The sequence below is a fragment of the Leguminivora glycinivorella genome, chromosome 11 (assembly GCF_023078275.1).
Source record: "Leguminivora glycinivorella isolate SPB_JAAS2020 chromosome 11, LegGlyc_1.1, whole genome shotgun sequence".
In the NCBI taxonomy this organism is placed as follows: domain Eukaryota; kingdom Metazoa; phylum Arthropoda; class Insecta; order Lepidoptera; family Tortricidae; genus Leguminivora; species Leguminivora glycinivorella.
This window is the reverse complement of record NC_062981.1, coordinates 11,427,942-11,537,200: the sequence shown is the minus strand read 5'-3', so window position 1 is coordinate 11,537,200 and position 109,259 is coordinate 11,427,942. Positions and strand designations below refer to the sequence as shown.

Genomic DNA, 109,259 nt, shown 5'->3' with positions numbered 1-109,259 from the left:
TCTTGAGTTGGGACTTTTGGGCTTCTGTTAATGACCAAGTTTGGGCGCCATAGGTTAGGAAAGGCAGGATGCACATGTCGACCAGTTTGCGTTTTAGTGCTATTGGAAGGTTGCCCTTCATTAACGCCTTCATGGACCAGAAGCTCTTCCAGGCATTTTTGATGCGTTGATCAATTTCCTTGGATTGCCTGTCATCGAAGGATGCTATCTGGCCCAAGTAGGTGTATTGGTCGACATACTGTAAATCCTGCCCATCTACCGTGACCCTATGTTTCGTGACATTGGTCATTAACTGGGTTTTTGCCCTGTTCATTTCGAGTCCAACTTCAAGACTTGCTGTGCTAAGGTCTTGTAGCATTGTCTCTAGATGGGGTGCTGTGTGTGAGAACAAGACAATGTCGTCGGCGAAACGTAGGTTAGTCAACCGTTTTTCGCCGATGTCAATGCCCATTGATTCCCACTTGGCAGTCAGCTTTTTGAATATTTCTTGTAAGCAGGAGGTAAACAACTTTGGAGACAACGGGTCACCCTGTTTGACTCCTTTTTGGATGCAGAATTTAGGGCCGGGAACATGCAACTTGATGCTTGCGGTGCTGTTTCGGTAGATGGTCTCAATGAGTTCAACATAGGTGTTATTAACTAGTTGTTCACGCATAGCAGAAAATACAGCAGAGTGTTTAACACTGTCAAACGCCTTACTGTAATCCACAAATGCAACGTAGAGTGGTATTTTGAACTCATTGGCCTTCTCTATTATTTGATTTAGTGTGTGCATGTGGTCTGTTGTCGAAAAGTTGGGTCGGAAGCCAGCCTGTTCTGGGGGTTGGTGTTTGTCCAGCTGTGAGGCGATGCGGTTTTCAATGGTTTTTATAAATAATTTATAGATATGGAAAATCAAGCTGATAGGTCTGTAGTTCCCGATCTCAGATTTGTCGCCTTTTTTATGTAGAAGGATAATATTCGAATGACAGAAGTCCGAAGGGAATTCGCCGGTGTGCAAAATGGAGTTAAAAAGATTAGTTAGGTGAGGTATTAAGATGTTTTTCCCCGTTTTCAAAGCTTCAGTCGTTATACCATCTTCTCCTGGGCTTTTCTGGAATTTTAAGCTCTTGAGGGCAGCGTTGACCTCGTAACCTGTTATGGGAGGGATGGTGTTAGGGCATGAGTATTTATCACTCGTCGACGAAGATTCAGATGGGTCTGAATACAGTGATGAATAAAAGTTTGTGCAGATTTCGGTCACTTTATCTCTGCTGCTGTATTTTCTTCCATCCACACCTCGCAAGCTCGTGATCCATGATTTCTCATTTTTAAATCCATTCTTTGCAGACCTGAGAGAAGTTCGAGATTCTATGGCTATTTTCACTAAATTTGTATTGAAGTCTCTAATATCTTTTCGTATGGTTCGTTTTACTTGTCTGTCTAGCAGTGAGTATAAGTGGCGATTGTGCTTGTTCTTTTCTCTGTTATCTATTAATTGTATAGTGGTTTGTCTTAGTTTATTGTTATGTCTCCTTGGTTGTTTTATTTTGCTACTTGCTATTTTAATGCTATCTTTAATGTTGCTAAACTGTCTTTGTATGTCTGTGTCTCTATCGAGAAGGCTGAACTGATTGCTTAATTCCAAGTTAAATTGGTCTTTGTTTGAAATAAGGGTGTTTTTGTCGAGACGTCTTATTTGTTTTTTGAAAAGCTGTTGTCTGTGAATTTTTACGTTGAATTTTAGTTTTGCCCTTAACGGTCTGTGATCGGAACTGAATCGTATTTGATTAAGAACAGATACGTCTTTGACTATGTGGTTATTGGATGATAAAATGTAGTCTATCTCGTTATGAATATTTCCGGCAGGTGAAGCCCAAGTCCAACGTCGCTGTGGTTTTTTGTGAAAGAATGTGTTGCAAATTTTTAGGGTTTGCCCAAAGGCGAACTGGATAAAGCGGCTTCCACGTTCGTTCCGGCTCCCGAGTCCGTACGGACCGATTACCTCGTTACTGTCAGTTTCTCCTTTAATACCGACCTTTGCGTTGAAGTCGCCGAGGACCATGTTCCACGTTCCTCGGTTTTCATCACACGCTATGTTAAGCAGATCGTAAAACTTTCTACATCATCGTCACTGTGGGATGATGTGGGAGCGTAAACTTGGACAAAAGTTATGGTGTGATTTTTAGTTATGCGAAGTTTTAGTACAGCAATTCTCTCTGAATAACCTCTGAATTCAATAATGTTGTTTACCCATTTTTTGTTTACCAGAAAACCTACTCCGTACAGTCCGCCTGCTGTTCCGAAGTGGTAAAAAACATTATGTTCTCTCTCCACAGTCTGTTCTCCCTCCCTTCGCACCTCCGACAAACCAACAATATCCCACCTGATGTCTTTCAGAGCGTGCTCCAGCTCTACGAGACGTTCTTCTCTCATCAGTGTGCGGACATTGTATGTCAAAACAGAAAGCAAATCGGTGTCCATTTTCATAGCCTTAGTCATAGTAATGTTATAGGAATTCGCCGCCCGGGGATTCTTAGCACCCCTTAAGCCGGGCACTCGGGGCCGTGACGGGGATTTGTGCATGCATGAGGGGGGTTTGGACCATAAGCCCACCACGCTGGTCCAGTGCGGGTTGGTGGGTCGTCAGAGCCTCGTTCGTTGTTCAGCAGGGTATACCACGAGCAGGAGAGGTTGACTTGAGGCCCGATTGATGTTAGTTGGGCCCCCGTTATACCCCGTTTCCATAATAATTGGGAAAATTATTACTGAGGTTATAGGAAAATGTTACTTCTAATGGTTGATGTTCCAGAACCTCTGGGAGGCGTGGACGGAGCCAAGGCCAACACGTAAATTCCCTTTTGATATTTAATGGTAACAGTACACCAAGCAGATGCTGTTACATACATTCTTATTTCAATAGTTGGGTCAAATGTTACAGATCTTAATGAAATGGTATGAAAAAGTTTTTGGTCCAGAAAGGTGGTATAATAGTATTTTATACAATCGTGATATAATACACAGCTTTTCAGTCGAGTACCATGTTTAGGCCACGAAGCTTGCTGAGTGGCCTAATAGTACGGTACGAGAGTGAAAAGCTTAATTATATCACTATTGTATACCATACTTTTTCTACGAGTCATATCTTCATCATCAATGGACGGGACGGAAATATCATCATTCAAGTTAAAATTAATGTCAATAGCGTCGTTCACCGTTGTATCAACATCGAATTACCTAGCAAACAATTGTTTGTAATAGTCGTCTCTGATTGGCCGATAACGCGACAGATAAAAAAAATGTGTTTCAGATGCAGAAAAATTGGCCAGGTATCGCAAATTAGTATAGAAATTGTATGAAGTTCTATTTTTAACAGACTTCAAAAAAGGAGGAGGTTCTCAATTCGACTGAATGTTTTTTTTTTTTTGAATTATATTATAAAGTCAACTATATATTGACGATCCTACAGTGTTTTCGGCAATAAAGAGAACCTTGATATATTTATTTTTTATTAATAAAATCTCCACAAACAACTTCACCAACTGCCCAAGTTATGTGGTCAGACAAAATAGAAACATTCCCATGTTTTCATTTATAAGTAGTTAAATCTACTTTAAATGTTACTGTGTCATTTAAATCTTCTAATCCTGCTGGGTGTATGTAATTCTCTTACTCTGTTCGGGTTCCCATGGTATTTGATTACTTTTTGCTGTTCCTTCTTGTGTATACAATCCAATAATTCAGGATTAATATCTTTGGAACCTGAGACATATTTAAATAGGGCTTCTGTTGACATGACCTTGACATTATTCCTTCTGAAAAACTGTAACAAAATAAAATGCATTATGATTATTTTAATTTTTTATTTATTTATTTATTATTTATTATTTCGTTTTAGACAGGCAGCTGATGCTGGTACGTCTAAATCATAGCACTTTTTTTGTTTTGACTTATGATTAGTTGAAAAAATTATATCATGAAATATCCTGTTTAAATCTCTACACCACACACACAATTATATTGACCAGCTCCACAATATCAGGAGCACAACAACTATGTAATTATAAGTCTGTCAGTAAATATGAAAACTATAGGTATCCTTTTCTTTAGCACCCTAAAGAAAAGGATTACCCCTGGAATGCCGATGTCCAAAATTTTCTACAGAATTACTTAATGCCGTTAGAATTTTTTTCAAATTAAGTCCAAATTGTCTGTGACGGATATGGGACTAGGCATTCGAGGGGTTAAGGTACCATGCCACCTGTCCAATTTTTAACCAATATATATGTATTTGAAAGGTGGCATGGCTTTGTTCATTTTACAAATGTATACTCTTTTTAACCGACTTCAAAAAAGGAGGAGGTTCTCAATTCGACTGAATGTTTTTTTTTTTATTATTTTTTTGTATGTATGTTACTCGATATCTCCGAGAATCGTGGACCGATTTTCAAAATTTTTTTTTTGATCGAACCGGTATAACCCCGAGATGGTCCCATTGGCACCAAGTCAGGGTCTGATGATGGGATCCTGGAGAAATCGAGGGAACTCTTCAAATGTTATAGGCACATGTAATGTTTTTAGTAAATTTTTCAAAGGTACACCAGTATTTACGTCTGATGGTAATAATTTTATGTGGCTGAGCTGATGATGGAAGGTCAACTCCTCAATGGTTAGGAGTTTAAGGATAATTATTTCACTACTGTACATGTATTCGGACTGATACATATAATATCACTAGGAACCACTAAAAATCAACTGAGCTGATGATGGAAGGTCAACTCCTCAATGGTTAGGAGTTAAAGGATAATTCTTTCACTACTGTACATGTATTCGGACTGATACATATAATATCACTAGGAACCACTAAAAATCAACAAATAAATAAACTTTTTAACAAAAAATAAAACCGCCTTCAAAAATAAGCGCGTTACAAAACACGGAGAAACTAAAAAGCCAAAAATAATAAACCTTTCAATTCAGATTTCTTATCGTATTGCAATAAGCTAAACATCCAAATTATAAACAATTCAATTATTTTTGGAGTCGGTACCAGCCTGTGTATGGTTGGGTGGGTCAAACAGGCAATAGCAAGGCGACGAACAGGTCTGGTACCGACTACAAAAATAATTGATTTGTTTATAATTTGGATGTTTAGCTTATTGCAATACGATAAGAAATCTGAATTGAAAGGTTTATTATTTTTGGCTTTTTAGTTTCTCCGTGTTTTGTAACGCGCTTATTTTTGAAGGCGGTTTTTTTTTAATACCATGTCGGTGGCAAACAGGTATACTATACGGTCCGCCTGATCGAAAGCGGTCACCGTAACCTATGGACGCCTGCAACTCAAGGGGTGTCACATGCGCGTTTCCGACCCATTAGAAACTTGCACACTCCTTTTTTGAAGAATCCCATACTGTATATATAACTGTGTTCATCAGAAATGGTTGGCATCATATCAAACAGTTCCTCAGAACACAACCCATCCATTGTATAGGCGATAGAACACACATAAGGAGACGAAGTTTCTCCTTAGACTTAAGGGTTCAATACCGCCTAATACTTACTTTTGTAACAAAATAGCAATCCCTTATCAATTTTTTTAGACCAGTAGTGGTGGAGTCACGATATATACATACAGAATGTGACCATCCTACATAATATGGGTATCCACGCCAAATCAGAATATTTTCTGCATTTAAATTTCCATGTACAAAATAACAGTTATAAAAACGTTTCACACCCGCAACTATTTTGTGATAAATATGCTCAAGACATTCTGTGGGATAGCTACCCAATTGTTGAGCAGGTTCATTGGCTGACCCAAGAATGCTCATAACTAAAATATTATTTTCATAACACACAGGGTAAGGAACAGCATAAATACTCCAAGTTTTTCTTAAGATTGACATATTATCAAATTCTGTCTTAATTCTCTTATATATAGCTTTGTTTAAATTTTCATCACTCTCCAATTTATATATCTTGACAGCATTATGAAATGATTCACAATAAGAAACCATGTAGTGTTTGATATTGGTGTAACCAGCAGAAACAACAACGGAGCTTCTACCTTTCCCCACCACATCATGGTATGATCCTAGTGAACGTACATCTAACAGCCTCTCCAATGTAAGAGTTGCAGTTTTATCCAATTTGTAATAAGAAGATGGCAGTTTTCTTTCCTCCTTGTCCTTTGAAACTATTTTTCTGTAGGTACAATTATTCTCATCATCATATGCACTCTTAACATATTTTTGTCTTGAATTGTTTAGCTTAAAGACAGGTTCAAATTGTTCCCAGTCTGCTTCAGTTTCTGTATCAGTTTCCTCTTCATCATGCATTGCATGACTAACTTTTGCATCACATATTATGCTTTCCTCTTCACTCCTATACTGGTCATTACTTGCAAGATTGGCCTCATCACTGAGGAGCAAGATCCATGTTTTCTTGAGACCTCCTTTTTCGGAATAACTCAATTTTTGTACTTGCAAGCTCTTCAACTGTCAATGATATGTAATCACAGAGTATATTTTTTATGCAACTGATTTATTACACAAATAATTGATATATAAGGTATAAATTAAAACTTTGTCACTTGTTAAATCTCGTTGGATCTTAAGTTTAATTATTTATATGAACTTTTAGCAAGTTAAACTAAGTTGTGCTAATGTACAGCCAGTATTCACCACTGGCTCAAACTAACTAATGTTTAACTTACACAATAAATGTAAAAGATACGTGGGTTTTCTCGTGCAACTATTTCACTATTTATTTATTTATTTATTATTTATTTATTTATTATTCAAATAAGTTACACAACATAACAGTAAAACCAAAGCACTGTGAAACTAAATATTATTCTTTCAAGTTTTTCCTGTTGCAAAATGTGAATTTTATTGTGAATCACAAATACAGAAAATGACAAACTTGTCCTTGTTTCATTTTAGTAGTTGGCACCACTGCACGAATGCCATGTCATGCCATGTCGAATGTCGGGCAGTGATCGAGCATTCCTAAGGCTGGGCGCACACGGAGGCGACAGTTGCACGGCGACATCTTTTGTCTCTGTCGTTACTATATGCGTCCAAGAAAACCTATAGGCCAACAATGGGCTGCGCAAAGTGCAAAAAACCTGAAAGTTTAAACCGGTTACGGGCTTTATATCAATCGCAAAGCAATCTCATATATATTATACTACTCTTTGGCTGCGCAGCTTCTTAGTTAGGTACGTACGGTACGGTCATCTATAGTGGCCTTTATGATACACGTTATGTATGTTCCGAATTTCAGTATTTTTTGATACGTTTTACAGCTTCTGCATTACAAACTCTTTCTTATTACACACGTCATATGGTTAAAATTATTTCATTTCGAGGTCTATCTTGACCTGAGAGTTTGACATGACATTTGATTTGAATTCATTGTGTTTTTTGGGTTACGAAGACGGGCGGCATTCTTTTTCTAGCAATTTCGTGAGATATTTCAGGAAGCTCTTATTGATTATAAATTAATCGCAACAAGAATATCTCTGTAAAAGACAATTAATTTAAAAAATCACTCCACAATGTCAGCGAAAATAACTGAGGTAAGCGCATGTTTTCTTATTAACAAACCTTAACTATTATAATTTCTACTATTTATAACAAAATCAAGATATTGAATTTGCATTTTAGAAGTAGCAAATTAAACTGACTAAATATTTTTATTGTTTCACTACAGTTGAAGAGTGATATTGAAGAGCTAAATGATTTACTGAAGCAAGCCAAACGCAAAAAAGTACAAGATATACTGTCGCTCGAGATCCGGAAACTGGAAACAGAGTTGATCAGCTTGAAAGAAAAAGAAGAGAGCCAAAAGGCTGCAGCTGCCGCTGCTGAATCTGCTCCTACCACCTCTAGTGCTCCAGCTGGTTCCCAAAAACGTTATCAGATTAAATTAAATGGATATGGTAAGTAAGACATTTACAATGACTGAAAATGAATATCTTGGTCAACTTAACAACAGAGAGTTTGTTGAATTTAAATCTTTTTATACAAGTATTAGCTTTTGCTCGCGGCTGTGCTCGCATTAGAAAGAGACAAAAAGTAGCTTATGTCTTTCTCCATCCCTTCAACTATCTCCACTTAAAAAATCACGTCAATTCGTCACTCCATTGCCATGAAAGATGGACAAACAAACAGACATACACTTTCCCATTTATAATATTTGTATGGATTATTGTAGGATCTGCAAGTATATAAAAATATTGAAGCTTGCACAAGACCATTTCCCATTCATATAGAAGAATGTTCTCGAAAATGACATAATTTTTGCCAGTCCTGAGCTTGTCTAAACTATCAAGTTTATTTTAACCCGTGGAGCGGTATCTATAGAATAGTATATAATTTAGTTGGGTGGGCGCTCCACGGTTAATGTAGAATTATGTGTTCCCTCCCTTTACAACTACGAACTTGGAATATTGTTTAGTAATTTTAAAAACCTAAATATTTTTTCCAGGCTGGGACCAGTCTGAGAAGTACGTCAAAGTATTTGTGACCTTGAAAAATGTACAGAATGTCCCAAAAGAGCAGGTGTACTGCAAACTGACAGAGCATTCCATGGAGCTGCATGTGGACAACCTGGAGAACAAGGACTATGTGCTGGTGATTAACAAGCTGCTGGAGTCTATCGTTGTGGAGGACAGCCATTGGAAACAGAAAACAGGTTTGTACTTACATACTTGTTCAAATTTGACAGTATGGTGACAAAGACTGCCATTAATACCACTAATAAAGAATAGGCGCCTGTGTGGTGACGGGTTAAGAATTTCACCACCCCCTTTCTTCCCGTGGGTGTCGTAGAAGGCGACTATGGGATGGGATATGGGTTAAATTGTGGCGTAGGCGAGAGGCTGGCAACCTGTCACTGCAATGTCACAGTATCGTTTTCTTTCAACTCCTTATATGCCAAGAGTGGCACTGAAGCTTAAGTAGTTTCATGTGCTCTGTCTACCCCTTTATGGGATACAGGCGTGATCGTATGTATGTATAAAGAATAGGAACAACATGCTGGCACTATATCCCTACACCTACAGTCACAGTCATAAGGTGCATCTCTCTTTATAGTTATTGAATTCAAGGCACAATTTTCCTCATGAATAAATGTTACACATTGAACTTGTTGATTATCAAATAGTTAATAAGGGCATTGCAACTTAAGAGTGAAGATTGCAGGTTTGTACTCTAACTAGTATGGTATAGGTACTATTCAGCATTCAAGACTTATATGCTGCTGAAATGTATTTATGTGAAAATTTCTGTAAACTAAACTTATGGATTAGAGTTTTGAATGATTCACGGTTATTTTCATTAGACTTATATTGACCGGGAAATCAAAAAGGTAATCACGGTCTATATCTCGGTCAATATAAGTCTTATGGATTAGATTACTACTATGCTAGCACTTAGGGTCCCCCCACATCTAGCGTCTCGCGAGCGTAGCGTCGGGTCAACTGTATGGCAAAGCCTGACGCCCTCGGCGCGACGTCTTTTTTCATACAGTTGGCCCGACGCTACGCTCGCGAGACGCTAGATGTGGGGGGACCCTTATAAGCACTACTACTACTGTTTTGCTTGGTCTAGCAACCTGCCTCTGCCGCGGCACGTCTACATTGGGCGCTTGCCGTTGCCTTGCAACATGCTTCGCTCTGTGTGGACCCGTTTAATGAATATTCTATTTTATTATAGACATGGTGGTAATCTTCCTCGCAAAGGCTCAACCAAACGTGAAATGGTCCCACATGACAAGTCTGGAGAAGAAAGCCGACGACCAACATAAGAACCGCTTCAAGACCGACGACATGATGGACAAGAAGGACCCGCAGGAATCCATCATGAGCTTGATGAAAAACATGTAAGTGTTGTGTTTCATGTAATCATGTAACTGAAGTGTATTTTTTTGATAAGCTGTGTTTCCAAAAAATCCTGTTTGGTGGTTTGTTCAAAATGAGGCATACCGATAATCCGGGGATCCCATTTGGCCACCGGCACAGAATACAGAAGGCTCACTCTGATATTCACACAATGCCGCCAATCTAAATTCATACCAGTCTACATTAACAAACGGACTGCACGCGAGGAGCCGACATTGAATTCTATTGCGCCGCGCGAAGGTCGTCACCACTGAATGTGCCGCGAACTCGCGGCACCCGGCATGTACTTGTTTGTAACGCGGCGATAGAATCGCGGAGTGAGCCGCCCCTGGCACCGGCACGGTTTTTTTATTACGTAATGTGCGCCGCTGTACAGCGCCATCTAGATCTTTCATATCCGAAACTCAAATTTCACTTTTATATAAGTATTGCTCCACATAATAATGTAAATTACAAATTGAATTAATGAATGAACTTCGGTATAAGTCAGACTCAATGACGGTATGGACTCGACCTCTGGGGTTATAATTGTCCATAGGCTATGGATACTGCTGCAGCTATCGGGCGAACTGTGTGCTGCCAATATAGTATAAAAAATATATATATATTGACTCTTCATAAGGCGTAAAGATGTCAGAAAGTAAATTAAGCCAAATTAAATCTGCTTTGCTTTCTTTGCGACAAAGTTGAAAGTCGTATAGAAAATTTTATTGTCTTATTAACTTTTTCCATACCCTCTAATCCTTATAATTATTATATCTGATCTGCTAAGGGCCACTTGCACCAACGAAAATGGAGGGTTAACCCACCATTTTATATAGAATTTGACAGATGACAGCCCACTAACCCTGAGTTAAGTGGTTGGTGCAAGTGGGCCTAAGCGATTAATGATTTTTATTTATTTATTGTTTACAGGTATGAAACTGGCGATGACGAAATGAAGAGAATGATTTCCAAAGCTTGGTATGAAGGACAACAGAAGAAAAAGACGGGTATAGATTCAATGGAACTTTAGATCTCCAAATAATAATTATGATCGTTTTTTATTTCCGTTTAGTTTTAAGGTTAATTAATAAAATCAGCTAACAATTTGTAGATATTCTGCTGTTTTGATTGAGATTATTACAAGCAAAAACCTTTTTTTTTTCTCGATTAGTTGAAAGCTAAATGATGATATACTAAAATACTACAATGCTCCAAAATTCAAAATGTATACCAGTCACCTACTGACCACTCCTATTTTATTATAGCATTAAAATGTCTTTGTTAAGTCGACTTTTTCACCTTACATTTTTGAGATTTACCGCTTTTGTCTATTGACAAAGTGGATGTTTCTGAGCGTATATGCCTTTAAAAACTAGACCACCACATCTTTATCATTTACTTGAATTCATTTATCACTTGAATGAGGTGATATAATCTAATGTAATCTATAATTTCATTTTTCATTTTCATTAATTGTAAAAAAATGTTGAACTTAAATTATTCAGTGGGGAGCAAAAAAGAACATTTTCAGGTACCCAAATAAATAAATATTATTTAATAACGGATAATATATTATATTTCTCTACATCATATGTTTGCAAGTACACCGATTCACAACTACCTTTTTTCTAGGAACTACATTTTAATCATATTCTGATACTATCCTCTACAGCTACTAAATATATTTTTCACTTTGTGTTTAATCCACTTTGATGAGATGCTGAGGTGCTGGCCACCAGGATACCCTGAAACCAAAGACATATATTTATTATTTACAATTTAGTTATTTAGCAACTCTTTGTTTTTTTGTTTTAATAGGTAGACGTTGGCTCTGAATCCAGTCCATCACAATAGAACCAAGCATATCGACACGCGTTTTTATTTTATACGCGATTTATTGAATGACAAAATTATTAATGTCATTTATACTCCTACTTCGGAGATGTGGGCTGATGTTCTCACTAAGCCTTTAGCGCGCTCCAATTTTAAAAGAAAAGTAAGTAATCTACGGGGAAAAAAACTGGCAAAATTACGACAAAAATATCAATATCTCTTTCGTTTAACTGTTTTACGTGTTTCCTACCTGGCTTTCTTTTCAACGTTTCCTTTGTTCAACTGAATCAGCAGTCCGCAAATGTAAAGTCCTTGCAAGGTATAGAAAAGGTACTGCCAGTTCATCATAGTGGGCTCATTCTCGATTTTGGCGCTCCTGAACATGGCCTGGACTTCTCGCTTCCTGGCAAACTCGGTATCGAAGTTAGTTCGAGACTCTGCTTCAATATGACGTTGTCTGATCGACTTTGACAGGCTGTCTCTGTCTGTTTTTTGTGTATCTCTTCGCGAGTCTCGCTGAAGGGTGATGCGCCTGCTATCGAGCGCGTCAAGCTTGTCGAGACGTTCAATCGCACGAGTAGGTTCGCGTCTCGTTTCTTCTGATCGGCGATCAGGCGTGGACATTCTGGAATCTCGGTTCAAGCGGCTTTCCATAGACCTCTCACGTCCCATTGATCGAATTTCTCTTTCTACGCTACGAGTTGCTCTACGGTTATTAACTCGTTCATCTTCAGCTCGAGATGCACGATTTCGAACCATGCGACGGCTTTCAAGTGTCCTTTCTTGGACGCGAGCATCTCTGTCGGTATTTCGACGATCCCGACGGGATTCAGTGACACGGTCTAGTGATCGAGACTGTCTAAGTCCCTGAGTGTCTCGACGATAAGTAGCGCTTTCAAAAGCTCGAATATCTTCAATATTTCGCCTTTGTTGACGGCTATCAGCTCGTTCGGTCCTCAATGCAGACATTCCATTGATTCGACCATCTGCTTGAATGTCAACGCTTCGAGCATTTCTCCGGCTCTCGTCAGCGCGCTCAGACCTGAATGCTCGAATTCCAAATTCCCGAGCGTCTTGTCGGCTTTCGACCGTGCGTTCAGATCTGAACAATCGTGCTCCTGCAATGCGAGCGTCACTTCGCCTCTCGTCAGTGCGTTCAGACCTGAACAATCGTGCTCCTACAATGCGAGCGTCACTTCGCCTCTCGTCAGTGCGTTCTGTCCTGAATGCTCGAAGGTCAGAATTGCCAGCGTGACGACGATTGTCCTCATTGCGTTCACCTCGTTGAGAAATAATATTTCGAGCATCTCGTCGTTCTTGCTCAGTCCTTTCACTCCTGAATGATCGGGCTCCAATGCCGCGTGCATCTCTACGATATTTTTCAACGCGTTCTGTTCGTTCACCTCGGACGCCAACAGTTCGAGCTTCACGTCGACTTTCCTCATTGCGCTCAGTGCTGGTTTCAGAGCGTTCAGTTCTGGATGATCGTATTCCGAAGGAGCGAGAATCTCGCTGGCTTCTAATAGCACGTTCATTCCTGATTTCTCGGACCTCAATATTTCGAGCATCTCGCCCACTCTCGTCAGACCGCTCGGTTCTAAAAGCGCTGACTCCAAAGTTATGAGCAATCGAACGTCGGTCCTCGTCAAGTCGTTCAGTTCTGTCAGTTTGGGATCGAACATTGGGAGTAAATCGTCGAGTTTCCTGTAATCGCTCCCTTGTCATCATTCGAGCCATTCTCTGGTCACTCGATAGTTCTCGATCGTGCACACAGGTTTCTGTGCGTTTGGCTTTTAACTCAAATTCACGGACATTTTTTTCGGCATTAATAATTTGTCGACGTCCTGTCTCAACATTACGGTTGTCATTTCGGTTTACTAAAACTCTATTTTCTCGATCACCTCGGGTTCGTGCTGCTCTCGCCGGCCCAGCTTCATTTTCGGTATCTCGGATTTCCCTTTGGCGGTAGGCAGATTCAACTCGTTGAGCAGTTCTGCGGTTTTCGGAGATAGAGATAGGATCAAAAGCTCGGACAGATCGGCTGTCATGATCCCGGCTATTTCTTCGCTCGTCTACAAGTCTGATTCGAGGATCACGTTGCTTTTGTTCGTTTACGATTCGCTGCGAATTGCTAGTCTGCCGATCTTCTCTAGCTAATCTCAAGGCTTCATTGGTGTAAGCATGATTGACTCTATCACTTGCCGTTGATGAGCTTCGCATTTCCCCGCGGAATCGTCGGCTAGTAATTTCGCGGCTAGGAATTCGGGATACAAAACGCAGGGAGTCCATCTTTTCAATAGCCTCTCTCGAAATACGACGTTCATTCAGTCTGCGTGCTCCGTCTCTCGCTCGGTCGGTATCAACACGTACCTCTCGCTGTTTTCGAACCATTTGAGAGTATGCATTGTATTCATTTACGCGTCGAGATTCCACTGAAACCCTTTCATTGAAGCGCCTGTTATCAATTCTTCGAGAACGGTTTTCATTTACAGACAACCTGCTGTTCTCTCGACGGCTAGGGAAGCGAGCTTCATGGGTTTCCTGCAGTCTTGAAATGCGTCCACGTCGGATTTCTTGTTTCCGTTCGTCACGGTGGCTGGAAACGGGTGGTGTATCACGTGTTTCACGCCTCAGGACGGCGTCATTACCAATGCGATCCCTTGTCACCGAGTTCCTCGCCCTGTCCACATTATCAGCAAGCCGCCTGTCTGAAGATGAAGCGATGCGAAGAGTTTCTTCCTTCACTTCATTTCGGCGAAGCTTACGAATATCTTCCCTCTGGTTTAGGCGACGATCTTCCACGGCAGGTTTGTTAAAGCGGTAAGTTCCATGAAAGTTGAGTCCCGGGTCGCGCACCGATGTCCGATAGTCACAGCGTTCCTGCCTTCCATTAACGAGACCGCGCTCAGTGTACGAAGCAATCGGCTGGAATACCGCGACAAAGGCAAGAAGCAGTAGACACCCGTTATGCATAGTCACAGTATCCCTTTTTATATGGATTTCTTCCTTCGTCATGTAGTAGAAGTGCTCCTTTGACGGTCGTCTTCTAACTGAATGTGGTAGAGTTGCTGCCTCCTTTTATATTGCTGGAAAGCAGTCGCAAGCGTGAATTTCGATTAAGCGCTACACTGCATTCAATTTTCATGGGCCGCCCACAGGATACGACAATGCTAAAACGCGTGGTTCAAACAATCTTGCTCCTCTACTGACTACTTAGTAAGGATTCTATAGTCGTTCATAAATCCTTTTTGGTCGACACGCATCGTGAAGTCAAATTACCTGACACCGTGACACGTCAAAATTGCCGTCTGTCGGTCCAACGATGAACGAGGTTTGTGGTTTGCATAAATTGCATACAGCCTTATCTACATACATATATGTAGTACCCATCATCAGCAGGCCCAGTCGAAGGAGCCGAAAGAGCACAATTGAATATTTATACCCTGACTGCCAATAACGGGCCAAAGAAGCACACGCGGACATACACTATGTAACATAATTGCCGAAGATAAATCCTACGGCTTATACATTACCTTCTATAGTACCTTTAATTTTCATGGTGTTTATTTTAAAAAAAGGAAGTGGTATTCGTAACCGCTATTCGATACCGGTTATGCTCTTAAATGGATCACCGGCATTAATGTTACATCCTGTATGTAGGTTTTTTTTTGCAGTTGGACTACCTAGATATAGTATAGATACCTCCATCTCCATACCAATCATTACGCACTGTGATCACCGTGATCGCCGTAGACTGGCATATACAGACGCGTTCAGTGGCATCTACTTGTCTACACTGTTATTACGTGAAAAATAATTAATGTTTGTACTTTTATATACATGTAACTGAATTCGACTGTACTTAACGTGTGAATGCTAAGATTGCTAAGTTTGTCGAGGTAGTCCAACATCAATTCTCGTACAACTGCGACACATTTATCTTTTTGAAAGTATGCGGAAGTCGAAGGGACCCGATACAACGCTCGAATTCTAACCTCGCCTCGATGGAGCATGCAGACAACGAGGTCCTACATACTTGTCGTTAAAAAAATGCTTATGTAAGTAGATAACTACCTGCGCAGACGTTTTGACTGTGGAATGAGTTCATGCTGAGATTTCCTGGAGGGTCTATTCTTATCTCTGGAGTTCTTCAAAAAACGAGTAGGTATACAAGTTTTTAGTGAGTCGGCAATATGCATCTCTAAGTTGCAGGGCGACCATAGTACAACTACGGTGACTGCTTACCATCGTATGCTTGTTGGCCATCTTCGTGGTATAAAAAGTGTAAGTATTAGTTGTAAACTTGGTTGAAGTAAACACCCAAGTATCAAGAAAACTAGAACCGCTATTCTACCCCTTGCATGTTATCGCTGGCCACAGCTGCGCGGGAAAATTTGTCGCGCGCGTAAAATAATTATCTGATTGAACCCTCTCAAGCAATAAATGGAACTCTATAAATTGAAATCCTGTGACGTCAATGCGGCCATATTGCGTTGTTTACTAAGAAAGTGTGTTATGAAAGAGAAAAACAAACTTGTTCCTATGTATACAGTACCTATCAGCAAGTACCTAGGCTTTTTTAAAGGAGTGTAATCTAATAACAGTTATTGGATAAATATATAAATAATTTTTAAGAAAAAAAAAACCGCCTTCCTATGGGGTTCTGGTGATAAATACTTTCAAATGTTGGATTATGTTATCAATTCGTCTGTATATTTTTTAATATTTGTTATTCGATATCTCCGTCATTTCTGAACCAATTTTGAAATCTGGATGATTCTGAAGTACTTACAGATGAGAATGATTATCAGAACGGAACTCTAACCAGGGGCGGCTCACTCTTCATCAGCAGTTCCACTGCACCAAATGTCACTGTTCTGGACGTAAGTGCATGCTGTTCTTATAAAAATACCAAAGTCACTATAAGTGTGCCGTTCAGATTTGAGGAGTTCCGTTCTGACCATCATCAGCAATTCCACTGCACCAAATATCACTGTTCTGGACGTAAGTGCATGCTGTTCTTATAAAAATACCAAAGTCACTATAAGTGTGCCGTTCAGATTTGAGGAGTTCCATTCTGACCATCATCAGGAGTTCCACTGCACCAAATGTCACTGTTCCGTACGTAAATGCATGCTGTTCCTTTAAAAACACAAAAATCACCATATGTATGCCTTTCAGATTTGACGAGTTCCCTCGATTTCTCCAGGATCCCATCATCAGAACTGGGTTCTGAGAAAAATGGGACCAATCTGTATGCATATACATTCAATCAAAAAAAAAATTTTTAAAATCGGTCTAGTAACGACGGAGATATCGAGGAACATCAACAAACATTAAAAAAAAAAACAAAAAAAAAAACATACAGACGACTTGATAACCCCTTCCTTTGAGATTTGGAAGGCGGTTAAAAACCCGCTAAGTGCGAGTCGGACTCGCCCACCTAGGGTTCCGGATCCGTAAAAACTTACAATCATCATCCTCCTTGCGTTATCCCGGCATTTGCCACGGCTCAGGGGAGCCTGGGGTCCGCTTTGAGAACTAATCCCAAGATTTGGCGTAGGCACTTACGAAAGCGACTGCCATCTGACCTTCCAACCCGAAGGGTATAACTAAGGCCTTATTGGAATTAGTTCGGTTTCCTCACGATGTTGTTTTCCTTCACCGAAAAGCGACTGGCAAATATCAAATGACATTTCGCACATAAGTTCCGAAAAACTCATTGGTACGAGCCGGGGTTCGAACCCGCGACCTCCGGATCGAAAGTCGCACGCTCTTACCGCTAGGCCACCAGCGCTTCGCGCCGTACAAACTTACAATATTTAGTTAAAATAATCTCATGTATAAAGACTTGACTGCCTTGAGCTGGCTGATAGAATTTACCTACAAATTAGAGATGGGCCGAATACGAATATTCGGCCGAACATTCGGTTCAGCTGTTACCGAACCGAACATTCGGTTGCGCCATATTTTAGATTCTGCCTTAGAGTTAAAAACTTTTCAATGATTGGTAATGGGTACATTGGGTACATTTATCTTACTATAATTTAGTGCGTAAAAAAAATTTTGGATTTTGTTTCTTAAACTACGTTATCTTTACTTTTTTTACATTATTATTGTATTTGTATTTCAACGTATTTTTAAAGGATGTCATTATCCGATGAATTAATTACGAAACAACTTACGCTATTTATTTACTTTGTTTATTCGGTAAATATTCGGCAATGTCACCGACTATTCGGCCGAATACGAACATTAAAAATCTTGCCGAATATCGAATATTTACCGAATATTCGGCCCATCTCTAATACAAATAATTATTTTGAATCATAAATATTGAATAGATTGCTGGGTTTGATTTATTAAGTTTGATGTTTTATAGTCAGTATTTTGTTAGTGTTGGTGTGGTGAAAAATTTTGTGTTTCACTCGGCGGCAAAGTTTGTTAACCTTCGTGCCTTGAAACCCTCGCAACGCTCAAGATTCCAGTTTCTATATTGGAATCAAACAATATTGAAAACAACTTTGCCCCCTTGTAAAACAAATAACTACATTATTATCGGTTTAAATACATGGTGGTAACACACCACACTGCACAGTACCAGTTGTAGAGTACCTAGACGTCGGCGTCGGCTAGTGTACAAGTTGCGTTAAATTTTGCTGTTTATGAATATATTCTAAATTCTCACATTCTTCATCTTCTATATTCCGTCCTGTTTCTTCCTAACACTCCCTGCTATCTTAAAGTCCGTTTTAAATTTTTATCCTCCGTCAGGTGCTCTCAAAATCTTCTTGCCCCCCCCGCCTTCTTCCAAGTCCTATGTCGATTCTTTCAGTTTTCGTGCAGTTAGGTTGTGGAATGCTCTGCCCGTGGATATTAGACGCGCTAAATCCCTAGATCTATATTTAAAACTCTTCTAAAGGATCATTATTTATCTATATCTTAGTTGTCATAGATACCTAATAAACACACATTTATTATCATCGATATACAGAGTGGGGCCTGTAACAAAGGCGAAGAATTGAACTCTAGGCTATTCTCCTTATACTGGTCAACATTTGTTCGGCGACTTTTAAAAATAACTTGTATTTTGATTTTTATCACCCTTGAAAGTTTTTTCTAAGAGGTAATGTATTGCGAATTCTGTTAAGTCTAAAGTGTGACAGACAACGTCAATGACAACAATAATGGCCTACATTGAGGCTAATATTTATTTTGTATGAAAAATTAAAAATTTAAAGACTTCATAATTTTTATATAGGGGGCGTCCATTAATCGCGTCATACGTTTTTGGCTTATTTTAGACCCCCCCCTCCCCCATGGTGATCTTTGGTGATATTTTCAGGACCCCCCCCCCCTGGCCAATATGACGTGTAATTTTTTGGCAACTTAAGTAGACTTTTTCCAACCCACGAATCAACCAAATCTTGGCGCGAAATTCAAATTTTCTATGAGAATTAAACCTTTGCCCCCTCATTTTTAAGGTTCCGTACCTCAAAAAGGAAACCACTGAACCGATTAACTTGTTTGGCACACATATGTAAACTTGTGAACCAAAGACGGGCATGTAATTTAAATAAAATAAAAAACAACTATAGGGGCCACTTTTGGGGAGTAAAAGTAAAAATTAGAAATCAAAGTTTTTTGAAATAGTTTTTTAGCATGTTACATATCAAATGAAAGAGCGTTAATTGGGCCCCACTTTTTTTTTATTTGGAATTTTTTATGTACTTTCCACTCAGAATCGCGAGCTCTTTCAATCCTAATAGGAGTAAAAAAGTGTCCCAAGGTTTTTCTCTATTCCGTTACCATTTTTTCATACATTTTGTATGGCGGTAACGGAATGGAAGGTCTAAAAAAAATATGGAAATCTTGGGACATTTTTAGGGTTCCGTAGTCAACTAGGAACCCTTAGGGACAGGCCACACTTAAGAGACACATGTCCTAAGGTGCGGAACGGACGTCCGCGCCCCGCCGCCTGGGGGCGCGTCTTACGTCCTTCCTATACAAAATGTACTGAGGAGACGTTTTTTGAATTACATTCAGGCGGCGTGGCGGAGACGTCCGTTGCGCGCCGCAAGACATGCGTCTTATGAGTGTGGATGGTAGCTTATAGCTTCGCCATGTCCTACTGTCCGTCCGTCCGTCCGTCCGCGGATTCTCAGTGACCGTTAGCACTAGAAAGCTGAAATTTGGTACCAATATGTATGTCAATCACGCCGACAAAGTGGTAAAATAAAAAGTTGAAAAAAATGTTTTGTTAGGGTACCCCCCATGTAAAGTGGGGACCCCAACCCATGTAAAGTGGGGACTGATTTTTTTTTTAATATCATTCCAACCCCAACGTGTGATATATTGTTGGATAGGTATTTAAAAATGAATAAGGGTTTACTAAAATCGTTTTTTGATAATATTAATATTTTCGGAAATAATCGCTCCTAAAGGAAAAAAATGTGGGGGACACAACCCCTCTAACTTTTGAACCATATGTTTAAAAAATATGAAAAAAATCACAAAAGACTTTCTAGGAAAATGATTTTGAACTTAATAGGTTCAGTAGTTTTTGAGAAAAATACGTAAAACTACGGAACCCTACACTGAGCGTGGCCCGACACGCTCTTGGCCGGTTTTTTCTCCTATTACGATCAAAAAGACCTCGCGATTCTGAATATGAATCGCGTAAAAAATACCCATGTTACAAAAAAAGTGGGGTGGACAACATTGAAAAAAATGGCCCTTATACGTACATACATACATACAATCACGCCTGTATCCCATAAAGGGGTAGGCAGAGCACATGAAACTACTAAAGCTTCAGGGCCACTCTTGGCAAATAAGAAAAATTAAACACTCTTGGTAAAATAAAAAGTGGAAAAAAATGTTTTGTTAGGGTGCCCCCTACATGTAAAGTGGGGACTGATTTTTTGACCGTCTATAACCGACTGTCCGTGTACACGTGATGAGGGCAAACTAAAAAAATCTTTGAGAATTAAAAATAACCGACTGCACACAGCTCTTTTTTTCTCACTTGATGGTCTCATCGGAAGATCAGCGCTGGAAGTCACCAGCAACACGCTGAGATGAGGCCATTTCGTGGCACTTCATTCCTTTCTGTTTGTGTTGTAATGTGTAATTAACTAATTAATCTTGACTGTGTTCACGAATAAATTATATTATATTCTATTCTGTTCTCTTTGCACTGCACAACGCAAGTTCTTACTGTAAAAGTTGATATAAAAATAGCTCAGAAATGTTTTTTCTTTACGTTAGTGTAACAAAAAAAATACACGTGATATGTTCCTAACCCCCCACCCCCCATGGTGATATTTGGTGATTTTTTCATGACCCCCTCCCCCCTATGCAGTATGACGCGATTAATGGACGCCCCTGTGGAACTACTGGAAGCAGTGATAAATGCATTTTTTGCGTTGTAGTTTCCTCGCTATAGTGAGGGGAAAAGTTTTGTGTTACACTCGGGTGCAAATGTATTTTACTTCTCGTGTGTTAAAAAACTCGCAAGTTCAGGATTCTATTCTCGAACCACTCGCTTCACTCGTGGTTCAACTATAGAATCCTTTCACTTGCTCGTTTTTCAATTCCACACTCAGCGTTAAAATACAACTTTGCCCCCTTGTATAACAAATAACTATTGTTATACAAGGGTGCAAAGTTGTATTTTAACGCCGAGTGTAGAATTGAAAAACGAGCAAGTGAAAGGAGTCTATAGTTGAACCACGAGCGAAGCGAGTGGTTCGAGAATAGAATCCTGAACTTGCGAGTTTTTAACACACGAGAAGTAAAATACATTTGCACCAGAGTGTAACACAAAACTTTTCCCCTCACTATAGCGAGGAAACTACAACGCAAAAATAGTTATTTGTTATACAAGGGGGCAAAGTTGTATTTTAATGCCGAGTGTGGAATTGAAAAACGAGCAAGTGAAAGGATTCTATAGTTGAACCACGAGCGAAGCGAGTGGTTCGAGAATAGAATCCTGAACTTGCGAGTTTTTTAACACACGAGAAGTAAAATACATTTGCACCCGAGTGTAACACAAAACTTTTCCCCTCACTATAGCGAGGAAACTACAACGCAAAAAATGCGTTTATCAGTGCTTCCAGTAGTTCCACAGGTGGTAAATCATCTTTATTACTAGATTCACCTACTTTTATCAATTTTAAAGCAGTTAATTTGACTTTATTCAAGGTCAAATTACTTTACCCACTAGTGGATAAAATGCGTTTTTACCCGCTGGTATTAAAGGACAAAACGCGTGTTTCCGAGCTAGTGAGGGGAAAATGCGTTTATCACTGCTTCCAGTAGTTCCACAGGTGGTAAATCATCTTTATTACTAGATTCACCTATTTTTATCAATTTTAAAGCAGTTAATTTGACTTTATTCAAGGTCAAATTTCTTTACCCACTTGTGGATAAAATGCGTTTTTACCCGCTGGTATTAAAGGACAAATACGTGTTTCCGAGCTAGTGAGGGGAAAAGAATATTGTATTGTACCTTCGGAGGTGTAAGAAGTGATAGATATATAAATACCTCTACAAAAGTTATATTCAGTAGACGGTCTTTCTGGGTAAACGGTCTTCCCGACACTGACCTTAATTCACTCTTCATATATACCTACGATTACGTATAATTATATAATAAAAACTTTTGCGAAATTGTAGGAGTTGATGTTGATTGAGCTCAACTAAAAAGATAGGTAGGGAGGTGGCGATGGCGATACTAATTGTGTATTTACTCCTCAAGTCCCCACTCGAGCGACGTAAAGACCTACATATTGGATTCGAAACACTAGATGATAAGAATTATAGTTATTTGTAACTTTACTTGGGCGTTACACTTGAATTCTTCACTCGCTCAGATTTCTAATTTAGAATCACTTGCTACGCTTAGAATTTCATTATGTAACAGTTTGCTTCATTCAGAATTAGATGTTCAATGCGACGAACCAGCAATAAATTCAAATATTCGTGAATTTTTATTTTCCTAATTGCTCTTTGTAAGGCCAGTGTGCGTAGCAGCACAAACGCTCACGATAATGTCTCTTTCGAGCTATCTATCTCTTTCGCTCTTGCGTATTGGCGCGACAGAGCCAGACTACCTTTCTGCGGCGTTTCGATTTCATTTCGCGTCGCAGAAGTGCCATTCGGCCACGGAGCTAGAAGTACGTGCATTGGGCGTGCAGCGGGGCGGGCTCGCACGCTTGAACCCTATGCAGCGTGGACTCTGCATGAGCTTCAATTTTTTGACATACACGCCGCACGGGACGCTTCATTGACACTAAATGGATCTATTGAATCATGATTAGATTGTTATGGGAGGTTGTGCTACAGTTGCTAGTTTGGGAAACCAATTAAATAAAATACAGTTTGGGCAACCAAAGGTTTATTTTTGTAAAATAGTCTTAATCCTAATTGTAGCCATAGGATTGGATGACTGACGTGAAAGGCGCTGTCGCCTTCGCGACCTTCGCGCCGGCGTCCTTGGTGATTTTCTGGAAAAAATATTTTCTATTAGATTTCAAACGAATGAGGCATTACGTTTTTAATGAATAATGAGACATCAGAATAAGTATCTTTTCATAACACATCAAATAATGTAGGTAAGTTAATAATCATCATTGGCAGAATTACGGTATAGTCATTTATCCAATTTAATCTTCAGAACACTTATGCCATAAATACAAAAAATACTCAAACGTCAAGCTCCTGGGCGTCAGCATGTTAATCCAAATCTTAATTTTATTGAAAGTGTTAAACTTCATGGACAGTGACTTCAGAGTTCAGACCTCAGCAGCTTGCAACTGATTGAGCAAAATTTTTGAACATCTAAGTAAAAGTCTACTATTTCGTACATATTCTATGCTGTAACTTGACTATTACTACAGACAATAAAATTCAGAATGCACATACCTTCAGCTTCCTTTCGTAGGCGACCTTGTGGACAGCCTTGAACTTTCTCTTGTCCTCAAGCTTGCGGACAACCTCGCGGTACTTCCAGCCGACCTCGTGTGAGAGACGTCCAACGTGACAGTACTGGAGGAGGGAAAGAGTTATAATAATATACAAAAAATCATTATTAAAAAAAGTGTGGCATGTAAGTCTCAGGATACTTAAAAGTTGACAACATATTTTGCTTTCAGTCGCAAATTACCCATGTAAAAACATCATTGAAACATTCTATCATAAAGTTTTTGCAAAAGCTTACAATCAAATTTCCTGGTTATTTTGGTACTTTCAGGTCCTCAAAAATGGTGAGTACATAGTAACTACTTTTTAAATAATAATTCAAGGCATCTGGGTGTATTAGGTTTGTAAACTGATATCAAACTGACAACTGACAGTACAAAGTTACAAATGCGATTAGATGCGATGCGAGGTGTTGTGCCTAATAATATAGCTGTTTTCAGAAAAATCCATTCAGTACCCTACCCTAACAACATTCATTGTCGACATCCGCATCTGCATTACAATTAACATGTTTCGTGACGGGAATTCGCGTCTTTATCAATACCCTTGAACCCCATCGAAACTTAAAATTTTCCATAAACCAAAAGCTAGCTTTATAATTTAGAGCTGGATATTGAATGGACATGTTGTACAAACCTTGCGGCCGGGCTTCAGGCAGAAGACGCGGAGGGCGGCGGGCACGACCACGCGGCGGCGGTTGTCGTAGGGCGGCGGGCAGCCGTCGTACGAGCGCAGCCTGCTCAGCGCGTCCTTCCCACGCTCCGTCTTGTGGGGGATCATTCCTGAAAATTTATTACTAATTAGTCTTAAGAAAGAAGCTTGACTTTGATATAACTATTTGATGGGCTTCATATGTTGAGTATTATCATTGACAGAATCAAATAATGTGGGTATAAATGTGAATAATCATTAAGTTCTTGCTTTAAGTGCTTATTTTTTATCTAATAGTATGTACTCCTATTTTCAAGAGGTTAGTTGAGGATTAGCATAGGTCTACTGTTAAACTTGATTTTGCTTTTAGTATGTCCTGGATGTTCATCCTCTACAGGTCCAAAGGTTGTAACAGATTCTATGATCCAATATTTGTTTTTTCAATTAAGTTTCAGAACTTTTCCAACATGTGGAAACTCCCATAAAGTGTTGTTTTAAATTTAATATTGTATGCACTAACCCCTTAGTTTGTAAGTCCTACTAATAACATATGTGTCCATGGTTGCACGAAATAAAAATATTCATTCATTCATTCATAAAGATCTTAAGTGCAAAATAACTTGTCTCTTAAGACCACTGTGACTTCTCTGTAGTACTGATTTGAAGAACTAACTGCTATTTGCCACTTTTGAATTTTCTAAGCATATTAAGGTCTACCACTCACACAGCCAATTAGTATTTGTTGAAAACCTGCCTATTATAATTAAAATATTGTTTTTTCTAGTTTCAACACGTTCACAATCAAGAACCCCAGTGGCCCCCTGTGGGGGTTCATTTTGTATTGAAAATGGGATGCTTGGAGCTGAAAGTGTTAACATGTAACTGGTCCTGCCATCACCAGGGCTCTATACAAGATTTTTTCATATGGGCTTATAGTTGTATGTTTTCTTTAATATTAATGGTGCAGAGAAAAATTGTGATAAGAAACTTTTTAAAAAGACAGCAAAGGCCCATGCCCCAGTCATCAAGTTCTGGGGAGTGCCAACTTTGCAATTTTTTTATTTTTTTTTTAAATATAAATGGGCTTACTCTTGGCCATCGGGTTTCACCAGTAAACCCTCGATTTTCTAATCTACACTTAATTATGGACCTGAAATTGTGCATTTCTAAAACATTCTTACCTCTGACAGTCTTCCATAGGATTTTGGAGGGAGCTCTGAAGTGGAATGGTCCACGAGCTGGGTTCACATTGCACCGCTTGCGCAGGAATGACATGAACTTCAACTTGTTCCTGTAAAATTATTATCAGCTCAGCATGGACTCAAAGAATATACATTTGTTAAGAAAATGTATAATCATCAGATCAATAAATTTAACAACATATGGTTTTTTCAAACATTCAGTCGCAAATTACCCAAAAGAATAACATCATAAGAGTTAAGCAAATTAATTAAATAGTTCTTTGTAATTAATTTTAAGGCCTAAGTTTAAGACACAAATCACATGTGGCAAGTTGATTTATCATGAAATATTAGTTTGAAAAGCCGGTCTATTCACTTGACTATAACTGATAGAATTATTTACAAAAGAGGAGATTTAGAGGAGCAATGCACTGTACACAAGCTTACCTGAAGAAGTTGCCAGAGATGTTAAGTTGTTCGCAACGAACAACGACGACTTTGTTGCCCTCCAAGAGGACCTTAGCGATGACGGCGGCCAGGCGGCCGAGCAGATGGCCACGGCCATCGATCACAATGGCCTAGAACACCAAAACTTAGGTTATACCGCTGACGTCCTAAAATCTATAACCTCAAAATTTTGACTACTAAATTCTTGAGTAATCAAATCCGCGTTTGTAATTAAAGATGTGCAGAAAAATAAAAAATATAAGAATATTGAGACTTAGAATACAATGTAAATTGAAACACTACAAGTAAATGCCAAAAGCTCGCACGTGTATTCAAGTGTGGGCATTTTAAGTCCGAATTTTCACCCTTTAGCACTTTAAACCACTGATATAACAATCGTAACTGAATTACACGACAAAATAACTCAACATTGTATGATTTTACGCATAAAACACTAATACTTTTATAATTTTCCGGTCCTCACCTTATTGCTAAAGCCCGTCATTTTCACGAACACAACGGAAAAGAATATTTTTTTTAAACAATATGGCTACCGGAACTTCACTTAACCATAGACAAGTAGACTCGATTCAAAGTAGGTGGAAGTGTGAATCAGACAGACTTGTTGACGCGTTTTCAATGATATCTCGAACAGCAATTTTGACGTAAACTGATTCTTGACATTTGCGGCGGAATATAAATAAAAATACTTCCCGTAGAAAATTACGTGTATTACTGATAGTGGTCTAGTATTTTTATAAGTGGTATGGTTAGATTTTAGATTTCTAACTGATTTACATCGGTGAAGATGGAGATCCCATATAGGAAAATATTCATATACATATTAACCTTCGCTGCCTATGCATACACGGGTATAGGCTCGAGCATGTTACGGAATCTAAAAGATGCAGTATTGTCCGCTGAATCAGTTTTCGGTGACTTATTTCGCAATACTATCACAGTCGCTGAAAAGTTCAAGTCATTGCATGAAATATTCGATGCAGCTGTGGAAGAGGAATGTATATTTACTTGTCCTGAAGGTAACCTATCAGTTTCATCCAATATTATAGTTTTTTGGGATACATTTCTCATAATTATCTTGTTTAACGTTTTTGTTTCGTTGTTTTCAGGTCAAAAAGCAGTCAGGAACAGGAATCATATACCAAAGTCTGATGGCTGTGGTTCCCTTGGTTTTGAAATTTCATCAGAATATTTGCCATTGGAGCAGATGACCAATTGCTGCAACACACACGACATCTGCTATGACACATGTAACAGTGGCAAAGAAGTGTGTGATCTAGAGTTCAAGAAATGTTTATACAATTACTGTGATTCTTATAAATCAGTTAATGTTGCTGGTGAAACAATAACCAAAGGTATCTTAAACTTCAATCACAATATCAGATTTAAGCTATTATTAATTATAGTGCATTATCTATCTAAGTTTAAGTAAAGTTTCTTAAGAAGCAGAACATTGTATTTAAATTAGGTGTGATCTCTGACATACGTACTTATTATGCATTCACTTGGCACATATCCAAAAGAACATTACTCAGGTTTTTTACAATTGAAACAATAATTTCAACATAAATTTAGTCATTGTGATTGTTTTACAATCAATAGTTTAAATGTGCAAAACTAATGTTCTATTTTTGAGAATGTTCTCTATTTTGCATGAGCGGGAGATTTAGTCAACATCCATAGTTTAATCTAATAGTTCATAGTTTTTTTGTTTGTTTAATGTACTTTTAAGGAATTTAAAAATAAACTATAGCACACAAAATTATATATTGATAGAATACTAAAGATATCACATTAACTTATGAATTTTTTTTTCTGTTACAGGTTGTAAAGCTGCAGCCAAACTGCTCTTTACAGGCACATTGACCCTCGGCTGCAAGTCCTATCTGGATGCTCAGAAAAATGCTTGCTACTGTCCACCTCCAAAGAACAAGTATAAAAAATATACAACAGGGGATGGAGATCTTTAGGCTATGGTGTAGGTCAATTATTTATTATGCAATACTTGGTTGTTTTAACTTGAGCTAGTTCCAAGGTGTCTTATTGCCAAAAATATCTATGGCAGCAGTTCTCGAAAAGTTTGTACAAAAATTAAGGAACAATTTTAATTTGTTTTTATTATTCCTTTTTTGTTACCATGATTTATTTCATGAATTGAGATTTTAGTAAGTTTTATTTGGTCATTAAGGTTCTCTAGTAGGTATCTATATTTTCTTAATTATAACAAATATATTATATATTGTTTATATCTTACAAAAGTTGAGTTATATCACTAAATGTTGGTAACAAAATAGGATCAATTAAAATTTGCTGACATGGCTATGTACAAACTTTTTGAGAACTGCTGATTTACAGTTAGCTTTGCACCAATGACAATGTAGTTCTAGAACTTTTTTTTTATGGTAGTTTTCTTTTTTACTTGCTACCATTGTTCTTATTTATTCTCATACCTGTTATTTATTACTTAAGTCTTGAGAGGCACTAAATATACAGCCTGGCAGAGTAGAAATTAGAAAATGGCTACATTTTAGTGTCATAGAATAAGATTTTATAAGTTTTGCCTTTTTTGCCAGATTGTAAAAATGTTGTAAGGCTGTGTGGCTGCCAAAAGTTGTATAAGATTAAGAGGTATTTCTTATGAGTTAAAATATGATTATTATGTTTTTATTTTAACAGGCATCAATCTTATGATATTGGTCTGATACATAATACTGGTTTACTTCTGGAAATGTCTTATTTTTTGTTATTTGTATTACACATTAAGATTTAAGTGCTTTGTTAGTAGGGGAATAAATTCATGCCTGATGAAAGTGTTTGGGATTGAAATATTTTTGTACAATTAATAAAAATATTCATACATTTTTGCAGTTTATTGTTATAGCATTAAAAAATTACATCTTACTTTTTATCCTTGTGGAATATTATATCTTAATATTAAATAATTTATTTTTAAATTTAGAGAACAGGCCATCCCTACTGTATCTAACCAATACTAACTGGACGCACAATTAAAACATATGTCTGTTATATACCAACATATGTTGAGCTTATAAAAATAATTCTTGCAATCTAAATAAATGCATTTAAAAATAGTTCATATTACGGAGTTAGTTCATTGTTCAAATGGAACTAGTGATAATATCTTAGTGTCCTATATTTGTGTGAGCTACACGGAGATACTTTGTGATCTAGATCCTATGTTAGCAATTCCTTGATCTCATCCTTTTCAGCAGCTTCTATGTATGGGGTTCCATCTGGGGTTTTTCCATCCTTTGAAGCACCCTGTAACAAAATAGATAACCATTATTCTATGTTGTAAAAGAGCACTATGAAGGTAGTAAGGGAAATACCAAATCAAAAATTTGGGCAGGTCTGGTGAAAGATGTGTTTATATCTTCAATAAACCCAATGAATGTATAACAGTGATGGTTAATTATATTAATCTTATTTTGCACTTATAAATGTTTCTGTTCTTTGCCATACAACTAAATAAATAAATATTAAACTTACATGTTTCAGCAATGTCTTTACACAGTCAGTGTGGCCTTCCCATATGGCTGCCAATATGACAGATATACCATGTTTGTCAACCATCTGAAATAAGGGTTACATTGCTCATTAAATTATACACTTGTAAAACATTTTTTATATAAAATATAAAACTTTAGGATTTAGGTTGTTTAAAAATGTAAGACACATGTCGTCTTAAATTCACTTCTTGAACTGTCAATATAAATAATAAAATATTAAGTTGTTTCCTTAACTATTGCAATGTGGTTAAACCACAAACCAGTAGTGCAGGAAATGTTTGACATACATTAGGATCTGCCCCCTTATCCAACAAGTAGTTCAGTACAGCTGTTTGTCCATAATCAGCCGCATAGTGGAGAGGTACTCGGCCATCCAATAGTGCATTCACATCTATTTTCTGAAAATCGGAAACTTAGTATCAGTATTTCATTTAATTAACCTTGCTAGGTCCTACAAAACATTGACATTGAAAGTAGTTAAAAAGACGTAGTAAATCTGTAAACAAAGCACGTAGCCTATTATCTAGGCAGAAACAAATTTGAGACAATAGGAAAAATATCAAATCTTAACCAACACCTGTTAAAAATGGTATCTCTAGTATCAGTTAGATATTATATGAGTAATACTTGAAACTCGAAGGTGCTATCACCTATGTACGAAGAAATGCTTTCTCTTGCCATCACGTCTGACTGTGCAGATTCCAATAATCAAAGCAAAAACAAAGATTGCTTTCGTACATAGATAGATTCTTACCTTGTTTTCTATAATGTCTTTCACTTGATCTATATCACCATTTTTAATACCCCAAACTAATTCACTCATTTTGGCGTACTTCTATTGCAATTTATTGGTAAATAGAATCTAATTTTTACATCAAAATTCCGGAATGCAATGGCGATGGTTCACGTCAAGTGACATCTGTCAGCAAAACAACAGCGATTTTTTTTGCTGATTAGTTTAAGAACATGTTTTTAACGCGGATAAATGTTTTCATTCATAGCCAACTTTAATGTCAAGGGCTCAATAGACTTCCGATGTATATATGTCGGCGGCTGATCGTAAAATCCGCCAGATCACGAGATTCCTAAGCATATCGTGAAACGGCGCCAAATCATGAAATGCCAAAAAGTAGCCCAGGCATATGACGCATTCGTCGATATTCCTAGCTCGATATCGGGCACTTCGTAGAATAGTTTCTTTCTTGACCATTGGTGGTGCTGCGTATGCAGCGTATGCGATGGCGCGGATGGCGGCCGTGTTTGTATACACGTGTACGAAAAATGTCGGCGCCACAACAAAATGATTTTAGCACCGAAAATAGTGTGGTTATTAATTTTTTTTTTAATTCAATATAGAAGTGCAAAAGAAGCTTTTTTCTACTCGTCGACTTTAATCTGTCAATTAAGACACCACAGACTAAACTATAAGTGCTGACAGTTCAGTGTTGGCTATAATATCTTATTACAGTTTACTTTAGTTAACTGAGATAGTTTTATTCAATAAATAGCTTTTGCCCGCGGCTTCGCTCGCGTCAAATCCAAATATTCGGCATGCTCCATACAACCCCCCCCCCCATTTTAGGGAAGTGGGGTAGCCTACATCACTCTCCATCCCTTCAACTATCTCCACTTAAAATATCACCTCGATCCGTCACGTCGCTCCGTTTTGTCGTAAAAAACGGACAAACAAACACACACACACACACTTTCCCATTCCCAATAGTTTTAACAAAATTATTGAAAAAGTTAATTTAATATTTGTTCCAATTAAGTAACAATACAGGTCTCTTTTCCTTTCATTTGTAAAATACAAAGCATTTAATTAAATATTGTACTTACATATTATGTTTTTTTTTTGCATTTTTTACTTCAATTTTGGAACCCTACTTAAGTATTGAACGATATGGCGGCTTATCATGATATGCCTAGGAATCACATGATCTGCCTAAATGCCACTGGCGGGTTTTACTTGGTGAAATCACGAAAAGGCGGCGTTTCATGATATGCCTGTGAATTTCATGATCTGCTTAAACGTCACTGGGCAAATCGTTAAACGGTGAGTTTTGAACGATATGGCGAATGTTACTAATCATGATTTGGCGCCGTTTCACGATATGCCTAGGAATCTCGTGATCTGGCGGATTCTTCGTTCGGCCGCCGACATATATACCAAAGAATATAATACTCAATATATGCTTTACAAAAAAAATAATACTCACAAAGAGTGATAGTCCTGACGAAAGAGATGCGTCAATACGTAAAAGTGAGATGATGGGAATCGTTTTTGACATCGTGGAAGATGCATAGAGCCCTTTTTGTTGGATTTATGTTGTATCGTCTGTATACGTTTTAATATTTTTGTTCTGGTAACTCGAAATAACCGACTGTCATTTTTGAAATTTCAATAGAGTTTGTTTTGTGGGGTTCTGGGGTTAATTAAAATAAATGAAAATAGTTTTTTCATAAAGTTATTATATCAATTTCACACGAAATGGATCTGAATATAGATTTTATGCACATTCCACGGGATCCATCGAATGCATCAAAATTTATTGTGGTAAGATTTCTAAAATTAAATGATTATTCATCAATCATCATCGTCACATCATCTTAGAAATTTAATTTTGCTTCTATTTTTAGGATTTGTTATATAACAAGATATATCCGTTAATAATTAGAATACGAACGCGCTTACAAGCCGATACAGAACTAGAGGAGGAGGCCGCTAATATTCTAAATGTGTTTACCTTATGCTGCAGTCAAATCAAGAAATGTGTACTCAATTTGTTTGATATCTTCAAACTAGAAAATCATGAAGGAATATGTCTTCAGGTTTGTGTTGAAATAAATTTTCTGTTACTTGCATTTTATAAATTTGAATGTGTTCTTATCAAGTTAATTATTATTTTAGGAAAGTCGACAATGTACCATAGAAAGATTGTCTTGGTGTGTCAACAGACTTGTGGTGGTTGAAGACAAGTTAAAAGACATGGCGCAGAACCCTCAGAATAATATTAGTTGTGAAGACTCCCCATTCACGACTCCCATGTACTTTGTCAACTGGATGGATCATACTTTTGAGACTCTTTCTAAGCTGGCTGAAATTATTTACAGAACTGATTACAAAGAGAATGTTGAGCTCTATTTTGAATGGAAAATTGAGGTAATTATCTTATTGCATTTATGTATTTTGAGTTTGGTTTTTGTTAGTGGTCAAACCTGATAACTTGAGAAAATTGGTTTTTGAACTTTGAACTGTATGCAATTTCCGCAACATTCATATTTCAATGAAACATAATTTCGAATTATCGGGTTTTATCTCTAAACCCCTTGAATTTTGTAATATTATTAAAAATAAACTTAAAGGCTTTATTTATTTAATTTTCTTTAAAGTACAAAAAGCAGACTTAATGCATTCAGTAGCGGTCAATGGTATGATTATTTTTATAATGTGGTATGTTTTGATGATTTTCAGTTATTAGATTGCATGCGAGTGTTACACTCTGCTCTGGATGAGCTGCTGTTGTCTGCTATGACACTCTGCAAATATTGCCTGCCATCAGATCAGATTATAGTCAAAACTCGTTGCCAAGTGGTAAGTTACATTATAAAGAACTTCCATTCTAAAACTAGGAATAATCATGTACTTTTTGTAAGGTTCCAAATTTGTAATATTTTATTATGGATTTGTGTAGGAAACTATTCTGAAAACAAAGCTGAGGATTTTGGTATGGGGAATAAAAAAAAAAAACTTATTTATTTTCAAAACTTTCTTTATTTCTCACTTAATGACTTCTTTACCTACCTCCTTTTTATGTATGTATGTATGTATAAGCTTTATTGTACATAAAGGAAACAAAAGAGACACAGTTACAGAGTCAGTATGTCAGTAATATACAATGTCATAGTGTCCTTTTTGTCATAGTTTGCCAGTTGAGGGCACAACAGCTAAATTATGTACTGTTACTTGCAGGTCCTAAGAGAAGCTAAAGTTTTAATAAATGAAGTTATAGAAGGTGACACAGATGGGAAGTTCACTGCTACAGTAAATTCACTAAAACTACCAATCATGCCAACTAATGTAAATGTCTCCATTGATGTCCTGAAGGATGTCCTCTATGTTTTAGAGACAAATACAAACACTGCTTTGCTAGCACTAGTAGTTCATTGCTTCAGTAATAGCGTCTCTCCAGTTGACATACTGAAGGGACATTTTGTGAACACTGAAGGGTGTCCATGTCATGATTCCAGTGAGGACAATATTGTAGAAGATTGTGAATTTGTTAAAGAGTTTGATCTCTACAGTGAGAGGCTTCTGCAAATTGGATCTTTTGCAGTATCATGTTCTTCAGATCAGGAAAGTAAGTTATTATTTGAGTATTTTTTTTTTCTATTTATTGAGGTAAACAAACAGCCACTACAAGATGTGCTTAGTAAGTCATTAATTGATACAACGTTTACAATATGTGTGGCCCACACTGCTTACCGCTAATTTTGATAGGTAAGTCTCCTGTGAGCAAAGAGTTATTATTGGTTTGGTACAAATGTAGACCGTTTGGTCACAGAATATATAATAGTACCTACAAGTAAAGTAAGTGCCCGTTAAGCAAGCAGAACTTGCGGTAACATTGCTCAATGCTACATCTGGGAGCTTGAAACTTACAATTGCAAGCTTGCAACGTTTGAGCAACGTTGGAGCCATATTGATGTTAAACGAATTCGGCCGCGCTGTAGATAAACCCTGTAAGTTTCCCAGATCGGATTTTTACAACTTTCTATAACTTTGAATAGCAATGTTGCTGATACATTGAAATATCAACTTACTAGAAAGTTACGACGAAAACTTTTAAGAAGTTCATTTTTGTACATTGCAACAATAGCACATTTGCAACTTGTACGTAACTTACACGCTATTCATTACGGCAATGTTACATTTACAATATACCAATAAGTTTGAAGTTTTATATTGTATTAACTTTTCATAGATACCTTTTAATAAGTTACAAATGTAACATTGCTTTAAATAACTCTTGTGAAGTTCCTTGCAAGTTTCATTTCTGTACATTAACAATAGCACATTATGCAACTTGTACGTAACTTACACGCTATTCATTACGGCAATGTTACATTTACAATACACCAATAAGTTTAAAGTTTTATATTGTATTAACTTTTCACAGATACCTTTTAATAAGTTACTAATGTAACATTGCTTTAATAACTCTTGTGAAGTTCCTTGCAAGTTACACTTGTAATGTACCTAAAAGTAGCTCTCATAATGTTTCATTTGAAACTTCTGCTATGGTTATATTTGGTATGTTGTGTCAACGAATCACTGGCAGTTTATTCGTTTAGTGAAATAATAATATTGCTGCAATTTACTAGATGCACGTTTTGTGCAAGTCACTCGTGAACCGTTCACACAATATTTCATAGGGATATTTCAGGGAACGTGATTTTTGTGGTTGGTAGGACGTCGCAAATATAACTGCACGCAAGGTGCTCTGCAATCTTCGTGAGCCTGAGCGAGCCTCGTGCGGCTGCCAGCTGCCGGTTCAAAGAGATCTCGCTTGATTCGATCGCGATTCGATTGAAACAAGCTAGATTCTCTCCAAAATCCGACAGCCAAAGGCTCGCGCGCGAGTATGCTCGACAGGTTCGGATCCGTGCGCAGCTTACAGATACTTCCCAGCATAATTTTAATGATTATGTATGATCAAAATAACTAGAAACGAAAAAGTCAAACTTAAAAACTACCTCACACAAAAATCATTGATTGTAAAACAAAAACATGGATATACAGACAACATAATTATTTTATTTGAAGTTTTTTCTTCAGACCGCAAAAACAGCACCATACTAATGAAAAATGATATGTATACTTATGTAGTGTTAGACATTTGAATTGAACATATGTTATCATAATACACACAAACACTATTTTAAAACACTGCGTGAATACTACGACGGTTAAGAGCCCGCAGGACCCGAGCTCCTTCTCATATTTGAGGAGAATACACCCGTCGCGCTGTAGAGGCGTCACTAAGGCCGTTCGCACACGCACCTACTCCTCGCCTCAGGTGACATACCTGCAAAAAATTAAATTCATTAAATCTATAATTCTGATTGTACACGTGAAACATGAGTTTGCCGCTGATGAGATGAAGGATTTATGATATTTTGTATGATTTAACTTTATTGATTATTATTACACACTATCGTTTATTACACACTATTTATGTCACACTTTCGTTTTCTATCGATCCCTTATTTGCCAAGAGTGGCACTGAAACTTGAGTAGTTTCATGTGCTCTGCCTACCCCTTCATGGGATACAGGCGTGATTGTATGTATGTATTTGTATGTATGTATGATTATTATTATTATTTGCCTGAGCGCTTTTGGAGCTCGCATCCTGCACAGTCTCCAATACGTCTGACGATTTCTTAGAAACTGATAAGTCTTCAAGAGGATACTTTGCAATTGTGGTTTTGTACATGGAATTTTCCTGTACTTAAAATATTTTATACCATACAAAATTACAAATGAAGCATTAGATAATTATAAGAAACACATTCGCAAAAGTAATTTTTAAATCAAATTTCTATTGAATATGTCTGATAGCGTGCATTAGGGTAATTTCGAAAGTCACAGAAAAATCACCATTATTTCCATCATCATATCAATATTCCCCTTTCGAAATTACCCGAGCATTTCTGTGCTTCGAAATTACCCCAATGCACCATGCTAAAAGAGTTGACCGTGACGTCACTAAACACAAATTCCTACTATTTCCATAATTAGCAAACTTAAAAAGAAGCTGATTTGTGTGCTACTCTGCGGAGGCGGCACCATAATGTTAATGAAATGCAACTAAATGTACGTATTATGTTTATGACTGTACCTCAGCAGTTCTCGAAAAGTTTATACAAAAATTAAGGGAAAAGTTAAATTTGTTTTTATTAATTCCTATTTTGTTACCAAGATTTTGTTGATAAATTGAGATTTTATTAAGTTTTATTTCGTCATTAGGGTTCTCTAGTATCTATATTTTCTTAATTATAAAAATTATCCTGTATATATCTTACGAAAGTCGAATTATATTACAAAATGTTGGTAACAAAATAGGATCAATTAAAATTTGCTGACGTGGCATTGTACAAAGTTGACGGGAATTGCTGACCTATACTGCCCCGCTAAGCCGAGTGGCGCTATCTCAAAATCAAATGATTTTGGAAATGGAACTGTCAGTTATAGATCCATACTAATATTATAAATGGGAAAGTGTGTGTGTCTGTTTGTTTGTCCGTCTTTCACGGCAAAACGGAGCAACGAATTCGAACGAATTGACGTGAACGAGTTGACGATTTGACGTGGTGATTGATTTTTTAAGTGGATATAGTTGAAGGGATGGAGAGTGACATAGGCTACTTTCTGTCTCTTTCTAACGCGAGCGAAGCAGCGGGCAAAAGCTACTTTATAAGTTATCTGTGGATTTCCGTTTGAGATAGCGCTTTTCGGCTTTAGGAGGCCAGTATAGGGGGCAACGAAATAATGGGCTTTGAGCGTGGAAGGGACATATCTCCGTCTCACTTACCTGTACACCTCCTGACATAATAGCTCATAAGCAGGGAGCGTACTTTTCATGCCGATGACATTAATCTGACATCACGCTCCAAATTGGGTGATCCCAAATAGTTTATTGTAAATTATTAATCATTACTCGTCAATTATTTTAATCATATACAAATTACTTCAAATACAGTAGTCCATTTACATGTGGCATAAATAATACCTACTTGAAATGTGAAACGTGAATAAAATTATTTGATTTGTTTTTATAAATAAATTTAATTAAATAGTATTGTTAACAACACATTACAATAAATACGTAGAAAAGAGAATTTCTCTCTAACGTAAAGCACACCATCCTTCTTGCATTCATTACCATGCAAATAAATTCATAACTTAAAATGATATTGATGACTAATGATTAATAATTAACAATGATACAATTTGTGATCACCCTATATGGAGCGTGACGTCAAATTGATGTAATCGGCACGAAAAGTACGCTCCCTGCTCATAAGGTTCAGGTGGAATGCGGAACTACTGAAAGTACATAAAATTACTAAGTTGTAATGATTTTTTCAATACGTACATAATAAAAGGCATTTGTACGTCAATTTCCATAAGAAAAAAGTAGATAATGTAGATTCTATCTATGAGTACCGATACAATCAAAGCCCATTATTTCGTTTCCCCCTATAGGTGCAGTCATAAACATCATACGTACATATTGTACGTTATACGTAATTACGTACATCATTTTACCATAGTTAGTTGAAGTTCATTATGAAGGCATCGCCGCCGCGCCGCAGAATAGCACACGCTGAATTTACTAAAAGGAAAGTAGACTTCCCACTTAATGCTAGTTAGTTACACTGTCCAGTTTTTGGACAAGCACCCACATGTCAGTGCGCTCCCTAAGCGTATTCAAGGCTCTCAAATTTGTTGAAACATGGTCTACAATAAATTTAATCGACTTACGAGATTTGTTATTAAGAGTAAAGTCTAAAAAAAACCGGCCAACAGCGTGTCGGGCCACGCTTTCCGGCCGTAGTTTGCCGTATTTTTCTCCAAAACTACTGAACCTATCAAGTTCAAAACAAATTTTCCTAGAAAGTCTTTATAAAGTTCTACTTTAGTATTTTTTTTTATATTAGGGTTCCGTAGTCGTAGTTTCGCCATGTCTGTCTGTCCGTCCGTCCGCGGATAATCTCAGTAACCGTTAGCACTAGAAAGCTGAAATTTAGTACCAATATGTATATCAATCACGCCGACAAAGTGCAAGAATAAAAAATGGAAAAAAATGTTTTTTTTAGGGTAACCCCCCTACATGTAAAGTGGGGGCTGATATTTTTTTTTTCAAACCAACCCCAACGTGTGATATATTGTTGGATAGGTATTTAAAAATTAGTAAGGGTTTACTAAGATCGTTTTTTGATAATATTGATATTTTCGGAAATAATCGCTCCTGAAGGAAAAAAAAAAGTGCGTCCCCCCCTCTAACTTTTGAACCATATGGTTAAAAAATATGAAATTTTGAACTTGATAGGTTCAGTAGTTTTTGAGAAAAATACGGAAAACTACGGAACCCTACACTGAGCGTGGCCCGACACGCTCTTGGCCGGTTTTTAGGGTTCCGTAGTCAACTAGGAACCATTATAGTTTCGCCATGTCTGTCTGTCCGTCCGTCCGTCTGTCCGCGGATAATCTCAGTAACCGTAAGCACTAGAAAGCTGAAATTTGGTACCAATATGTATATCAATCACGCCAACAAAGTGCAAAAATAAAAAATGGAAAAAAATGCTTTATTAGGGCACCCCCCCCCCTACATGTAAAGTGGGGGCTGATATTTTTTCATTCCAACCCCAACGTGTGATATATTGTTGGATAGGTATTTAAAAATGAATAAGGGTTTACTAAAATCGTTTTTTGATAATATTAATATTTTCGGAAATAATCGCTCCTAAAGGAAAAAAAGTGCATCCCCCCCCCCCCTCTAACTTTTGAACCATATGTTTAAAAAATATGAAAAAAATCACAAAAGTAGAAATTTATAAAGTCTTTCTAGGAAAATTGTTTTGAACTTGATAGGTTCAGAAGTTTTTGAGAAAAATACGAAAAACTACGGAACCCTACACTGAGCGTGGCCCGACACGCTCTTGGCCGGTTTTTTTTTAAACATATTATGGTTCAAAAGTTAGAGGGGGGACACACTTTTTTTCCTGTAGGAGCGATTGTTTCCGAAAATATTAATATTATCAAAAAACGATTTTAGTAAGCCCATATTGATTTTTAAATACTTATCCAACAATATATCACACGTTGGGGTTGGAATGAAAAAAAAAATCAGTCCCCACTTGTGTCGCTCAACTTCAAACGTGGGTAAATCCATTTTGCTATAAGGTTAATTATCTTTCAGATCATATTACATTTTATATAAAATAAACCTTTTAGCAGAATGGATTTACCCACTTTTGAAGTTAACACTTTCGCAACCAGGCTAAATTTCGAACAATACCCCAGAAACCGACAGTACCCGATAGTCGGGCAACGACGTGCAACTCAATGCCGGACGCCGCGAACCCGATAGTCGGGCAAGCGGCGGACGCTCAGGGCTGTGCCAAGTAACTTTCGTATACGTGCATAAAATGAAAGAGTGCGTAGCACAATGTCGAAAATCAAATGTTCTAAGTACGAAATTCCGAAAGACATGACATCGAAAATCAAAATTGCTAATGTACGAAATTCCTAAATTCAACAGTGAAGTTAACTCCTCTTCGCGTAATTGTGGCTGAGAGTTGTGCTCATCAACTACTGCATCCTCGCCGAATATATTTATTAAGTCTCGCTCAATGTCATCAGGACCACGAGCATTCGCCATCGTCGTAGTAGAAACAACCAAATTAATTATCAATTCCAATCAGAGGCAAAACCACAAAGTCCAGTAAGAAAGCAGAAGTCACAGTTGTCCAGAAACAAGCCGATAGTCGTCAAAATAAAAATTAACACAACACAACAACGTCCAAAGCACATCACAAACCATTACGGAATGGCTCAGATTGCAAATTTTACACCGTGACCGGTGTGAAAAACCCGAGTCGCTAACTTCAAATAGATATTTATTTATTTATTTATTTAATATTTTATTCAAAGCTACTTGTTTTGCTTCCACGCAGTTGCTATTTTATGACTTACCTATTGTCTTTTTCTGAGAACTGCCGCTTAGAAATTAGAATGTTGTTAGGTTCTTAGTTGAATTTTTTGGTTTATTTTTCTCCGAATTTTGTTTCACTAAAATAATCCTATGAGTACCTACTTTATCACTCTTAAATATTCGTAAACACAAATTAGGTTGTACGATTTACGAAAATTCTAACTCCTATTGATACATACCCGTGTATGCGATTTAACGTAACCAACTAATAAGAATTATTATTTTGTAATCGCATTAGGTAAAGTAAATAGAAATACAAAGTGAATTAATAAATATAATAATCAACTGTACCAACTTTTCGACCACATAAGTACATTATAATCAGAAGACAGTCAGTGGCAGCCCTGAGGTAGCGAAGATGCAAAGCTTGCCCGACTATCGGGTACGTTGGCGTCGCGTGAAGGTTTATAGCTCTTGCTCGACTATCGGGTATGCCGGCATCTGAGTAAAGTTTACGAGTACCCGATTGTCGGGTACGCGGTGTCCAATGTGTTAAGCGACACACTTTACATGTACCCTAACAAAACACTTTTTTTCCACTTTTTATTTTACCACTTTGTCGGCGTAATTGATATACATATTGGTACCAAATTTCAGCTTTCTAGTGCTAACGGTTACTGAGATTATCCGCGGACGGACGGACGGACAGACAGACATGGCGAAACTATAAGGGTTCCTAGTTGACTACAGCACCCTAAAAATGATGTGAGGTTGAGATGATTATTTATCAATACATCCTTATTATAGGCTACTTTCCTTCTAGTCAAATCAGCTTCTTTTTAAACTCTCAAAACGAATTTGAATGATTTGCTGATATGGAAATTAAATGAAAACGTGTCGACTGACATCAAGGTCAACTCATATGATCATTATAAATTTCAATGAGACTTCTTAAATAGAAATTGGGTTTAAAACAGGGACCGGACAACCCCTTCCGCGCTACAAGCCTTTCATTGGGAATCCCTAACGTAAGGACGACCCAATCGAGAGACTCTCCCTTTCGAACTGCAAGCCCATTCATTTGACTAGCCCTTACAAAAAACTAAGCAAAACAATAAAGCTAGCCCTGTGCATTGGCTTAGCGCTATCCGATACGGCTTGCAATCCTTTAATAAGGGTTACCCTTATTTTAAGCGCTATTTATAAGGCTTTCCCTTTTGATAAAGCGTAGTCGAGCCTTGCGTAAAAGAGACAGGATTATGAATCTAAGCTATTGTAAGAACAGGAAGGAAAATGCGCTGTTGCCACTCCGCACTATGCGCCCCATTTTTAATTTTGCAACGAAACATGTTTTCGTTGGATAAAAGTAGAACACGGCTAGAAATTATTTTTAATGAACTGGGAGACAAGGGACTGATGGATCGCCTGATGGTAAATGATCATCGTCGCCCATAGATCAGTATGTATGTTCGTACGTATGAATGTATGTAGGTATGTATGTATGAATATAATTATGTAAATATGTATGTATGCATGTAAATATACAGTGTTGGCCGAAAATCAATACAATTAACCATTAACATTACACATTGAAAACTTTAATTGCCAACATAAAAACAAGCCGTTTTCGTCATCCAACTCGCCTTGATGAGTTAATTGGGTGAGCAGTAACCAAGGTAGAGCTGATGCTGAACCCTGGCTTTTCCCAGCTAGGGGAACGCGGGTTTGGAGTAACATAGGCAAGCGCTGTTTTCGTCATCGGACTTGTTTTGATGAGTACTTTAGTGAGCAGTAACCAGGGTAGAGCTGATGCTGAACCCTGGCTATTCCTAGGGAACTCGGGTTTCGTGCAACATACGCAAACGCTGTTTTCGTCATCGGACTTGTCTTGATGAGTACTTGAGTGAGCAGTAACCAAGGTAGAGCTGATGCTGAACCCTGGCTTTTCCCAGGGGAACGCGGGTTTGGAGTAACATAGGCAAGCGCTGTTTTCTTCACCGGACTTGTCTTGGTGAGTACTTGTGTGAGCAGTAACCAAGGTAGAGCTGATGCTGAACCCTGGCTATTCCTAGGGGAACGCGGGTTTGGAGTAACATAGGCAAGCGCTGTTTTCGTCATCGGACTTGTCTTGATGAGTACTTGAGTGAGCAGTAACCAAGGTAGAGCTGATGCTGAACCCTGGCTATTCCTAAGGGAACTCGGGTTTCGTGCAACATAGGCAAACGCTGTTTTCTTCATCGGACTTGTATTGATGAGTACTTGAGTGAGCAGTAACCAAGGTAGAGCTGATGCTGAACCCTGGCTTTTCCCAGGGGAACGCGGGTTTGGAGTAACATAGGTAAGCGCTGTTTTATTCACCGGACTTGTCTTGGTGAGTACTTGTGTGAGCAGTAACCAAGGTAGAGCTGATGCTGAACCCTGGCTATTCCTAGGGGAACGCGGGTTTGGAGTAACATAGGCAAGCGCTGCTTTCGTCATCGGACTTGTCTTGATTAGTACTTGAGTGAGCAGTAACCAAGGTAGAGCTGATGCTGAACCCTGGCTATTCCTAGGGGAACTCGGGTTTCGTGCAACATACGCAAACGCTGTTTTCGTCATCGGACTTGTCTTGATGAGTACTTGAGTGAGCAGTAACCAAGGTAGAGCTGATGCTGAACCCTGGCTTTTCCCAGGGGAACGCGGGTTTGGAGTAACATAGGCAAGCGCTGTTTTCTTCACCGGACTTGTCTTGGTGAGTACTTGTGTGAGCAGTAACCAAGGTAGAGCTGATGCTGAACCCTGGCTATTCCTAGGGGAACGCGGGTTTGGAGTAACATAGGCAAGCGCTGTTTTCGTCATCGGACTTGTTTTGATGAGTACTTTAGTGAGCAACTACCAGGGTAGAGCTGATGCTGAACCCTGGCTATTCCTAAGGGAACTCGGGTTTCGTGCAACATAGGCAAACACTATTTTCGTCATCGGACTTGTCTTGATGAGTACTTGAGTGAGCAGTAACCAAGGTAGAGCTGATGCTGAACCCTGGCTTTTCCCAGGGGAACGCGGGTTTGGTGTAACATAGGCAAGCGCTGTTTTCGTCATCGGACTTGTTTTGATGAGTACTTTAGTGAGCAACTACCAGGGTAGAGCTGATGCTGAACCCTGGCTATTCCTAGGGGAACTTGGGTTTCGTGCAACATAGGTAAACGCTGTTTTTGTCATCAGACTTGTCTTGATGAGTACTGGTAAAGCTGATATTGAACTCTGGCTGTACCTAGGGGAACTTAGGTTTGGTGCAACATAGACAAACCCGGTTTTCGTTATAGGCCCTGCCTTTATGAGGACTTGGGTGCGCAGTACCCAAGCCAGTGCTGTAGCTGAGACCTGGTGGTACCTAGGGGAACTCAGGTTCGGTGCAATATAAATAAACGCTGTTTTCTGTTCATAGTATATTTCGTGTGAAATATCTGACTCGTCTTTATGACTGGTACTTGGTTGAGTTGAGTAGTTCCATAGAATCTGTCAAACTATTTCTGTTGATTGTTGTGAATTCTATGAAGATCGTTTGAAACAGAAATACTTTTCTGGTGGCAATCAAGCATACAGTCCGGCTGATAGTAAATAGTTACCGCAGTCTATGGACGCTTGGAACTCCAGTATTCTCTTTATTCCCTGTGTTACTATTAGTGAAATCGACTGAACTTAATTTTGATATTGAAATGGATATACATACGTATTTTTTTAGACATAAATAAAGTGTTTTATGTATGGCAAATTAATAAATTTGTTCTAACTACTTGATGTTAATATTCACTTCTGGTAGGATTTTTGTTCAGTTAATATTATTTTTTATGCCTAACTTGACATTGCATGAAATATAAATTTCTATATTATAATGCACCGAAACCAGAGTTGCCCTAGATACCGCCAGGGCTCAGCTACAGCGCTGTCTTGGCTATTGCGCACCCAAGTCCTCATCAAGACAAATCCGATGACGCAAACAGAGTTTGCCTATGTTACACCAAACCCGAGTTCCCCTAGGTACAGCCAGGTTTCAGCATCAGCTCTATCTCGGGTACAGTTCACCCAAATAGTCATTAAGACAAGTCCATTACGAAAACAGCGTTTGCCTGTGTTACACTAAACCCGAGTTCCCCTAGGTGCAGCCAGAGTTCAGCAACAGCTGGACTTTGGGTACTGCTTGCTCGAGTACTCATCAAGACAAGTCCGATGACGAAAACAGCGTTTGCCTGGGTTACACTAAACCCGAGTTCCCCTAAGTGCAGCCAGGGTTCAGCATCAGCTGGATTTCGGGTACTGCTCACTCGAGTACTCATCAAGACAAGTCTGATGATGAAAACAGCGTTTGCCTGTGTTACACTATACCCGAGTTCCCCTAGGTGCAGCCAGGGTTCAGCATCAGCTGGACTTTGGTTATTGCTCACTCGAGTAGTCATCAAGACAAGTCCGATGACGAAAACAGCGTTTGCCTGTATTACACTAAACCCGAGTTCCCCTAGGTGCAGCCAGGGTTCAGCATCAGCTAGACTTCCGGTACTCATCAAGACAAGTCCGATAAAAAAAACCGGCCAAGAGCGTGTCGGGCCACGCTCAGTGTAGGGTTCCGAAGTTTTCCATATTTTTCTCAAAAACTACTGAACCTATCAAGTTCAAAACAATTTTCCTAGAAAGTCTTTACAAAGTTCTACTTTTGTGATTTTTTCATATTTTTTAAACTTGTGGTTCAAAAGTTAGAGGGGGGGGGGACGCACTTTTTTTCCTTTAGGAGCGATTATTTCCGTAAATATTAATATTATCAAAAAGCAATCTTAGTAAACCCTTTATTCATTCTTAAATACCTATCCAACAATATATCACACGTTGGGGTTGGAATGAAAAATATTATCAGCCCCCACTTTACATGTAGAGGGGGGGGGTACCTAATAAAACATTTTTTTCCATGTTTTATTTTTGCACTCTGTTGGCGTGATTGATATACATATTGGGACCAAATTTCAGCTTTCTAGTGCTAACGGTTACTGAAATTATCCGCGGACGGACGGACGGACGGACAGACAGACAGACATGGCGAAACTATAAGGGTTCCTAGTTGACTACGGAACCCTAAAAAGCAGCGTTTGCCTGTGTTACACCTGAGCAAAGCAGGAGCCTATCATAACTATAAGTATTTGGTATTGAAAATTGAACCTTATTTTATCTACAGCCGTTTCCATCAAACAGAAACGCGCAAATATCACACACAGTGCCGCCGTAGGTAACGATCGTATGTTATTTCGTTCGGAGTAATGTGTGCTTTATGAGCGAGGTACAGGATTTAAACTCGCACGATATGCTATAAGGGAAAGCAAATAAAACCCAATATAAGGCTTACCCTTATGGCGTTAGGCTGAGCCGATGATAAGGGTTTTGAAAGGGTATTGGGCTATTTTAGGTAAGCGCTTTCGTTAGGGCTTTAAAAGCAAAATGAAAGGGTATCGCGTCAAAAGGGTAGGGTAAGTTAAGCCTAACGAAATACCCATACAAAACCCCGTATAAGGGATAGCGGGCCGGTCCCTGGTTTAAAAATATGGCAGATTATTTTTAAAGGCAATTTTTATTTAAGTTTTGCTTTGTCAATCTCCTTGCTCTCGTTATCACTACTGTCATTGTCCGACATTTTGTATTTACTGAATAAAAATACAGAAATAAATAAATGAAGAGAAGGGTAAAATGTGCAAGCTAACCAAATTCCATCGGGCCAAACAAGGTGAGTGAGTGCACTGTCGCGATGACACATGGATCTGCAGTTGGAGAATGGCCTGGCACGAAGTAGCGGGGCTCTGGGCCACAACCATCTGAAATGTCCGGTACGTGGGCTATATAAAACAAGTGCAAATAACAGGGAGGGAGGTGCAGAAACAGTTAATGAGAAAACCCAGGAATATTTATGAACACACACAAATAATTTGCAATTAAATGCACCCAAATATCAAATGCTACGCAAACGCTACACATCTCTTAGGTTAATTAAGCTGAGTTCGGACTATCAAAGGGTCATTTTGGATTATTTACGTGACGTTTTTATACTTGGTACACAATAAAATACAAATATAAATGTTGTAGATAAGATACAAATATTGTACTCTCGACGGCTTTTTATTGTCAAGTTGTAATATCAAGCAATCACAACTGACTACATACCTAAGGGTCACTTGCACCACCGAAAATGGAGGGTTAACCCGAGGCTAACCCACCATTTCATATGGAATTTGACAGTCGAAAAGGGAATCAAAATAGACGTATAAATGCACAACTACCTTTCTAAGCTTGAGAAAGATCCGCCGCGTCATTTGCACCCGACGACTGCGTGATGACTTGATGACGTGGCACTGGGATAGACTTCATTGGCCATTGCTCGCAGGCCGGGTCCTGTTATTGATCGCCGACTTGTCCAGGATGGCGGCAGATGATGGGGCATGGGGCAACAAAAAGAACCCTGAACCTGAACACAGTGAAAAATTATATTGAATTAGAATGTTTAAAACACAGAACACCCCACTAGAAGCCAAATTCAAGCGATATTGTTCGAGACGCAAATCACCAATCCTTGCGGGGTGAGGCGGGCGCGCACGGTGCTGCCATTGGTCGTTTCAAATAATGGCGCGCCTTTATGATTAGCAGTAGGGATGGGAATGGGACATGTCTATTATAGACAATGGTACCGGTACCAGTACTGTGGTGAACTTGTTTTGCAACAAATTATAATATTATAATTAAATTATAATAAGGCCTAGTTACCCTTCGGGTTGGAAGGTCAGATGGCAGTCGCTTTCATAAAACTAGTGCCTACGCCAAATCTTGGTAGTAGTTTCCAAAGCGGACCCCAGGCTCCCATGAGCCGTGGCGAATGCCGATGCCGGGATAACGCAAGGAGGATGATAATTGTGATAGCATCTCAATAAAAATCATTCTAGTAACTAATAACTAAACTGTGCATTTTTACTTACGTTTACTAAGTTAAATAACCAACTAAATATTCTAAACTAATCAATGAACTAAATACCACTACAGACTCTACAGATTCTAGATAATTATTCACTATTACAAATCTGCTTTCTTTTATATTTCATAAAATGGTAGCACATGGTACGAACGGCAGTACGAAGTTCCCGCAACAGACATAAACTAACATGGCCCCATGCCTAGTCGTTTACGTGAAAGGGATAGCATATCACATTGTTAACTCGGTAAAGAGGGATGGACGCGCCTCGGCGCCGCTCAGCACAACCATATTGACCAGTATAAATGAACTCCGCGGACAATAAACAATATTCAACAAAATAATTAATTTGACTTAACTGTGGAATGTTGTTCCATCTTTTTTACATGTAGAAGTGTTAGAAGACTTGCCACACCACTTTATGCTGTAAGAGACCATTGTTTGCAACCAAAATTGATTATTTAAGATTTTTTCCCGAGCGGACACGGACACTGTTAGCGGGTCGTATACCTGGGCGCTACTGATCGGTGTCGCACGCGTTCAAACTTTTATAAACCTGATTTGTCGTATGCTTGGTGACCGCGAGTCGCCCTGTAAGGGCCATCTTGTTGTATTGATCTGTGGTTTAAAATAAATCGCGTAATGCGCCATGTCGGTAGTCCGGTGGCGAGCCTTTTTTCTGTAATATGATATCTTGGGGATTCACGCCGATTCAGTGCGCGCCCCGAGACACGCAACGCTTAAGTGGGAACGCCAGAAACCAACCTAGTCCCACAATAAACTCAATAAGCTATCGAATAGTTAACTGCCACATAGGCTGTAAATGGGTAATTAAATAGCAAATCTCACCATTTTTCCGATCCGGTCAGCTAGCTTCAGCTAGCGGATTTATTTCCAAGTTCACACAGCAGCACAGCACGCACGACACGATAGAAGATGGCGGCATTGGCGTCCGCCGTTTTTTTTTTAATTTATTTCCAGACCATGGATACAAGTCCTTCAGTCGCTCGCGGCGCGTCGCGGTCCGGGGTTGCCAACTCTAAAACCGTTCTCAGAAACAGAGGGAAAATTATATTTATAATATTCAGAGCCCGTAACTTTCATAATAATATTATTTAGTTGCGTCACCGTCAGTGGCGAAAATGCATATCGTGATTTCGCTAGGACGGGTATATACATATAAGTTGTATTTAATAAGAAACCCCCTTAGTAATTAGTCTCTGGCATATAATTTATAAGTGTAGGTATTCAAAGAAGAAAATATTAATTTACGTGAAATGATCAATGAAGGATTTAGAAATTACTGACAAATATTATTTTGTATGTTTTAATGTTTATCTTTTAATATTTATTGTGATTTATTTTCAACACGGAGTAAAAGTGTAAAAGCATCTCAAATAAAATAATTATAATGTATTAAATGATAATGCAAGTTTGAATATACTATACTTATGACGTTTTTCAGTACAAAATCGTGCTTCGAAGTTTCGACCCAGCATAATATAATTCGCTTCTCGTTTTTCTTGAAACGAGTTTTAACTTTTTTTTCTAAAAACATAATTCTTGAAACGAGTTTTAACTTTTTTTTCTAAAAACATAATTCTTGAAAGATTTTACTTTTCACTTTTTGACATTTATCAATGAGGATAGTGAAACCTCAGTGAAACTAATCTCCATAGTGGCATCAACTCCCTTAAAAAGATCTTTTTTACTGAGTAAGGCTTCCCACAGACAGTCTTAAAAATTCATAATCTTAAAAAAATTTGTATGCAATTGACACTGACAGATCTGTCAGTGTCTTGTCAGTGTCAGTTTGAACTGTCAGATTGCATACAAGTTTTTTTTAAGATTATGAATTTTTAAGACTGTCTGTGGAAGCCTAACAATTAGATTTTTTTTCAATTGATAGTAACTCTGAAGCTAAGCGATGTCCAAAAAAGTATAAGTAGGTACATGACAATATAGTCTCTAAAAGTGGTCAGGAATACACTGTTAAAATCTTTTGACGACGTTAAAAATATTTAGGGTCTGTTTAACAATGTCTAACTAAAGTATAGCTAATCAATAAATAAATTAACTGCGAGATAAAACATCCCACAGTTTGCGTTTTGGTCCAAGAGCTGGCAGGATTTTTGAGCAGGTCCTTGAGGCAACCTGGAAAGGTGCTCAGATGCTTCTCCAATCATAACCCACATCAGGTCTGCAAGTCTGGCAGCTGGGGAGTGGGGCTTTATCGAGCTATGAATTAAAGATTTAATTTTTTGGGCCCAAAAAAGGTGTTTGAGGCAACCTGGAATTATTAAAAAGTGAAAGTAGAGTTCCTCAGAAGTCGTATAGTGTTCATGCCAGATAATTTGGCCGGGTTCTTCACCGCGCCAGAACCGTGCAAAGTGGTAAAAAAATCCAAAAAAGGTTCTTGAGGCAATCTGTCATTTTTACCAGTAAAACATGAGGGTCTAAATAGCCATGAAAAAATAATGCCATGACATGAGGTGGGTGGGTGGGTGCCATGACGTACCCTGCCATTCGATCTTGAAAGTCAATTTTTTAGTTTTTCGTAAATAACTCGTAAACGGTGGCCCATAGCAAAAAAATATGTTAAACAGAAAATATCTATATAAAATTTCCTACAAGAAAGGTTATGTACGTTTTTTCGATAGGATCAATATATAAATGGACTAGTTTTTTAAAGGTGCGCGGGGCCCGAGGGCATTTGATTTTTCCAAAAAAAAATTTTTCTCATTCCTATTTTTGGACCCCGTTCTTACCACGTGAAAAATTTTAGCGCGCTCGGACCGAAGATAAAAAAATAACAATTCAAAGTCGGCCATTTTGAAATTTTTTAAATGCTATTCGATGGACCTCAGATAACTAACTACATACAACATTAGTTTAAGTACTTTTAACCTTTTTCCTACCGTTACGGAGCTATGGGGATTAAAAAAAACCTCCATACAAATTTCAATCAGTCTTCAAAGGCCACCATTTTGAATTTTTCAAAATTTTGTTTTTGTATACTAATCTTTGGGCGACTGTACACGCATCTGCCAAGTTTCAGTGCGCTCGGACCATTTTGAAATTTTTCAAAAAAAAAGTCGGCCATTTTGATTTTTTAAAAATGCTATTTAGTGGACCTGAGGTGACTGTATAACATTTGTTTTAGCACTTTTCACTTCTTTGTACCGTTACGGACCTGTGGTAATTAAAAGACAAACCTCCATACAAATTTCAATTAGCCCTCAAAGGCCGCCATTTTGAATTTTTCAAGATTTTCTTTTTGAATATAAATTTTGAGGCAACCTTCCACCCGTGTGCCAAATCTCAGCGCACTAGGACCATTTTGAAATTATTAAAAAAAAAGGTCGGCCATTTTGATTTTTTTTTAATGCAACTTTTTTCTACTCCGAGACCTGTATGACATTTGGTCGAGCACCCCCCGGCTATTTTTTTTAATTTCATTCGAATCAAGGCCGCTAAGAGATTCAACGACCAAAATTTGAGCACTCTACGTAAAGTCGGCCATTTTGAAAAAAAAAAAAAAAGGCGGCGTCAAAAATTTCCCAGGGTCCTCACTGCCAAGAATAATGTTATACAGAATTAATCTACATAAACTTTTTTAATATTATGTAGATTAATTCTGTGTAACATTATTTTTGGCTGTGAGCCACCGTTTTTGAGTTATCAACAAAAAACGGCCCATGTAATCTATTTAAAAATACTTTCCAACTAAAAAAATTATCCTAGCGTAAAAACCTATATAACATTTCTTATAGGAAATTTTATGTAGATATTATCTGTTTAACATATTTTTTGCTGTGGGCCACCGTTTACGAGGTATTGACGAAAAACGGAGCATGTAATCGATTAAAAAAAACTTTCTTACTAAATTATCCATTTATATATTGATCCTATCCAAAAAACGTACACAACCTTTCTTGTAGGAAATTTTATGTAGATAGTTTTTGTTCAACATATTTTTTTGTTGTGGGCCACCGTTTACGAGTTATTTACGAAAAACTAAAAAAAATGACTTTCAAGATCGAATGGAAGGGTACGGCTACGGACCCCACCTCATGTCATGGCATTATTTTTTCATGGCTATTTAGACCCTATCTTTTACTGGTAAAAATGACAGATTGCAACCGAACCCTAATAAAACTTATTATATTATATTATTATTTATTTTTTCCACTTTTTATTTTTGCATCTCAGCAAAAGCAAATTTCAGCGGTTTCCAGTCCAGGACGGACGGGCGGATGGACAGACAGACAGACAAATATGGCGAAACTATAAGGATTCCTAGTTGACTACGAAATACTAAAATAAGCGCCAAATTTGAAACATGGGCGAAGGTTTATTGTGCCATAGAAAATTTGAATTAGGCGCCTTTTTTAAACGACAGTATTTGCTTGGCCATAATTTTCTTTAAATAATTTTATTAATGTAAATGTTGCAAATAATTGTGAAAATAAAGTTATCGAATAATAATACTAAAGCCTGACCAGAAATATATGACTATTATTGTCAAGAGGGCGCTGTTTATTCTGATGTATGGGGTGACATTGCAGTTTAGTATGAAGAATAGTTCTCATATTATATTTCTCTCTTTATTAGGCTCTCAGGCTTTATCAATCTATGACTTTCGAGCCAATTCGTCACTACTTTTAAAAAATTTCGTATCTCACGCTGTTCCTCAAAGTTAAAACGCAGTAAGTCTATATGCATTCCATACATACTTACTACAATTTTCTTTTCATTGATAGACGAAGATATGAGTTTTTTTTTAAAGTAGTGACGAATTATTTATGTCTCCTGATTTTTAGGACACGTGTCTTCTGATTTTATTCAAATTGGACCTGGCAACACTGAAATAATGTCAGAATCTTTTCTTTGACATTATTTACAATTTATATTATTGTACATAATTGGTTTTTTCACTATTCTTAAGCTAAAAAAAACACCTGTTTGTCCTCCAAAGAATACCTTATGTACGTATGAAACATATTCTTTCTTCTAGTATGAATTGTACGCATATTGCCAAACTTCAGGTTTAATTAATATAATATTGTTAATCAAACTACCTCTTCTATTTTGCAGTGGATTCACAGAATGATTGAGGATTTGAGGGAAGCATGTTAAGACTGTGACAATATGGTCTTAAGGCAGCCGGCCTCATTGAGAACAAGAAAATATTCTGCTTCATGTAGCGGTTGTTATTTGTTAATATGACATGTCTCGGCAGTGTAGTGACCCTGTGCTTAATTAAGGCTTCAGGCTCAAATCATGGTGAGGGCATTTTTTTATATGATAAACACTGACATTTGTTTCTCAATAAATGTATTATTATACACGGTCAGAGTATAGCAAAAGGACTTAGAAAAATTTGTGAACAATTTTTTTTTTGTTTTTATGCAGTACTATTCTAAAACATTACTTTGTTATAGGTAAACCAAAATGTAAGCGGCCGGTTGAAAAAGTAGCAGAGTCGAAAATGGAAATTAATGAGCTGCAGAAGTAAATTTTAGAAGAATAATTCTCTTCTTTGTTGTATCCTTGTGGCTGAGGGACATGACGAATGAGGCCATTCTTTACCAGTGCTCTTCACGCCACTCAATCCTGGGCCCGGTGCATGCTAGCCTGCAGTGGTCTTTGTCAGAGATGTTATTGTGTCTGCCCAATGTGTGCCCATGCTGCCACTTCTTCACTTCCTTGCCGTGTCCTGTGATTATGGGAATAATATGCAAATAAAAACCAACAATGGGCCATCGAAGAACAGGAGAGGGCATGTGGGCCTTAGAGAAAGAGTTGTTAATGTGAAGACTAAATAAATTCAACAAATAAAATCTCAACTATAATACTGTCTTTGGTACACCCGCTACCATCGCGTCAAATAGTGAAAGTGCAGTTCAGTGTAAGCAAAGACAGTGTACAAGATATACCACTCACCTATGGCATTAGTGTTACTAGACCACATTAATACATAAAGACTATTTTTCTAAACTTGTCCAAAAATTTTATTAAAAAGGTGTCGGAACGCCTTCTCGGGGGACCAAATAGCGGGTTCCTTCTTTGCTCAGAGGTTGAGTCTGGCGGTGCAAAGGGGAAACGCCGCAAGCATTCTTGGGTCTATGCCGGAGGCAGGGGATCTGAGGGGGTTTTTTATATTTAGTTATAACCTGCTTGTGTTAGTTTTAGTCTTTAGGGTTTTAAGATTTAATTATAAGATTAAATATATTGTTCGTAGTTGTTGTTGAATAAGCAGTGTTTGTGTGTCTGACTAACGAAAATATAAATTCAGATTCTAAACGTCTAAACTTGTGTATAGCTCTGTGTTGTCTTAATAAATCCTATTGGAAACGCTGTTGTTGTTCTGATTAGCCAGGCCTAAACGGTACCCTTCACCATCTTATAAGAGTACCAACTATTGGGAACCTGAACCTAAATGACAGTAAGGGTCACTTGCACCACCGAAAATCCGAGGTTAACCCACCATTTTATATGGAATTTGACAGTCCACTAACCTTGAGTTAAGCGGGTGGTACAAGTGGCCCTTAAGGGAACGCTATCACACAATGAAGCTAGGAATATATTGCGCGGACGTCTGCGATTGCACGTGCATGACCGACAATCGATAGTTTGCACAATTCAGTGTATAATCATTATCCAGATCGCGTCCGCGGTCGAGACCCATAATATGTTCCTAGCTTTACCAGTTCCACAATATAATATATCGTCACTACTTTGAAAAAATCTCGTATCTCACCCTGCTTCTCAAAGTTAAAACACAGTAAGTCTATATGCATTCCATACATACTTAATACAATTTTCTTTTCATTGACAGACGAAGATACAAGTTTTTTTTTAAAGTAGTGACGATACAATATTATGTGGTATGTACGTGGCTTGGCCCGAACCCACTGATGCACACGCCGCTACGTATCAGGGAGGCAAGTATGGTCGCCCGATAAATGATAAGATAAAACATCAACATCGTTCATCGCTCGACCATACTAATGCCTGCCAGGGTGCACACGTAAGGCACCGGCCACATCAGAGCGTCGCGTGTCTCGGGGCGCGCAACGGACGTCGGCGCCACGCCACCTGAGTGTAATTCAAAAAGCGTCTCCTCAGTACATTTTGTATAGGAAGGACGTAAGGCGCGCCGCCAAGCGGCGCGGCGCGCGCCACGCCGCCGCCACGCAACCGGGGGCGCGTCTTAGTGACCGGCCACACCAGAGCGTCGCGTGTCTCGGGGCGCGCAACGGGCGTCCGCGCCACGCCGCTTCAGTGTAATTCAAAAAACGCCTCCTCAGTACATTTTGTATAGGAAAGACGTAAGACGCGCCCCAGGTGGCGTGGCGGCGGCGGGGCGCGCGCCGCGCCGCTTGGCGGCGCGCCTTACGTCCTTCCTATACAAAATGTACTGAGGAGACGCTTTTTGAATTACACTCAGGTGGCGTGGCGCGGACGCCCTTTGCGCGCCCCGAGACACGCGACGCATAAGTGGGAACGCTGCCTTACGTCCTTCCTATACAAAATGTACTGAGGAGACGTTTTTTGAATTACACTGAGGCGGCGTGGCGCGGACGCCCGTTGCGCGCCCCGAGACACGCGACGCTCTGGTGTCGCCGGTCACTAAGGCCGTTTTCACATTATCCGATCCGAATATCGGATGTCGGAAGGATTTTAATGGAAAGTAAACTGCATGCTGGGGATGAATCTATTGAGTGGTTCGTGATGGAGTCGTTGGATATCCAACATAGGTCTTTCAAAAGGTGTAGGGGTTTGAAATGAAATTCGTCCTTGATGTAACTTACCCTAAGACCGTTTTCACATTATCCGATCCGATATCGGATGTCGGAAGGATTTCAATAGAAAAAATCCAAGATGGCGCCGGTAATGTATGGGATATCGGTCCGACATCCGATATCGGATCGGATATTGTGAAAACGCACTAATACCTACCCACCGAGCAGTAAAAAAACAATCTGAAAAATCTAATAGGTATAGCTCAAAACATCTATTGTGTTTATAATTTGCCCTGATGTTATGCTATTTTGATACGGGTAATATTTATAGATTCTAAAATAGATTAATTAAAGGAAATATCAATTTGTGATAACGCAGCAAAATTATAAAAAATATATTTAAAACGGTCAATGACTGCAATATTGATGTTAAATGTTTAATAAACGTTATTATTTAAAATTGGTGCAACATTGAGAAATTAATTCTTAAAAAAAACAATTGCCGTGACATTGTATTTATAATTACCTGTAATGTTACAAAATAAATATACCGGTTATATCAAAAGGTTTTATTGAAGTAAATCTTAATTTGTGATATTGCAGCAACTGCATAAAACCAATATTTCAAGTGGTCAGTTGCAGTAATATTGATTTTGAACATTTGGGAAACTTTAAGTTTAGACATTGAAGTAACATTGAAAACTTGATGTTTAAAAGTTAATGTTGCTGTAACGTTGCATATGTAATATAGCTAATACCTTGTTGCAGCAATGTAATAAATGAACATTTAAATAACTTGTAATCAAAACATCCTTGCAATATTATAATATTAGTTTTCATTTGTCATGTTACAATAATATAGCACTACTAATTTTCTGAAAGTTTCAAATTACCAATAAGTTGAATGTTGTTGTCATATTTCTCCGACCTTACATTCTAAACTTACAAATGTGAGGTATGTAAACTTACTGCAAGTTATTGTAAGTTTCATGCTCAGTGGGTGGTTTGGTCAAGAATTCACCAGTCAGGGTCATTTTGTGTTGAAAATGGGGTACTTGGTGGTGCTAAGAGGCATACCTACTTTGTCAGTACTATATGTTGTTCCACTCTCTCATCAGCAGGGTTAGCACATGATTCGGCAATCATGTGCTAACCGAGAGTATGTCGCCGCGAGGTAGACTACCCGTCTTTATGTCATTAATACAGTTAGAAGAAGACGTGTCATCTATCTCGCGGCGACATACTCTCGCGGCAATCATGTGCTAGGCCTACAGGGAGACATGTGGTATCACATAGTTACATAGATATGATTCCACAGTGAAGATTGACATACCCAATTTGTATTTCCAGGAATAGTATCTCTAAGAAGTGGCCTCGCAAGTCTGGAAGCCCTGGACCCCCACCTGGTACCGGCTTTGATGATGTCTCCTGGTAGTTTGCATGCTGATTTTCTCACTGACTCCTGGCGTAAGGAAGTGAAGGATATAAAGGACAGTGTTTTCCTGATTGTGGACCCGGCTGCATTTGCAGAGGTAAGTTTCTCGATGCTGCCGATGACAATAACAAGTCAAAAAAGTTACAAACAGATAACATACCACGCAATATGTAATAACCATTTAAAATATAATATACCTACATCCATACTAATATAATGAATGGGAAAGTGTGTGTGTCTGTTTGTTTGTCCGTCTTTCACCGCAAAACGGAGCGACGAATTGATTTGATTTTTAAAGTGGAGATATTTGAAGAGATGGAGAGTGACATAGGCTACTTTTTGTCTCTTTCTAACGTGAGCGAAGTCGCGGGCAAAAGCTAGTATATAGCGTCTAAACGCAATGAGTGCCTTTCATTAACCTATGGGTACGGGAAGGGAATGCACTGAAAGGTTGAGCAGCTTCTAATTGGAACTGGGATTTCATGAACGTGAACTACGTGAACTGCCCACTAGGTATACACTGGCGCTTGACGCATTTGTTATCGTTCAATTGGGTAACTTTTAAACGTGGTGCCGTAACGTGAAACCTTGTCAGAAAGCATGAATTTATTGGACTGTGGCCCCGCCACTCGTCCTTTGTTGGCCAAAGGGTTAATAGAAAACTTACCTGACTAAAATTTAACTTTGCACTTTTTTTTCCAGAAATCAAAACAAATGATGCACCAGACCCTACTGCAGCTATTCAACGCGAATAAGTACGATAGTAGCGCTGTGTGCAGCGTTATCAATCTCGGCGGGGTTGTTCGAGATTTTTTCAACATTTACAAGGAGCAAGAACCTGACGCGCTGTCCTACCAAGAAGCTCTGCTGCCGTTACTGGCTGACCTGAATAAAGGTAAGTGGATATTATTGATCCTTGAACGGTTGAACACTTCGCGGCCTGTCAATTTTGATAGTTGAATAAGTTATCTGTACAATTAAAACAATAAGTTCAATTTCCCACGCACGGATCTGTGATTCTAAGAATACAATGGGTTAACCGCCCTAGTTCGATATATTATTTTATTTTATTTTGTTACTTAAATGGAAAACGAACAGCGCTTTATTTAAGATAAATAAAATCCTCCTCATTTCGCTGAAATGGTATATTACTAAAATACGAAACCTTTATAAGGCATACATTACATATGATGATGTCGTTAGCAAGCGTACATACTTCCGGCCCGCCTGATAGTAAGCAGTCACCGGGGCCTATGGAAGCATCCAAGTACCTAGAGCAATTTTACATGTACCTTACCCCGAACCTTTAAAAACCGTGTCGGCATAACCTACGCAAAATGATTTTGCTTATTTTTAATTAACGACTGAAATATGTATGTAGGTATCAAAAACATGTCATAATCCATTGACAACCTACTCTTATACTTTCGATTTTATTGAGGACATCAATAATTGATCCTTATACATACCAACTTATTTTATTTTTTAATGTTTCGTTATAATTTTTACCAGTATAAATATCTCTTTAAGCGAAACAACGGCCCAATTTATAAAGTATCTAACTGAAGAATGATTAGGAGTCTAATCATTTTCATAATACACATTTAATTAGCGAAGTTAAATGATTTTGTCGTTTTCCTTATTAAAGGATCCGTAAGGTAGTGCAGCTTTGCATACTTAGAAGAGTCCGAGGCTTATAGGAATTTAATGAGTATATTTGAGAAATTCATTTCAGTCTCATTTCAATAGGCTCGGATCGGACTTCGTACCAGGAAGTTTGGCATTTTCACCATTACGTTAAGTAGACATCAAACTTTGCAACTTTTTTTGGGTCTAATCTTGTTACTATTTTTTTTAATAGAAGGTTTCTTGCATAGTGACATAACTGTGTCAATAATGGTGCTTAGTTATTTATAACGTACACGGAAAAGTGTTACGAACATTTGGAAGAGTGAAGAGAAGAGAGTAGTAGAAGCCAACACGTAGGTTTCATAAGATATCATGAATACAAGTTACATCACTATCACTATCACTATCACTATCACTACATAGTATAAAACAAAGTCGCTTTCTCTGTCCCTATGTCCCTTTGTATGCTTAAATCTTTGAAACTACGCAACGGATTTTGATGCGGTTTTTTTTAAAAGATAGAGTGATTCAAGAGGAAGGTTTATATGTATAATAACATCCATTAAATAGTGGAGAAGTACTGTTATTTTTGAGGTTTCTAATGTGATGTCGTAAATAATTACATGCGGGTAGATTATATTTATTTGTCTACCCCGAACATTTATATAAATTAATATCGGGTAGTTTTGTGTTGTTTACATCTCCGGTGACATTTTGCTGGGACGTCAGTCTTCCGCGACCACGGCCAGTGCAACCTGGCCGAAACGTTGGGAAAAAAGGTAAAAATAATGTTAATTAATCGCATTCGACCTGTATGTGACTTTAAATATGTGTACAAAGCGCGAGAACTTAGTGTTATCTTGATATTTAAGGGATAGGGATAGCGATAGGGATAGCGATAGCTATAGGGATAGCGATAGCGATAGGGATAGCGATAGCGATAGGGATAGCGATAGCCATAGCGTTAGCGATAGCGATAGGGATAGTCGTTAGATATATATGTTATGGACCAAGTGATAAATCGGGCATTATACATAATGCCCGGGCATTATGAATAATGCCCATTGTGAGTGGGCAGTTTGATAATAACTATTCAAATAATTAAATTGCCCGGGCATTATACATAATGCCCATCCTCTGTTGGGCAAAGTAATAATAACACATCGGAAAGCTGAATTTTGCCCGGGCATTATACATAATGCCCATCCTATGTTGGGCAAAATGATAATAACATATTGAATAGCTGAATTTTGCCCGGGCATTATACATAATGCCCGTCCTATGTTGGGCAAAGTGATAATAACATATTGTAAAGCTGAATTTTGCCCGGGAATTATACATAATGCTCATCCTCTGTTGGGAAAAGTGATAATACCACACCGGATAGCTGAATTTTGCCCGGGCATTATACATAATGCCCATCCTCTTTTGGGCAAAGTAATAATAACACACCAAATAACTGAATTTTGCCCAAGAATAGACATTTTATAGACATTTTTTTATTTTATTTACACAAAGACGACCGGTCTGGCGCAGTCGGTAGTGACCCTGCCTGCTGCGCCGCGGTCCCGGGTTCGAATCCCGGTAAGGGCATTTATTTGTGTGATGAGCACAGATATTTGTTCCTGAGTCATGGATGTTTTCTATGTATATAAGTATTTATATATTATATATATCGTTGTCTGAGTACCCACAATACAAGCCTTCTTGAGCTTACCGTGGGCCTCAGTCAATCTGTGTAAGAATGTCCTATAATATTTATTTATTTATTTAAAGAAAATTACACAGTATGAGAGCATCCATACTAATATTATAAATGGGAAAGTGTCATAACGCCGGCGGCCTGCTGAACGGATCACCGGAAACTGGCTACCGCAGTCTCACCTCTCGACAACCTTTCAGCCACTCTTTAAGTGTTGCTCTGTTGTCGCACCGTGTGTGCGCCCGTTTTGCAGGGCCCACTCAATGAGTTGGCAAGTCACCTCCTGTCTTTTACAATTGTGAGACTTATTGTCACGGCAGGTGTTCGATAGTCTCCTCCCATAGCCCTTTATCCAGTTCATCCAACTTACAAAACAATAACCCATGACTTTAGCTCCCATCGTAGCACAAAAGACAGTGTTGCACTGCAATAGTCTTTGCACCTGGCTCCCCCATATCATATAGTTAGTGCGCTCGGGGATGGTATCCGCCACGTGTGTCTCTACTCTTGCCTTTAGATTTAAATGTCTTAAAGGGCCTCTGAGCTGTTGGCTTCGGCCCCACGCATGCCTCGCAAAGGTCCGGGACCCCACGGTCCAGAGATATGCAAAAGACACACCGAATAGCTGAAGTTTGCCCGGGCATTGTACATAATGCCTATCCTCTGTTGGGCAAAGTGATAATAACATACCGAATATCTCAATTTTGCCCGGGCATTATTCATAATGCTTGTCCTCTGTCGGGCAGAGTAATAATAAAACATGTAGATTGGCGCAGGTTCAGCAGACTTTCGTGCTGATTTGTTCAAGAGACTGTACGCAGTTTCATATCAAACTACAAAGGACACAGCCGCGAGCCGCCTGCAGTGCCGTAGGACCTCTCGATGTCAAGGATGGCTAAGATAGGACTTATAATCGATGATTTAGAGTTAAACGACAAGTCCGACATAGGCCACAGAGCAGAGCTCGCCTCCAGCCTTAGTGAGACATAGATGATGTCGGGGGAGGGCAAGAGGAGAGCCATAAGGTGGTAAGCGCTATCATAAAAGTGTACTTTCACGATTGGCAAAGCTGGTAAATAGAATTGTACCATTTGCAAATGGTGGTCATTCGCTTAGTCGGGTTCTGGTACTCTCGAAGCAGAAAAAGAGGGGTTGACTTATTACGGGCAGCTGCAGTATCATAATGCCCGGGCAATGTGATAAAAAATGGCGTTCAGGCAAACTTGTGAAACTTATTATCAAATTGCCCAACAATCACGTAGCAGTATCATAATGCCCGGGCAATGTGATAAAAAATGGCGTTCAGGCAAACTTGTTAAACTTAATATCAAATTGCCCAACAATCACGTAGCAGTATCATAATGCCCGGGCAATGTGACAAAAAATGGCGTTCAGGCAAACTTGTTAAAATGATTATCAAATTGCCCAAAAATCACGTAGCAGTATCATATTGCCCGGGCAATGTGATAAAAAATGGCGTTCCGGCAAACTTGTTAAACTTATTATTACATTGCCCAACAATTACGTAGCAGTATCATAATGCCCGGGCAATGTGATAAAAAATGGCGTTCAGGCAAACTTGTTAAACTTATTATCAATTTGCCCAATGGTCATGTAGCATTATCATAATGACCGGGCAATGTGATAAAAAATGGCGTCTAGACAATCAACAAGTGATGATTAATCACTTTGCCCAATATGGCTAGGCATTATTCATAATGCCCGGGCATTATACATAATGCCCTTATTAATCACTTGGTCCATAACATATAATAGAATAAACCAGTTGCTTCATCCGGACGATAATGAAGACCAGTTCTTTAAATCAGAGACGGAAGAGCAGGCGACTATTCCGAATGGCACGTACACAATGAACCCGGTCATTGGCAACACCTATGTTGGCTCCCCAAAAACAGCACCCTGTATGACACGCAGCGTATTCGCCAAAACTGCCAACGTAAGGACACCAGCGAAGAGATTCCCATTGAAAAAATTAGCCCATCAAATAAAAGCTCAAAAATGTAACGAGCTAAACTTCTCCGTACAGCTCGATGCGATGTTTAATCTGTCCGAATTTGAAACCGATAAAAAGGAAAAAGCCGAAGTTAACAAAAACTCGATTTTATACAATTTCTCACCTAAAAAGAATAGGTCGTCGCTAAGGAAAATGGTTCTAAACAAACGCTACAACTTAAGTTCTGAGAAACATCTGGAAAATAAATGCTTAAAGAGTGAAATCCTTCTCAAAGAGAGTCACATGGACGACACAACAAGCTTGCAGATTTCAGGTGAGTTATTTATAAGTACTTGTTTATTCTGACATTTCTATCAAAGTATAATAATAGAAGACATTAATTGGGTATGTTAGGTACATACAAATTTTTGTATACAAAAGTTCCAAGATTTAGTCATTATTACGGGCTTATAAACAGCAGTTCAGGTTGACTGATAGGTACTGATCAAAAGTTTCGTTATTTAGGCATTATTTAGTAAAAAACAGAAATAAGAACATTGAAATATTCCCTACCTAGCTTTGTTGACGAGCGCAATTATTTTCAAAGAGTGAGACAAATCTAAGTTGGCAATAATTTTAGCATATGGAGAGAAAGTGTTATTTTCATTATGGCGTTTTCTTAACACTTGTAGTAGTAGTAGTAGCAATATTTAGAGTTAGCTTCTAGCTTGTTCTATGTATATCTCTTTAATTTTTTCAGAAATCCTTGAACAAATGCACGACATGACGAAACTTCTCTCCAAAACGCATTCTCAAGTCAATCGCACAGCACCCATCACAAGAAGCACAAATCGGAACACAACACTGTCGAATTACCTGCGCGACATACCACCCAACGCCAGTACGCTGGAAGTGCGTTTGGACGATACTGACGCGAACGCGACCAACGCTACGGTGCCTTCTGATGTGTCGACGCTAGAGAGACTGAAGGATTTGAATCGTGTTGAGAACAAATTGACTAATTTGAAGCTGTTGCATAGGGAGACACGTTTGTAGGTTCGCTAAACAGAGTTTTTTCGGGATTGTGAATACTGGATATCATTGTTATTTAGTAATATTTTTAAGAAATAAAAATCAGTTAAATCATAAATAAAATAGCGCAAATTTTATAAGCATTTTTATCGTTTTTAACTTTTACAAATTATAATTCGTGACTTTATGTTCGAGATTTCTTTCTTTCGAGAAAACTTTGTTTAGTAATTAATTAGATTAAAAAAGTTACACTCAGAAACAGAAAGCATTATTGTAAGTTATAATTTGTAACGAATGATTACAAAATAAGATATAGCCTGCCCAATTTTCCAAGATTAAATCCACTGTAGTCTTACTACAGAATACTTAGTCTTTGTACTTCAACAACAACCGTAAAGAAATCGCCACTTTGAAAGCAATAGGATGCAACACTTATATTAATATTTTGTCAAACAGCTCCGAGTAAAGTGGAGGCCTTCGGGCCAGCTTTCCCGTGTTGTTCGAGACGAGAGCGATCGTGCGCAAACACAAAGAAAGGTCAGCCACGTTTCTGTTGCTATGCCTTTTACATTCTGCAGAACACGTTAAGGCGCTGAAAAGTGAACTTGTAATACTGTTCATTGTATTTTACTTGTGACATTTGATTGATAAAGTTGCCGTAAATAGAATTTGTGGACAAAGCCAAATGTAAACAAACTTTGTGGTCAAAATATCTTTAGTTTACATTATACCGTTTATACCTCAACAATTACCTACTGTTAAATTATTGTATTGAACTTATTGAATACATTCTAACCACGTCATCGTCATTAACATAAGCCATTAAAAAATAAATAGTGCTAAAATATGGATACTTACAGTGTTCGCAATTTCTATTGACGGCAATTTTAAGTATCTAAGTAAATAGTCACCGGCAATAACATTGCTATTAACTACAAAATTAAAATTTTGAAAAACCCCGACATAGTGAACCGATTTTCATGATACATGGATAAGAACACTCCCGTCCCGACTAATTCAGCTTTCAAACAAAAAAACGAAATCTAATACGGTTCATTCGTTCGTGAGCTACGATGCCATAGACAGATACACGCACAAAGAGACAAACTGACAGACAAACAGACAGATAAACAGGCAGACACGTCAAACTTATAACACCCCGTCGCTTTTGCGTCGCGAGGATTAAAAAAGAAGACCGCAAAAATATCTGATTCAATCTTATCAGCCTTCCTTTTGCGCGATGTTGTTGCCGGTGACTGTACTATCGTTAAGCTAATTTCTGCAAGTGCTTAAAAAATAAGAGACTGGCTCTCCGAAACACGTCGAGCGTGTGACTAAAACACGTGAGATAAAGCGTAAAAGTTAGCTTTATGAATTACTAGCTTTTGCCCGCGGATTCGCTCGCGTTAGAAAGAGACAAAAAGTAGCCTATGTCACTCTCTATCCCTTCAACTATATCCACTTAAAAAATCACATCAATTTGTCGCTCCGTTTCCCATTTATAATATTAATATTAGTATGGATGACATGATATCTAAGTTATATAGGTATAATTTTTATTTTAGGTCTATTACTTTTAATAAGATAGTCTGTTTTAAATATTTACATGTAAGAAATGAATTCCGTCCATATCGTGTGGTAGCTATCATTAAATATTATTTTGTACTATGAATTATTAAATAAATATTTTTGTAATAAATTTTAGTGGTTTAAATTAGTATTTCCCAATCCGAACAGATCTGGTTATTGTGAAAATTATTCTTATTTGTTCCGCCAAATTATTATTCTCATACTTTACCATAGCAGTTACGACTTAGGTACCTACGCGACACTTGAATTTGAGGATCATATACCTAGTATACCTACCAAAACATAATCTTTGCGTAGAGCTTTAACGCATTTACGATGTCGTAGCTTCTACGACTATGTACTTTCAAAGTTTCTACGCGGCCCTATTAACAGCAGGTACCATAACAAGGAAAAAGTTTCCAAATCCCCTTAAACGAGAGGAAAATTGTATAGCCGTTATTTTAACACAGGTACAGTCAACCAATTGGAACCTAGGCCACTCTACAACCATGTCAAAATGACAAGCAGCAAGAGATTTCTTACAATCTGGTTTATAACGTCACTATGACATAGTTCTACAGTGGCCTAGGGTTCCAATTGGTTGACTATACCTATTGACTTTCATGAATATCATGAAATAAGTATTATCTCTTTAAATACGAGACGATACGATCGGTTGTTAACATATAAAATGTCAATTTTAACATATGTCATAAAAATACGAAATTAAGTTAGCAAATCTCGATTTCTCGTTTTGAATGGTTATCGGACGATTATAAAACATGCAAAATAAACTGACTCAAACATAGAAGCTGATAATTACCTACGTTAAGGCGTCGATCGTGACAAAGACGACACAGTCGACACACCTATAGCGTTGATAACACTAATAATTAGGTACCAACATCATTGACGCGAAAAAGTTAAAAGGTTATCACCGCAATAAATTTCGAAATGACACGTCAGAATGCGAAATAGGCACAGATTCAAGTGATTAGTAAGCAGATCCTCACGCTAAAGGCGGCCTAACGGGTCCCGCAGCGTCCAATTTGCTTGATTTGGAGCCCTGGGCCTTTGCGGCGGCTCGGCTGACGTTGACGTCAAAGGTCGCTGCGGATATGGCGCAAATGGCAAAGAAATACTTATACCTAATTGAAAAACTTTTACATTACGATTTGTGGCTTTTCATCACAAAAAGATCCTGCTGCTTTAAGTTAAGTGCAGTAAGAAGGTTTTCATCTTTAATTTCTACAGAAAGTCATCCCAGTTGTAAATGAAGCATAAAGAAAAGATCCTCTAGTACTTAATGAGATGTTCTAAAAGTTGTCCAGAGAAAAGAGGTAGAATATTTTATTAATTTCATTTAAAGAAGTTTCTAAATAAAAACAACATCACCAACACCAACAACAACAATACCTGGGACAATCCCATTATTCCCTACTGTACCTATGTTACGCTTCTACTCGTAAATACGTCGCTCATATATGCTCCGTAAGCCGCTTATTGTCAACAACATTTAGTAACGGAAATTCTCGGCAGTTCTCGGAAATGTTTGTTAGTTATGTCGACATATCCGATTAGGTATGTTGGCACAAATTGGCCTACTAAATGGGCGAGTGTAAACAGCTGAATACCTAGTACTAGTCTAGGGTAGGCTACCAGTGGCGGCTGGTGAAAATTTCTGCTAGGCAACACTGAGCAAAAAGAAACCTACCTTAACATTAGGTACTTTAATCGATGGAATCAGGCGTTACTTTGCGGAAATCCATGTTAATCGTAAACTAGAACTTTCCTTTGCTAATCCGCGAATAGATAACGTGCAAGTCAATCAGTGCTAACCTGTTATAATTACTTGCGTATTTTTTACATGCAATTAATTTTCCCACCCTCCCACCGCAAAAATAAAAATAAATACGCAAATAAATATAACAACCCACCACCAAAAATACAAAACTCAGTAGTTTCAGGAGTTTTGTATTTTTGGTAGACATTTTTTTTGTCTCATTTTTAATTTTTTTAAGTGATTTTACGGGTTTGCGCTACACCACTAACGTCTGAAAAATATGTTTCCGGTATCTCAGAACTATAATTCAACTACAGTCTGCAAATCAGACATATTGCTATGATGCAGTTCGGTAAAATTCTTTGACAATTTTGAAAATTCGGTCAGATCAAACGCTACGCGGAAAATGTCTGATATTGGTATTTTCGAGTTCAGGATAATCGTATCTGTCGATTTGATGCGGTTTTGGCTGTATTGCTATGAGACAAAAATTTTGGTCGTGTGCTCTCGTACTATTAGATGGGGACTTCCGGTTCGAACGCCATCTTAGCGGTATCGTGTCGTTAATAATTTCTCCTTCTTTTGATCATTAATGTTGTTTAAAGTGTAATATCGAGCAGTAAACTAATGTTATAGTGAGAAGCTGATGAAGAATTAATCTCGAAACGCGTTTAGCCACTTTTTTGTCGTCAACGGCCGATAGTCCACGTGCCCTTGTAAAATCTAGCTATCAATTTACAAGTGCCAAGTTGCCAACTACCGTACACTGTCGTACTTACCGTACCAAAATCAATAACAATTAGCTTATATCACCTTGACACTGGCAAAATAGTCCCACCAATGGACTGAGGCCAATTAATTTTAAAAACTTAACTTATTTTTTTTAGATACTTTTGGTGCTGACTGTACACTTGCATTGACGCTACTGAAAGATATTGCTGTATCACAAAGCCCATAACAACAACAAACTCATGACGTATTAGGTGCTAAGCTTTAATTCCGCCGAAAGCAATATCGCTTTATAACCATAAACCGCTTAAAAGGTGGCGATGCCGGCTATTTTCGACACAATCCACTGTCTGCGCGTGGCAGAGTATAAATATTTTGCTGAATCAGATATTTGTCGCTATTTGCTGTTTTTACTTAGTGCTCAGACGCATAAGTTTAGTAAGTGGGTATCGAACGTACTAAGCTTCCAATTTATGGTGTTGACTTCTTAAAATGCTGAACCAGCTTGGTTTTTATAGAACTTTTGTAGAGAAGACATAAAATAAATTAACAATATTTATGATGCCGGTGATCTGATCTGTGACACTCATTGAAGATAAGTAATGTAGACAGTTTAGTTAGATATGTACTTAGGAACATTAGAAAATTAGGTACTTATTTACTAAATTTGGAAATATAATTTTAAAGTTGTTTAGCTGTTTGGATTAAACCTGATGAAATCAAATTATATTATTTTACAACAGCTGGTATGTACCTAGCTACCTACTTAGGTTTCAGTTTTATTATAAGAACTAAGCTCCCAATATTTGATGTTTGCAAATATTCTAAAATTGTAAACATTTTTGTTCCTAAATGTGTTCTGTTTTAAACTAGTTGCCTTTATGCTAGTAAAAATACCAAGTTTCAACGAAAAAATTCCACAACCGTTTTTTGTGTACTTATTTTTTTAATTTTATTAACTGTTTTCCCGCGTCTAAAATAACTCTTTGACCTTAAAAAGCCATCAATTAGCAGTGCATAGGTTGTACTTCGCCCAAAGCGCGTGCGCGAGTCCTTCACTCCGGTATAAAAGCTTTGGCGCGTCCGACTCACCACCATTCCCGGAGTCCATAACTGCTGCGCCTGAAAGCGGGCGGGAAACAACTTTGCAGAAGTTTTTACAAAGTGCAGTGGCGGAGGATTTGAGTTTGTTGATGTGAGTATTCGAGTTTATTTCACTTTTAGAGAAAAGTTTTCGTGTTGAGGATCTTAGAAATGCGGGTTTTTGGGTGTCAAGTTGTATATAAGTTACTCTGAGATTGTTTTTGTCACGAAAGAATAATAAAGTTTAATAAAGTTAATTTGTAAGTCAAACGTGCATCAGATAAGCTCAATGTGTAATTGTATATACATATAAGTAGTTACAAGAATGAATTATATAAAAGTATGAAGTAAATTAACAAAGTAAACAATCTAAGTATGTTAATTATTTTAATCTATTTTTTTTATTAAATTTTTTTATTTTTTAGGATTCTGAACATTGTATAAACAATTAAATTTTACTTTTATATACATACCTGCATATTAAAAAAAAAATGAATAAAGCTAAATTATGTGGACACATATTTGCACAATTGCATAGGTATATTTAAGCTCAGAAAACGGAGTTGTTTTATAGGACATTACGGTTGCCAAATATTTTATTGTTAAAAATATTCATGCCTAATATTTAATACATACTTATATCATTCGACCACATTGTCCTGCCAGCTTTGCGGTCGCGGCTGCCGCTCTCGCAATTGGGCTCACTTAGCCATTTGCGGAAGTGCCACAATCTAATGGACGCTGCTTAACCTATGATGTTAGAGGCCATTGATGATTTTTTCCTCGATAGAAAAACAAATGTCTAAAACGCACTTCATGAAATTATAATAAATTTGATAAAATATGGAAATTATTTGTTAAAATAAATAATATAATGCTTTTAAACACAAAAAAATGAGAATGTAAAATACTTATATACCTATTAACTGGCATTTAGAATTCTAACCGCCGCCGAGTCGGAACTAAATCTTTCTTTATTCCTCAGTTAGCGCACCTTAAAAGCTCTAAAAACCTCAAGGGCCAATTACTGGTGATTTGTCGGTATAATTGCCGGTTGCATGCCAAGGATTGCCGGAGATAAAACTCAGAGGTTTCGTTATAGGCACACAAATATAAAACGGCATTACCATTAACTTCAGGATTTTGAGGAAGCTAAGCATTCATGATACTGTTGGTCATATAAATGTCTAAAATTGAAAAACCTACCTTTTTTTCTCGTTGCGTTGATGAAACAATAAATATTTAAATAGTCTATTTTGTGAAATTAATCTATCTTATAAAAACTAGTCTGATATTTTTTTTACAAATAGATTGTCAACTTTTCAGTACGTAGGCGATCTATGGTCTATTCTACCTTAAATATAAACAACATTAAATGTTAAAATTGTTGTCTAATTTTAGAAATAAAGTTTATATTGATTTAAACTAACACGATTTGCACTCATAATTTTAGAACTAAACGGGACTTAATCGCGTAAACACTACATTATTTGGCCCGACGTTTCGATCATCACATTAAATATGTTCGTGGTCACGGGAAGCAGTCTATGCCACGCATGTCTATGCTACGGGTATGCCAGTGCATTAAATGTAATTGTTTACTTTACGCGATTAAGTCCCGTTTAGTTCTAAAATTAAGTATGAATATTTCTTATTTTCATTATTGTTCTCGATGGAGACAAAAAGCGAGTTCTATAATTGAACCGTTAGAGTGCCAGCGCATGCTACGCGCTACGAGCGTAGCTATGGCATAAGTTGCAGTGAGTGCGTTATAAATTTATTACATTAAATATTTAAATCGTACGTTAAGGCGGAACGCGGACCAACCCTAATAATCTGATACAGTCAAATCAAACATTGAGAAAATCAATCCCTTTTTTTAGAAAATTATTTTACACCCAAAACGGAACAGGGTAACCTAAATAAATAAAACCAAAATGGATAGGCCTGAATAAACACCTGGCAGCTCCTGATCTCGAGTTCGATGAAAAATTATTTAGACAGCCGCTGAAATCAATTATAGTAAGGCGGCGGAATTGAAAAAAGTCGTTTAGTTTTGAAGTTGATGTGACTGGAGAGTATACTGCTGACAAGTGGTATCGTTGTGATCGGTACACTTTACTGAGTACGAAATAATGACTTGTCGCATTCTCAGACTGTGGGGGGGTTAACTATGACGTCACAAAGATCGCGGTCCCGGGTTTCAATTTTTTGCCAATTTGTCTAGAACCCCTTATCCAATTTTGAAAAATGAGGTGTCGATTGAAAGCGTATAACATGCTGATTAAGATTTCTTATAAGTGAAAAGTATAGTTTTGTTAGTTATTTTTTAATTAACAATAATGCAAAAAATACTTTTTTTTTACTCTCTTTTTTTTATTTTTGTGACTCAAAAAGGCAATGAAAACGGCCACTTAGCTAAAAAATATGTTATATAAATCATTTAGCTACATTATTAAGCTATCTGTTGCTTTTAAAATTTCTACGATCGGATAATAAATAAGCAAACTACAAGACGCAGGACAGGTCATTGTGGCAATCTTTGGGGGAGGCCTATGTCCAGCAGTGGACGTCTTTCGGCTGATGTGATGATGATGATGATGAAACTACAAGAACATACCTGTCGGCAGGGAGTACCGCTTGACACGCGTTCCCATACATTCGGCGTCTACCAAATTACACCTCGCGCAAAATTCGTTTCAAGCAGATATACCTCTAATCTTATTCATCGTAACCTATTAATATTGGTATCATTTGAAAGTACAATTAAAAACCTTTAAGAAACAATATCAACCATTTTCTTAAAATCAATAATCGCCAGTCTACGGTGGTTACAAAGAAAAAAAGCGGGGATGCAATTTTACGGGTTCTCTAGGTTTGATACCCTAGACGAGTTTAAAAGGGGAGGTAAAGGTTACATATGGGTTGTTCTCTGGCCTGAAAGCTACACAGAGGCCCAGGGGAGGAAAAACTAGGGTTTAAGTTTAGTTTTAAGTTATTTTTTCTTTTATTTGTTGATTTTATTGTGTTTAATTTTTTTTAATTTTATCAAGAATACACGCTGGTTTTTTTTTGTGAAAATACTCTTTTTTATGAGAAATGAGATGAATTTCATGGCATTTTTCGATAGAGACTAAAATTAACTTTCAAACAAGGCCACATAGTCATACTTTTACTTATATAATATTAAGGGTAATAGCCCCGGCGGAGTAGTGCAAGCGGGACAGCAGTGTAGCAATCCATAGACCTGACTTCACTGGTTCCTCAGTGCCACACATAGTCTTACGAGGCGGCCTGCGTGCCCTGCTCTCTAATATGTGGGTCAATACTGCTTAAATGCAAACGATTGAGATGTGTGATTTTTTTGACACTGAGTGTATTTGCAGGAGCTGCATGTACTTATCAAGTGTACCCCAACAACTATTTCATATTTATAACGCATTATTAATAATAAATATGCTCTTAATGTTATCTTGACTTCTGTTTAATAATTATGTTTTGAGAAAAGTGGCTAAAAGTGATGATTATAATTACTAAAACATTATAGGTAACTTCATTTTAGTGATTTAATGTGTATAACGACCGAAGTCCAATCGTTTTGATTTTACGATTACTTTTTATTACCTACTGGGTCAAAAAACCGCACCTCTAAGTCGTTTTTCAAACGGTATTACTTGGTATTATATAAGTAAAAGTATGACTATGTGGCCTTATTTGAAAGTTAATTTTAGTCTCTATCGGAAAATGCCATGAAATTTATCACATTTCTCATAAAAAAGGGAATTTTCAGCAAAAGAAACCAACGTGTATCCTTGATAAAATTACAAAAAAAAAATAAACACAATAAAATCAACAAATAAAAGAAAAAATTACTTAAAACTAAACTTAAACCCTAGTTTTTCCTCCCCTGGGCCTCTGTGTAGCTTTCAGGCCAGAGAACAACCCATATGTAACCTTTACCTCCCCTTTTAAACTCGTCTAGGGTATCAAACCTAGAGAACCCGTAAAATTGCATCCCCGCTTTTTTCTTTGTAACCACCGTAGACTGGCGATTATTGATTTTAAGAAAATGGTTGATATTGTTTCTTAAAGGACTTTAATTGTACTTTCAAATGATACCAATATTGATAGGTTACGATGAATAAGATTAGAGGTATATCTGCTTGAAACGAATTTTGCGCGAGGTGTAATTTGGTAGACGCCGAATGTATGGGAACGCGCGTCAAGCGGTACTCCCCGCCTACAGGTATGTGCTTGTAGTTTGCTTATTTATTATCTGATCGTAGAAATTTAAAAAGCAACAGATAGCTTAATAATGTAGTTAAATGATTTATATAACATATTTTTTAACTAAGTGGCCGTTTTCATTGCCTTTTTGAGTCACAAAAATAAAAAAAGAGAGTAAAAAAAAAGCATTTTTTGCATTATTGTTAATTAAAAAATAACTAACAAAACTATACTTTTCACTTATAAGAAATCTTAATCAGCATGTTATACGCTTTCAATCGACACCTCATTTTTCAAAATTGGATAAGGGGTTCTAGACAAATTGGCAAAAAATTGAAACCCGGGACCGCGATCTTTGTGACGTCATAGTTAACCCCCCCACAGTCTGAGAATGCGACAAGTCATTATTTCGTACTCAGTAAAGTCTACCGATCACAACGATACCACTTGTCAGCAGTATACTCTCCAGTCACATCAACTTTTTCCGAGACCCTCTCGCCGCTCTACTATTATTGCTTAATCTGAATTTTATTTGCATCACAACCTGGGTTCGGTTATAAATATTTATGTATTTATTTACTTAATATTATTAGCAAGTGACGAATAAGGAAGAGGGTTTGTTTTGTAATTATTTTATATAGCTTGACTGTTTTTTTTATAGACTTTAAAACATGCGTAGTTTAATCGTAATTCGTAAGCACAAACGCAAAATAGGAAATTAATGAAATTATACACAACGAAATGTTCTTATCGCAGTATGTTGCTGGCGACTTCCGGACATGAAACTATTGTACTATTATATATTCTGTGAAACTAGCCGTTTCCGATGTCAATGCAACCTATCACTTATTTATACACTCGTATATGTCAACATAGAGCTGATTTGATGATGCTATCGGAATTATCGGAAGTTAACATAGCCAAAGGAAGTGTACGAAAAAATCATAAACACAATGACATTAAGTATGTATTGTATTTGAACTAAATAGTTTCAAAGTGTTGTTGTTGTTGTTAAAACAGTTTTTTATATTGCAGAATTAGCTTTATACATATTGCATTATTCGTACTCAGCTAAATAAAATTTCCCACAGAACATGTCAAGGTCGGTGGCATATAGATATTCTAAATAATGTATGTTTTTCAAAGTGAGGGTCAAACTTCTCGTTATTAGGATTGTCAGATATGTGCGAAGAAGATGAAAAAGGCCATCGATTATCTAGCGTTATCTAAAGATTACAGTGGCTCCCATCATAAGTATCAGTTTGATCAATTATTTGTTGCGTTTCTAAGATTAAAAAAAAAACTTATCATATAGATTTTAAATGATTAAAGATAAAAAAGGAAAATAACAAGAACACAACGTTTTCGTTTGAATTTATACAGGTCTTCAAGACTTACATAATTCATAGCTAAAACCTAGACTAAAAAAAATCACTAACACAAGAAATCAACGAGTAATCAAAAAAAAAATAAAGTTTGCATTACCGGCTTTAGATTTTTACTAGGTTAACAAGATTAACAATTTAACATAGGTATATAAGTACGTTCGAATTGGTTTAAAAGTCTACAGTTTTAAATACTCGTAATTATATATGTGGTTGCGTAGCACAGCATACATACGACAACACGTCATTTTGAAACGTAAAGGAAGTACGAGTAGTACTGATTTGTTAAAGACACACAACTTTGAACGATTGATGCAACCTTTATAAGTATTTAGCTGTCGGAAAAAGCAGTGAAATACAGTATCCTTGAATTGTAATCGTATATAAAGACGGAAGATGTTTTTCAGCTTGCGTCTCAGATGGCTTAAAGCTACGTAATTGAATTTCTCCGTTTTCTACGCTTTGACAGGTTATTTTCCCCGTGCGACCATAATGCTTTATTATTTACTTCCCGCTAGAATTTTTACGAATTCAATAAATGTCGGAGAAGATTTTATTCCTGTACGAAGTTACGTTAGATTCTTTTTCAATCTATCCTTAATAGTTATATAATGCTGATAAATGCTAAGAGTATGATATTAATGAGTATTAAAGCACTAGGATATTAAATATCACGGTAATTTCGAGAGATTAATATTTAAGCGGGGGGGTTAAATAATATAGTTTTTATTATTAAAATTATATTTAAAACGGCTGCTATAGTTGCTCAAAGTAAACGTATTATGTGCTAAGAGATAATATGTAATTAGTTTAATGTATATGTACAAAAACTGCAAGTAATGAAAAAAAAAAGAATGAGTGTTTAATATTAAATTTGTTTGTTTTTAAATGCAATCAGATGAGGGAATTTCGTGGGATGAGTACAGCAAGACATCGCGGTTGCCTTTTACTGGTCACTGCGGTGGTTTTAATCTTCTCCTCCTACATTGAACAGGTAAGACTGGAAATAATTATAATAGTTTGTATACATACAGTCATCGGCAATAAAATGTTGGAAGGCCACAAAAATATGTGACACGTTATTGTGGCTCTACAAATAACATCATGTCAGAATTATTTGCGGCCTTCCTTGTGTAATATATTATTGCAGGTGACTGTATATTTGTATAATTAGGTACTTACATGAAATAGACGATACATATATGTTTCACTTGTTAGGTGATGAGCTTGCCCGCTTTGCCAGCTCCAAACCAGTGGCCCACATTTCCCAGAAGAAATATAGCCGCTCTAGCCAGAGCGGGTTATTTGAGAGGAGGTTCAGCAGCTACTTTTAAAAGAAGCATTTCGACTTTAGCAAAAAATGGAATGCTTCCCACTTTTAGAGCACCGTACGATGAAGCCGACAAACCAGATGATGACGACGGAGAGTCCCATGAAAAACGAAATTTGGCTTCAATAGCTCGGCTGCGGAGCTACTCGGCCATGAAACGAAACATCCAGGCGCTGGCGAGAGATGGGGGCTATCGCGGAAACGGGAGAGCTCAGTACAGCCAGCCAGCCGACAAGCGGAACGTAGCCGCCTTGGCCCGCAATGGGATGATTCACCTTCATAAAAAGGACATGTCTGGTGGTGACGAATATTATTTTCCCTTTTATCAGAACCCTGCAGAGCCTTCCGACATCGATGACAATGAGATATACGACTGGCAACAATTCGTAAACCCAGACTTGTTTCCTCCCTTGTCACAAGTTTACAAGCGAGGTGGTCCCATGCCACAAAATGAATATGAAAATCTTGAAGAGAATGGCTACGCAGGGTATGGAACTCCTGCTGAAATGGACGACAATTGGTACTTTAAGCGAGGATCCGTTGGTTTGCCGGTGTTGGGCATGTATAGGCCCACATTTGGAGACCAAAATACTAGGACTAAGAGATACATTCTTTCTCTGCCTGATGTCATTGACAAGAATGATATTCATGACACCGAAGACACGGAAAATGGAGATAAACGATCCGTTGGTAAGTGTGCATTTGAGGAACTAATAGTATATAATCTTTGAATTTATAGAGAGGTAATTAAATTTGTTTGCCTTCATTGCGTCTGTTACAGATGATGATGACGATGTGCGCGATAATTTTGTAAAGCGACACATTGGGTCACTGGCCCGGTTAGGCTTACTGCCATCATTTAGGTTTTCAGGCGGACGCTATAGTAGGTCCGGTCGCGCTAGGCTGCTATGGCCTAGTCAGGAATTGTACAGGTCTTGTGGAGTTCGGATCTAATAATAGCCGTCGATGTTACTAGTGTGTGTCATTGTCAATTTGATCCAGTAGTTAATTAAGACAAGTTCATCGCTTTAATGCTTCAAATAGGATTGGCGCTTAGTTTTAAGGATGATGATAGAGGCATGATAAATGTGTAGGTATAATGGATGCTGAAACAAAATCTGATTTTTAATTTGGCAGTTCGCGACGACTCGGGTAATAAATGTTATGACCAACATGCCTGTAAAGTGATGTATAAAAAAGGCATAATCAGACGACAAGTTTAGTCAGAGTTTTATTTTACTGATTGATACCCTCAATTTCTAAAAGGTTAATTTATTTCTAGTCTGTATATTATTTTCCATTGTTATTTTTTCATAAAGACAAGTACGTTAATAAAATCCATATCCATGAAAAATCTCAATATTTGCCGAAGTCTCGAGCTGCCTAAAACGTGAATATTGTTTACATGTTTAGGAAAATTTCTGCTCACAACAATCGAGTTAGATCCTGGCAAACAGGTAAATAGTGTTAGCAGCGAGATAGCGAAGTTAAATGGATGTCGCATGATTGTTGACGTCATTAGAGCGTCGGCTGGCTGCTAATTAGTGACATTCATAGCGGGAAATGCAAAACTAGAGTGGCATGGCGGTAGGAAATTGTTTGACACTATAGGTCGATTTACTGAAGCTGGCGTGAATGAGTTTATTTTGGGTCGTTTTATTTGTTAAAGGTACCTAGGTGAATGTGTCATTTCTGTTTATTTTTGGTTACGATTTTCTTGTCGGACAGATAGATAGATCAATAACCATTCCAGTAAAATAGAAATAGGCATCCAAAATGTATTTTTCTATCCAAAATCTTTCGCGTTACCTACGGTGTTCAAAATTGCCAAAAATTTTGGTTTTTAATAGAAAATTTTTACAAATTTAATACAAGGTCTAAAACTTAATGACAATTTCATGTGGATTGGAACGTTATTGCGTAACTACGTCCAATTATAGTTACTAATAATAACTTAATTAATTTAATTCATGACAGCTTTTGTAAATTTACCTGTAGGTACGACAGTTACAGTGTTTAGTAGGAGACTACAAATTTATGTCGTTTTCAAGCAAAGTGTACCTTATAGTCGTTGACTTTTAAGGCGCCTACGCCTTTATTGCCATAAAGATGCAATTTGTAATCTGCCGACATCTGATATTTTGGCACTCTTTACTTGAAATCGTAGATTTTCACTGTTGATTGTTTTACACAGCCATGATATGATTACTTACTCAATATGTTTTTTCAGGAAGCATTCCCCTGACGAGAATTTCGGAATTAGGTATGTTATTAAACTTTTAGTACTTATATTTTCTGTTTGTGTATTGTTATTAAACTTTTAGTACTTATATTTTCTGTTTGTGTATTGTTATTAAACTTTTAGTACTTATATTTTCTGTTTGTGTATTGTTATTAAACTTTTAGTACTTATATTTTCTGTTTGTGTATTGTTATTAAACTTTTAGTACTTATATTTTCTGTTTGTGTATTGTTATTAAACTTTTAGTACTTATATTTTCTGTTTGTGTATTGTTATTGTTATTAAGGGGATAAAGCCGGGGCCCGGTGTATTTAATATAATATCATTTATCATTATAGAAAGTAACACTGGTTGTGGAACTATATTTCTAAATGCCAAGTCAGAAAACATGTGGAGAATAACTATTAATATTATGCACATAGGTATTTATTTCTTACTGAACAATGTCTTAGTGAACTTTTGCCACTGATATATATTATGACATAAAATATCATTCAGGCTTTCTTTAAATTGTATAAAAATTGTAGCTTTTAAATACTGGAAAAATTTGTTCTCAGTTTTAGTACCTAACAATTTTTATTCAACAATCTTAGACTGTTAGTATATCATATGGTAGATGCGATAGATAGCTGAATGAATGATGTATTTACAGGCAATATATCCCTAGTTCCGATGCTGAGCCAGTCGATACAGACGACGCCGACCTACCGGCGGCGCCAGTACTTGCTCACACGCACCCGACCGGCCGCCTCCTCCACAGACCGCTAGACGACGACGAGCCCGGCTCCAGCCCTCTGCCATCGCCCACCTCCCTAGAATCCATCACCAAGAACCGGTGGCCGATCAACAACAAAGAAGTCCCCAAGTTCTATTACTTTAGGTCCCTCAAACTTCCCTATCACAATTCGGGAAAGCGGTATCTCTTGCTGCCGGCCGTCGACAACATCCTCCTGAGGAAGAACTACCCCAACAGCAGTCTGCCGGGCCGGCGAAAGAATCAGTAGCCATGTAACTGTCGGCTGAGTGGCGGCGCGCGATAACTCGTTAAAACTACCAACATATATCTAAATAGGCTTAGCACGTAATAAAGGGCTACCGCTATTAAAATAAAAATCGACTTTATTGCCATTTAGTCGATTTGGTTGTATCGGTATTTTGACCCTTCAATGCATCGCGTACTGTTAAATTCTAGCGTGCCATTTTTTTGTGAAATGACATGTCACGAGTATTTGAATGGCTATAGAAGGGTGGATCAAGATCAAGCAAGGATTCACATTTTTAAAGTTGACAATTTTTCCCGAAAATTTTGAATTCGATTATTTTAAGTAACTGTTATTTGGCATGTACAATTATACATTAGGTGTACGTAGGGTGCCTATTAAGATATATGTCTGAAGATTTAATTGTCTGCAGTAGCGTAGATGGTTAAAAATATCAATCATGGCTGGCGCGCCTTCAACTCAAGCTGTAAGACGTTAAACAACTTTACTATGGGTACTTTTCCATCTAATAAGGTACCAATGAACTCAATGATGGGAACCAGTTAGATCAATTATATTACTATATGATGAATAACTTTCATTCTCTTCTGTAAGTTCTTTAAATTATGATGCTTTATGAATACAATTATGAAATGCCGCGATTCCCTTAATTTCAGAAATGTTTACAGATTTGTTTGTGTTTACCAATGCTTCATAGTTTTTATACATACATCGCAGGAACAAAGGATACCGGATATAGTATAGACAATAAATTTAATCTAAATGATACACTATAACGTATTGATGTTAAATGTTGTTGTGACAATGAACTAATTAAGCATATAAGTTTGAAATAGGCTAGTGACACTTAGGATATATCGGACATTTTTACAAAACGACTTTGGCCAGTTTAACCTGTGACAGATATAGTTTAGCTAATCAATAAGTTTATGTTGTCAATCACAATACAAGAATTGAAAAACGTAAAAAACATGATAGTCTTGACAATATAACAAATAAGTAGTTTCTTAAATAAAAATCATAGCTCTAAGATACTATTTACTGTCTGGTGTCTTCTGCAGTTATATAATAACAATGTTAATTAAAGAGCTTTTTGATCTCTAACCGCTTATCGATATCAAGATTGTGAATCGATTTAAAACCAACATATCCTTGGTAGTTAAGTCTTACTTTTGATAGTGAGACTACTAGACTAGCTGTGTTTGACAAATAAATATAGAACATATTTTGCTTTTCATAATTTAATAAAGCTTTATAAGATTTTACGTGAAATGAAAAATCTTCTACTAATAAAGATACAAATTAAATTGCTAATATTAATGCTTTAAAACTAATTCATATTTATACACGATGTATTTTTTCTTTATAAGTAGAAATGGAGCCTGTGATAAGAGAAAGGATTTCTTCGCGTGATTTCAGTACCTATCAAAATCTTGAACAACTTTTACCAATTATAAAATAAACCTTTAAATATTCTTGTACCACTTCTTGGCTAAAATGTTTGACAATAATACGAACGAATGTGACCATAAGAACGATAATAACTTTTAAAATCCTAATATTTTTACTGTAGAGTTAGTACTTTCTCCTGAATAGTAGATATGAGGTAACTGTAACACTAATATTTTTAAAATGGATTTATAATAAGTATTCAATTTTACTGTCGTGTTTATTGTAAATAAATATAGACAACCGTGCCAAGATGTTCTATTATTTTATTTTTAAGTCTGATTTATCTTAGAAAATCACCAAAATGAAAGTAAATTAATTGTTTCGCCAATTTATTTAATTTTTTACTCCCTATTAATTCAAATTACAGTTACGAAATGTCGTTGAAACTTTTCGCCGATTCTGAAGTTCGGAATTGAATTCTGAAAATAAGAAAAAATACAATCAATTTCTAATCATTTGTCAAACGAGGGCAAACGAGGAACGAGGAGGATTTTTAATAAATTGAACTGAACAAACATGTATATTATTTCCATGTAGAATATTATTACATATTATACTTATTGTTCACAAACAGAAAATCGAATAGCCTGTTTCAGTGAATTTTTTTACGATAATTACAACCAAGTTTGATCGTCCCATTTAGAAATAGCTGTATATAATATAACATAGGTTTGTACTGGTACCTGATTTAACCAGTAGAGTTGGCACAGAGTTCTCCAGGGTAGAACGAGCAGCGGCCTAGGTTGCAATACGGGAAGAAACCGCGGCAGGCCTGCAGGCGGCCGACGTTTGCGGAGCCGCAGGTCAAGGCTGTAGTGCAGGTGGTGCAACGGGTTCCGCCCTGCAGGGTAAAAAGTTGTTTAAATAGTGATATTACGACGACCGGTCTGGCGCAGTCGGTAGTGACCCTGCCTGCTGCGCCGCGGTCCTGGGTTCGAATCCCGGTAAGGACATTTATTTGTGTGATGAGCACAGATATTTGTTCCTGAGTCATGGATGTTTTCTACGTATATAAGTATTTATATATTATATATATCGTTGTCTGAGTACCCACAACACAAGCCTTCTTGAGCTTACCGTGGGCCTCAGTCAATCTGTGTAAAAATGTCCTATAATATTTATTTATTTATTTATTTATATGGAGTATCGCAAGTGTGAATTTGCGACCCTAATAGGGTTTCGTTACTGACTATAATAAAAATGGAGTAAATAAATCAGATAGCAATAACACATACTCAAGGTTCATCGTTGGCCAACCGTCGTTGTAATGTCAAAGTGAATAGGTATATATTCAAAAGCCTATTTGAGAATTATAATCATTCTCTTACGAGTCATATTAATGATTGTCCAAAGCAATTACACGACTAACATATCCTCTAGGCACCCAGAGAGGCAGAGACTTATAAGAAAATGCATTTGGCAAGAGGATACGATCTAAGTGTGTAAGTCGTCAAGTGGGAATGGGCCGGTCATATTTGTCGCAGAGATGACGATCGATGGGGCCGGCTAATATTGCTGTGGAGACCAAGACGGAAGCCGAGGTGACGGGAAACCACGAGCCAGATGGTCGGACGACATCAAACAGATGGCAGGGCCGACCTGGCACAGAACCGCCGCTTATAAAACAGAATGGAAATCCATGAAAGAAGATGTAAGTCGTAATGGAATATTTGTGTGTTAGGAGACATTCCACTAGTTGGTTAGTGTAAAACATGCAGTTCTCGAAAAGTTTGTAGCCACGTCAGCAAATTTTAATTGATCCTAGTTTGTTACCAATATTTAGTGATATAAGTCGACTTTCGTAAGATCCTATATTATGTGTATACAGGATAATTGTTATAGTTAAGAAAACATAGATACTAGAAAACCTTAATGACCAAATAAAACTTACTAAAATCTCAATTCATGAAATAAGTCTTAGTAACAAAAAAGGAATAAAAAAAAACAAATTTAACTTTTTCCTTAATTTTTGTACAAACTTTTCGAGAACTGCTAAAAAAACATCTTTATGCTCAAGGGGCTATCTACGTTTCAACTAGCAAAATAATAATAAAAAAAAACTTGCCTCCGTAGTATAATTACAAGACACTAGTGTTGAAGCCGGACGGAAAAAGTTAAAGAAAAATCTATCCTGATGGTCGTCATGTTCCGAAGAAGCATGGTCTGCAGATGAAGCTTCAGCATCAGCAGGAGCCCCAACTTCCTGTTCCCTGATACCTGGGAACTGGAATGGGGGGAATTGGAAGGAGGGTATCTGGAACTGGGGTATTGGGAACGGGAAGTGGGGTATGGGTATGCCGAAGAAACTGTGACCACCGGAGCTGGTATCGTTCTGACCCTGTGCTAGAGGAAGGTTGAAGGTCGCCTGAAAACAGAATGTGAATATTTCTATGTACTATATAATAATTCCTTATTGGTAAGTGAGCGTTAAAACTACAGTTTGTAATAAAGCCTAGATAAAAATGTATTTAAAATTTGAGGCATTTTTAAAAATAAAATATTTGTATATGCTAAAGTTTAACCTAGGCAGGAGAAGTGATACTAAAACTTAGAAAATATTAATTCATATTTAAACAAAACTTACCACAATTGTGACCAGTACAAACAAAGGGAGTTTAAACATGATAATATGTTAAGTATTTGGACTATTACAGATATTCCTTGCCAATAACTACTGTGGCTGAGTTTCAGCGGCTCTACATTATATACAATTTCCATATAAAGGAGTTATGCTAATTAATCTAAGGATGTCGGTCTAGCGTCGGATTAAAATTAATGAAGTTTTGTCTTTAATTATCATTTAAATCTTCATATTTAAGTCATTCAATAGCGAAGCCGTAAACGTCGCGAAAAATGTAGGTATGTAATTTTGGATTCTAGTAGTTTGGGTTCAAGTAACTATGTCGGCGCGTTGTTCTCTTTTTCCATACAATGAATGTTATTATATGTGACGTTTACACATTGTTTTCGAAATTGAAATTAATTACCGTCATTAGGTATTCATTGAATTCTGATGTAAGTACTTGTACTTACATAGGTACTACAGTGTGCAGTGATTATATAAGTTATATTCAAACACCAGGCGTAAATATATATTATTATAATTTTCTATGATAATCAAGACAAACGAGCAGTCCATCTGCCTAATGGTAAGCGATTACCGTTGGCCATGGAGACACCAAACTCACCAAAGGGACCCTATTGGTCTTTTCGCCAGTTCTGATACTTGAACTTGGCTACCACGTGTCTAGATGAAACGGTCCAAATACCTATCTACATACCTACCTAAAATAAACTGTCGTGTTTGCATGTATGAATACATATAGGTGTGACATTTCTTAAATTTAAAATAATTTAAATTAAATTTTAATTGGGTTAACCCTCCGTTTTCGTTGGTGTAAGTGGGCTAAGTGGCCCTAAGAGAGTCAACGCATTGAATAACAAAAACATCACGTAACTAGTTACTACCTTTAGTAAGAACAGTTATCTAGTTCAAACATTAAGTCATACGGTGTTCTGTCAGCCCTATGCGGACATGAGCCCATAGCAAACAGCTACACTCGTCTTCCTGTAAACAAGTTGCACAGAAATGCTTTCATTTTGCGTGTTATGTCGCTCGAATACCTTCCTCCGAACAATGATAACGTATGAAGCGAGTCGTGTTTGTTGACAATGAAATCTTAAACAATTAGGGACAGGCGAGGCAGTCTTTACAATTATATGACGTTATCAATTGTTTTAATGCAAGAAAATAAGCGAGACAAGTTTATATTTATTCTTTTTTGAAAATATTACGTAAAATAATATAATTTTGACTACTTGTATGTTGTTAATTATTTCCGTATAGGGTTAATGGCGTGTGGTGTACCCTTGCACGTCATCTCCTTCCTTACAGACATAAAGACTGTATGGTATCCGAGCTAGAAATGCTATAGATATTGATGTAGGTACCTTATTTTAGGAAATTGTATTGATACGTAATTCTAAACGTATGTACCTACCTATACTTTTATAGAGAGTCCGAGCACTAGAAATGGCTCAGATCTTGAGGGTACTAAAATGTAGCGCGGGCTGCAAATGTACCGACTAACCAACTTTATGAATGGACTTTTGAGAGATATAAGATACAGCGGGGCAAATCTTGACTGGGAGGCAATTGTAACTCTTAAATTTTTTCCATTATTACACTATGATGTAAACATTGTAAAACATGGAAAAAATGGACCAGTTATATTTGCCCCGCAGTCGAGATTTGCCCCGCTGTATCTTAGGTCATAGAAGTACACCACTGAGTCACCTCATGAGTCAACTACTTAAAAACCACCACGAACTCATCCACTTCAAAGTGTGTGTATGTGTGTGTATAAAATTAGATAGATATCCGACTTCAGTAGCCTTTCGTAATATTATTTTCGTTGTCATCTTCCAATACATATATCCGTTTGATATGGAATTATGGATAATGAGTCACTACGAAAATCTCAAATGAATAACTTTTCGTATCATCTTGCAGATTGACAGCATTTGGTATCAGTTGATAAAAGAAGATTATAGATCTGTCTCATTCAATATATAAGCTAGTTTCCTATCAGATCAAGTGACTTGAAATCAATTGGGTGTTGCAATAGTGAAGTGACCATGGCAGCTATTATCAAACTTAGTCTTTTTGTGGTAAGTTTATTTTATGTTTTAAAAACTGAGATTAGTTCATAATTAATTAATTAATCAATTTTATGTAAGCAATTATTTATTGAACAAAAGAAATTATTAAAAAATACATACGTTTAAATCCACAGCGAAGGCTTCGTCATATAACAGAGTGTTCATCCACCTAAGGTTTCGTCAATTAATTATACAGTTAGTTTTTCGGTGGTTTATTTATTTATGCACAAATATACATTTGTTATTATTTAACATATTAATAATCTTAACTTATTTATTAGTTATTTTAGGTACTCGTATTTATTTATTTGTAAAAACTGAACATGATTTCGATCTCGATATGTTATTTCTTCAACCAGACATTCATAAACTGGTATTATCAGGAAACGCCTAGGTATTAGAAAGTCTTTAATACAGTGACACGATTAGTATATGTACACATAGATACATACAAATACGCCCGTATTCCATAGAGGGGTAAGCAGAGCACATGGAACTTAAGTTTCAGCGTATAGGTATGAATTCATTTTTTATTTCAGATTGCTTTAATCGCAATGGTCAACTCGCAGCGCGTCGTTGATGTTCCCAAGGATATGCCTCCAAATCTGCCCTGGATCCCACAATGGGTGGACTGCGAATTCGACTTCGAAACCTTTAAAAATGGTCCCACCTGCAACGACTGCTACACCACTTACTACTGCACGCCTAAAGGAGGAATCTTGAGGAACTGCTTCGGATGGAGCCCTTACTGCGTTGATGGGAAATGTGTTAAGGAACCTAGTGCTGATTGCGCAGTTGCTGAGACTGTCACTGATGTTTATTAGGATCTGAGAGTTTGATTGTTAATTGGGTTATATGCATATTATGATCAAATTATGTATAATAAATCGTGCTATGCTTACCTATATTTCTCCGTTTTTTTATTTGTTTTTAGATACATTACTTTCTCTTAGCGTTTGTATTTAGCTAAAGAGAGATCACATTCCAACTTTTTGTCCTATTATCCACATCCCGGCACATTCAAAGCAATTGATTGTAAAATATATGGAGCACACAATTTAATGGTTGGTGGCTGTGGATTGTATCGGACAAAATAATCTCCTAAGCGCATCGTGCAAAAATAAAATTACGATAGGTATGACCCCCAAAGTAGCCGACTGATAAATCTGTAATGAAAAAGAATGTCCATAAAATGGTCTCAGGCTTTCGCAAAATTTGATTTATTTATAGTTCGTTGCGTTAAGTACTTAGAATCTCCTGTCTGCCGATGAGAAGTGGCGTGTAAACCAATTTACCCGACTGAAGTCTGATGTGTATTGACGTTTGACCCGATGGGATGTTAGTCATGTGAGGTCTGACAGGGTAGGTAGGCTAGCTTTGTCTAATACTTACAGTTTAATAATCTTTATTTTTATATTTGCTTTTACGTAATCATCAAGATCGTTATCCATTTGTTGTTGGATCGTTATTATCTACTCGTACCGAGATATGTTCCACTCGCATCCAATAAACTGATATAGATATTATATTATATATTATGCATCAAAGGGGTTTGTCACGAGATGAGATAAAACAGTTACTTTATCGATATAATTTCAAGGTTTCAATTTAAAACATGGAGATATCTACAAAAAGTAACTTATCTCCTAAATAGTAGGTATGTACTACTTACTATGTAGGTACGTACTTAGGTATTTACCTAAACATCATTCTAGTGCCTATGGAAAATGACATTCGTTACACGAAAAAAATGAACAGTGTTGAACAGGGACCCCTAACGGTTTAGGTACGCCATCGAATAGCCGGGTCCACACAGAGCGAGGCACGTCGCGATAAAATTTCCTCGCGCAGAAAACGTGTTCAGAAACTGAACTTTATTTTTTATTTTATTTTTATTTATTCTTAACAATAAACATTGTGTCGAATATTCATTCATGCATATAATAATTACATACAACACAATACTAAAACTACTACAAAAATATTCATCCTACTAGTATTTACTACACTAAATGTCCATAACTATAGCAATAAAAGTAAAAATAAAACAGAAGTAACAATCTATAACCACGTTATTTACATTGTATACAATTACCAAAGAAAACATAAATAAAATAAATAAGTAATTATCACAAACCAATTAAAACATGTCATTTAGAAAATCATTAATTGAGTAATAACATTTTTCTACTAGAAAAGCCTTTAACTTGCGCTTGAACAGTTTACAATCAGAGATCTGCTTAAACTCAATTGGTAGTTTGTTAAAAAGATGAACTGCCTGGTAGCTTGCTGAATGTTGCACAATTTTTAATTTAGGCACTAAACTATTTTTAAGGTCTTTTCTTCTCGTTGCAAATCTCAATGCTCTGTCATAATCACTTTCAGTTTCCTCCAAATTTTTGACAAGCCCTGATAGGAGAACCAAGATGTATAGGCAAGGCACAGTCAATATTTTAAGTTTTTTAAAATGCGGCTTGCACGATTCCCACTGCGGTATTCTGACAATAATTCGTATGGCCCTTTTCTGCACCAAGAAAGCACTTTGAGTGTTATATAGGTAACTGTTTCCCCATAATTTAATGCTGTACCGCAGTTTAGATTCAATAAGGGCGTAGTAGACCGACTTGAGTTGTTCAATATTGGTTTCTTCCCGTAAGCTTCTCAGAGCAAAACAACTTGAACTTAATGAATTTTTTAACTCTTCTAGTTGCGGCTGCCAATTTAGATTAGAGTCAATCAAAACCCCCAAGAATTTTACTACCTCAACTTGTTCTATGATATCGCCATTTATACTAAGGGATAAGGAATCGGTGCATCTAGGACTAGTATTAAATAAAATTGATTTAGTTTTGCTACTATTCAAGGTAAGATTATTCACTGAAAACCAAGAAGAAAATGCTTTAAGAGCGCTATTCATTATTTCATTTAGTTCTTCTATACAATCCGCGGACACTATAGCGTTGGTGTCATCAGCGAACAACACTAACTTCAAATTTGGAATGGAATCATGGATATAATTTATTAAATCATTAACAAATAAGACAAAAAATATAGGTCCCAAAATAGATCCTTGAGGAACACCTCGTCTTATATCAACCATACGTGATTTATGCACCGTCTCGTAATTGTTTTCAATGTGTCTTAATTCTACAAACTGTTTTCTATTTCCTAAATAAGACTGATATAATTTAAGCACATTTCCCCTCACTCCATAGTATTCTAATTTACTCAACAAGATTGAATGGTCCACAGTATCGAAAGCCGCGTTTAAATCCAAAAATACCCCTGCTACCTTCTTCCCACTATTAAGTTGAAGTACCGTATCTTTAATTAGCTCATCAATAGCTTCACTAGTTCCAACTCTTTTACGGTACCCAAATTGCCGAGTGTTTAGAATTTGATATCTATTGAGATGATGAAGCAACCTGTCTTTTAATAATTTTTCAAAAATTTTTGATAGCGCTATGGGTCATCTCGACTGAATGTGAATGTGTAAAACTCATGTTAGGTTTAGGCTGATATCTTTCTCTAGAATCTCTGGGACTCTAATCCTGCCTTCACTGATGTACAAGAAAAACAAAGAAGTTCCCGCTATTAAATAATTTTGGTTTTTGCGAGTCTAGCCCTGACAATACCTACATTAAGCGAAGAGCGGCATGCGGGCATTTTTCAAATATTAAGTGCGAGAGACTCACTTAGCGCCTAACATCCTCGTCGTCCTCCCTGACACGGGTTTAGCTGTCAGCGCTCCGTACAATGGCGGAGAAGAATTCCCATTACTGCGCAATATCTGACTGCAAATGTAACAACGGCTTTAATTGGATTCTTTCCACTGTCGTTTCATTGTCTCATGTGAGGAAAATAATACGATTTTAAAATAATGTTAGAAAACACAGTAAGCAAGCATTATTAATACCCATAATACCCTCTTTTCTTCTTTAGTTTTAACTTGTGAAAACCAGACGTATTTGTTGATTGCTGGGGTAGATCGTTGAGTGGGAATTCTGTTTGAGGTATTGTAGCTTTATTTCCAATATCTACTGAGCGTCTATCACGCCTTGCTGTGACTCAGCATGTACCTAATTAGGAAAGGATTTGATTTGTGGGAAATTCATCACGTTAATTTGTTTTCATGAGTTGCTAATGTAACAGCAATAGTTAATACCTACCGCACTCATGCTTGTAAATGTGATCATGTGACATGAACTGTATCAGTGCCGGGTTAACCCGTAGCAACTTCTGTAAAAAGGCCCTTAAAATCCAAGGACTCCCAGCATAATATACATAAGTAAGATCCAAGCCCTGAATTATCGTAACATGATTCTCTAGTCTAGTCCATTTCACACTTTTCATATTTTTTGCTAATTTGCGTTGGCTCGCGGGGACCGTAGTATTTGCTGATTTTGCCTATGGTTAATCCACCACTGTTACTGTATATAAAGAATATTGGGCAATTAAAGACTAAGACACAGATTAGATAAGATTTATTATTGTTAATTAAACGGTCATGTACAATAGTTATTTGTTATACAAGAGGGCAAAGTTGTATTTTAACGCCGAGTGTGGAATTGAAAAACGAGCAAGTGAAAGGATTCTATAGTTGAACCACGAGCGAAGCGAGTGGTTCGAGAATAGAATCCCGAACTTGCGAGTTTTTTAACACACTAGAAGTAAAATACATTTGCACCCGAGTGTAACACAAAACTTTTCCCCTCACTATAGCGAGGAAACTACAACGCAAAAAATGCGTTTATCACTGCTTCCAGTAGTTCCATAGGTGGTAAATCATCTTTATTACTAGATTCACCTACTTTTATCAATTTTAAAGCAGTTAACTTGAGTTTATTCAAGGTCAAATTACTTTACCCACTAGTGGATAAAATGCGTTTTTGCCCGCTGGTATTAAAGGACAAAACACGTGTTTCCGAGCTAGTGAGGGGAAAAAATATAGAACGTCGTAACCTTTACATTGATAACATTACCAACATAGCTTAAGCACAGCCTGCGCTAGGAACAGCAGAACAACGGCCGTTATTGCAATAGGGCCTGTTCACACTGGGGCAAGCGATTACTTTCCCACCAATCGGTAGACAAAGTAGACGAGTGTTGCAGTCTTGGCAAGAATATTTCGGCGTCGTAGTCTGGTCGCAGGTGGTCCAGCTCACAACTCCTGAGTCTTCGTCGCCATCTTGTTCGGCCTGCCTCTTAGCCCGGCCTTGATCTTCGTGGGGGCCTCCTTGAGATTCGTGGGACCCTCCCTGAGATTCGTGAGGACCGCCTTGAGATGTATGGGGCCCTCCTTGGGCAGTTTGACCCAGTACCAAGTTGAGGACGGCCAACTGAAAGAAACACAAGGACCGTGTCATAAAATACAATTAAATAATCCCGGCAAGTGCGTCAATACGTGTGAAAATGTTCTATGCTATTATTTTTTTAATTATCCCGAACAAGATTTCAGAAACAGCTTAATAAATAAACGCGGGTCGCAACGCAGCAGAAGATATTTATAGCAATGAATGACAACAATGTTACATTAATAAACCGAACAAATTACTTAAGAAAACAATTTACCAGCACGAGTAGACCCGTAGCGTGTTTTAATATCGCCATGTTTACGTTTTATAAAATACTTCGATGTCTTCAATGGCTTCGATGCAAGTGAAGGCTACCCATCGCTTTTATACTTCACATCTACTCGTTATCTGGACTTTTGTTGATACCTAGGCAACCTTGGATTTTCCTAGAGAAAAGTCAACAGTTTAACGCGTCTAGTTTTCCGTTGGGGAAATTCTGTTAATGTTATGAAAACCTACGAGTACTTTCTATTTTTATACTAATCTCAGTTTAAATAAACAACAATTTGGGATTAGTCTCCTCGTGTTAACAATTAGGTTTTTTGTATGCATTTTATTGAGTTAATTGAAATAACTGTGAAGACGAAGTTTTACAAAATTTGCCACAACGGATAACTTTGCGTACAGTATAAAGTAGTTATTATTGTTATTAAACACAATACATACAACTATTTGGAATACTTGAGTGAAAAGCCCGAGACTGCCTGACTTTGTTGTTAAACTGCTACATCTCTGGATTCTCTGGCATGCCGTACTATTATCAGGTCCTTGGCCCAGTTAACACGGGTACGTAGCACAATGTCGAAAATCAAATGTCTGAAGTAAGAAATTCCGAAAGACATGATATCGAAACTCAAAATTGCTAATGTACGAAATTCCTAAACATGCATGTCCTACTACACTTTTAATCGACCGATCTCATTTTCGAAATTCAATATTCCTTTGTCCAAAATGCCTTACACCAATACTTCGAAAGTCGATATATCTAGTTCTTAAAATTGCTACCTACTTTCAAAAGTCCTAATGATTATATTTCGAAGTGAATTACCATATATTACCTACTTCATTTTCAGTGTAGGAACTTGTAGGGTTCGGTAATAGTTTCCCATAAGACATAACAAGCTTAGAATAAAACTTGAAAATCTTTATAAAGGTGTATTTTTAATATGTTTCAACAGACTTCTTGGACATACGACAAACATCTTTCGAAATTACGTAATTAATAAATTTTAAACTTAGGTCAACTAAACGTAGGAAAAATGTCGATAGTATTTTCGTACATTAGCAGTATTGTCTTTTCGGCGTTCTAAAAATAGGCCAATTAACCATAGGACATGCATCTGTACGAATTTCGTGCATTAGCAATTTTGATTTTCGATATCATGTCTTTCGGAATTTCGTACTTCGGACATTTGATTTTCGACATCGTGCTACGTACCCGTTAACACTTCCGTAGACATTGTCAGCTATGCATTTTCACGTCCATGAGAAATTATTAGTGTTGGGATACCTGCAGTGCTTTTAAAGTTAGATGCAAACATAATATGTTCAAACAACAAAACACTCACTTTCACATTTTTAACGTTAAAGTAGGTACTTATACATATAATTATAAGTATTTATCCAAAGATCTATTTCATAACAACTCTTTCTAGAAGTCTACGCCCGATAACACCGTTAATACAAAACAATAGATATCTATATTCTATTGCGTTTCCACTAGGAAAACCCACAGTTACCTCCGACCTGATAACGGTTAGATAGGAAGTATAAAAGCTATGCACATTCAGATGCATTGCACTCAGTACTCGGAATCATGTCGATTCTAAAGAACACTTTTTGTTTTGCGGCTCTGGTAAGTACCTACTCGTTATAAATAAACACATTTTAGAATTACAAAGAGATATTTAAGCATTGGTTAACTAGTTACATATTTATAAACAGCGAATCAATGCAATTTTTTTGGGTTATTAGTCAAGTTAGTTTGAGTATATTAAACTTCTTGAAAATGCCAGTGCTTGAATCACTGTATCATGTCAAATTATAGAGACTTTGTCTGATTGTTTTACTAATCAAATTATCATCAAGTTTGCCTTAAAACATAAAATTAATTACAGGTATAATTTTTTTTCTTCTAGTTTGCTCTTCTGGCTGTAGCTATCGGCCAGTCAGCTCAAGGTGGACCCCACACATCTCAAGGAGGACCGCACCAAAACCAAGGCAGAGCCAAGCGCCAAGTCGACCAAGTGGAAAGCCAAGCCATCGTCAACTGGACCTCTTGCGACCCCACCGTCACACCGAAGTACTCATGCCAAGATTGCAACACCCGTCTCGTCTGCTTGCCTATTGGCGGAAAAACAATAAGCTGCCCAATCGTTTTCGCACCTTACTGTAACGAGGGATTCTGTTCACCGATACCTAGTGCCGATTGTCAGTAATTGCTGTGAAGGATTTGCCTTAAATTAATTTTGAGTTTGGCACCCTAAATTCTGTTTATTAAAGTCATTTTTCATTGTGAAATTACTTTCAGCGTTATGATTTGATTGATTCACATGAGAATTGGAACATATTGTTTGTTTATTATTAATAAAAATTGTCAGCAAATATTATTGGTTTGCATTTTTGTGTTTTTAAAGGACATATTGAAGCGTCGGTGGAATTAATCCAATTAAGTTCGACGGTGGAACGTTTGTGCAAGAGTCAGCACTCGGCAGGCAATGTTGAGTGGTTATGAAAATACTCATAGTTAAAGTTAAACATATTTAAATAATTATACAACTTGTTTTAAACGATGTTAGTTGTGACGATGACCTGCTACATCACCAAAGCCTCTGAATCATGAGTTATGGACCTTGTAGAATGCGTTTACCTGATTAATAACTTTCATTCTATAGAGAAAGAACTCCGCCTCTAAGACCCAAAGGGTTAGGTACTTATTAGAATCAACATCCATACTAATATTATAAATGGGAAAGTGTGTGTGTCTGTTTGTTTGTCCGTCTTTCACGGCAAAACGGAGCGACGAATTGACGTGATTTTTTTAGGTAAATATAGTTGAAGGGATGGAGCTAGGCTACTTTTTGTCTCTTTTTTAACGCGAGCGAAGCCGCGGGAAAAAGCTAGTTTACATATAAATACTTACCTATTTTCCACGACTTTTACGCTGTCGAGTAAGATATACTTCAGGATACATACATAACGGGTAGGATGAACAGTCTCCGTTATCATCAACGCAATTTGTTGAAATTAGCTTAGGATAAGTTCAAGAGTTGTTAAGGGGCGACATCTGCCTGCCGTTTCAAGTTCAGTACGTTGTCACAGTATAAGGAATATTCAGTAGTTAATCTCCGACAGGTAGATGCGGGCGGTCTCTACTGCGCAAGGTCACGCAGGGTTGAACAAAATTACTATAAAGTTAATCAATCAACTTCGTACAAAGTAAGTTGTTGTTATCTAATAGGTACTATTAGGTAACTGTAAGTATTAGTATAACAATACCACACCAGTCAATATTGAATACACAAAAAAATATTATTCATATATTAATCTCATAAGCGCAATACTAGATTGTGTAACGATCCCGAGCAAAATGAGATATTCACGGGGACGGCTTTTCACATCACGTATGTGGTAATTTATATGTTATACTTAGATATTATTTAAAACAAAAACGCACTTTCTACTACGTACCATTCAAGTAGGTACGTGTTTTTTTCTTAAATACTGACGAAATAGTATTTAAGTATATAAAATGTCTGAATAGATGGTTCCACAATATTTAAGTAGGTACCAAACTTTCGAGATAAGATAGATCGCATCATCTACCTAAATAAAAAACAAGTATTTGGTTGCAAAGTAATTAATGTCGTTACAGGTAAATCCTTATTGATTTTAATGCATCACTATATCTCACTTTTACCTAACGCTGCAAAAATATAAGTATAAAAACCACTTACTTTTCTGGAAGTCTAGGAATTGTGAAGAATGTTATATCCGGATTTTTAGAACTGTTCTCCATACATCCATAAACACTACAGTAACGAAATGACCTCGGTACTGACGTCATTTTCACACACACATCAAAACAGCGCGCAAACGCGGCCCCGACTGTCCAGCCCAATAATTACCAGTTTCGCATGTTTTCGCTGCATGCGAGGGGTGGGAGGGGGACACACCGCGCGGCGTGAAGTTTGTAAGAAGAGTTATTACTGGTTTATACTGTGACGTTGTGCCAACACGGTTCATAAACAATACAAAACAATGATTACGCCTACATTTTCTGACAAACATTGTTTATCAAAAGTTTAAAACAAGTCTGTTTGTCACTGATTTAAACTTTCACAGTTATTACACGTAATTATTTTTAAATCGGGGCTTAATCGCGTATGACTACATATTAAACTGACTGACGTTGGAGGTCAGTTTAATAATTATGTTAAAAATAATTAAGTTTGTTTTCCCCTCACTAGCTCGGAAACACGTGTTTTGTCCTTTAATACCAGCGAGTAAAAACGCATTTTATCCACTAGTGGGTAAAGTAATTTGACCTTGAATAAAGTCAAATTAACTGCTTTAAAATTGATAAAAATAGGTGAATCTAGTAATAAAGATGATTTACCACCTGTGGAACTACTGGAAGCAGTGATAAACGCATTTTTTGCGTTGTAGTTTCCTCGCTATAGTGAGGGGAAAAGTTTTGTGTTACACTCGGGTGCAAATGTATTTTACTTCTCGTGTGTTAAAAAACTCGCAAGTTCAGGATTCTATTCTCGAACCACTCGCTTCGCTCGTGGTTCAACTATAGAATCCTTTCACTTGCTCGTTTCTCAATTCCACACTCGGCGTTAAAATACAACTTTGCCCCCTTGTATAACAAACAAATAACTATTGTTTCTTGTGAACGTGCTTAATTAACCTTTTTTAAGTAAAAATGCCTAAAAATAAAAATAAAATAGTGGTACGGACAGTACCTACGATAGATATTTTTGTTGATCTTTGCCAAGTGCAATACAGCAATAGGGTGATTTCCATCCATTTGGAAATCAGATGAAATGGTCCTAATTGCAAATGCAGGATACCCTGGGCCAACATTTTTATTCTTTAAATGACTGTAAGTTTGTACATACTCCGGTCCGGAGTAATCATAGTTGGTAGGTATCTAACCCTACTCCAAAGTCAAACTTAATTAAGAGATTAATTAAAAAGTACGGTATGGACTTGCAGCTGTTTGTAATTTCGAACTTTGCCCATTTTTCACAACTTTTAAGTACACCATTGTACATACATTTGTAAGTTTACTAAGTATTATTTCATTATTAAGCTGGGTTTTGCTGGTTCGTAGAAAATTGCTTTGTAAATGTACGACATTTATATTTAAATATTTAAACAGGTACACTTATGAATAAAATTTGCATAAAGAATACTAAAAAGTAAATAGTTATTGAAATAACATTTTAGCATTATTTTTGAATTTCGTTAATGCATGATCACTTGATCATTGATCAACCAGGGCAAGTTCTCAGTGTGTTGATATAAATTACAATTTCTTAAATAAGAATCGGCCTGCAGTGACAGTTCATTTGTCGAAAAAAAATGTAAATAAATAAGTATGTATATTAGTTCTATCGATAATCGGTCTGATTCTAATTTTGATATACTAGGTACTTAAATAATTTCTTGATTCTGATAGATCTGATATTTAGAGGTTTCTTTTAAAGAAAGAAAAAAAAACTTATTTGTAAAATGTATCTCAAAATGAAAATCTGGTCAAGAGTTAATTGCGTGTAATTTGTACTTGATTTACCGCCGAGCATTCGAGGGCTATACGACTCGTAGCCGTGGCGTAGCAGAAACATTTCAAACACATGTGTTCAGTATGTACCTCTACCGTGAGTGTTTGACGATTTTCAATGCAGTACTTGATACAGTCATACCAAACTAAATCGGCATCAGTTGACAGCCTCGCCAGTGCAAATGTTATTATGATCCTGAAACTTCAATGACATTATTTATTTATTTATTATTCAAATAAGTTACACAGCATAACAAACAAACCGGCACTGTGAAACTCAAAAATAAAAACAATACATATAAGTAGCACATAAATAGTAAAAAACAGACGAAGAAAACAATATTCAATTTTGGCGACGACGTAACAGCAATAATTACGATCATGAATGATTCGTAATGACGTTTGCAGAACCTTTGTACAGGTGGCACTATCAAAAGTGTTGCTAATTTATCTTGATCTGATTCAAGCGTAAACGTCATGGAAAAAGTATAATTCATGGTTCTAGTAAGTAACCGTTTGGCGGCGCTGTTCGCTTTCTCCAACGAATGTTATTTTTCCTGACATTTACGCAATCCTGTAACGTAAGTATTCTAAAACGACTGAAACTCGTGGTATATGCTCTGCCTACTTTATGCTTCCCACAGGCGCCCGTTACACTATTACAACAATAACGCCTAGATTACATATGCATGATATTTTGTTGAACCGAGCTGCATATTGTGAAAATAAATTGCAGCTACTTTTGTATTCTATTTCCTGCAACGGAACAAGCGACTGTTTACCTACGGTTTCATATTTCTTATATAAGCAGTCCTGGTATGGTAATTGCTAAGGCATCTAAGGTTAACTTTAAAAGTTAAGTGATTAAATATGTAGGTAATTAATGTTTATCAATAGCTACCTATTGCGGTGTGGTAACTGTGAAAAGTGGCCACTATCTGAACGTACCTGTTAATCAATATTAAAAAAATTGCTTGATAAGTTAAATAGATTAAATATCAACATTTCCTGCAACGGAACAAGCGACTGTTTACCTACGGTTTCATATTTCTTATATAAGCAGGTCACAACATAAACTAGTTTGTGTAATAATTAGTGTTTTAGGTACATTTACCTAAATAAAAACGTCCTGGTATGGTAATTGCTAAGGCATCTAAGGTTAACTTTAAAAGTATTAAATATGTAGGTAATTAATGTTTATCAATAGCTACCTATTGCGGTGTGGTAACTGTGAAAAGTGGCCACTATTTGCAGTAAACAAAGAAAGCCTTGAGGCTTGAACTAACTTATCTTTTACTGAACGTACCTGTTAATCAATATTAAAATTGCTTGATAAGTTAAATAGATTAAATATCTCACTTTAAAAATACAACGGGATAAAAGTAAAATAAAATAAACACAGAGATTGAAAAATGAGCTTTATTAAATAATAGAAAAAAGGCGTTACAGTAGTTTAAGTTTTGAAATTGTAGTTGAATTTAATCTGTTTGAGTATACACTGTATAAGTTTGAGTTTAACACATCATTCGCTATGATCTTGAGGCATTCGTGGCAGTTCCTGGGTTCAAGTCTATTGGTGATGAATTAGACTGCGGCAGGTACAGCGACAGGGGCGCATTCAGCTGATGGCGTGGCCGTGCAGTTTCCGAGGTTGCAGTACGGCAGGGTGGGGTCGGTGCAGGCGCGCTGGAGGGCACCAATCTTGGTGCAGATAACCTTGGTGTTGCAGTCTAGGCAGGTGGTTCCGACGGCGGCGCAGGGGCTGAAGACGGGGAACCAGGGAGCGGAGGCGATCCACGGGGGGATGAAGGGGTTGGCAGCGGGGGCCCAGCCGCCGGCGCCGACACCTGGGGCCGCGGGCGCCCCCCAGCCTCCGGCTCCCCAGCCGCCGGCCGCTGGCCAGCCTCCGGGGCCTCCGGCCGCTGGCACGGCTGATGCTACTGCCACCTTTCAAAAATAAATAATTCGTAATTTAAATATCCGAAAATATTCGATTTGCTTCTGTCCTTTGCTGTTACATTGTACAAAATTTGTTCCAGATACTTCAATCATGTGACATAATATCGATACCATAATCAAAGTTTCATGTGATTGCGTAATCCTCCTTAAAAGGTTATGATACGACTCATGTTTAGAACGTAAATTAGGTATGTTTTGTTCCAATAATACACTTACCAAAACGCACAGGGCTAATACAATTTTAGAAACCATATTGAGATTTGTTTTCTTCGTGATGTGCTCGTTCGTTCGTACTTTGATACAACTAGTTGTGATGACGGCATTCAGTGCTTCTTGTCTTTTATACAGTCCACTATTTAATGAAAGGCTTAGTAGCGCTAAACAACCCAAATAGATAGGAACAGAAGAGGTTTTACCAATGCAATTGAATAATGTTCAACATAAGATAACGTTCGCTCTCTAGGTACCGACAGCAGCAGCGGTTAAAATCTATTTGACAATATTTAAATACTTGAGATTCCTGTTCCTCACTCACTTTCACTGAGCGTAAGCATGAGCGAGAAGAAGATTTGTGAAATACATAATTTTTTTTATATTTTTGTCTCATTTTTAGGGGTTTTTGTCACTTGTTTAGCATTTATTGAAGGCGTGTTGGGACTAAGGTATATTCGTGATTTTTTTCGATTGCGCAAAATTCAGTATATTCGTATCGTTGAAGTCCCTGGAGACATGCTTCAAGATTGCTAATTAAACTCTTTTCAATCGTCTTCTAAAACGCGCGACGACTTTCTAAGAACTCCGTTTTCTGGACTTAAGCTAGGAACACACTACGCGGACGTCCGTCGTAAATCGACCGCGGACGGGAATCTGGACAATGGAAATACACATAACCGTGCAAACTATCGGTCGACGGACGCGGACGTGGCCTTGAGCGCACGGACGTCCGATCGAAATCTGGCTCTCTGGATGTTTTGTTCCGTGCACACTGATATGTCGCGGTCGCGGTCGTTTTACGACGGACGTCCGCGTAGTATGTTCCTAGCTTTATTGGAACTTCATTGAATGTGAAGCCTAACTTTGAAACAAGGAAAAACCACACAATGTATTTAAGTAAAGTCATTACTACAAGTTAGTACTTTTAATAAAATCTATTTTTTATTAGATTTGCTGACACTACACGTGGCAAGCTTGTTTTTGCACTATTTTGTTGACATACCTATAGTTAGGGAAATTTTAGCGAGCTGTTTGTACTGGTATTACCAACCAGTATGTGAACAATTACAGGGGGCCTGACTGTCTTTGCATGCAACCTACCTCTACGTTGTTGCTATGGGAATTTTTATACTGATTATATATCAGAAATATTAAAAAAAAACAATGACGGTTTTACCCGGTAACAGTACCACTAATTGAAAGCCAGCAAAGGTGAAAAATTTAATAACTTTTAATAAAAACATAAGCATAACATAACATACCAATTTTGTATGTGTATTAAAATATGTGACGTTATCTGGGTAACGGGACCTTATTGTCGATGGTGCGTCCCTCGGCGTCGTATTTGTATACGAACATCGCTCATAACGCCGTAAGCGCCATCGACAATAAGGTCCCTTTATCCAGATAATTCTTAAGCCGCAATACCTAAGTAAATAATTAAGATAGTTTTTACTCCTAAAATGGCTGATAAGAGATATACTCGTAAAAAGAGTTACCTATACGAGTAAACGAGGGTGGCTATTTGGAAAGTAAGGTATTACTTAACCTCTGTAATTATATTTTAAAATGGTACGCAACTATATATATCGACCGAAGCAAATTTGTAGAAGTTTAGTGTATGGAGTTCGTCCTGACAAATTTAAAAATAATCACAATATAAATTATGTCAATTAGCAGCTTCAAAGTCAATAAGCGATGTTAGTTAAAAAAGCGTGTTACAAAACACGGAGAAACTAAAAAGCCAAAAATAATAAACCTTCGAATTCAGATTTCTTATCGGATTGCAATAATCTAAACATCCAAATTATAAACAAATCAATTATTTTTGTAGTCGGTACCAGACCTGTTCGTCGCCTTGCTATTTCCTGTTTGCCCTACCCAACCATACGCAGGCTGGTCCCGACTCCAAAAATAATTGATTTGTTTATAATTTGGATGTTTAGATTATTGCAATCCGATAAGAAATCTGAATTCGAAGGTTTATTATTTTTGGCTTTTTAGTTTCTCCGTGTTTTGTAACACGCTTTTTTTTTGAAGGCGGTTTAATTTTTTGTTAAAAAGTTAATTTATTTGTTGATTTTTAGTGGTTCCTAGTGATATTATATGTATCAGTCCGAATATATGTACAGTAGTGAAAGAATTGTCCTTTAACTCCTAACCATTGAGGAGTTGACCTTCCATCATCAGCTCAGCCACATAAAATTATTACCATCAGGCGCAAATACTGGTGCACCTTTGAAAAATACACAAAAAACATTACATGTGCCTATAACATTTGAAGAGTTCCCTCGATTTCTCCAAGATCCCATCATCAGACCACGACTTGGTGCCAATGGGACCATCTCGGGGTTATACCCGTTCGATCAAAAAAAAATTTTGAAAATCGGTCTACGATTCTCGGAGATATCGAGTAACATAAAAAAAAAAAAACATTCAGTCGAATTGAGAACCTCCTCCTTTTTTGAAGTCGGTTAAAAAAAAAAAACATTCAGTCGAATTGAAAACCTCCTCCTTTTTTGAAGTCGGTTAAAAATAGGTAGTTATGTAGGTATTATTTTATACTAGAACTTTTCTTTATATTCAATTTGGTATAAAGTATTTCCTGGTCATATATATTGTAAATTATGAACATCTGTATTGTTGTATTGTATTGTAGAACGGGCGATTTTCCGCAACTCGACGTCTTGCGCCTATTTTGCGTGATATAAGGGGGGGTTGACTAATCCTGCTATCCCAACTCCTCGAGAAATCCTACCAGACCTTTGATGTTGAGTAGGACCTCGAGGAGGTCTCTCGGATATCCGAGATATTTTGCCCTGTATGGAGCCACCCCGCTGCACTCCAGCACCACGTGAGCAGCTATTTCCTCTGTCTCCATGCACCCTCGGCACAGGGGACTGTCCGTAGCACCTGTTATGAAAAGATGTTTGTTAAATAGTCCATGACCTGTTATGACACTGGTTACCATTCTCAGACGGACCTTTCCTAGTTGAAGAAGCGTCCTTGTGAGTTTTCCATTGATGCTAGGCATGGCTAGTTTCGCCTGACTGCATCCAGTCTGGTTTAGCCAGTGTGTTGTGTGTAGTTTCCCTGCATATGATAGTAGCATTGAGCGTACCTTGCTGAAAGGTATCGGGAGTACTGATGTGCCGACGGAAAGTTTCCAAAATTCTGAAATTTTCACATAGGAAAACTTCGGAAACTTTCCACACTTTGTATGGACAATTGTATGGATGGAAACTTTCCATTTCATAAATTTAAATTCCCTTTATTTTTCGTGAAAGTTTCGTGAATTTTTCAAGAAATTTAAGATTTTTTTGGAAAGTTTCCGCAACTTGCACATCATTAATCGGGAGAATTGGTTCTGGGCCAATGGCCCCCGCATTCGACACCAGCCTGACTAGCTCGTCTGTTCCGCTGGTGGGATCCGCTGTGTCCTTTGATCCATTTAGGATGATCTCGTTTTTAGGGTTCCGTAGTCAACTTTCGCCTTGTCTGTCTGTCCGTCCTTCCGTCCGTCCGTCCGTCCGTCCGCGGATAATCTCAGTGACCGTTAGCACTAGAAAGCTGAAATTTGGTACCAATATGTATATCAATCACGCCGACAAAACGGTAAAATAAAAAGTGGAAAAAAATGTTTTGTTATGGTACCCCCCCTACATGTAAAGTGGGGACTGTTTTTTTTCCATCCCAAACCCAACGTGTGATATATTGTTGGATAGGTATTTAAAAATGAATAAGAGTTTACTAAAATTGTTTTTTGATAATATTAATATCTTCGAAAATAATCGCTCCTGAAGGAAAAAAAAGTGTCCCCCCCCCTCTAACTTTTGAACCATGTGTTTAAAAATATGAAAAAAATCACAAAAGTAGAACTTTATAAAGACTTTCTAGGAAAATTGTTTTGAACTTGATAGGTTCGGTAGCTGAGCGTGGCCCGACACGCTCTTGGCCGGTTTTTTATTATGACTTACCTCCATTAGTCGTTTATGGCATTCGTGTATGAGTTCGGATGTAATTAAATGGCTCCTTAAAGCAATAAGGACTGCTCTACTGTCAGAGAGTATACGGATGGAGGATCCTACTACCTTCCTGGCAGTTATAGCAGCTGCCGCGTTAATGGTGCCCATACACTCAGCTTGGAAGACCGAGTTGTGAGCTCCTAGCGGAGTGGTGATCGACATGTTCAGGCTTTCTGAGAAGGTTCCAGAGCCCGACCTTTGTCCGTTTTCGACCCATCTGTGAAGATTCTCAGCTCCCTGGGATTGAGCCCTTCGTAGTTGTCGTCCTCGTATAATTGTATCTTGTATTGGTACCTTTTTTATCGAAGATGACATGTTTTTGAATTCGATCCGTACCTGACCTTAGGATTGGGGATTCGTCTTATTATGAACATCTATATCATATGTTATTTGTTTGCTTAAACCTAACTTAGTACCTATATATTGTATTTATAAGTAGCTACTTATCTACATATTGAACCCATATCTGCATAAGTACATAGACATCGTTGAAAGGAAGTCGATCTAACATTGAGTGACGAGGGATAAGCTTACAGGCTTGTCTGCTTTGTTTAATGTGGTAGGACATTTTACTCAATGACGGGTAAACTTATGACGTTTATTTATAGTCAAAGCATTTTAAACTCGAAGGACCAAAATTTGTAACATCGGTAAATCGGTATCGAACTATCAAATGTCTATCTTCTTTCGATCGTTCAAATAATAAATCAATTTGAATACCTACATAGTTGATCATAATCTGAAGACATCTGTTTTAAAATATTTCTACAATTATGTAAAATATTAAAAAAAAAAACTATTAAACTGCAATTTCACGATCAGCAATCTATTAAAAAATAACATCTACATAGTAGTACCTAGGTAGGTACTACTACTACTAGTTAATCGTAGTTGTAGTAGTGACACACTTTGTTGTACAAAAAAACATATAAAACAGGAAAAAATAACACACATTATTTGTACAAAGGCGAACTTATCATATTTAGGGATTTCTTCCAGCTTCCAGTTAACCTTAGAGCAATTAAGGGAGAATTGGAGACGGTAGACTTTCAGAGTTTGAATGATTCATGGTTATTTTCATTAGACTTATATTGACCGGGATATAATAATCACGGGATAAGGTAATCACGGTCTATATCCCGTTCAATATAAAGTCTAATGATGGTAGACTTTCGTTTTGTTTTAGCGATCCAAGTTCGTTTTGAAGTTATTACTTCCAATACAAGAGCTGACATTGTCAGATTAGGATTAGGGACTAGGTACCTACGAGATATCCTAGTTAATCCTGGCTAAGCTGAATATAAGAATTGTCTGTGTCTCTGTATCGAATTGACTAAAGAAATAATTACACGTTGGCTAAGTTTTAAAACCGACTTAGGATAGTTACGCCTTACGCCGTGGCTTGCGTGGGCGACGGCGATGAGAAGACGCATACGAAATCAAACCTTATCGATATGGAAGTAGACGATGCGATGAGACGCGACGGCGACGGTCGCGCGACCGTCGCCCACGCAAGACACGGCGTTAGGATTACCCTAGCTGTCCATGACACGTCGGAGGTCAGTTTTAAAACTTAGACGTGATTAAAGTTTTAACTGTATCTAAAAATCGGAAAAGTTTAAATTAATTAATACATTTAATTTTTTTTTTTTTTTTTTAATTTCAATAAATTTATTATAAGATAAACATGTCAAAAAAAAAAGCCTTAACTAAAAATAATTACAAACAGCAATTAGTCAATCAATACCGCTCCGCACCGCCTCCGGTGCAAAAGTGCCCATAATGCTTGCGGCATTACCCCGTTGGATCGCTATGGCCAGCCTTTGCACCAGAAACGATTCGGAACGCGGGTCTTCTCCCTTTAACCTAAGTCGACGGCCCACGTCACGCACAAAATGCTTCGCGTCCGCGCCCCAGCAGCCCGCCGTCTCCACCGCAAAAGGAACAAAAAAGTACCCCGGGCCCAAGGGCGCATACTTCTGCCGCTTTGACGCCGCCTGGAATTCCGCCGCAGCCCCAGCGCTGCGGGTTGTGCGCCCAATGTGAGAAGCGGCGAAGGTGTTGACACACGTAGCGTCCCACACCAAACACCGCCCCCTCTCCCACGGGATCAAAGTCAGGCCATCGGGGCGCTTGCCATCCGTGCGGCTAAGACCCGGCGGCTCAAGGATGGACGGCACACCAGCCGACTTTAGTGCCCTCTGGACGATGTCGTTGAGAGCATGGTGACGCGGATGCCTGCCCGTACAGCGACGGCAACTCAAAGCATGATGTCCGCTAGCCTCCACCATGGAACCGCAAATGCATAAATGTGGTTGACATACATCGCAGCCCAAGCGGAGAGCAACGGACACCCGCAAAGAGTCACCGTCGAGCAAGGTACCTAATTGAGGCGAAGGTAGCGCGTGTAACCATGCTCCTGACTCTGGCTCTGATACAGCCAAAAGCCTAGCCCGGTCAACACCCACAGAACCATCGACAAGACCGCCAAGCACAGCTCTGCAGCCCACATCATCCCACGCCCGTTGCACTTTGGGATTTTCCGGCACGGTGGCACCAGGATTTAGGGCCAGCCATTCCCTTAACGCGTCAGCCGCATACGGCACGGTTGCCTCGCTACCATCCAGTGATAAAATGCTAGCAACGAGGCCCCCCACCCCATGGGCTGACGCCAGGAACGCCGGCAGACTTATATTCTGCAGACACCGAACCCCAATACCCCCGTGGCGGACCGGCAAAGCGGCTTGAGTCCACTGGCTCTCGTCTAGGGTGATATTGACTATTGACTCTACCGTGGACTTGATGGCGGCGTCAAAGTTGCGGATCTCGTCGGGAAATGTCCAAACTGGAGCTGTACGCAGTAAATATGTGATCTTCGGAGCGGCGAAGCACTTCTGCAAAAGAACCAGAGCCACGTGTGGATTCAAGCACCTCAAGCGCTCGCCGGCGAGCAGAAGGAGATCCCTACGAGTTTTAAGCGCCTGAGGGACCCCAGATGGAAATATGGGTGCACCCAACAGGGACAAAGAATCAAGGTCAAGTTCTCGGAGACCAGGAAGCAAGGAAGAGAAAGAAGAAAAAAGACTGGAAAACTGTGGCCCACAACCAGAGAACTCACACTTGGACGCATTCACCTCCAACCCGAGATCCCTCAGACGTGGGATCAAACTGAGCAAGTCCTGCCTAACCTCCTCTGGCTTACCCCCAATGGTACCATCGTCGAGGTACCAGATATTAAGGGGAGACTTAAGCTCCGTGATGGCTCTGTGGACCGCAAGGCTGAAAGCGAGAGGACCAAGAGGATCCCCCTGCTGCGCACCCACCTGAGAAAGAATGAGATCGGACCCATAAAAGAGGTTAGAGGGCAGGTGATAGACTTGGCTAAGGAAAGGGAAGAGTGAAGGAATATTTGACCTCGCCTCGTCCAACAGTACGTCCCTCTCCAAGGTGTTAAAGGCGTTCTTGATGTCAAGCTTAACAACCACGCTCCCCGAATTCTCTGGGTCCATCACAAAAGTGCGAACCGCATGTATCGCCGCTTCGGACCCCAGACGAGTTCCAAATCCCACCTGATGCGGCTGGAGATACGTGGCCATCTCCCCTCGCACTGCGCTGCACCCAAGCTTGGCAACGAGTCTACGGAAAGTGCTCCCGACGGCTATCGGTCTCACCCCACCCTCCTTCTTCCTCAGAGCACAAAGTGTAGCCCCATACACATAGGGACACACCTGGGGATTCAACTTACCACTGAGCAAGAAATTGGACAATTTAGTGAGAGCTTCCATCAAGCGCATCCCATTATCTCCAGCCGTGCGAGATGTTAGCTCAGCGACCCGAAGTGGATCTTGGCCTCCGACACAATATTCCGCCATTCGCTCCTATCCTGTGCGATCTGATGCCACTCAGTCACTTGAAGGTCACACAGGTCTTTCTGGACCTCATCGATCCATCGGTACCTGGGCCTTCCGACCGGCCGTTTTTCAGTAGATCGCCACAAGTGAGCTCTTTTGGCCGCACGATCCTCTCTCATCCTCTCCACATGGCCGAGCCATCGCAGACGAGAAGCCTTGCTCTCGCCGATGACGTTGGGCTCGCCCACTAGCTCTTCCACCTCCAAGTTCTTCCTGACTCCAAGAGCCATCCTCTCGTCTCGTAGGGCCTAAAATCTTTCTGACGGCGTAGAGGAGCGTCCCCCGGTTGGTGGATGGGGAACGGTCGGTAGTACAGCCTAACTACGCTATCCGGCTAAGTCCGATGGACTCGCTGACCAAAGTAGGATGTGGTCCTCCAGCATTTTGGGGGTTGTGCGGTGGGTTAACACCCCGCCTACGGAAAAACCTTATCGTTACGAGACCGACACAAGAAAATAAACGATCCGATCCTTATCATCTCATGCGGAAACAATTTTCAATAATTGGATACACCGTATTCATGTCAGGTTCCAGAGATTAATTTAATATTCGACCTTCGCTACACCCTTATTCTTTTATTTTATCCCCTAATTGTTGCAAGCTCTTATCTCCGTTAACTTTGTTATTGTAAATTAAATTTTGTCCCTTTCGTTACTAGATCTAGTATGAAGAGATGTAGAAAATCAATTTCCATACGTATCTACTGCAAATTTTATTGCTTCCTGCATCCGCTGTCCTGAAATAGGTTTGATGTTATCCCTATTACGCTTTTTAATGAGTATAAATGATTGATATTCTTCAAGCTTGTTGTATAAGCTGAATGTAGTTGAAATATTGAATATTTATAAACATGCGTATGCCTGATACAGTCAGCAACAAAGCTATGAATACAGCCAAAGTTCCAAAAATATGTGTACAGAACTTAATTACCTGGGTACGTAGCCGAATGGCACAAACGCTCACGAAACGCTCACTAAACGAAACGGTCGTAGATATCTGTCTCTATCGCTCTTGCGTATTGGCGCGATAAAGCCAGATTACCTTTCGCGGCGTTTCGTTTTCGTTTCGCGTCGTAGAAATGCCATTCGACTATACGGGGCCTGTTCATTAAGGTATGTAAGGTAAGGCCTGTACATATTTTTGGCACTTTGTATTCCCCTTAGTTGCTAACTGTACTATTTTTGTCACATTGTCTTCGTATTTTATAAATATTAAATAAATAATATTAAATATTATAGGACATTCTTACACAGATTGACTGAGGCCCACGGTAAGCTCAAGAAGGCTTGTGTTGTGGGTACTCAGACAACGATATATATAATATATAAATACTTATAAATACATAGAAAACATCCATGACTCAGGAACAAATATCTGTGCTCATCACACAAATAAATTTAATGCCCTTACCGGGAATCGAACCCGGGACCGCGGCGTAGCAGGCAGGGTCACTACCGACTGCGCCAGACCGGTTGTCTGTTCTTTTCACTTTGGGACATACTTAAATTCCGAACATCCATCGTCTAAGATAGTATTTACTTGAATTTTGGTAGCGAACTAAGTGTATAAGTACCTACTCATCATATAAAACCAAATGATTTCTTATTTCCAAAATTTTGTTAATTACAATACCCGTGCTTTCGAGGAAACTTGGCCTCATCAGATATTTTATGCTAAACCCTTACGCCGTGGCTTGCGTGGGCGACGGTCGCGCGATGGTCGCGCGACGGCGATGCGAAGCATACGAAATCAAACGTTATCGATATGGAAGTATGAGACGCGACGGCGACGATCGCGCGACGGTCGCGCGACCGTCGCCCACGCAAGACACGGCGTTACATATAGGTATGAAAGCTTGTTTAAAATAGTTATCTCCCTAGAAATTAATCGTGTTGTCAGTAGCCAAATGAATACTCGCATGGTCATCCTATTCAATTTACCGACCTGTGTAAAATCGTTTTCCTGGAACACATTCAATGCCTTGCACGTGGAAATCCTATCACTGAGAAGAAAAGCCGTATTAATATTATTGTTTTCACTAAATTGAAAGGTACACTGTGCATTTCGTTTTTTTACACGGAAGTCAATTTAAAAGAAAAAGTTGTGAAATATGAAATGTGAAAAAATGTCGGAGCGGGACGTTTTTAACCGCCTTCCAAATCTCAAAGGAAGGGGTTATCAAGTCGTCTGTATGTTTTTTTTTAATGTTTGTTCCTCGATATCTCCGTCGTTACTAGACCGATTTTGAAAATTTTTTTTTGATTGAATGTATATGCATACAGATTGGTCCCATTTTTCTCAGAACCCAGTTCTGATGATGGGATCCTGGAGAAATCGAGGGAACTCCTCAAATCTGAAAGGCATACATATGGTGATTTTTGTGTTTTTAAAGGAACAGCATGCATTTACGTACGGAACAGTGACATTTGGTGCAGTGGAACTCCTGATGATGGTCAGAATGGAACTCCTCAAATCTGAACGGCACACTTATAGTGACTTTGGTATTTTTATAAGAACAGCATGCACTTACGTCCAGAACAGTGATATTTGGTGCAGTGGAATTGCTGATGATGGTCAGAATGGAACTCCTCAAATCTGAACGGCACACTTATAGTGACTTTGGTATTTTTATAAGAACACCATGCACTTACGTCCAGAACAGTGACATTTGGTGCAGTGGAACTGCTGATGAAGAGTGAGCCGCCCCTGGTTAGAGTTCCGTTCTGATAATCATTCTCATCTGTAAGTACTTCAGAATCATTCAGATTTCAAAATTGGTTCAGAAATGACGGAGATATCGAATAACAAACATTAAAAAATATACAGACGAATTGATAACATAATCCAACATTTGAAAGTATTTATCACCAGAACCCCAAAGGAAGGCGGTTTTTTTTTTCTTAAAAATTATTTTTTTAAATAAGTACTTAAGTAGGTACTTATTACTTACTTACTAATCGGTTTTGGAAAGGGAAGTTAGGGAAGCGTTTAACTAAGTATATGATTCGCATGTGAAAGTGCTATACCTTAAGACGATACAGGAGGGGTCAATTCTCTATACAAACACTCTCGACGACGACGATGCTAGAGCCAACGAAAAATTTCCAAAAAGGCTTTTTTCATTATGGCGCAAAAAAAGGTGTGATACCTACTTAAGATTGGTAACAATTAGCCAAAAAAACTAAATGGTCCGACAAAGACAATTTCATTGTTATTCAGATTCTCAAATTTCGTTACGATTGATTAAGTTTTGAAGGAGGAAACAGTCGAGAGCGGAACCTCGATTTAATAATTTTTTTCGCAATATCTTTTAACTGAGTTGTCTTGAATGGACAATTTTTTTTCGATAAATCTAGTTAATAACACTAGTTTATTTAAAACTAGCTTTTACCCGCGGCTTCGCCCGCGTAATAAAAGTATTCATTAAGATTTTCATTTGGATCCTTAGGTTTCTCTGGTATATTTATCTGCGATTATTTCGATTGCACATAATACTTTTGCTTGAAATGATTGTAGAAATATTACACATCGACCACAGCGTAGGTAATTCTATATACGCTGGGGAAACCTTTATAAACATCCCACATAGCCCGTATTTCGACACTATATGATCGGTGGGTAAAAAGTACTTTTTTCTATTATCCCTTACAATTTTTTACATTTTGCTTATACTTATCGCAAACGTAATCTTCAAGCAAGCAAACAACGATCGTCTTAGAGCACTTTGATTGTAAGAGACCGCCGACCGGTTATCCGTATCCCTCTAACGATACCCATATTATCCGTATCCGTATCCGTTTCCGTATCCGTATCCGTATCCCTA

The 109,259-nt window shown here is 37.9% G+C and overlaps 12 protein-coding genes and 2 long non-coding RNA genes across 17 annotated transcripts; 6 read left to right on the top strand and 8 right to left on the bottom strand.

Annotated features, from left to right (window-relative positions):
• Positions 1-3,472: 3,472 nt before the first annotated feature.
• LOC125231148 (serine/threonine-protein kinase RIO3-like) lies at positions 3,473-6,741 on the bottom strand. The gene is made up of 2 exons (XM_048136509.1): positions 5,544-6,741; positions 3,473-3,802 (listed from the first exon to the last, which is right to left on the bottom strand). The coding sequence occupies exons 1-2, from the start codon at positions 6,318-6,320 to the stop codon at positions 3,608-3,610; spliced, it is 972 nt and encodes a 323-aa protein (XP_047992466.1). The 5' UTR covers positions 6,321-6,741; the 3' UTR covers positions 3,473-3,607.
• A 655-nt stretch (positions 6,742-7,396) lies between these two features.
• LOC125231273 (calcyclin-binding protein) lies at positions 7,397-10,988 on the top strand. The gene is made up of 5 exons (XM_048136712.1): positions 7,397-7,564; positions 7,699-7,927; positions 8,476-8,682; positions 9,705-9,870; positions 10,805-10,988. The coding sequence occupies exons 1-5, from the start codon at positions 7,544-7,546 to the stop codon at positions 10,902-10,904; spliced, it is 723 nt and encodes a 240-aa protein (XP_047992669.1). The 5' UTR covers positions 7,397-7,543; the 3' UTR covers positions 10,905-10,988.
• A 131-nt stretch (positions 10,989-11,119) lies between these two features.
• LOC125231274 lies at positions 11,120-14,814 on the bottom strand. Its single transcript, XM_048136713.1, has 2 exons — positions 11,958-14,814; positions 11,120-11,619 (listed from the first exon to the last, which is right to left on the bottom strand). Exon 1 carries the CDS (start codon positions 13,387-13,389, stop codon positions 12,886-12,888), a length of 504 nt encoding a protein of 167 aa, XP_047992670.1. The 5' UTR covers positions 13,390-14,814; the 3' UTR covers positions 11,120-11,619; positions 11,958-12,885.
• An 8,277-nt stretch (positions 14,815-23,091) lies between these two features.
• Positions 23,092-26,559, bottom strand: LOC125231091 (60S ribosomal protein L13a). Its single transcript, XM_048136436.1, has 6 exons — positions 26,456-26,559; positions 25,972-26,102; positions 25,525-25,634; positions 24,329-24,474; positions 23,636-23,758; positions 23,092-23,217 (listed from the first exon to the last, which is right to left on the bottom strand). The coding sequence occupies exons 1-6, from the start codon at positions 26,474-26,476 to the stop codon at positions 23,134-23,136; spliced, it is 615 nt and encodes a 204-aa protein (XP_047992393.1). The 5' UTR covers positions 26,477-26,559; the 3' UTR covers positions 23,092-23,133.
• A 107-nt stretch (positions 26,560-26,666) lies between these two features.
• On the top strand, positions 26,667-28,851 carry LOC125231090 (group XIIA secretory phospholipase A2). The gene is made up of 3 exons (XM_048136435.1): positions 26,667-27,011; positions 27,102-27,347; positions 27,817-28,851. Exons 1-3 carry the CDS (start codon positions 26,780-26,782, stop codon positions 27,960-27,962), a joined length of 624 nt encoding a protein of 207 aa, XP_047992392.1. The 5' UTR covers positions 26,667-26,779; the 3' UTR covers positions 27,963-28,851.
• Positions 28,848-30,439, bottom strand: LOC125231092 (myotrophin). The gene is made up of 4 exons (XM_048136437.1): positions 30,277-30,439; positions 29,810-29,920; positions 29,503-29,586; positions 28,848-29,274 (listed from the first exon to the last, which is right to left on the bottom strand). The coding sequence occupies exons 1-4, from the start codon at positions 30,343-30,345 to the stop codon at positions 29,188-29,190; spliced, it is 351 nt and encodes a 116-aa protein (XP_047992394.1). The 5' UTR covers positions 30,346-30,439; the 3' UTR covers positions 28,848-29,187.
• A 1,504-nt stretch (positions 30,440-31,943) lies between these two features.
• Positions 31,944-79,770, top strand: LOC125230850 (neuropeptide-like precursor 1). 4 transcript variants are annotated; one of them, XM_048136098.1, is made up of 9 exons: positions 31,944-32,076; positions 32,282-32,354; positions 32,434-32,685; positions 32,998-33,117; positions 33,496-33,883; positions 56,319-56,500; positions 57,106-57,298; positions 74,395-74,490; positions 74,715-74,856. In XM_048136098.1, the coding sequence occupies exons 1-8, from the start codon at positions 32,060-32,062 to the stop codon at positions 74,484-74,486; spliced, it is 1,317 nt and encodes a 438-aa protein (XP_047992055.1). In that variant the 5' UTR covers positions 31,944-32,059; the 3' UTR covers positions 74,487-74,490; positions 74,715-74,856. The 4 variants fall into 4 exon arrangements, with proteins under 4 accessions (XP_047992055.1, XP_047992052.1, XP_047992054.1 ...); XM_048136095.1 differs by having other exon boundaries at positions 31,959-32,079; positions 32,163-32,354; XM_048136097.1 differs by lacking the exons at positions 31,944-32,076; positions 32,282-32,354; positions 32,434-32,685; ... (1 more) ...; positions 33,496-33,883; positions 56,319-56,500 and adding exons at positions 75,608-75,758; positions 77,057-77,089; positions 77,721-79,770 and having other exon boundaries at positions 57,181-57,298; positions 74,715-75,516.
• On the bottom strand, positions 35,321-48,375 carry LOC125230852. The gene is made up of 4 exons (XR_007177563.1): positions 48,070-48,375; positions 46,538-46,722; positions 45,965-46,075; positions 35,321-35,611 (listed from the first exon to the last, which is right to left on the bottom strand). It is a non-coding gene; the product is annotated as an uncharacterized LOC125230852 (long non-coding RNA).
• LOC125230853 lies at positions 51,338-53,580 on the top strand. The gene is made up of 3 exons (XR_007177564.1): positions 51,338-52,208; positions 52,318-52,506; positions 52,665-53,580. It is a non-coding gene; the product is annotated as an uncharacterized LOC125230853 (long non-coding RNA).
• Positions 79,771-79,840: 70 nt separating the features above from the next.
• LOC125230851 lies at positions 79,841-82,237 on the bottom strand. The gene is made up of 4 exons (XM_048136099.1): positions 82,106-82,237; positions 81,587-81,886; positions 80,205-80,362; positions 79,841-79,940 (listed from the first exon to the last, which is right to left on the bottom strand). The coding sequence occupies exons 1-3, from the start codon at positions 82,142-82,144 to the stop codon at positions 80,210-80,212; spliced, it is 492 nt and encodes a 163-aa protein (XP_047992056.1). The 5' UTR covers positions 82,145-82,237; the 3' UTR covers positions 79,841-79,940; positions 80,205-80,209.
• A 1,814-nt stretch (positions 82,238-84,051) lies between these two features.
• LOC125231115 lies at positions 84,052-85,084 on the top strand. The gene is made up of 2 exons (XM_048136469.1): positions 84,052-84,192; positions 84,723-85,084. Exons 1-2 carry the CDS (start codon positions 84,160-84,162, stop codon positions 85,005-85,007), a joined length of 318 nt encoding a protein of 105 aa, XP_047992426.1. The 5' UTR covers positions 84,052-84,159; the 3' UTR covers positions 85,008-85,084.
• Positions 85,085-88,650: 3,566 nt separating this feature from the next.
• On the bottom strand, positions 88,651-89,904 carry LOC125231185. Its single transcript, XM_048136551.1, has 3 exons — positions 89,755-89,904; positions 89,126-89,522; positions 88,651-88,697 (listed from the first exon to the last, which is right to left on the bottom strand). Exons 1-2 carry the CDS (start codon positions 89,791-89,793, stop codon positions 89,175-89,177), a joined length of 387 nt encoding a protein of 128 aa, XP_047992508.1. The 5' UTR covers positions 89,794-89,904; the 3' UTR covers positions 88,651-88,697; positions 89,126-89,174.
• A 1,367-nt stretch (positions 89,905-91,271) lies between these two features.
• Positions 91,272-92,141, top strand: LOC125231259. Its single transcript, XM_048136651.1, has 2 exons — positions 91,272-91,392; positions 91,676-92,141. The coding sequence occupies exons 1-2, from the start codon at positions 91,354-91,356 to the stop codon at positions 91,973-91,975; spliced, it is 339 nt and encodes a 112-aa protein (XP_047992608.1). The 5' UTR covers positions 91,272-91,353; the 3' UTR covers positions 91,976-92,141.
• A 4,588-nt stretch (positions 92,142-96,729) lies between these two features.
• On the bottom strand, positions 96,730-97,664 carry LOC125231166. The gene is made up of 2 exons (XM_048136527.1): positions 97,504-97,664; positions 96,730-97,275 (listed from the first exon to the last, which is right to left on the bottom strand). The coding sequence occupies exons 1-2, from the start codon at positions 97,537-97,539 to the stop codon at positions 96,913-96,915; spliced, it is 399 nt and encodes a 132-aa protein (XP_047992484.1). The 5' UTR covers positions 97,540-97,664; the 3' UTR covers positions 96,730-96,912.
• Between the last annotated feature and the right edge of the window lie 11,595 nt (positions 97,665-109,259).

Excerpts from the sequence above, each read along its gene's own strand:
- LOC125231185 (XM_048136551.1), bottom strand. The coding sequence starts at position 89,793 with ATGGCGATATTAAAACACGCTACGGGTCTACTCGTGCTG. Across the intron at positions 89,523-89,754 it reads CTACGGGTCTACTCGTGCTG|TTGGCCGTCCTCAACTTGGT; the intron begins GTAAATTGTTTT and ends TGTTTCTTTCAG.
- LOC125231091 (XM_048136436.1), bottom strand. The coding sequence starts at position 26,476 with ATGACGGGCTTTAGCAATAAG. Across the intron at positions 23,759-24,328 it reads GCCTGAAGCCCGGCCGCAAG|TACTGTCACGTTGGACGTCT; the intron begins GTTTGTACAACA and ends TCCCTCCTCCAG. Across the intron at positions 23,218-23,635 it reads CCTACGAAAGGAAGCTGAAG|AAAATCACCAAGGACGCCGG; the intron begins GTATGTGCATTC and ends TATTTTTTCCAG.
- LOC125231166 (XM_048136527.1), bottom strand. The coding sequence starts at position 97,539 with ATGGTTTCTAAAATTGTATTAGCCCTGTGCGTTTTG. Across the intron at positions 97,276-97,503 it reads TATTAGCCCTGTGCGTTTTG|GTGGCAGTAGCATCAGCCGT; the intron begins GTAAGTGTATTA and ends TATTTTTGAAAG.
- LOC125231259 (XM_048136651.1), top strand. The coding sequence starts at position 91,354 with ATGTCGATTCTAAAGAACACTTTTTGTTTTGCGGCTCTG. Across the intron at positions 91,393-91,675 it reads CTTTTTGTTTTGCGGCTCTG|TTTGCTCTTCTGGCTGTAGC; the intron begins GTAAGTACCTAC and ends TTTTTCTTCTAG.
- LOC125231092 (XM_048136437.1), bottom strand. The coding sequence starts at position 30,345 with ATGAGTGAATTAGTTTGGGGTATTAAAAATGGTGATATAGATCAAGTG. Across the intron at positions 29,587-29,809 it reads ATAAGGGGGCAGATCCTAAT|ATGGTTGACAAACATGGTAT; the intron begins GTATGTCAAACA and ends CCCTTATTTCAG. Across the intron at positions 29,275-29,502 it reads TAAAGACATTGCTGAAACAT|GGTGCTTCAAAGGATGGAAA; the intron begins GTAAGTTTAATA and ends ATTTTGTTACAG.
- LOC125231148 (XM_048136509.1), bottom strand. The coding sequence starts at position 6,320 with ATGCATGATGAAGAGGAAACTGATACAGAAACTGAAGCAGACTGGGAA. Across the intron at positions 3,803-5,543 it reads ATTGCTATTTTGTTACAAAA|TTTTTCAGAAGGAATAATGT; the intron begins GTAAGTATTAGG and ends ATTTTGTTACAG.
- LOC125230850 (XM_048136095.1), top strand. The coding sequence starts at position 32,014 with ATGGATCTGAATATAGATTTTATGCACATTCCACGGGATCCATCGAAT. Across the intron at positions 32,686-32,997 it reads ATTTTGAATGGAAAATTGAG|TTATTAGATTGCATGCGAGT; the intron begins GTAATTATCTTA and ends GATGATTTTCAG. Across the intron at positions 56,501-57,105 it reads ACCCGGCTGCATTTGCAGAG|AAATCAAAACAAATGATGCA; the intron begins GTAAGTTTCTCG and ends TTTTTTTTCCAG.
- LOC125231090 (XM_048136435.1), top strand. The coding sequence starts at position 26,780 with ATGGAGATCCCATATAGGAAAATATTCATATACATATTAACCTTCGCT. Across the intron at positions 27,012-27,101 it reads TATATTTACTTGTCCTGAAG|GTCAAAAAGCAGTCAGGAAC; the intron begins GTAACCTATCAG and ends CGTTGTTTTCAG. Across the intron at positions 27,348-27,816 it reads TGGTGAAACAATAACCAAAG|GTTGTAAAGCTGCAGCCAAA; the intron begins GTATCTTAAACT and ends TTTCTGTTACAG.
- LOC125231274 (XM_048136713.1), bottom strand. The coding sequence starts at position 13,389 with ATGTTCGATCCCAAACTGACAGAACTGAACGACTTGACGAGGACCGAC.
- LOC125230851 (XM_048136099.1), bottom strand. The coding sequence starts at position 82,144 with ATGTTTAAACTCCCTTTGTTTGTACTGGTCACAATTGTG. Across the intron at positions 81,887-82,105 it reads TTGTACTGGTCACAATTGTG|GCGACCTTCAACCTTCCTCT; the intron begins GTAAGTTTTGTT and ends TTCTGTTTTCAG. Across the intron at positions 80,363-81,586 it reads CTTGTAATTATACTACGGAG|GGCGGAACCCGTTGCACCAC; the intron begins GCAAGTTTTTTT and ends TTTACCCTGCAG.
- LOC125231273 (XM_048136712.1), top strand. The coding sequence starts at position 7,544 with ATGTCAGCGAAAATAACTGAG. Across the intron at positions 7,928-8,475 it reads GATTAAATTAAATGGATATG|GCTGGGACCAGTCTGAGAAG; the intron begins GTAAGTAAGACA and ends TATTTTTTCCAG. Across the intron at positions 8,683-9,704 it reads CCATTGGAAACAGAAAACAG|ACATGGTGGTAATCTTCCTC; the intron begins GTTTGTACTTAC and ends ATTTTATTATAG.
- LOC125231115 (XM_048136469.1), top strand. The coding sequence starts at position 84,160 with ATGGCAGCTATTATCAAACTTAGTCTTTTTGTG. Across the intron at positions 84,193-84,722 it reads TCAAACTTAGTCTTTTTGTG|ATTGCTTTAATCGCAATGGT; the intron begins GTAAGTTTATTT and ends TTTTTATTTCAG.